Source organism: Falco peregrinus, chromosome 2 (assembly GCF_023634155.1).
Source record: "Falco peregrinus isolate bFalPer1 chromosome 2, bFalPer1.pri, whole genome shotgun sequence".
Taxonomy (NCBI): Eukaryota; Metazoa; Chordata; class Aves; order Falconiformes; family Falconidae; genus Falco; species Falco peregrinus.
Window position 1 is genome coordinate 25,067,777 of NC_073722.1, and position 107,109 is coordinate 25,174,885.

Below are 107,109 nucleotides of genomic sequence, written 5' to 3' on the forward strand. Positions count from 1 at the left end.
AAACAGCACGGGGATCCTGACTGGAGCTGCGTGTCACTGCTGACCGAGCCTGGCCTCACAGGACCCCAAGCCTTCGCCTCCTGCTACTGCTGTTCACTCCGAGCAACTGTAAGCAAAGGTGACAGCTCCTGACCATGACTATAAGGAAATTCTCCCTTGGAACAAACCTTCATGGGGCAGGGACCCAGTTCAGAGTAAGACATTGTCTACTAGAACTTATTCTGAAATAAGCCTTCCTTTGGAGCTGGTTTTCATCAGTGAAGCTCTGCTAAAACTGCAAAAGTCTCATTCCTGAACTAACACACACCAAGGATGCACGTTCTGAAATTACATTTGTTGATAAAGAAAGGAACCAGAGGAACAGAAGCTTTGGGAGCGCTCATGGAACAGAACAGACCTTGCTGCATGAACCCAACTACAAGAATAATTTTTAATAGATGCTGCAGTGTGATACATTTAACCCTGTTTCCTGGGCAAGTAGGAGAGTTCTCAGTGGAGACAACTCTGAACATGCCAAAAGGCTGTTGTTTTTCTCAGGTGCTTTTTGCTGAAAAGCCTTTGACAGAAGGAAAATGGAAACTCTTTATTATCTGGTTACAACCGATGTATGCCTTCTCAAAAAAAAAAAAAACAACAACACAGATTTGGGAAAAGCCCTCTGATAATGCCCATTGTTTTTTGGTTTGTTTGTTTTTGGTTTTTTTGTGTTTTTTTTTCTTTTATAATGTACTTAAATTACACAAGTAGAAAAGTTATGCTTATTAATAGTTTAATGTATGAAGGAAACATCCAGATTTCTGAATATGAAGGTACATATCTCACATTAATTTAAGTCTACATAAAGTAGAGCCTCTATACTGACATATTGAAATTTACTTTCTGCTTAGCCATTTGTTATGTAAACAATTGTACATTTATTTGCCATTCTAAAACTTCAGGATCAAGTTTACATAATTTTGCTAAATTTTCTGTGTTTGCTCAGAAGCAGTTTACAGTACTAAAACCAACCAGCCAAAGAACAGCTTCAACAGAAAGTTATGTCAAAAAAAAAAAAAGGAAAGGAAAGGAAAGAGTAAAGGCTAACTAAGTTGAAACGTATGATGGTGGGGAATGGGCGGTCACAATGTTCACAGAAAAAGGTCAGTTAGTAAGTTCTTCTGCAAAAAGCCTACACACTTCAGTCAAGCACATCAGTAGAATGATCTGGGAGCACATAAACTGTTTCTGCCATTTGTGTTTTCCTCTGCAAAAAAGGAATCTCAAGGCTAGCAAGTTGATCCCACTCAGCCAAGCTGGTTCATATGCACACTGTTCATGTGAGGTGTCCAAGTTCCAGTCCACACCTGAAAGAGAAAGTTTCATTTAACATCAAGCTTCAGGGCTGCTCAAAACAGTTCCAAAGCCAAAAATCACTCTACAGTGCTTATGGTTTTCACTACAACTAAGGCTCAACATCACACAACATTGCAATCACTCAAACTACAAAAATGTTCCTTTCACTACCGGTTTTATCCTGCTGCAATTCAGGTAAGAAAAGAAGGAAATGAGGGTTTAATCCTTCTGCATGTACTTTTTCACCATGGCCAAAGGTTCCATCTTCCTCCTCCTTTCTACTTCGGGCAAAAAAAGTATTTCCACTCAGCCAGACTGCCTTCCTTCATAGCAACGTCAAGGACAGAAATCAATGCTATTTATGCCCACTAGATCCTCCATCACAGCAACACTGATGTAATACATGTTTTACTGTTCCATGGGAAAAATGTATCCCTTTAGACCCAGTGAAGTAAGTATTCCCTCTGAACATGCCAGGTCTGTTCTCAAGGCAAATTAACAGGATTCTGTTCACGTGCAAAATTATTTGCAAGGACAGAAGACCTCCAGCTTTCAGACCAAGAGATTATCTTTCCTCTCTACCTTAGGAAGTTCTGACAACCAAGAACTTGATTTCTGGCACCTTGAATTATTTTCCCCTAATGCATACTAACACCCTCAGCTCTGGGAAAACCCAAGTATAACAAAGCAAAGCCTTCTTTGGGGGACAATGTTTTCTCACTAAACCAGAAGACACCTCATAACTGTCACGAGCCACTTCAGAGCAACACGTGAACCATGGCCACACAACAGACTGCCTTCTCTTCTGCACACCTATATGATCTGCCAGAGCCGGGAGCTGCTCTTTGCAGCTTGGATGATGCCCAAGCAAATTAAGTCCAGAAATATCTTTGTTTAGTAGCAGTATAACAGGGTTCACTGAATAATTAAAAATAAAGACAAGATATAATGTAACAGAGCTACTGATGTTCCATTACAGTATCAGTTGCTGGCTGAGTACGAACAGGAGGTTTAGGAGAACATAATCCCTATACCTAAATTATATTTAGCTGACAAGCCTATAACCCAGGCAAGATCAGTGCAGTGGACAGAAGAGCTACTTAATCCCTTCCTATGTGAACTCCTAACACAGTAAAGATGACACACCTTTCAGAGCCCAGCAACAATCCCTTAGACCTAATGCCGTTTTCCCTTTTGGGGAATGGAAAGCTTACATAACAGCAAATAAATGGCTTTTCTCAGAAACACCAATCAATTGTGTTTTCCAAAAGGCAGAACTGAAGAGAAATCATACGATCATTTTGAGTAAAATACAGTGTAAAACTATCTTTTCTACCCTGACCTGCCTACAAGACATCATCAAAAGAGCTGATCTGCAGTAATTAACCTGGTGTCTACTTTGACTAAACAGGCAGCTTCTCCAAGCCTAGCTGGAAGCCAGCTTCCCAGTTCTCAAGCACAACTATGTTCACAGAACACAGTAACAGCAGCACACTCCTTTGAAGTACATTAACTCAGCGATGTCGATTTTTTCTTGGGACAACCTACAGTTATTTTTGGAGAGATGACTAACGTTTCAAATTTGCCAGTAAGCACGTACAGCACTCAGTGCTGCACTGAATAGGCTGGTTTTATCAGCCCTTTAGAGACAAGTACAAAGAAGAAACACTACAGTGTTGTTTTCATATATTCTAACAGCTACTATCTCATCTTCACCACACTTTCTTACATTAAAAGAAAACTGAGAATATAAAAATTGAAAAATTACCGTCTGAGGCCCGTTATTTTCTGTGGAATTTGAAACCATCTTTATCAGCGAGTTCCAAGATGGGTCAGCAGCATGAGGCCCATTAAAGATAGGGCCTCCAGTACCATCTGTGATGGGGGCTACAGGAGGAATCATTGCATTCCCATACACAGAAAAAGGCATGCCCTTAGGGGGAGGAAAAAGCAAGAATCAGTACATATTCAAAACCACTGCTACTATTGCACTTACAGAAAGACAAAAGAGAACTCATTTTAAAAAAAATTCTGTCTTAAAGCTGTAATGAAATGCCCGAATTTATGAAAAACCTTTCTATGAATACTTATTACATCACAGACAAGTTATTTTTTATTAAATCTATGCCTCTGCAATACGTGAGGGCTAGTTAGCATTTTAGCTTACGCATGCTCAACCACACTGTGAATGATACCTCTGTGTTGTTCATCTGCCTCACGCACTGACAGGTAAATCAAGTGGTACCGTGCATATCAAGACCATTACCCCGACTTTTGGGAAGTCCATGTATCCTGCAGGAACGGGCTGATGGAATGTACCGGAAGGCGTTACAATTCCCGTGCTATCTCTCTCCATGGCTTGGTGTGAGAACACCCCTGGATCAGACATTGGCCGGTGAATCATGTGGCTCCCCATTCCGCTGTGACACCAGTCCACTTTATCTAACACACAGGAGACACGCCAACAGCATTGTATGTGACACTTGCTAATCATCCATTTTCCAGCCTAAACATCTGCACACACTTATGTCTGTGACATACACTCAGCTTGCAGTTCCTGCACATCTACCTGCATTAAAACTTAGCTGCATGTGGGGCGGAGAGCAACACAAACGGCACCTGCATGCTCCATGGCAGGAGCCCCGAGCCAGTGCAAGGAGTTTTCAACAGTTATATGCAAGCACAGTGTCACCTCTGTGATATTCCTTCATTTGAGAAGCAAAGCTGCCATTTCTGCTTTTTCTCCAAAAACCTAAATTCTGTGCACATTTGATGCTGTCAAAAGGGTATGTACACTATGAAGACTATTTGTATTTGGTCCACTTCATTACCATTCTTTCATGAATTACGTAATGAACTAAGAGACAGAGAAGTACTTTTGAAAAGCAAAACCAGAAAACGACCACCTGGATATGTGTGCTCATGTTCTAAACACATGAATTTATCAGAGGCAGTTTGGTATTACTACAGTTCCAACCTCAGGCATCCAGAAAGCCAATTTTTCAAAATAAAACATACACAAACTATATTTGAAGGGGTGGAAAAGGAATACAGAAACATTTCTAAAGCATCCTAATACTCAACAAGAGAAGAGCCAATCCCATTCTGGACTGAACATCTAAATGCTGAAGTAACTGAATAAGCAGAAGGCAAGCAGCATTGCAGAACCACAGGCATAGAGGGCAGTTTTTACACCTATGCAATGAAAGTAAACATACTCAATTTCTAAGGCCTTAATGACGAATAGCATCTCACTACACAGGTGGGGAAAAGACCACTAGTGAAGTAAAAAAACCAAACCAAACCAACAAACACCACCACACACACAAAAAACCCCAAACCAACACACACACATTTGGATACATCCTATCTATTTTGTATTTTGGGGGAAAAAGCCCCAGGGCAGCACACTCATCACATGCAAAGCATATACACAGTTAGTCCCTTAAGCTGTTCGGACTCCTCAGTCAAGCCGTGGAACAGCTTGTTCAGAGGCTAAGAAGTTTCCATCCCTGAGGTTTTCAAGATCAGATTGGATAAAGCCCTGAGCAACCCAGTCAAACCACACAGCAAATTCTTTTTTGTCTATAGGTCCCATCCACCATGGCCTCATGATTCTCTCCCCCTCATTCTAAGCAAAATAAATCCCCAAACAAACATGAAATCCCACGAAAACAATTTGAAAAAAAATCAGCACTTTCCTATAAACTGCATCCAAGACTCTTGAAGTGTTTGCTGAGAAAAAATGTCCCATCAGTAACTTAAGTTTTTTAAGGAATTCTGAAATATTGAATACTATGCGAGTATAGGAGAGCCAAGAGACTTGCATTAGTAAAATGAGAATGGTATGACTGGAAAGAACAAAAAACCCCACATATGGGCTACTACTGATTCATAAAAAAAAAAATCAATTGCACAATCCTCAGCACAAAAAGCTCCACCTTGGCTACAAATTAAATATTAACTCCTGTTGTACAAAATAATCTATCAACAGAAATAAAATATACAGTTATCTCAAGACATCTTTATTTCCCCTCTTCTTAAATCCAATGATCCTCACATAGTGCAATACTGTAAACCTTGTGATTTTATTTTCCCCGTTATTTCTTGCTTTGAGTAATAAGCCTTCACAGCCAGGGTGCTTCAGAAGCCCTGAGGTTTCCTGAGACCTTGGCTAAGACACAAGGAACCTGACAGGAGGGCCAACAGAGGTCCCTGCTGCAACTCCTTCAGAAAGAGCACTCCTAACATTTTGCGGCACTCACTTCCGCATCATCCTTCAGCTCCCAAGGCAAGTTAAGAAAACACAGTACTGTGGTCATTGCAAGCGCAGGGGCATCTGTTGACACTACGTACCTTGATTGCCACCTATGCCTTCGAAGGACCAGATCCCACTATGCCCCACTGGAGCAGCTAAGTTGCTTCCAATAACAGATGGAGTAGACGTTCCAGTTTGTCTAATACGTGCAGACCGCTCAGTTCCAATCGGAACAGGAACTTTTCTGTCCTGAGAAACATTACTGGGTTTTTCTGATCCCAAGGACACTGCTGAAGGAGTGGGAGATGGTGCTCTTACTCCCGAAGACACCGACTGAGCAGGAGATTCTGCAAGAGGAGCAATGACAACACTTAGTAATGGCATCCACCATCCTCTCAGGTCACCACAAACCTATCCTTTAATGTCAAGCCATACATCAAGCAAATGGGAACAGGTAGTTTGTTAATGGCAGACTCATACAGCAAACACTTCAAGATAATTGTAACAGTTTTGCATTCACACATTCACTACTGATTTAGTTTAAGTAAAATTATTATCATGCCCTGTCAGTTACTGAACATGCACCCCAACCAATGACAACACATGACTCAAAATCTGAGCTAAGCATTACTGTGTATCAGCAATAGGGGGTTTGAAGATTATATCCAACAGCATAGCTGAAATAAACCCACACTGTTGGGCTGGTTTGGGTTTGTTTCTTCTTGGTTTATTTTTGTTGTGGGGTTTTTTTTTTTGTTTTGTTGGGTTTTTTTTAATTCTGATATGTTCTCTGTGGGGTTTTTGCCAATAAAACAGACTAACATGTTCCCTGAATAAGCCAGCACTCAAGTTTGTTTTCTGTTCCAAAAAACCTCCGCTGCACAGCCAAAACTGCAGGGGCCAAATGTGGAGGAAGGTACCAGAACTTGCCCTAAGTATTTTCTCCTGGAATGTGCTCCACATTTCTAAGAACATGACAAAAAATAAGCCATCACCACCATCGAGCTAGCTTTAGTAAAATACCATTACAAAGTTTTAACAACTCACACTTGGACTATTACCTTCAAACAAAAAAAACCAACCTCCTCTTTCCAAAATGACTGAAAAGATGTCAGATATGGTAACAGGCCAAAGTTAACTGCAGCAAGAATAAGGAACTCCTCAATAGCATGACCTTAGCTGCTAAAAAGCCACACTAGAGATCACAACTTGCACAAGGAAATTTTATCTCAAAATCTGGACTGCATAAAGGTATAAAACATATCTAAAAATGCTAAGATGAACAAAACTAGGCAAGCCTACCTAAAAGAGGCAGTGCATAAGGCCACTTCATTTGTACACTAGCTTCTCAACTACTTTCCCACTGACTAGAACTCACCATTTGATGCTGATGAACATGGAGGCAATAAACTAAGTGGGGAAAAATGCTGTCTGTTAAAATTAGCAGCTGCAGGTGCTCCGCCAAGAGGTGTCCCAGGTGCGTATATCTGACCTCCCGAAAGGTTTGAGGCAAAATTACCCAGGTGTGTAGAAGAAGGTGTTACAGAAGCATAGGGTGAATCCATACTGACAATACCTATGAGAGAAATTGGCACAAGTGACTCCCACTACTCCAAGATCTCCATGAAGAGGTTGCCCATATCATGGAAATAAAGAAGGAAAACTTTTATCCCATCAGTTGTTGGGGGGAATTTGTAACTATTTTCCAAAGAGAACTGCAAGTCTTATGCTTCATACTCTCTGCAAGTCTTGACAGCATGTGGCAGTTCTGCTGTATATATAAATAATGATTCTCATGTTATCATGCAGGTACCTTGAATGCAAATAATTAAAGGAATGTAATACACATTCTGATATAACTGTACATCAGAAAAGTAACAGAGCATTTTATTAACCTGTCAATTAAATGTTTTAGATTTAGAAAGTATGGTCTTGTACCAAGAATGGTGGAAATAACAGTAAAGATTTGAAGAGTTTCTTGCTGTTTTTTTATTTGACAGAACGATGTCTATATACACCATGATCACAACGCCGAGGTGATTTTTTCCCCAATCCAGGGATACATTTTAACTTGCTTAAGAAAATGTTAATTTTTAAGACCAAATCGCACCAATTAGACAAGGTATTCAAAATGCAAGAACTACGACCCCCTCAATATTCTCCTCAATGACGAAAGGGAAAAATAAAATCTTAGCATTTAAAGTTTCAAGAAGTATTACGGAAGCCTGTTACCACCCAATTGCTGTGGCACTTGCTTTACAAGTAGGAGAAAGTTGCGAGTGACAAAAGATTTGAATTTGTAGTTTTAGTTAGGAAAAATCCCTTCACTGGTGACAGGCAGAAGAATAAAGAAGTAACAGCACCTGCTTCCTCTGCATCATCTGTTACCAAGATCCAACCTCTTATTTTTTTGCCAAATTCTTCAGGCTCTCAGGGGCTACTTTCCTGCAAACTAACGTAATACTTGCAAATTCCATAGACTCTGCCAATCTAAATGATTGTGCCTGCAGCCTTCCAAAAGGAAAATTGCTGAAGTAACAGTAGGACTGCAGTTAGAGCACTGCTTTTACTCAGGAACCAACTGGCATACTCAAGTGATACACAGTGTACGCATGTGCCGAAGTCAAAATGCTAAGTAGTATATTAAGCTGACAAAACTCACAGAGCACACCTCAAAAGCTACTCAACACCATGGTATTTAGAAAACATGAAAAATCTAGCTGTTATATGTCTCTATTCATAAACCAAACTACATAAAAAACTTGCAGGTCCTACTATAACTGGCACAGAAGGTACAAACTGAGTGTGTACTTTCTGGAAGCTACAGAACAAGTTCTGTGACAAACCCTTGGCCTCTGTTTGTGCAGAGGGCTAAACATCTCACTAAAAAAATTCAAGAAGCCAATGAAATTAAGTTTTTTTGATCGAATTTAGCAGTTAAGAGAACACACCTCTTATTACAAGTTCACATCAAAACACAATCTTTTTTTATCATCCTAACACTTTGAAGATGCGGCATACCTTTCTGCAGCCTCAGGACAAGAAGCAAGTTAATGCAAACTAGAAGAGTTATTAGCTGGTAGTAGTACAAAAGGGAGGTGGAAACAATACTGAAGCATTTTATTATTTTGGCTATTGTAGGAGAGTAGATTGGAATGGCAAAAAGAACGCCTCAGCTTGGCTGTTATCAGGTTCATTGGCTGCAAAATAATTATTAGATTTGGCAGGTGGCACTTAAAAGGAAGATGAACTCAACTCTGCTTACAGAAACAAACTACCTTACAGCACCCTTTTGGTGCAGAGCAGAGTGATTTCCTAGAAACTACCACAAAAGCTGGGGCATAGAGAGTATTATGCATTCAAATATAAAAATCATGCAGCAGTTACCGTTGAAGTATATTAAGGTGTGAATAAAACCACAGGCTTACCTGAGGGACTTGGAGCTGGCCTCTGTAACGGTGGCCTAAAACCCGGGGCTTTGGAAGTATCTGACTGATGTAAAGGATCTGAATTTGGCAAAAATGAAGACTTTCCTGACAGCATAGACTCCGGTGTTGTCTGAGATGAAACAACGGAACCACCCCAGAAGGCATGAGCAGATGTAGGACTGTTTTCAAACAACGTACTAAAGGGCCCAAATGGTAAAGTAGCACTGAAATTGTTACCCATAGACTTGTTTGCTGGATGGGCTGAATTCTGAGAAGCACTTTGTGTACTTAAGGTAGAAGGAAGCTGCACTGAAGAAGGAACGCTGTGGGGCCTTTTGATGTGATTAACATTGAGGACCGCGACAGAAGAATTTTGCACAGCAGCTGAATTCTTATGGACGCTACCAGTTCCATGGACAGGCGGTCTGATGGCCGGGGTTTCCATCTTAGCTGCAGGCTGAGAAGACCCCATTGAGGTCTGAGACATGGGGTAGGTCATCGGGGCATTTGTTGGACCTGCCACAGGAGCAGATGAGCTTGTCGCTGCTAAATTTGGAGGCACAACCATTCGAGGATCTGGTGCAGGAACCTGAGGTTGCTGAAGAGGGGGTCTTGCCTCTTGCAGAGGAGCTCCTGGAGGCTGCTGATGAGCAGGGTGCACAGATGAGCTGCCGGTACCAGAACTGGGCTGCCTACTGCTGGTTGAGCTGCTCGTTTCCACTGCTGGCGGACTACCCACTTCTGGATCAGACGAAGGTGCACCTTTATTCGGAGAGGTCGCTGCGCAGTCAGAAGGACTGCTTCTGGAAACCCCTGCTGGCTGTGCAGGAGGAGAAGGAGATGAGGGAGAAGATGCGGGGTAGTGTTCTTTGGCAGTAGGAATTGGATACGTGGCATTCGTAGGTGCTGTGCTCGTGTTACTCGCTGTGGTCGTCACTGTGGTCGTTGTTGCGTTTGATGTCTTCACAACCGTGACGAAAAGCTGTCTTCTGACAGAAGGTGAACTTGGACTGCCATTTGCAGAAGAACCAGGCACAGTAGAAGCCACTGAACTTGTTGTAGCTGTTGGACTAGTTGTCAAAGTACTTGCTGAATTCACCTGAGAACCACTGCTGTTCTGACTGTTATGGCGAGGCACCATGTGAGGTTTCGGCGAGTTGGTAGCTCTTGCAGGGCTCAACGGCCTAACAGGGAACGGACCCCATGTGGACTGAGCTGGTGGGAAAGTACCTCCAAAATGCGTCATGGGCAACCGAGGTGGACGGATTTGCTGGAAAGTCTGAGCAGCGAGTAAAGCGTGTGCAAACTGTGGAGGAGGATATGCTAATGGAAGAGAAACTTGGAAACCAGGCCGCACGTTATTCACTGGGTTCTTAATGGTTTTGTGAGTGGATGCTGAAGAAATTGCAGGCACAGTGAGCGCGGAGGCAGTCTGAGATGTTGACGAAGCAGCTACAGTGGTCACTTTGATGCCCACGAGAGAACTGTTAGCAGCTGTAGTGGCGGCAGGTGTCGAAGACCCTATTTTGGAGTTTGCAGCCGAACTTTTCAAACGATTCTTTGGAATGAGTTCATCAATTTCTTTATCCGGATCCTTAATCAGAGCATTGATCAACTGCGTGGCCTGTCTTGTTGATTCCGTGCCACCCCTATAAAAAGGAAAAGGAAAGGAAAAGGGAAAGTGCATCTAAAGCATCTGCATACATTATAGTGAAGTACCTCCAACGCATGACCCGGCCAGTCTTCTGTCATGTTAACACAGATAGAAAAATAACTCTCTACCTGAAGACCGAGCTTGGCATGTTACTGCTGCTGACTATTTAAGCAGTTCAAGTTAAGAACTTGTAACTCCCCAAAACCCCAAATGGTTAAAACTTCTACTTCTCTAAATATGCCTACAGATTTAGCCATGTCTAAACACAGAATCCTAATGCTTACGCTCCACCTTGTCTCATAAGTCTTCTTTTGTACAAACACAATGGTACCAACTGGCAGCTGTTCTCTGCTTTCCCACCCCATTAGTCTCCTCTGCTTCAAAGAGCCGACTGCCTCAAAGCTATCTTTCAAGGGACAACAAGGTCAAGCCTGTTGGGTTTTTCTACACAAGGTAAGTGTTCTACAATGAAAAAATTCCCACAGGAATGATCAAACCAAGCAGCCTGCTTACCTTATCGTTATTATTCTATCTCCAGTTTTGTCCTTTTGTTTGTCAATGTCTATGTGTGCTCCTGTGCACTCACGTATCGCATTGATGTTACATCCTCCTCTACCAATAACTCTGGAAATCACAGTCGATGGAACAGAAACCTTCTTGGATCTATACAAAAAAGAAACATTAACTGAAAGTGCTTCCATAGCATGAAGCAGCAGGCGGGTTGGTTAAAAGTGTTAAAATTTGTAATTCAGCCTATGTAGCAGAGATAATCGTGCAATCTACCAGGTCCACTTAGAAGGTCATTCAGTAACCCCAGAGAGTGCTACACTACATAAATCATTTTGAAAAAGGACATCAACAAGGGGGAGTTAAGGGAATGTTTTCCTTACCTTCTCACAACTTCCTTCCATCCTTCCTCCCTTTTCTGACCACGTTTAGGACTCGCAATGGTTAGCTTTCCATTTGGAGACGAAAGGGGAGAAGGACCCGATTTTGTGCAAGTAGACAAGGAATTACTCGTCACTTCACTAATAACTTCAGATAACCTTTAAAAGAAAGAAAATGCTATCGTTATCCAGTCAAAAAAAAGGATGACTTGCATTTTGCCTGTTCTCCAGCCCCCTCCAACCTGTTTTTCTCTTTTAGCATAAGTAGTACTATGTTACTAAGTAGTAGCTTGAATTGAGATGCTTACATCTCAAAATACTCCAACAATTCCCCAATTCCACATCCACAATGATGTTTCTTCCTTCAGAACCTCCTACTAAGTTCAAGTTCATGCTGCAATAATGTTATAATGTTGATACTCCTTATACATGCTAGACCATGTACACTGCCTCATCCACTTCCTAACAACTGATTTAAGAATGCAGGTCTATACAGGCATGGGTGCAGCACTCAGTTGGAGGGCAACCACCACCTTAAGATGACATGCGTGGTCACAGCAACTTACTTGATGGATGATTTGCCAGCAACTGCTTTCCTCTCATCCTTTGGACAAGTGACAAGAACTGATGGTTGCTTTTTGTTGCTTTGTGTGTTAGTAACAGCTGTGGAAGAATGATTGTCACTTTTGTGGCTGCTGTTGCTATTGCTGCTTTCATCGCTACAGCTGGAAATCCTCATATTGTCACTATCACCACTTTCACTAGTACTGCTGCTCTTCGATTCACCATTCACTTTTTCTGGTTGGCTATAGGAAATTGGGAGTTGATCATCAAATATGATCTGAACATTATCTGTGGTTACTTTGTTTTTCCTGTTTTTTCTTTTGGAGCTTGTTGTGGTGATGGTATTATTTCTCTTCCCATGGGAACCTGCTAATGTTGTCCAAGTTGCAGATATACCTATGGTGGTTGTAGTGGTAGCACTAGGAGGCTCCATTGGGACCTCTGGATCATCTGATGGAAGAGTAAAAAAACGATACCAATTTAGCTGGCTTGAAGAAGCTTGTGTGGTTTTGTTTTCCAAGTCACACCAGTCCTATCAAATGACCCATGAGTAACTTTACAAGACTCCAAGAAACATGCAGAACCACTAACTATGTGGGCCTCTGTAAAACTACTCTGTGTGTCACACCGTAGTGCCTTTTCCCTTATTTATTCTAACTCATATAGAATTTCATTCTTTTCTTGGAACAAATGCAGTAGCAATTTAACAAATGTAAAATTGAATTCAGGCACGGGAAAATAGACACAAGCAATTAGGGGCCATAAACAAGCATATGAGACAACAGGAAAAAATTGTCATGTCTTCCCTTTCTTTCAGCATAACAGAGTGAGGGAACAATCAGTGAAAACCATTTCTCAGTACACCACACAACTCATTACCACAAGATACAGAAGAGCCAGGTTTTGATCACTAAGAAGAGAATGATGCATATTTGGAATTTCTGTATTGCCAGGTTTTTTTCAGCTAATCATCATTGCAATTCTCTCTGTAAGCTAACAAAAAGTAACTGACCCGGTTTTAACTTTTGGGACCTGGAATGAAAAAAAGAAAGCCAACGCCATCCCCATGGTAATGTTAACCCCTAACTCTCACCGAAGCCATCATGCTAATCTACAGGCTTAATGGAAAAGGTGAACAAAAGGAAAGCTCAGAAGGTCATAAGCAAACTCAATTACAATTTTTGACAGGAAAAGCAAGTATTTAAGACTGGGAGTAAAAGGAAGGTAGTAGTGTTTCAAAAATAATAAGGCAAATAATTTAAATCACCTTCAGCTTTCAGCTTCTCTTTCTCCTGAGCTGCCTGAAGTTCAAAATTCTCTTTATTTTTTGCTTCTATTTCTTCTAGTTTTCGTCTCTGTTCTTCTTTTTTCTTCCGTCTTTTCTCCTTTCTTTTCTCTCTTTTGGCAGCCAAAGCCAGTCTCCTGCTTTCTTCCCTTAACTACAAGTCAAGCAAATGGAACAATATTAAAATATGTCTCATGCATTTCAACAAATGTAAATGTTTTCTATTTCCTAGGAAGCTGAACTGGCATTTCAGACTAACACACATTTACAAAGCAGAAGCTGAATTCTCTATGATCCATATTTTTACGTATTTACTTCTTCCAAACAGATTGCTCACTCATGTTAACAGAAGGTTAGTGTAGAAACAGAGGACAGACACCAGAAACTTAAGTCAGTTTTCCAAGATGCATTTTCAAGGATTCTTTGTTTAACCTTGGGTGTTGTTTAGACTGTACTGCTGACACACACATCTCCCTTTTCACAGATCAGAACACGAAATAGTTTCAGCTAGCCTGAATATAAAGCGTGCACTCATTTGACACTATACTTCAATTTTTCCATTAGATTTCTACTACTGTACTATGGTTTCTAGTACATTATTAGTATTTAATTTTTTTTTTTTTTTGCTATTTAAGATAAAACCAGGGTTTGGACCCAAAATCCTCACCAGTGTGACTATAACATGACCATTTATCATGCACTTGACAAAAATTATACTCAGAAATTCTTCTTTTGTTACAATATTATCCAAGATCAGAGTCACATCGGAGTTTCTTGATCCAATTTCTCTGAGTAAGAGCGAAAGTAATGTTCAACGATTACCTGAACAAGGTGCTCAGCTGCAGACACTCCAATTATGGTATTTATATATACTCCTATACTTTAATACCTGCATTCACTGATCTTATGATCTTGAAGGAACATGAAATCGGGAGTTTTATCAATAAATATGCAGAGCTCCACACTCTTAACTTGCCTTCTCCAAGTCCAGCTCCTCTAGAAGAATGCTTGCATTTTTGTTGGCTTCAGCAGCCTGTCTATCTTTGGCTTGAACAATTGATTCCATGCACAGGTGGCACTTCTTCAGCATCTCCTAAAATGAAAGTTCATCAACCCTCTATTTGAAACAGTAACACTGCATGTGTCTGAATGTATGATCTCAAGCTTACACTTGTAATTAAGTAACTGTTCAATTACTTGCACAGGAAGGTTTTTTTAAGGGAGAGCTTTACATTCCCTCCAGTAAGCTCCTCTTCATGCCCAACCTTGCAGGCATACTCCAGCCACAGGTGTGTGACTTGCAATCAATAACCTACATTTCAACATGCTATAAACAGTACAAGGCAGTTTATAAACTATGCCCATTATAAAGATGAAAAAAAATGAAATAAAAGGCCAGGGGTCCTCAAACTTTTTAAACAGGGGGCTGGCACACGGATGAAGTGGCAGGAAGTCATCTGTGGCTGCTTGGTTTCCCCCCAACCCCCAGCGGGGGTGGGGGCGTCTGTAAATACTGGGGGCCAGATTGAGGACCCTGGGGGGCCGTATCCTGCCCGTGGGCCGTAGTTTGAGGGCCCCTGTAAAAGGCTAAGGATCAGAAAGGTGAAGCAACTGCAGAAATACAAATACATCATAAAGCAAGGCTGCTTTTTTTTCAAGACACCTGAGAAACAACTTGAGTATTACAGTACTACTCACAAACCAACACTGGCTGCATAGCAGTGAAAATGTTTAAATGCATAGGGTGTCTAGCATCACAGAAGCGGACAGTGGTCACAAACACTGGCAATAAAACACGTACCAACTTAAACATTAGCAGCTCCTCAGCCTCAACACGCTCATCACAAACTGACACCCAGAAAGAAGACAACTCAATTGCAGCAGTGCAGTACATCAGTGAAAAGACAGAAGCATTACAACCTTATTTCTGGACTGGTTGTTATTCTCGTTTCTCTTACTACAAAGGAGTTTTTGCCCTGTTCACTTGGACTGAAGATGAAGGCCAGCAGTCCACTTAATGAGCTCTAAGAAACCACTGTCCATTATGTTTTCTGTCTTCTTTCTAGTACAAACTTTTTCTACAAGATCATGAAGCTTCATACTCAAGGTCACATGTTTTTAGTCCAAGCTCAGTCTGTTACCTCCACCTCACTGCAAAAGCCAGCATAAATTCAGTACAAACTTGCTCAACAGGGAGGAATGCAGAGCAGAATGAGGAAATGACTGGGAAAACACTTGAAAAATAAGCGTGGAGAACAACCAACACCATCTTTACTACTACTCTGACAGTACAGTACTAAGGCACACAAAGTTACCATGGCTATGTGTTCCATTTTTTGCAACTTTCTTTTTCTCAAAAATTCCAATGGAACTCATTATTTGGCTGATTTCTGGTACACCAGGAAGCTGAAGACCATAACCTCGACTCTAAAGCTGAGACAGACACAGCACTATTCCTTCTCAAATATTTTGTCTTACAATCTTACCTTATCAGTAATTGTTGCTATGTATCTCATGCATTCCGAGTCTGATGGAAACTGATTTACTTCTTTCACTAGATAGCGCACCACTTTTACATGACCCTGAAAAAGAAATTTCAAGGACTAAATTTTATATCAGGCCAGATGCTTCTCGTTTGCTAATAAACACTTTAGTACAAGGACTCATTGCAAAATATTTATTTTCAACTCCTTCAAATGATAGTCTCAACACTTTTTTTTAAAAAAAAAATCTTTATCACCTCCTAGACTAGTGAGGCATGTTTCTTCACATTTATGCCTAACAATTACAGTACCTGTTGTCAGGCTGCCCTTACTCCAGCTGTACTTTCACAATTTCTCTCTCTTATTTTGGTAGTTTTCAAATGCCCAGTTCTGGCAACTTCACAGTTGCAGGCTCCAGCAGTCACTTGCAATTTTTCAAGTACTGCAGTACTTGGAACTATCCTCCCTTGCTAACAACAATTACCTCTAGAGTCAAATTGGGTTAACCTCACTTCCCCACCCCCCCTTGCAAAACCACTCATCCCCTCTTGCCTAAGAAACCAACTCAAATCCACCCCCCCACCCCCCCCCCCCGTTCTATCACATATTCCCTCCATCTCTGCACATATACACTGCAATTTTCACCTCCCAACAGACCCAGGAGAACCAGCCGCAGTAAAGTGCCTATAAAGCTAATTTCCACGAGACTTTAACACAGATATACAGGTGACACACATACCTATTTTTGAAGATTCAATGCTATGTATTAAAATTAGTTGACATTTTTAAATATGTCATTTCTGTCAGCTATGTTCTACTTATAATAGCTGTGTAGGGATGATCAAGACATTACTAGCTAAGAACAAAGCTGAACTTCATATTCTACCTTTCGAAAGGCTGCCATAAGAGGAGTTATTTTCCTGTTATCAGCAGCATCCACATCAGCTCCAGCTTGCACTAACAGTTGGACAACATCTAGATGCCCTCCATTTGCTGCCAGCCACAGTGGAGTATTCCCCTTCTTGTTACGCACATCAATGTGAGCTCCTCTACAAAAACAAACACGTTCAATCAAAACTCTGGATCACACATTTTCATTTCATTAGCAACTGCACTGGCAAACTGGACAAGCAACAACAACAGAGTAAAGTTCAATACTAATTTTTACATCAAACATAGGCATTCTCAGAGTGCTTTGGCTTCCAAAATTATGCTTTTGTTTCTTTTGATGCTGTCGAGATCCTCAACACAGCCTAAAAACATTTTTAATACTTTAAGTCATGCTGTTTGTCAGCTGTTTCTGAAGTTTCTCTACTTCACTAGCTGCCATCCATCAGTACACTGTATTCTTCATTAGCTTACTCAGAACAACTTACAACATTTCAAGTGCAATCCAACAAGCAGAACAACCACTTGGAAAACTACATAGCCAAAATTGACTCTTTTTTTTTATTATACTTGAACATGCATCAAGATCAATCTAAAAAAAAGAAATCATTAAGATGTACATTTCCTGAACATCTGCTGTTGTTTAAGGACTCAACACTACCATCTAAAAGGCTGTGTGTCATGAACATAAGTAGCATATATGTAAACTTTACAAAAAACAGTTTATTTCTAATATTCATGATTCAGTGAGGAAAAACTGAATTAATCCATTTGGGCAAAAGCAAGCTCTCTGACACCAAAAAGAAAACTTTGTTTCATCACTGTTGATAAATAAAAATACATAATGATGGTCAACAGACACAGAACGTTTCCCATTTCCTACCCTGTCTTGTATATTGGGGAATATTATTGTACATTGGGAAAGGTTAGTTTAAGTAAGGCTGTAATGCAAGATGTTTTCCTTCAAGCAGCACACTTGCAGATACAGTACCTGCTAATGAGAAGTTCACAGAATTTGTAGTGCCCTTTGTCTGCTGCAATGGTTAAAGCTGTATCTCTTGAGGAAGGTACTGGAGGAGCATTTACATCTGCACCTTTGTCCAGCAGAACTCTGCCCACTTCTGCATACCCACCAGAAGCTGCTTCCATTAATGGTGTGAGACCAGTCTACAACAAGCAAGCAGGGGGAAAAAAGCAAATTATTTTGGGGTGGGGTTTACTTGAGAGTCAGGATTTATTTCAGATTCCAGCAACATATTTCTAGTTCTGGTGCATGAACTCCAACTTCTGGTGTACAAACTCCAACTGCTACCTGGCCAATTTTATAACAGCTCAGCAACTTTCTGGAAGGTGAGCTCATCTTCAGCTGGCTCAAGAAGGGCTTTCAGCTGAGAACCATAGTGCATGGTAACCCCCCACTGCTGTGCAGTGCTAAGAGGAATTCACAGTCCACTGCAGTCAGTTGCTCAAAACTAAATCCAACCAACCTTGAACTTACGAGTACCATTACCATTAAGTCCCATAAAGTGCCCATGGTATTATAGAGATGATGTAAATCACATGTCCTGCCTTCATTACCGGATCGTACAGACAGCACCTGGCTAGGTCAAGGGGACACATAACTTTAGCAAGAAGAATACCTAGCAGCAATGAGGACTGTGCAGGTCCTTTAGGGTTCCTCTCTGGCAACTATTAAGCACAGTGGAAAAGGAGAACAGAATGCCACAATCTGTAGAAGCTTTTTTTTTTTTCTCCCCTTCAGTATTCTAGCCTTTTTTTCTAGTGAATAGCCTGTCTTCCCATTTGAAGAGGTGGGGTCAACTGACAGACTCTCAAGCACAAACACCCCCTTTCAATTCTGCATCACTACTGTGGATATAAGCAGCTGGCCAAACAGAAGAGATTAGATCATGAGCATACCTAGGCGAAGATTCTAGCCATTTCTGAATACGTTAAAACCTTCTATTTTTATTAAGTTAATGGATTACTATTCTTATGCTTGTAAGCTGAAGAATTCACCTGAAGATGAACTAAGGCTTCAGAAGAAACTTTTTTTTAAAAAAAAAGAACTGTGTAACCACCAAAATATTAGCCCTTAATTGCAGCCATTATTTTTCTTTATAATATATTGCTCAGGTCAGTTAACTGAACTAGAGAGGTCAACTTGCACAAAAGGCAAGAAAATCAGGTAACCACAGAGAAACAATGACTTACAAGCTTCTTCTTTTCCAGACTTACTCAGCTATTTGTGCCTTACCTTAGCTCTATGTTCCACATTAGCTTTTCTATCAAGCAGCAGGCTAACCACTTCAGTTCTCCCTTGGAAACAGGCCAGAGTCAGTGCTGTATTTCTGTTGGTTTCTATTTGGGCATTTATATCAGAGCCCATGTCCAGTAACAGCTTGACAGCAGCAGTGTGCCCATTCATGGCTGCCAGCATTAAGGGAGAAATGCCCAATTTGCTACCAGTTCTGAAGGAGAAGAAAGAAACCCCAAAAACCTCTTTAAATCATAACCACATTTCAGAAATTACTAACAAAAAACTAGCGAAGGCAGAGTACTTATCCAAGACGAAAACCTCAGCTAAACAGTAAGTGTTACTGAAACTAAAAGAGGTTCTCCATAGTAGCATTGCTTAGGACAAGTATTCATCCTTAGGGACACTATGCATGTTACCTTTTAATTGCTGTGAATTTAAAAGGCATCTCTTATGAGGAACCTAACTTTTGCTTCGACCTTTCGTTTGACTTGTACAGCATATGGCTGAGCTATTTTCTACCTTGCAATGGATGCAAAAGCATTACATACATGCGTACACACACAGAAAAAGCTTTCTTTGAACTACACAGGGAAAACAAAAGGGTAATACATGCACTTTCCTCATGTAAGCCAGAACTAATTTCAATCCACAATCATAAGCAGGCCAACCACAGCAAAAAGAAAGATTTCTATCTTTGACAAAAGACAGCTGATCATATGATACATTAAAGTTAATAGAGATGAAAGTTAAAACAACATTTGAAAAGCACAGTCAAAACCTTCCATTTCCAACTTAAGAGGAGAGCAGCCTACTACAAATTAAACAATACATTGGTTTTGATCATGTAAAAATGGTAAATTTTACTCCACACAGTTGTCAACAATTTTTTTGGAAAGGGTAAAGACTCACAATGCTACGAAAACTGTGAGAGAAGGGGTGAAAAGATAACTTGCCTGGAATTTATCTCTGCCCCAGCATTTAGCAGAATCTTGATAATGTTCACGTAGCCACCAGAAGCAGCGAGGCTTAAAGGTGTGTAATCAGAAACATTCCTGTGCTCTTTGTTTGCCCCTCGAGCTAGCAGCAACTCCACCACCTGCAGTGTTGTAAGAAATAACATCTGGTTTTCTCCCAAACTTGCAAATCTATCAGGGCAAACGCTTTTGAAGCCTAAATATACCGTTGACATCTTCCAACAGTAAGAAAGCGATTTTACTCAGTTGTTTCCCTATACTCCTCGCCTCCATGAACAGATGAGGCTGCAACTATGTTCCCAAAGCCACTGTAAAACTTCCTTTAAAAAAATTCAATCCTGATTAGCATGCTTAAACCATTCATACCAAATTGTATAACACAGCGAGAAAAAAAATCAGTATATTTTTATAACTATTTTAGCCATGTTTAAAGACTGCTAAACCCAGAGATTCAGTTCAAATACAGTATATGAAGTACTCTTGCTTTTTGCTCTCTCCCATTTCAACACTCAGTTCACTATCAAGTTAAGAACTCATCCTCAAATTGAAGCTGTGGAGCAACAAGAAAGCAGCTGCATGCTTTTATCTTATGTTCTCTATTTACACCACTACACTGAATGGTGTGCAAGTTGTACACAGAAACCTCATGCAAGAGCCATTAGAAACCAACATTTGCATCCCTTCCTGTTTCTCTCTGTACATTAACAAAAAAAGAACACAAGTACTTCTTACACTAGTCCTTCCTTACAGATTCATTTACAACCCAAACTCCTCACAGCTTCCCATACTCTACCCCAAGCTCTCATTCTGTAGTGAAGGTTTACAGAAAACTTGACAAGAAACTAAGCTGTCTAGCAAATTAAAATCAAAATGAACACAGAGGTGAAAACCCACTACATCACCTCCAGTGCAACGTTTAACTTGCTACAATTGCAGCTTGTAAGCATAAAACATGCTTAAATTGTTAGACCTGCACAACTGAAGCCAAGGGCTTTTCAGTCAGAGTATTTCCCCATGAAATCACAGGATAAACTTACAGCCAAATATAAAAACTGGGGCAGGAGGGCATCTGGACATTATCTCTACTACCCAAAACCCAGCGTTTCTCATCATCTTCCCCCCAAAAAGCTGAAGGAAAACATGACACGTTCCTCCAAGGAATACTGTTTGAGAAACAAGATCAATCAATTCTCTGGAAAGGTAAGCATCAATTGACCTTTGCTGTATGAGGCTGCTGGCCACAAAGGCTGCTGCGACAGCCTGACCAAACAGCAGGCCTTTCCCTTCACCAGAGCATGTGACTGGCATGGCAGCTAATCCCCTCAGTGTCTGAAATCCTCTGGATGGTGTTGAAAACAGGCCAGAAAAGCTACAAGTTTTCAGTAAAAGCATGTCTAGGAAGCAATCACCTTTTACATTCCACAGTACCACTGTTAAGACTACCTGTGGAAGTGGGAGAAGCATCTCCAACCTCATTCATTTCCAGATGACCACAGAGGAAGGTGATCCTGCACCAGATTATACAGCCTCCACTGTGGCTTTCGCAACTCAAACAGTAGAAGCATTAACAGAATTACATAAGATTTGTAACAATCATTAGAAAAAAACAAAACAAAATGCAGATTTTATAATTAAGTTACAGAATACAGTATTTAATATAAAGTTCAAAAAAACTCCCCTGCATTTACTTTTGATCAATCATTTGAAAACTGTGTTTTTAGTCAGAGATGCTGGAGTTACCTGCAGCACTCCGATATCCTATGGCCTATATAGAATCCACTGGCAAACCCTCTTGGGTCATATATGAAATTGATTCATGCCTAACTCCAGCTTCTCAACAAGAACACTCATCACATCCACTTTCACAGCTACATCTAATTATGCTGGTAAAAGCCCCATAATGAGCCACTAATGATTACAGCCATGAGGTCATCTACACAGCACTGGTCCAACTTATAAAAAGAGAAAAAAAGCAATCTACATGAGACACGCTGCAATATATAACTTCGAAAATGAGAAGCTCTTTGCATCCTTTTTAAAATAGACCATTCTAGAAGACTGCTTTAGTATACTAACACAATATGTAATCTACACACTGCTACTGAGGACTAAGTTATACTTCACCTCTTGTCTCCCTCCTGAACAAGCCAAAGACAAGGGAGTGTCCTTGGTTCTCTCAGACTGGGCTTCAATATCAGCTCCATTATCCAGTAAGATTTCAACAACACCCACGTGGCCCGCTGTAGCAGCCAAAATAAGCGGAGTAAACCCTGAAATGAAGAGAGACATTTGAAGAGTCCACATTCATAGCTTAAGCGACTTAAGTTAAATCACCAGAAAAGCAAGCCTATAAGCTTCACAAAGACTATGCTTTTTGTGCATTTATTTAATGTGATACACTGGAAAACCGGAGAGGGTCTGTATTGCCGTAGTGAGATACCTACCTTTCTTGTCCCTGTGTTCAATATTAGCTCCTCTCTCTAGCAGTGTTTGTACTAGTTCTTCGTGGCCACCAGCGCAAGCGAGTGTCAATGCTGTGTCATGATTACTCTCAGTCTACAAGAAACATCATATACACAAGATAAATATGTACTTTTCCAAGTACAACCCCTGTTATATTGTGTATTAGCCCAAGTACAACTCTACCTGCCACAGAATAAAAAGCTTCTATAAGTTTAAGACATGTCTACAGATTACCTCATAGTTATCTTTTGTGTTCAAGTTCATAACAGGGTTCTCAAGTCTGCTCTGTTGGAAGATTTGAGAGCAATTCCTGTAAGAATGGAGATTCCTCAGGAACTGAGATCTCATCTGTTCTTTGCTAACTAGCTCAATCTCTTTACCACTGCTTGACCAAGTCCTTTACAAGGTATAATAAAAGAATTTCTTTAATTCTTAACCCTCTGGTTAAACCCAAGGGGAAAAAATTCCCCATCTCATCATTACTGTTGCTGAAGCCTCTGAACAGTACACACCAGCTACAGTGAGTCCACAAATCGCAGTAATGGAAAAGACAAAACTACTGAAAATATACAGAAATCTCTGTCTCTGAGCTTATGCTCCACTTTCAAGTTTTCTTCCTTTTGAGTACTTGCACACTGTCTCCAAGCAAACATTTCTAGCAGTAGATAGCTCTCTGTAACAGCACAGAGCCCTTATCAACCTTGATTCTGCATATGAAATGCTTGCAGTGTAACAACACACATTTCATTTCTCAGTATTGCCAGGGCCCGTGTGGATGACCACTGTCCTATCTGAAAAAGCAACCAAGGAACTCCGAGAACTACTGGCACTGTTAGTTAACAACACAGGGACTGCCTAAAACCACAACTCTCTCTTCTTAAACAACAAGAAACACCAAACCAGCAAAAACACCCAAACCCCAAACACATTTATTTTTTTATTACCTTTCATAAGAACTTAGTTTTACTCTACTCTCTTACATCCCAGGGTACTGGCAGCTTATGATAATGTTAATCTGCACTGGTGCCTAGCAGCTAGCAACAAGACCAGTCAGGTTATGGCAAGAACTCCTGTACATGGTCACAGCAGAAACCAAGCCAACTGCCACAAACAACTGAAGTAGCCAAGACTGGTTTTCCAAAGGTTTCTCCCCTTTTCCCCCCAAGAGTCCCATGCCTTTCCTCTTCTCCACACTGCCCACATCTTAGCCATATCATGTATAGTCTAGAGCTATGCATATACATGTGCTAGTTAGTACATGTATGCGCTTTTTTTGATGGCCAGCTAGCTACAAGTCAACTTAAAGCAGCTATTTTTAAAAATAATTTCAATACCAAAATGCCTTTTCTTTAGTGGAAATGAGAGCTTGTTATTATTTCTTCTTGCTAAAAGAATTACAGAAATTATTAGTTTCAACACTTTCATACTTCTGTCAAGCTGGGTGATCATTGGCCAACAACTTCAAGCACACTACCCCCAACCCCCCCGTGTGCAATATTTTAAGGCTTTTTTTGTCTTAGGATATCAGCACAATATTTTCTGTCAGAAGACAACTTTGCTGTTTCTCATAATCACTCCGACAACTAAGAAACAAGAAATACAAGTGTTTAGCCATTCAAAGACCTTCTCTTTTGTTCAGCAAGAACACAGAGGAAAGTGGACTGCAACTCTCTAGGGAGTTGTACAGGATTTCCAAAAGCAACACATCAAGTCTCTAGAACCCAATTCATTATACAACAGAGCTGTTTACTATCACTGAATTATTCAGGATGCAGAAGAAAAATAGCTTCACGTATCTGCGCTGCAGTGGCAATTGCAGGCTTACCTGTGCATCGATATCTATAGCAGGGTAGATTGGTAGCATGGCTGAAGGAGAAATGATAGGACTTGGAGTTGGCGTCTGAGGTTGGGAGACAGAAGTTGCAATGCTGTGGGTAGGAGTGTTTGACATTGCAGATGCTCTTCCGCTCACTGCTGTTGAACAGAATAATTACACTTAGCAAAAGCAAAACACTTAACTTCAGATGTTAAACATGACAATAAATGGACAGGGGGACAGAACTCCCACTGACCAAACTCCCCAAGAACTTTATTTTCCACAAAAAACATTTTCCACTCTTTTAACCCAATCTTTGAACCTTTAACACTTTGATTTTAACAACTATGCAGAAGGTTAACTGTATTCAATCAAAGAAATATGTATCAGATGGGCATGTTTTCTAGAAGCCCACCACACACAAAAAGGATTTATTTTTTTTAAAAACCCAAAGATCTCTCCTCCAAGCCAGCCATTATTTGGACCACAGGTTCCATACCTTTAGAAGCAGAACTGCAGAACAAGTCCAATCAATGGGTATCAACGCAATTTTTCTTAAAACAGTTTAAGGATTTTCATATAAAAGTCCATCCAATTATCACCCTCTACCCCCCTGGCCCCCATAAACATAAAAAAAAGCAACAGTGCTAGCATCAGGATGCTCACATGGCAGAATTTGTTGACATCAGAGAAGTGGAAGCTTCGTAACAGCCATTTTGCAGAAACTTTGGTCAAGGTTGTTAGGATAAGCAAAAGGTAAATACCATTTTACAGTTGACAACAGCATATTGACATGACACAAAATAGCACCGACTGCCACGCTTCCCTGAAATTCATGTCATACATGTAACATTTAAAAGTATCGAGCAAACTTGAATCTACAACAGCCTTTGGGAAAAAAACTCCCGTTTTCCTTCTTTTGGTTTTGTCCTTAACAGAACTCCATGGTTTTCTCCCTGACTTTTCTCCAGTATTTCTACAGGTCTTTTTCACACATGATCAGCAAAAGAGAAAGTAAAGTACTGTACACTTCTCCTGTCAAGTTGACAAAGGCATCTTTAACTGCAACATTGAAGAAATGCACTTTCCACATATAGTCAGTATTCATCTAGTACACACCACCAAGTAACCTTGTGGAACATCAAATAATACCCCTTTACCCCCACCTTTTCAAGCCTTGGTCATTTTTCAAACAGGTTTAATCATCAGCCATGTCCCTAACTGCCAGCCATTGATAATTAGCTCCTATATTAAATTTGAAGTGGTAAGTTCTTCAACAAATGCCGCAAAAACTGTACCCTGACGTGCCAATTTGTGTACTCCCTCCTCTGCAAGGCAGCTATGTTTTTCATCCATTACTAATTTAATTTCTGAACTTCCTATACAAAATCCCAGCAAAGCAGCTAATAAATGTCACTGAAACGAAGAAACCCCAGCTTAAAACATAAAAAGTATTATTAACTTTATATGTAAATCAAGATTCAAACTCCCTTGACCTTTATATAACAGTGCCTTCTGAAAGCTTTTCTCATCTTATGAAACAAATCACACTAAGCATGGATTAAAGGAAACGTGCAGAAGCTAAGCCAAAATATTCTGACATAAGGTCAAAAATTATGGCCCAAGGGATTTCTGTACAGAGAAGTAACCGAAGATCTTAATGACCTATCATTCTGTGGAGCATCTAATTTAAACTCTGCTCATTCCTTATACTGACTGTAAATGAGAGATACAACCTAAAACCACAACTTCTGATCGGTTTCACAGAGAAGGATAAGAAGTTATCTTTTCAACTCCTGCTCCCCTCCTTACACATACGGTCATAACAAGTAATTTTGAAGAACTAGCATAGGCACCTTCTTTCTTTAAGTTCAAAGAGCAAGTTAAAGCAGCACAAGAACAGTAATGGAATTATAAAGGATGAGGATTCTTGACTCTTCACATCTAGTCCAAAAGAATCCAATAAAAATGGTAAAACGGACTGGAAACTAACCAAATATGCTTAACTTGGATGATATAAAAGCACAATCATCAAATAACTCACATATGAAAAAAGTTAATCCTGCTACAGTACCACGTGTATTTCAAACAGTTTCTAAGAATTATAGCTGTAGTCCCAATATGGGGGCTGGGGAGCATCTACTACTTTGCAGAGGCACTATTAAAGTTCTTAGACCTTAACAACAAAACAAAACAAAACCAAGGTAGTTAGGAAGGTCTCAGTTCCAGTAAAGTCTGTTTTTTGTACTAATGGTGTTGCAGTGAGGGGGAAGAAAAAGAAAGCCCACCAAAAAAAAAAAAAAAAAAAAGATAAAAAAAAGATACATGTTTAAAAGCAACATCCCTCTTTCCACAAGGAAGAAAACCTTTATTATACAACCCATATATAAATATTTTTATGCATACTAGTAGGGGAGAATATGCATGTTGACTTACAGTTCTCTTAAGTGTATTTTGAATGTGCATCTGCAATAATTCACAGACAAATAGAAGTTCATAACCCTACAGCACATTTCACTGAGACAAGACATTAATTTTCATGGGTAATGACTTCGATTATATTTATTTCATTATCACCTGTGCAGAGTATAATTAACATGCCAAGGGCAACGAACAGAATCTTTACCATGTCCAATGAAAAATATTAAAAGTTTCCACTAAGCCAAAAGGTTTTCCACAACAGTCTTGAGCAGTGGAAAAAAAAAAAAAGGCATAACCAGCTGGCTTGACCATCCCATATAAAAGCACTAGCAGCCAAAGGTCTCTTCTCCTCTGCCCCTCCATCTACTCTAATGGACCAGTAGCAACATTTAACTAGAAGTCTGTACTTCAAGATTGAAACATTGTTACCTCACACCTGGGATAATGAAGTCTTCAAAGCTAGTTCACTATTAGAATATTTTAGTATATACATGCCTTGATATGGACCAGCTATCAGTCTTAATCATGTTACAAAACATGGTTAAGCTTCTTTGACACAGTATGTTGCTCCAAGCACCACTTGACCACTAAGTCACAGTCTTTTACATTTGTTTGGACATTAGACAACCAGTTTTGTGCTTACTCGTAGTAGGAGCATGGCTGCTCTTCATATGGATTTCCTTCTGGACATCTGAAGTTTCACTCAGCTTCAATCAAAAAAAAAGGACACCCCCACAGCTGCTACTTTCTCCCCCACGGCCAACAGCCTCACCATCTAGAGAAGCATTTGGCTTACAAATGTTGTCCCAGCATTAGGGGATGAAAGAAAACAGCCAAGCTGACGAATTAGAACACCTGAAAACTAACACAAGATACTTAACATTGTAGCCAGTATTTTTATCTCACTGCTCTACATGCCCTAACTCAAAACTTGTGTCTGGAAAAAAGCCCAAAATTCTCAAAAGAACATGGAGTTGTTCGCACTGTTCAAGTTTGTTGCTTCCTTGAATACTTTGTATTTTCATTAAGTGCATGATATTACAGAAACCAAGCACCTTTACAATCCCATTTCATCTTAATTGTTAACAGAACTTTCACGTTAGTTTTGTCCGATTGTAGGTGCAGCACTGTTCTTATGTATTTATTCCTTATTTTCGGTAATGCCAACAGTAGATGGATAAAAACTTTTTCACATATTACAATAAGCCAAGATGAGGGACTGAGGGAAAACAAATCCAACATTACAAGAAATCTATTAAGATACCTCAGCTTTTTCCAACTTGTTAAAGCCAAATCAACAAGCTTGTTTCACACCAGGTTGTTCTCCTCTGCCCTCAATTTCTCTGTTGTATCTTAAGTTATTAACAGCTATGCTCCTGCCACACATGCTTAAAACCAGTACAGGACACTTCAGATGCATAACATGCCTTGAATTACAAGAGTCAAAGTTATGTTCTGAATTCAAATACAAACACACAGCGTTGCTTCTTCATACTAACAGCTCCATGGATGAAGCCTGAAAACCACAGTGGCAGTCTTGATTATTAGTTATAGTCTGAAAGGTGGACTACCCCAGGCTCAGTCCCACACAAAACCAGCTGCCTAGCAATAGCCAAAAGTCTCTTAATATTCCAAGGGCAAGGGTCTAAATGCATTTACCATCCATCTGCAAGAGCAGCACAACCATTGCCAGCAATCTGTAGCTACACCAGCACATAACAATTTACATCCTCAGTTTTCTGCAGCTCCTGTGTAGGTCGTGAGACAGACAGAACCTCCTAATTTTTCTGTGATGCTGGTGCTCTACACAGTTATTTTTTCAGTACTGAGTGTCTGTGAAGAACTTACAGGCAATGCATATTCTTTCTTATGTATTAATTCAGTCACAATTAAAACTGACTCATCCCACAAGGTAGCTACCAGGAATTAATCTTATCCAGTGCTTCAGTATTCCTGAAGTTTTGTGAGGCTCTGTTACCAAACCTAATCCTTTGAATAGTTACTATTTTAAAAGAAGTTTCCTAATAAAACCAGGGATTTTTTTTTCTTTATGTCCTTAACATACCATTTAACATCTGCAATGTTTTCATTCGAGAGTTACATAACTAACCCTAAAAAATACTTCTATTCACTACCCCCACAGCAAGCAAAGAACTTATCCAGCAACTGAAGCTGAAGAGCAAACCTTTTGCTTGTCAATTCCAGCAGGATCACAAAAGCAGCCTGAAGTTAAAACTGAAGGATTATTTACTGCTTTTTCACAACTTAACCTATTTCTTTCTTTAGGAAAACCCCAAACCCCTTTACTTGGTACATTCTCTTACCATGCTTCCCAGGCAAATTGCATAGAGCTCTGGTAATGTCAATTAGCTTCTCTAAGAGCAAGGAATCCTACTCTCAAGTCCCAGAGCTGATCTAGCAACAACACTTGACCTCTCCACCAATACCCACGTCTTACACTCGCCTCTAACAAATACAAGCATTTATGTACCTGGCCTTGTTTGAAACAAGTACTTAAAATGGGAAAACTGAACTCATTGTTTGCAACTAAGTTAGCACACGGATGAACATTAGGTAAGGCTTACACAGCTAGGTGAAGCTTTGTTTTTGTAACTGGTGCTGTTCGCCACAGCTCTGTGATGAAACTTAACTCAAGCCATCTCAGAAACGGAGATCTAAATACATAGGAATATTCTATAAGGTTCCAATTAAAGCAATACACACAAATACTGATCAAATATTTAGCTGCTGCTTAAACATTTTCTGTTACATTGAGCTCATTTCACCTCCACTCTAAATACTGATGTGTGGATTCAAGTTGGCACTTAAGTCATATCTCAGGTCTGTGTCTGCTCTTGCTTAAAAAGAAAGCCAACTACAATTAGCCACTTCACAGAAAAACAAAGACTGAAGGAATTGCAGCTGTACAGCTTTTAACAGTCTTGTCACAAGTGCTTTCCAGAGCACAATTCGGTGGGGTATGAAGGGACTGAGAGCAGCCCTGAGGACAAGGGACTTGGGGTACTGGTGGATGCAAGCTGGACATGAGCCAGCAGTGCGCGCTCACAGCCCAGAAAGCCAACCAAGTCCTGGGCCATATCCAAAGCAGCATGGCCAGCAGCCCCTCTGCTCCACTCTGGTGACACCCCTGCTGCAGTACTGCATCCAGCTCTGGGGCCCCCAACAGAAGGAGGACACGGACCTGTTGGAGCAAGCCCAGAGGAAGCCACAGAAACAATCAGAGGGCTGGTGCACATCTCCTGGGCAGACAGGCTGAGAGTTGGGGTTGTTCAGCCTAGAGAAGAAGCTGTTTCAGGGAGAGCTTACAGCATCCTTCCACTACCTAGAGGCCAACAAACTTTTTAGCAGGGCTTGTTGTGATAGAACAAGGGGTAACGGTTTCAAACTAAAGAGAGAGTAGTTTTAGACTAGATATAAGGAAGGCATTCTTTACTGTGAGGGTGGCAAGGCACTGGCACAGGCTGCCGGGAGAGATAGTAGATGCCCCAATCCCTGGAAACATTCAAGGTCAGGTTGGACAGGGCCCCTCCAATCTAGCTGAAGATGTCCCTGCTCATGGCAGGGGGTGTGGACTAAATGACCTCTAAAGATCCCTTCCAACCCAAACCATTCTATGATTCTCCAAATTTAGACCTTATCCCCAACTGCATGTGTGCATGCACATAGTAAGAACTGGGACTATGGAGAAGAAAACCACTCACTCAAATGCACTTTGGAAATGTCTGACCTTTCCAAAAATGCATGCATGAGCATTTGGGTATGTAGCAGATGACCCAAAACTGCAGGCTCTCAAGATGTTATATGTGGTTGAACACATAAACTTGGAGTTAGGACGTTTGTTAAGTTGTATCTAAACATAATTGAAGTGCATTGCAAAGATTCTTCTTAAGTAAAAGACCTGCAATTATCCCATCTCTTCAATTGGAGTAGTTGGTATCGTTATGTATCCCAGCAGCTCCACATCAGAATAATCTTCACTGTTAATGCATGATGGATGTGGTTTTATCTATTTTTTCATGCATCCAGTTTTTTATCCACTGACAGATTTTTAGCCAATCTGTATGTCTAGGCTTCAATTCTAACACAAGAATTTCAGAATAGAATCTCTTGTCTCCTTTAAGTTTCAGTAGTCTTTTATGAGGCTTTGTCCAAGTATCAGGTTACTCATTAGATGCCTAATTTGAAAACTGTTGTTCCAACTATTTTAAACTATCACCATCTGGTATTTTTAACCATTACCATATCTTCTATTCACTCTCCACCATTATCGTACTCCAATAACTCTTGCAGTATATGCAGGATGAGCACCACACCTCTGGGCTAAAGCACCCCTGGAAACCTGCCTTTCCTCTGGCAGACGCCCTCATCCTAACATATTTTACATAACAGACTTATCAAAATAGAGAGCACTTAAATGAAAGTCCATCAGCTTAACCAAGAGCACCTCAGTGAAATTGTATCAAGTGACACGATTTTCTTTTTTAATACTTTGTCCTAACAATCTGTATTCAGCTAAGCTGTCAAAATGAGTATTTCAGCAACTACTTTAACATGGAAAGGGGGATAAGTGAAACTGAATGAGGTGTAAAGGAAAGCAGCACTAACAACGCATGTTTCCTACAGCATTTAAAACCCATTTCACTCTTTTGTTTTACTACTTAAGGTCTTAGTGCACTGATGTCACTGGGTAAAGAAATCCCCAAAGCAATGAAGAATTTGGTAAGGCTCAATTTGTTTTTCACTGGCAAAGCAGCCATTTTAATGGGTAGACATTTTTAGAAGTCATAGGATAATAATCTTTTTTTTTTCCAAACAGAAGTAAAAGCTTCCAATAGGTAGACTATTCAAGGCCAAACAGAGGAGCTCTCATCCAAAAGCCTACAGGCTCCTTACAGATTTATAGGCTTGACACTGTGCTATGGTTGCTCAAAGCCTGTTCTGAGTGCTCCAAATGAGCTCTCTGTTAGCTAGTCCAAAGTACTAACCAGTTATCATCAAGATACTGTTCCCAAGCTACTAACAGGCTGAAGTAGAACCGTTAGAGCCTAGGGCATTCCCCCCTGCAAACTATAAAGAGTTAGAAATGCCCCTTCTGACATACCAACCTGACAAACAGGCACCAGTTAGCTCAACAAAAAGAAAGGCAACCGTGTAAATCGAAAAGTTAAAACTAGTTTTCTGAACTCCTAAAGACAGGGATCAGTAGGCTAGTGGTACTTGCCGTGGAGCTAGCAGGAATGCACAAACACACACACACAAACATAAAGAAGTGGACATACCCTCAACTGGTCAAGCAAATATTAAACCTGCTCATAACAATATAAACCCACCTGCCATGATGTCATCCAGCGTGTCATTGAGCGTCTGAGCAGGGCTGGCTACCATTAACCCTTGCTGTGTTTCTGTCAGTATTCCTTGCCCCAGCCCTGCTAGTTGTGCTTGGCCCAATACTGGCTGTCCAACTATAACACCTTGCAGTTCTGTAAGATTTGCGATGGACCCTGGAGGTAAGGAACCTGCTGCCAGAGGCAAAGCTTGTGGCATCGCCAGAGGCTGAATTGGTGCAAAACCCGTCTGCGCAGCAGCTTGCTGAGGATCATCTTTAAGCAAGATGGGGTCCACTTGCTGTAATCGTGCATAGTCTCCCTCTGAGAGTTGTTCTCCTACCCCAACAGGAGTCAGTAGTCCCAGATGCTGGCAAGACTGCTGCTGCTGCTGCTGCTGGAGCTGAATTCTTTGCGCTTTTACCTCTAGATATTGCTTTTTTAGCTGCTGCTGAGTTTTCAGCTGTAACTCTCGCTCCACTTTCTGCAGTTCCTCCAAAATCTTTTGTTTCTTCTGAATTTGTTCCTCTCTCGTTTTGTTCAGCTCCTCAATCTTCTCTTTGGTGAGCTGGTCAGCATGTGCCAATTCCAGGGACTGCAGCTGAGCGTTCTTCTCTATGGCTTCTTTTATCCTCTGCTCCAGCTCTGTCAACTTGCCCTGAGCCTCTTCTACAATGCTCTCTGGAGACTGATTGGTGATGTAACCCTGTACATCCTGGTTGTTTGCTGGCAAATGACTGCTGGACTTTTGTTTAGAAGCAGCTGTGTGAAAAAGAAACCCCCTCAGAACCAATGGAAGTGCATATGAATAGCATCCTCATTATAGAGCTACTGTTGGGATGCTAAATGGCCGGTTATGCACCAAGACACAGCACCCACAGAAGGTCAGCGTGTACTGTAAGGCCCTCAAAGAAAACCGCATCTTTCACTATCAATTTTAAGACAGCAGTCAGATTGAATTTAACAGTACAGATTACTGCGCATACATTCCAAATAACCCTGCACTACGTTGACATATTTATTCCAAAAATTGTTATACTTTTGCCAAATGAAGCGATTGTCTCAAGAGCCGCTGTTATCAAGTGGTGCTACAAGATAAAGGGGAACAAAAAGAAAGGATATGCTGTCTCTTTACTTGATGTTTTGCGACTGGTATCAACGTGTTAAGACTTAAACGTATGGTTACAGCCCTGAAAGCACAGCAAAAGTGATGCAAAAACATCTCAAGGGACAGGTGACTTGCTCTAGGCCACCAGTTTTGTGAGTAACTCAGTACATTTTAGGAAGTGCTACACTTTCTAGGACTACTGAATCCTTTCACTACAGGTATCCAGCTTTGCTCAGTTGACAAACAGTGCTAGAACCCAGAATAGTCATTTATCAATATTTAACATGATCTAACAGGGTATGTTTAGCCACTACTATTTTATCCATAGCAGACATTATTTTGCCTGTGTCAAAACTTGGCTCTCTGCCCAGACAAGGCAAATATTTCAGCCTTTCTGTAAGAATGAGCGATGGACTAATCCAATTCATCTTTTATGAAGAAGTCCACAGTAACACAGCTGACATGGTCTGCCATACCAGTTGGAGAAGGAACAATCGGTTAATTTTGAAGGGCGAAAGGCAAATCAAAACTCAGGATTTGAGTCAGTGGAGGTGCCCAGTTTCTTCCAGTCATCCTCGCTGTATTTCCAGAACAATACAAGTGTACACACAGTATTAATTTTATGACATGCACGCCTGTATTTGCACTATTGCTGATCCTTGATAAAAATAGTTTTGGAAGAAAATTCTTAAGTACAGAAAGCGTTAAGTGTCAAAATGGCGGTATCAAAATAGATGCAAATTTAGTCCTAGCAGGACCTGAGCCACATCAGACTACGTATTTTATAGCACAAGAAATTCCGCCTTCAAATTAGTCAAACCCACTCCAAGACTACTATTCTAAGTAAACACAAGTTATCAAATCAACTACAATATGGAGATTAACATTGTTTTTACAACTACCATTATCAAATTTACATAGGCTTCTGGGTGACATTTTGCATTAGTCCAGTATGTCAGACTAATATATATTTAAACATGTTTACTTAGGCAGATTTCTTGACGCTTTACGATTACAGGGTTAGATGACTGATACTTCATATTTGGCAGATAAGCAAATCCTTAAAAAAAAAAAAAAAATTGCCATTTCCTTGACTGAATCCATAAGCACTCTTCATAGGAACTACTCTGCTAGAAGTGCAACCCTCTATCTTCTGCCTAAGGAAGGATATTTAGAAAATAAGCTCCAGAACTAAGACTGACCTTTATTTCTGATGGGAAGGGTTGTGGCGACATTAGCAGGGGGTTTGTCAGGCTCCTGGGGTGGAACGACCATGGGCAGCGCCTGCACTGGTACACGAGGAGCCTAAAATGTTGGATACTAACAGATTACTTTTCTCATACTCTAATCTAGTTATAATTCAATAGAAGGTAAACAAAACCTGTTAGAAAAGCAGACTTTAAATGGTGACTAGTAACACTTAATACTTTTTTAATATGCCAAGTTCAGTAGTTAACAATTTGAGATCATCTGACTTGTATATACTCCGCAATTTTAACCTAAGAAATTAATTGCTGAACAATACTTGTCTCAGCATGGTACAGGGTTATACTATGGTAAAGCAAATACAAGTCACAATGGGCTACAAATGTAATTCCAAAGAGCCTCATTAAAGAAGACCTTTTTACTTGCTGGGGTTCTTTTCCCCCCCTCTTCACTTTTTCCAGTAATATTTATAGAGCAAAAAGAACAACGATGAAAGCACTACACAGTGATGCTCAAAGGTCTTTACTTTGAGCTGTCTTGAACATCGTAATTTTCAGTGTGTTCACCTACAGTTCAGTAGTTCATGAAATGAATGATTAACTCTTCTCTCATCTTTGAACTCCCAAGTAAGCTACAAAAAGAAATGCAAAAAAGCCCCACAAATCCACAGACAACCAGCCCTTACATCTTACCCTATTCAAATCATGGGATGGTGGGGTCAGCTGAGTAGCATCAGGTGGAGGAGCAGAAAGCAAGTTGTTTGGGTAATCTAGAAGGTAACAAACCACGCTGGTATGACCACCTTTTGCTGCCTCTATTAACATAGTTGATCCATCCTAATGAGGGAAAGACCACAGTATTAGAAAACAGCATCATCAAAACATGACAGCACTGAAGCATTTTGGAAGACACAATGGAGTATCTATTAAGACTGCTTTAATAAACAGTCATTCTACCTGCAGTTAAGTCCACATCTAAACTTAAGGACACTTAAGTATTTCCAAAAAAACCTAGTACTTTTTAGAAGGACCTTACTACTTGAGCACAACCTATACTTTCATGGTAATGAATAGACCTGCACTACTCCTAACAACTTACATAAACATGGTCACGAGCATAACGCCTGCTTGTGTAAATACCAGCTCTTGCACCTTACTTCATTTAAATCATGACATGTTGGGTCAGTTGCAGAGAACACAAAAGGAGAAAATTTGCATGGGTATTGTTAGTTTTAATATTAATGAAAGACTACTTCAGAGGAAAACAAGGTTGAGCAACAAACCTTCAGTCTGTGTGTAGGATCAGCACCATGAGCTAGCAGTAATTCCACAACTGCCAAATGACCTCCAGCACAGGCCAGCGACAATACTGTATGATCGTTGTTAGCTGTGGTCCTATTCACATTTGCTCCTTCAAAAATAACAGGGAGAAATATTATTTAGAAAGACTTCTACTCATTCTCCTGTACCTGAAGTGACAAGAAGTTAACTTTTCTTAAATACAAACCTGTAGTTCTCCATGGCTGCAGTCTTAAAACTGACAAACAGTCAATTACTACTATCAGAAGACCTTTTAACAGAAGAGCAACCCTACCTGGACTTAAACTCCAACCTCACTTTTCTAATGGATTCCTTGTAAGCACAGAACATCACACAGCAGATTAACCTATCGTTTTTAAAACTGCAGCAATTGTGCTAGGGCTGTCCCTCTTTTTAAAATTAAAACAAATGCTAAGATCCAGCACGTTGATCCATGCATCTTAGCACCAGCAAGCAGATGATTCATTGCAGCTCTGCTTCCTTCCTCTACAATCTAGACAGGGAAAACTACATCACACTGAAGCTTTAAGCCAGTCCTGCTCCATACAAGGAAGGTACAAGAAAAATCCATCACTATCAGCTCAAGAGAGAGAAAACAGCAATTCTGAGACGTGTCAACTCTATGCATTCAACAGTGATGTAAGGCTGGAGCCGATGAACTTGCTTGATTTTGTCAGAACTAAGTCACAACTTTGAGACAAACAGGCACTTCAAGTTCAACTTCTGGAAAGATTGCTCAAAAGCCACACCAAGAGCATGGAGACACCCAGTAAGCACTACTACTGTTGCTGCTTTTACTAGGCATCAGAGACTGGAATGTAACTGTTTTCAGAAGCAGCTGCAGTTCCCACTAATCTCACCAGAAACCAGAGGTGATCATTACGTGCCTAGTTTGAGAATCAATTACCTACTTGACTTAAAATACTTTGAAACAAATCCAAGAAAGTTACACTAGTACTAACACGTTCTTAACCTTGAGTATTTCGAGCACCAGGAAAGCCAAACCCTTCTCACACTCTTACCTTTGCTAATCAAGAACTGAACAGTGCAAACATGACCTGCCCTTGCAGCTTTCATGAGAGGAGTTCTTCCACCTTCTGATTCATGCTCCTAGAGCAGATAAAGAAAGGCTTAAAATTCAGAAGTAGCAGGCGTGAAAGGATGCAATTCAGCCTTCTGGGTTTTTTTGATTGGAAAGACATCAGACACAGAAGAACCCTTTTTAATGTTTTACAAAATGCAGACAAAAATTCATTTAACATTTGAACTGAGCCCGTCTTGCAGATGGATGAAACTACCTACCTACCTTTGTACAGGTCGAGAGTCCTGGACAAGTAGTATTCAGGGACATAGTGGGGATTTTAGTTAAACATATTATGTACTGTCATGCTTAACTTCACTTCTTGATAACATACAGCTGTACAAGCCTACTGAAATGTAAAAATCGATTTACCTCTGTCATCTTAACTGCATTACGGTATACCAACTAGATCATGTCAGAACAGAGCTATCAACTGCTTGCTGCACAAGGAACAGAACAAGTTCACAGGTACATGTACTAACTCATGATCAGCTCAACAGTTTAAAGCTGAATACCATTCAGGACTGCACATGACAAAAGATCCCCTATTTTTTCTGTACAAGCAACCCTGAAAGGCTTGGAAATGCTTTAGACATCAGTTGCCAAAGTACCACAATTGACCTAAGCACTTTCAGGTAATTAAACAGCCTGAGAACTATTAGAAAAGCATCACCAATTCTCACTTCTTTAAAAGAAAAAGGTTAAAAGACAATTTGAATACAACTGTAACAAATAACAGCAAACTGCTAAGTTTTCAGCAACAGACATGGGACAAAAACAGCACGCATTTATAATTTTATTACCTAATAAGACTTTAAGAAGGTAATGACTTACCAGATCTGCACCTGCCTGAAGTAAGACATCTGCTACATCAGTATGGCCATTTTCACAGGCATATGTCAGTGCTGTGTCACCTGTTGCTGTTGTTGCATGCACATTAGCCCCTGAAGCAGTAGTAATGAGCATGTAAGCTTTATGAAGTTCATTACAGAAAATATGCAACTGTCTTCATCATCTTTACCATGATCAGATAGTAATTTTTAAATTTCCCCCTTCCAATCCAGTATCTTTGAAACAGACAACTTAAATCATACTCTAGAGGAATAAAACAAGTAAACATAAACTAGAAGTTCAGTTTCAAGTAAGTTTACATCAGCCTCATCTTCAAAAGCTAAATTAGGATCCAACTAATAAATTACTTAAAGTTCCACAAACCTTTGCAGTCAACTTCAAGAAGCTGCTAGTGAAAGTGTAATGAGTATGGAAAAAGGTATTTTTCTCTCAAGGTTACATTCTCTACAGAACCGTTAACAAAACTACTCCATACCTGCAGCTAATAAATATTTAACCAGCTCCAAATGACCCTCTTGAGCCGCCTCCATCAAAGGTGTGGAACAACCAAGTTCTATATCAGCTCCTGCTTTAATAAGAAAATCTGCAACCTCCAAAAAACCTCCACAGCAAGCCAGAGTTAATGCAGTTTCTTGCGTCTCTTCTGTTTGAGCATTGATGTTTGCTCCTTAAAACAAAATAAAACACCAGTTACTGAAACCAGTATCAGCTGACAAAGCCATTCCCTATGCACAAGGCATCTTTTTGTAACTTATGTTGTTTCTACAGCTGCAGAAATTTTCTTCTAAAATCATGGTGTATCAAATTTAAAGATTTCAACTTTAATGTCTTTGGAAATCCCTCTGAGGGCCTCAAAGCACTTATCTACAGCTTTTCAGCAACAACACCATCTCAAGATAGGCCAAGGCCACTGTGCAGAGCACAAGTTACCCACATTAACAGTTCATGGTTCAATGTCTGTGATAAATGCAAACCTGTTCTGAAGAACAATTCAGAATGACCACTTATAAAGGGAACTAGTAGAGCAAAGGACATTTTGAAAAAAAAAAAAAACAAAACCAAAAAAAAACCACCACAAAAAAAACACCAAACAAAAAAAAACCCCAACCACCCAACAACTGTCCAAAAACAGGAGGGCAGAAGCTGTTGAATGAGGAAACCAAAATTACTGTAACTTAGCTTTCCCCCTGCCTCCTAACATACACAGATACCTACTGAATTACAGTCCATAGAAGGCACGACAATAGTTACCTTGACCAAGTAACAGTGCCACCATCTCTTCATGGCCTTCTCTAGCTGCTTCCATTAATGGTGTGTATCCTTCATCGTTTACCTCTTCCAAGTTAGCTCCACGTTCAATCAACAAAGCTGCCAGTTCAACATGCCCGCCACAGGCTGCCAAAGTCAATGGAGACTCAAAAGAGTCAGCAGGCATGTTCACCTGAGCTCCACTATCAAGAAGTAATCTTGCCACTTCCACATGGCCATCCTAGGAATTCAAAAAAACCCAAGATCAAAAGACTGTCAACATAGAAGAATTGCTCCTCTTCTCCTAAGCTTTAAGTAGTCACCCACTCAAATGCCCTCAGAAGACACAAAGCAACAAATAAGTAAAGCAGTTCAAAAAAATAATTTAACTTGCTTAATAGTTTTCCTAATTTTTTTTACCCAAGTATTTGTATAAAAGCTAAAGAGCTATTATTAAATAGACACCCAAAGAAGCTTCAAGCACGTTTTAGTGAATATGTTCAATTCAAGACTGAAATATTTAGAGCCACACATTAAACTTTCCCACCAATCGTGTCAGTAACAAGCTGGTCAGCTTCTTCATATCAGACTCAAGTTCAAGTGTTCAGGATCAGCTTGCTTAGGTGGGAAAAAACCAAACCAAGAAACCCACACAAAAACCCAAAACTCAAACAGCTGAGAGGGAGCTCAACACTTTTAGAAGCTTGCCTCCTCCACAAGAACAATAGCAAAATCCTCTGACACCCAGTACTCCTCTTTGTTAAAGACTGTAGACAGAACCATATGTGCAAAATTATTTAAGGAATACAAATTCTAATTAGTAAGTTACTACTCAAATGTATTTCTTCTTGTATTCTGCCAACAAATTTCCTAGTAACAACACAAGCAGTCTAATAAATAAAGGAGAATGAAGAGAATATCAGTCAAAAAAAAAAAAATCTCCTGGGTGTAAGAACAGGTCTTGCTGTTCTTCCTGAAGACTACAAAACCTTTACATTGCAAACAAGTCACTCAATGCCAACGCTCCCCATTTTGACAAAAAGAAGGAATTTTGTTTGAAATTCAACATGCGCTTGCATTGTTAAATACAGTGTATTTTAGTTATAAAAACAACGCATGCCAGGAGTACAGACTGTCCTCACGTCCATGCAGGCTGTTAGTGTCTTGGAGTATTTACAGATTCCCAGCTTCTGGGGAGGGAGGCGGAAGAGAGGACAGGATTTAAGTTTAACGATTTTGCTTCCTTCCTTTCTTAAAAAGAAGTTGTGCATGCTGACATTGCTTGTCTCTTGGCTCCTGCAGAACTATTTCACTGCTCAGTTTAATATCAGTGCCAGGATTTGCTTTCTCCCTCCAAGAGAAAAGCCAAAACAAGACCATTTGTCAAGGGTTCCTCATACATCACAGGAGGCACCTGAACCTTCCCTTGGCAGGACCTTGGTAGGATTTTCCAGATACCATCATCATGCTGTCAAACTCATTTTACCAAAACAAGGTCTTAAGTTTGCTTTCTTCCTTTAGAAAGAAAGAAAATACTATACTTGACTGTATGATCTTTGCCATGTTTTTAGTATGCCATAAATTCAGGAACTATTTGAAGTGGCTTTTCAGCTCTATGTTTACACTGGAGGCCTAACAGTGACATATCCAGCTGCCACTCAGTCCTGCTTTTGTTTAGACAGAAGCAGAGACTGGCTTGGTCACTGCAGTCCAACAACAGCACAGACTCTCCAAGCTGGTTTTCTCCGTAAGGAAACTGCCACCATTCAAACTTGGAGCAACCAGAATGGGAAAAGGTCTAACACACAAAACACAGGACGACTGCATAGAACAACCAGCAGCTTACCAAGAACACGAAGCTAACCCAAGGCTGTCATTGAACAAGGCAAGTGTGCCTTGATCTCAGATTAATTCATGAGACAGCAAATTGCAGCCATTGCCATCCTTGCCAAGCTAGAAACCACAAGCCCGAAGAGCTCTTTTCCAGACAAAATATAGAACTGCCTCCGACATTTTTACACTTCATTTGAAGTGTTTTATACCTTCTTCTAATATACAGGGAGCAAAACATGATTTCCTCTCAGAAAAATATCTAGGACATTAACTAGGGCATATTCACCTTTTACATGAAATGACAATACTATATTAGGGAAAAACTCCAAGACTCCATAAAGAATCTTTCCTCAGGGAAATGCAGAGACAGTGCCTCAACCATTAGGCTCTGGCAAGACAGCTCACTAATCATCCCCAATCCACAACAAGCATGGCAAACAGCAGTATAAAGGTATGCTTCAAAGCTTCTTACATGGGCCAAGCAGCCTTGAGAATAACTGCTGGTGGAATAACCACACAAAGAAATGTTATCTGTGCTTTCACAAGCCCTGCAATGGGGTGGTGCTGTTCAGCTCTTTTACAACAGCTAGGAAAATCCTCAGAACTGCTGTTAGATCACAAAAAGTCATCTGATCAACCTGCACAAGCGCACCAGGTGTATTTTAAGGATCAACCACTGTGGGCAAACAGTACTCAGCCCTTGCTGTGGAAAATGAGGTAACTTCAGTAAGAGGAAGCACAAACTCGATATACCTGCTTTTTGTTCCCAGAAGGCAAGTCACATTGCCCAGGAACTCATTTGCATTAAACCAATGTTAACTGCTGTCTATAGAAAAAGCTCTGTCAGAAGTCTTCCCAAACGCCTTGTAGAAGGTTTAAACAGTCTCACGGTTCTATAACATATTCAAGTTCAATGCTATTCTAAAGAAGGTAGTTTTCTTCTGCTACTGAAGAGTGACAACTGTTTCTGCAGAAAAAAACATGCTGAGATGAGAAGGCCCTGTGCTGCTTTATTTCAGACTGCAACCTTTTCAAGTACTGCTATGGAAAGCTGCTCCCTCTCCTAAGCAGAGCTGAAGGTACTGAGACTCTCCGCTGTCTGTCAATTCCAAGCAGCAGCATGTAAATGCCTACTTTGGAATAGTTTCCTACAGAAATAAGGGAGGCAGATTTTTATTTTCTTTCCCTATTGCTCACTAAGTCTTTGTAAAAACTGGGTCTCAACACTTCCGCGAGTCCAATGGACTTTTGTTAGTTTGTTCATGGAGGTAAAAGAGTGGCAAGGAAAACAAGGCTTGCTCCATGAAATAGCAACTTTCTCTGCAAACTTCTGATCTGTGAAGAAAATGTCCCAACGAGAAGGCTACTGCAACATCGAACAACTTAATTCTATCGCCATGTTCCAACAATAAATTTGCTGCAAGGAAAGTGTCCGTGATTTTTATAAGGCTAATCTATTCAGATTTCAGAGTGAGATAAACAATACCTGCAGTCCTGTTTATCTACATGCCTGCCTTTCTAATGACTTTTTGAGAAGTATGGTGCTTTCTGTTAATGATTCCCCTATCTGAAGCCATTAACTTCCCTCAGTAGGCACAACTGGCTGATTTTAGAACCATTACAGTTATTTCAGGGAAGGGAAGACTAAGTAAGCATTTGCAGCACTCCTCTACAGCCACAGATTCACATGACGCTACGCAAGGCTAATGAAATGAAAAACCCAACCCATGAGAAATCATCTTTAGAGAAGAGGACAGAAAGGAAACCCAAGAGACAAGTTTTCAGTTTTATGTTGAAATTCCATATTCAAATGAAGGATCTGGCATATATCTTGGCATAAGGCACAAACAAACTACTGACCTACCTAAGCATGCTGCGGCTACACACCCTAAATAGTACAGAAAACCTCTGCAGTAAGCATTGCTCAACAGCTTACTGCAAATTCAGGGCCACAAAGAAAACGGGGCGGGGTCTAAAACTGAAGCATAATTCTGCTCTGGTTTGTTTCATTTTCATTTCTCCAGCAGGAAAAGTTTCAAAACGTTCTCATTCTAGAAACACCAACTAACAGCTGCTGAATTTTTCACCCTGCTAGCTTACCCCTGCCAACCCTTGGTATGGTGCAGGGTTAACCAAGTCACAGCAGCATATTCACCTCTCTGAGAAGGGGTACCAAAGCCTAAACAATTCCTGAAGCAGAAATGAAGGGAATAAATGGGAACGTTTACTCCACCATAAAAAGAAATCTCCAAAGGAAAAGGCCAAAGCAACTGAATCCTATTACCTCAAGTAGTATGTAGGGAATAGATTTCAAATAAGATATGCGCTTTAAAGAAGATGCAGATACATGAGACTTTACATAGCCCAACAGTACTTCAAACAGAAAAATCTATCTCTGAAGATGTGAATTTATCAAGTCTTCGTCACCACTAAATCCTGGAATAATTGTTAAATCTGGCACCAATTATACAATTTCAGCATTAAAATGTACCCATACAACACTTTTGCAAGGGAAAGCTTCATATGTATTTCTGTTCTACAGCAAGAAACTTACAAAAAACAAAAATCAGAGTTGTTCTCAGAATCATACTACATTTTATAAAAAGGTAATTATTCTACACTGTCATTTTACAATTGCCTCAGATAGGCAAAACAACATGAAAGTAGTCTTATTAGCAAGAAGTTAACAATGTCCCCTTCTGTTTCCTAGCTGCTTCCCAAACAGCTTCTGATCCCATGTTTGATGAGCACATGGCTATGTGAACCATACTGAAACAAGCTGTGCATGCACATCCCTCAACATAACCACCTGCACTGAAGGCATGTAGCTTACAAACTGCTTAAACATGACACAGGTATGTTAAATGCGTCCAGCAGCCAGGTTATGACAGTATTCACTGCCTATGTTTAGCACACTAGAGCTGTTAAAAGCCCTTCAAGAACCCCCAAGAATCTTCCACTTTAAGCTACTTAATTTAGAAATTCGTCTGTAAAGGATTTGCCCATCGTAAACTGGAAGTTGCTCGCCCAGAAGCCTGCAAAATTACACAAAGCAAGAAAATAAAGGTACTATTCAAATAAATTACTCTTATTTACTTTTGGCTATCTCTTGAAGTCATTCATTTCTCTGAAGTCACAAAAAATAGCTGTTTTGAACCAGCTTCCATGATTATCAGAAACACAAAAAGCCAAGAGCAAGTGACACAAAATAAGACAAGGAGAGATGCAGCCTACAGAAGCTGCTCTGGGACAATAAGCACAGCTCTACTCACTGATTTCTGCCATTTATGGGAAAAAAAATAATGAAGTGCTGGACATACAGAAATCTACTTATTCCAAGGACAGGTTAATATAGCTCTCCTGCTAATGCTCACACGATACAACTTCTAGCTGGTGTCACTTAAGAATTCAACTACTTTGTCAGCCCCAAGAGGAGCAAGTTCAATTTTGCTCATTTAGGAAGCACTATTTTTTAACCAGGTATTTCCCTCTCTGCCCTCCAATTTCTTCTGTGAAAGTACACAGAACTGAAACATCACATAGGTAGGTTCTGTACCAAAAGGAATCACTTTGTTCACCGTCAGGATGTGAAAAGTACATACACCTCACTGCTCAAGCCATATATCTCTTACCATGCAAGCCTCCATAAGAGCAGTATGCATTTCATCTGTCTTGTGTTCCTGGTCTGCACCAGCTTCCAGCAGAAATCTCACCATTTCTAGATGACCTGTAGGGAGAAAATATTTAACAGATAAAACATGTTTCACAACTCATAGAAAGGGTCTAATGTATGTAACGAAGGTAACAGACAGCCATGCTACAACATAAAGTCCCCTGGAACACTCTTGAAAGACATGTTCATATCTATGCATTCAATGTGCACAGAAGTTTAGCATAATTATTATAAATATAATTCAATTCACTTAAGTTTCTAAAATCATGTCTGCACTACGTGTGTTCCTTGAAGTGACAGTAGAGCCAAGCAGCGCATGCTCCAGGAGCTTTACCAGCATAATTTATTTTCTGGAAAGATATTTCCCATTTTTTTCCATCAACAAAATATTTGTTTTTTGTTGGGAAGTCAGGATTTCCCCTCTGCTTGCTTGACATTAAGGATTTAAGTTAATGCTCTTACGAATGGCATTCTAACCAGTCCCTGAGCTCACACCGACCCTCATACCATAAAACACATGAAGCAGATAGGAGTTCAACCATCTGTAGGAATCCTCTAAAAATAAGGACACCTAACAGCTTTTTGAAAATATTTGCTCTCAGCCACTCCATTAATTCATGGCTATAATTCATCAAGTCCTGTATCTGTGCCAAGTCCAGTCAACTTAGCTACACAGTCATGACCCACACCATACGCAGGCATATTAAACCAAGTCTAACAAAAAACACCCCCACCCTGCTGTTTTGTAACTCAACATAACTGTGGCTAAGCCTTAAAAGTAGAAATACACCTGGCAACATCATCAACAGCACAGATTCTGCCAAAAGAGACTATACTTTGCACCCTTCCCCTTCTTTGGGACAAGTTACTGACCAAATATCATGTGTCATTCTACTACAGGAAGCAAGCAACATGAGGAAATAAAGAGCTTATCTTTATGCCCCAAAGATGCGATCTGAAGCAACACAGAAATTCACAAAAGACAGATAAATCATATATAGGTAAAGCAAAAACCGTAACAGCCTAAGTATCTTTACTTCTGCCCCATATATCCAGTGAGCAGCTGATTAAGCACCGACTTTTATTTTTCATTTCAACTTTCCAAGCTCACTGCAGGATTCAGAGCCCAAGCACATTTTCTCAGGGAGGGAGTGTTTTGCAGTCTCTATCCCCTCTCAAAAACAGTCTTTGCTCCGAGAGCCACCACAAAAGAAAGTTACCACAGCTTATGAAGGTGTTCAGCAACAGCGAAACAAGAATTTATTAAGGCAGGTAAAAGAAACATAGAAGACAAAGACTATCTTGTACTGAGGTGCCACAGAAGTACCTCTGCTACTGACATCAATTACTCTATGATGCCAAGAGCCACCCTTAATAGCTCTAATAAAACATGTCCTAAGTGACTGTAAGAGCAACTGCTCAGCTGTGTGAACACATCTGGCCTCTTAGTTACCATCTTCAGCCCTTGCCTGGGTGATGCAAGATCGCTGCCTAATTCTCTAAGGGAGGCAAGAGAGGCCTGTTGCCTAAGCACTGGCACCTAAAATGCAAAGTCCTAGATTCTGCATGTTTTCCAGGTGCTAAATCCTTTAAAATGCAGTCACTTCTGTATCTATGCAGAGGTATTTTGTATAATATAGCTACAATACAGAAAGTTTACTATATTTACTCCTCGTCTCCTAATTAAATAATCTTTTAAAGCATGACGACTTAGGCAAAAGGTTTGTATCTTGATACTTACACTCTCCCCACCTATCATCATTCTACACATGGCACCTACATGCTATGTGGTATCACAGCTGGGATAAAACTATCAGAAAGGGTCTATTCAAAGCCTTTAAATTCATTTTGTCCTGGACAGAAAGGCTGAATAAATACATGTTTGAGAAGACTTTTCACACCTGTCACACCTTTCTAATAAACGTGGTATTCAGTACTATACCTTTGTAGCAAGCCAGTGTAAGTGCACTCTCCTTGAATTCATTGGAATGCGTATTTATGCCCGCTCCATTTTCTAACAGCACTCTGGCCACTTCCACATGGCCAGCACTTCCTGCTTCCATCAGAGGAGTGTGACCATTCTCATTATGGTCCTCAATACTCGCACCTGATTCCAGCAGTACTTTCACAACATCTACGTAGCCTCCAGCACAAGCATACGTAAGGGCTGTATTGCCTAAAGCCAGAAGAGAAAAAAGTTTAGCAACAGATTTTGATAGCATTTCTACACTTGGAACTTCAACTTACGCTCCATTTCATCCCCTTTTACCCAGCTACCTTACAGAACAGGGTTTTTCTTTTTTTGGCTACAAACCAAGAACTACAGGGCGGAGAAAAAAAGCAAGTAACTGCACAAAGGAGCTCAGTGCTGACAGGCTGAAGGTCTCCATGTGCGTGGTGACTGTATCGACACTCATTTTCCCATTTCTATCCCAACTCCTGTCACAAAACCCCATCCTTTTCTTGTTGATCAGCAGGGACATACTACACGGTAAAAAAGAAAGCTCAAAACAAGAACAGAATGAACTGCTGATTCTAAATCAAGTCTTAACACTTCTACACGGCTAGTTCAGAAACGCCCATAGGCTTTACAAGGAGATGAAAACAATCTCCATGAAAAAACTACAAAGATATTTATCTGAACAGAATAGGCAAAATATGTGCCTTTGTGAAAGATACCTTGAAAGAAGTTAAAGGTCAAAGCAGTATTACTATTCAGAACTACTTCACTGAAAAAAAAAAGTAGTAAGGTGCCTTCTGCTATCCCAACTTTCCTCATCATTCAGGGTCAGGACTCCATTTGTCAATGTCTGCTGACCACACACCATCTCTCCACCTCAAGGCCCCACGAACTTAAGAAAATTACCCAATTTGGTCACTTCAAGACAAATGCCTACCAAACCACTGTAATGAAGAGGGGTGGGGTGGGGTGGTAGAGTTCATCTTATGTTTACTATTTTCCCTTGGTTTCCTAGACTTGAAACCAAATAATTTCTATGTACACACAAACTTCCCCAATTGTGATTAAAATGCTACCTGACAACAAATCCTACGTACGCAAAGACCTTTCAGTTCTTAATTGACCTTATCTACCTTTGTATGTATGCAACCAACAAATATAGCTTCATTTAAGAAAAGGCAGAAGCTAAATAGTAAAACCACAAGGAAGCATTCTGCATTGCCGGGCCAAGAGCCATTCCTCCCAAATTTCCTCACACACAAAAAGATTTGCACACTGAAAATCTCACCTTTCAGTAATTTTCAACAAGCTCAACACACTTAATTTACCTGTTGATGACTGTGCATTCACATCAGCACCATGAGCTAGCAGCAACTTGACAATTTTGACATGTCCGCCATTAGCAGCAGCCATTAAAGGTGTTATGTCTCCTTTAATACCACGGTCCTCTACATTAGCATGCATTGCCAGAAGAACCTGCAAACACAAAGGTGATCAACAATTCTGGCAAGTGACAAACCAGCACATGAAGATGGTTGAAATGCTACACAAAACCCCTACTTTCACCAACACCCAGTTTTGTGTTAAAATCAGTTAGAGAAAGTAAACACAAAGAATGCATTTAGTAACATTCGGTTCACATCTAAGTCTTCATTTGCCAGTTAACTGACATCTACTACTATAACACCACCTCCCAGGTGCATGAGACTGGAATACAATTAATTCAGCACTTATTTTTGTACAGATACACAACTAGGAAACCAACCTGTGCAAGCTCATAATATCCTGCTGAGCAGGCTAAACAAAGGAGGCTTTCCCCTTCTTCTGTGTGCTCGTTCACACTTCGTCCTTCAATTAGCAACTTCCGCACAGCATTTACATCTCCTTCTGAACAAGCCTCTGCCAAGCTGCGGCTAATAAAATAGAAAGCATTTAGAAGTGAAAAAGGACTATGCTTGAAATGCTTGCTCTATGTGCAGAGTAAAAATCCAACATGCCATGAGGATGCAGCCAACAAAAAAAGAAACATGATCAAAAAAATGCCAACTGTTAATTAATGAGGTGCCACTTTTACACCTCAGGTTTTCCACACATCTCTTCTGAAAATTGAGCTTTGGTAGTCCCAGTTTCAAAACACAGGTTTTGTCCCACTTGTTCTCTAAAATAAGATTCGAAGAAAAAGAAGAACTGATTAAATCATGGTAAGTACAACACCATGAGTATTCCCTTCCAAATCTGCAACCATAACTCAGGGTTTTATTCACACTCTCTTTTAGCCCATGATCAGAGGACACAGAAATCACGTGTCCGTCTTAAAACTTTAACTTTTCTTCAGCACCCTAACTGTTAAACTACATCACCTGCATCACTTCTCCTGTAACAAAAATAACCACTTTCTCCTCCATCCTGTGCTGAAAGCCCCAGAATTTTGTAAGACAAAAATGTTTCAGTTGCAACCCTAACTCAACCAAGCAGAAAAAGTGTAAAGTTCTCCTAGTTTGGTAAGCTCTAATCCAGAAGTACTTGTGGTTGTCATGTCACTCCATAACTTCTTCTCTTCTATCATTCAAATTCTGTTCCAGTCAAAAAAGGGTCTACTGGAAGCACATTTTCAATCTCACTGATCCTGTCTTCTGCCTGCATTGCTGTATTGGGTCTGGCTGAGTTCCATAGCAGCCCTCGGTGCTGTGCTTGTATCTGTAACTAGAAAGGTGGTGAGAACACAGAGTGTTTTGACTACTGCTGAGCAGTGCTAGCACAGCATCAAGGCTGGATATTCCATACCATATGACATGTGCTCAGATACAAAAGCTAACAGAAAGAAGGAAGGGATGGCATTTGCTATGTATGATGTTTGTCTTCCAGAGCAACTGCTATGCATGCTGAAGCCCTGCTTCCCAGGAAATGGCCAAACATCGCCTGCTGATGGGAAGTAGGGAATAACATCTTTTTTTCTTCCTTCGCTTCTGCATGTGCAACTTTTGCTATTGCTTCATCAAACTGCCTTTCTCTTGACCACAAAGTTTTGGGGTTTTTTGCTATCTTATTTTCTCCCCCGCCATTCTGCTGAGGAGGGGATTCAGAGTGGCTTGGTGGGCACCTGGCATCCAGTCACAGTCAACCCACCACAACTGCCTTCATTCCAAAATAGTAAATGCTTTGTGAGAATAAAACTTGAAGTCTAATGTATTTCTCTATTCTGCTCCAAATAATTGGATCAATAATAATAAATCTAAACTAATGGCCTCACCCCACCCACTGCCCTTTCATCTCTTCCCCATTTAGGAAGTCCTACCCACACAGGACTAACTCAAAAGGAAATGGAAAAATAAGGTATCTGACAGAAAAACACCGCAAACCATACATCTCAATGAGAGTATGAGCAATTCTTAAAATACTAAAGATATAAAAGCAGGCATTTGTGCACACTAATGTAAACCTGTATACGGTACCCAGGACTCCTATTTAATTCATGCTATCAGACACAGCCTTAATGTATGGAGAACTATTTCTCAAATGTGTCTGTTCAATTCCCACATTTGTCTTTATTTCCCACAACCTCTGTCTCAGTAACAACTTCGGCAATGGCCACCATTTACAAGAGAAGAGGCAGCTAGGGACAAGGAGGGACACACGTAGAATAGAAGCAGACATAACACCAAACTACTCTGCTCTTCTTCGTATGCCCTGATAACACACCAGGAAATGTTTCTTTGAAGTTACTCAGTATACAACGAACAAACTGCCAACCAGCACAGCAGCACTTGGTTGCTCCTGCAGACATTCTGTTTCTGTTGTATTGAAGCTTAATGACAGCCTAGAAGGCTACCTTCTTTTTCTTTCCCTCATGAACGCCCCAGTAAGAAAGAAAATGACAAATGAAGCCAGGAAGTCCAGTTAGAAGGTAGCAGCTGTCTGGCCAAGGCTCTGTCCAAGGTCCTACCCAACACAAGAAAGCTGCTGACCAGCGTGAATCTCCACTCCTGCAAGACTTGATTTCCTTCCCCAGTTAAAACAGCACTCTGAAGTTCTCTAAAACAGACTGGGTTATTTTTTTGGTCCCAAAGCTGGTTTCACACTATGACTGAATTTAAGGAATTGCTATTTTTTACATCATTCTAAGGCCCATACTATTTAAGAGCTTGGAAATTTTGTTTCTACAGTTACTCAAGTTAAATTACTTGGAGTGCAATTTCTGAATTCTAAGCAGTATTCATGGCTTCACTCCCCATTGCAAGACCTGATAGTCCAGGAATATTTAACAGGAGAATCACAGGGGATAACTTGGCACCAATTCCACTTGAGTAAGAGTTTCACCATCCTGTAATTAGAAGTGATACAACAAGAAAAACTGCTTCTAGAAGTAGCAAACTGAAAAAAAATCCAGTATAAAAGTTGGCTTACTTGTCCGTCTGCCCTGCATTTGCTGTGCTTTCTGCTCTCATCCGGGTAAGTGCAGCGGCAGCTTCATCCAACGCGCAACTGACCGAAGAAGTCAGTCTGCGAAGCACCTCAGGATCTGCAAATGCTTTACCATCAGCTGTAGACAGCTTACCTATTCCTTTCATCCCAATTTACAACAAATGGGTACACATGCCAGAAAAGGAGAAAACAGAGAAGTTGAAATTGAGCCTATGAGATCTGTTGGCAGAAATATTCCAAGCACAATGAACTACAGCTTCCAAAATGCAGGGATTAACTGTTTACACCACTAGTTTAAAAGCTGCACTCAGATGTGACAAGCATGAATGAAACCCTCGCATCCAGAGAAGGCATTTTTTCAACTCTTGACAACTACTTACTATAAGCAACTAGTAAAGCTTTTAATCCAGCAACTGTTATAAAACAAACGAGTGTTGAGCAATTTAGATTTTGATATAAGGCTGCAAGGCAAGGTTGGGTATAATTTTTTACTCAAGCTTCTAAAAATCCAACATTGGAGGAACCTGATCAGAAGCACAGCCTTCACAGAAAACTCTCATTTTCCAAAACTTGAAATACTTCAGTGAACTTCCTTCTCTTCAGTAACTTGCACAACCTTGCCAAGTTTGCACAGCCTTACATTCTGCACTTGTATTGTGCTCATATGGATTAGACTTATGCAAGCAGTTCCAGAACGGACTCATGTGTAAGGGCCTCAGGATTAAACCTGTATGGGACACTAGTACTTACCTGCAGCTTCAAGTAAAGCTTCTAATCTCGCCTGGGTTTCTGGATCTACTGTTCTCAGGTCAGCACCATCAGCAGTACTTGACAAAAGCAATTTAGAAGCTGTTTCCAACATAGGGTTTTCGAGATCATCCTGATCCAAGATAAATGATTCCACCTGGAAAATAACAGGTCTAGTTTAAGAATGATAACTGACCAAAACCCATAAAAAACCCACAGTTGTAGTTATCACTTAAGCATTTGCTTTTTAAGCACTGAGCCAAACCATCCTCAGTTGACTCTAAAGGGTTTCATTTCGCCAATGGAAGCAATATCATTTTCTAAAATTACATACAAAGACTGTACCTTTTATCACCTGATCCATTTGTTCTGTGACAGGAAACTACATGATACACCAGAAAAACTTTAAGACTGACTTCACACCTCCACAGTGCACTCTACAGCTTTCAAGTCCCACTTAACACAGGGAGGGAAAAGTGAAAGAATAGACACTACTCTAGAAGGTCTAAAGGTAGCTGCCATGAGTTTCCATGCAAGCTGTTAGTTTGGGCTTTTTTTTTTTCCTTCCCAAAGCATGAAAAGATACATATAGCAAGGACAGAATTATTCTAATTCACACAACCCAGTCATCTTTCAAAGAAGTAACCTACTCTCCAATGGCATTAAACTCTACTAGCACACAAACCATAAAAACTAACAGGCATCACTATTTTCATGTCCGTTGTTTTCTTGACTTGCAAAAAATTCTCACAGCTAGCTCACTTCTTTCAAGTTTGATGTCTCCTAATCCAACATTAAAAAAAACACACCACAAAAAAAAGGACCAGCGATATTTTCCATATATAACCAACGTAAATGCAACATAAAAAGGCTTCACAGAATTCTTCTCAACAAAACATTTATTTAAAACTTTACCTACAGAATATGCAACCCATTGTATCTACCTTTTCCAGAAAACAGATGCTCAGTGGCCCAAGTTCTTCTAAAGATCCTACTTTCCTGTACTCTCCATTTGTTCAGGTTGTGAAACACAGAAATTGGGGAAGAGATCAATATATTAGAGAGAAAAGCCCCTAGCATCAATTTGTTTTAATGCCTGTACTGGTTCAAGTAGTTTAGAGAAGACACTCCTGTATGAGCTCCATGAACACACCCCTAAGCCAATGAACTAGCCATCCAACCATTTTATAGTTACGAAGACCAAGTTTAGACATCCCCCAACAAAGCTTAACAGGCTCAAAAATCCACACCTTCAAAATTAAATCAAAAATTAAAAACAAATCCCTATCCAAAAATTAAGCTCAATCTAAATGCAAGTCTGCCAGACAAACAACCCGTATCTGCCAGCCACCTCTACACGATTAAAAAGCTTCCATCACCTTTCGACAAAAGCAGCTAATGTCTGTAATAGAGCAGTAACCTATTCCTACATGGAATACAGTTCATCAAGATAGGAATACAGTTTAGTTTATCCTTAAGATTCATGTGTGCCTCCAAAGTTTAAAAGCAGTCTCATGAGCATCACAAGTTCAGATTCCTGAAGATAAGTGCCCTAAGAATTTACGTGGGCAGACAAACCAGGAGTGACCAATTCATCTCAGGGCTCCTGAAAGGTCTCCCTCCATCCTCCTATCTCTCCTCTCATCACAAGTGAAGAAGTCACACAATAGCATCTTCTCTGCAGTCTGCTTCCAGCTCAAAACTTGCCAGGATACAGTACCAGCACATAGCTTGAACCTAAACATGTTCTTTGTTTAGAAACGTAGGCTGAGAACTACTTTTAAAATTACTTCAATTTATCACTTCAATGGTACCATTGAGAAACAAAAATCTGTCAGGCAGCTTTTGGCAACACACAAGTATACACCTCAAGGGTAGCCCTCAAGAAAGCTGGAGAGGGAGTTTTTACAAGGGCTTGTAGTGACAGGAAAAGGACTAATGGCTTAGGCTGGAAAGGGTAGATTTACATCAGGTATTAGGAAAAAACTCTTTACCATGAGGGTGACAAGGCTCTGGCACCAGTTGCCCAGAGCAGCTGTGGGTGCCCCATCCCTGGCAGTGCTCAAGGCCAGGCTGGACAGGGCTGGGAGCAGCCTGGGCTGGTTGGAGGTGTCCCTGCCCATGGCAGGGGGTGGGCAACTAGAGGACCTTAAAGGTTCTTTCCAACCCAAACCATTCTGTGGTTCTATTCTAAGCCTCCTTCCACTCCTTTGGAGCCTCTCTGCCCTCTTTCTTCAAACCTGGGAATATAGCAAGCCATAGGACATGAGTTCCAGCTTCTGATGAAAGCGGCTCTGATGTCCACAGCTGCGAACAGGACAGTACTGCATATTGCTCTGCAGCACTACTGTTTTTTAAGTGATACTCGCACAGGCTGAAGCTTTCCAGTTTGGCAAACTGGTGAAGGAAACTCCTAGTTTCTTCCCCAGTCCTAAGGAACAGTTCACTCCTGCTCTGCCAGGGCCCTTCACTGGTCACAGCCAGCTCTGCTCCATGCATCTGCACCACCATTTTTAGGTGGTTTTTGGTTCATCTAAGGACCTGCCATTTGTCTTCTTCCAGAGGACTAAGCTTGCTGCAGGAAGCAGCAAGAGAAAGGAACTACGCTGTTCAGGAGCCAAGCGACAGATTTCACCACTGGAAAGGCAAAACTACTGAGCAGTTGGAAGGATTCTTGGCTCACTCAACTCGTGCAAAATCTCTGCTACTCAGACTAACTAAAAAAAACCCTCATCTGAGCGAGATATTTAACAGCTGGTCGCAGTTCTTCCTAACACTGTGAAATATTTGCTAAGGAAAAAGTCAAAATAGGAAAACGTCTCTCCCCCACTCACATCCTCTCCCCTCAAATTAGGTCTTTTATGCAGTTTAAGTTTCAAATGGAAAAATCTTCCTATTTTTTTTCCAGCTAACAATATGACTGTGGTTTGATAAAAAAAAAAACCAACAACTATAACACAAGGAGAACAGGGACAAAAAGCAGTCCACTTGTAAGAAACACAGCACCAAGACAACTGCAAGTTATCTGAAGAAAACTCCATTTGCATAAAGTTTTGAAAATGCTTATTTTAATTGCTGTCACTTAAACCATTTCAGAGCAACATCTCAAGAAATTAACTTAGATAGTCTAATTTTGTTATTTAATATGTTCAATATAGCTGGTTTTCCTCCTCTAAGGTATAAGAGATGCATCTTCAACCTGTGGCTGGCAGAACTTTTCATCAAGTCCCCATTTACGCTCTAATGTATTCTCACAGTTGCCTTTTAGCTTAAGAGTTTCATTAGATCTACAGTCTTGTCTTTTCTGCCTGTTCAACATGACACAAAATACCATACAGGGTGATAGCAACAGAAGACAGTGTCTAACAGTGGTGAATAAAACTATTTTGTTAGAAGTGAAAATTCCATTTCGTTTCTCAGAAAAACACTGCCTTCTCTACAGAAGCTACAAACGAAAGACAAAGCATTTCCATTTACCACGCCAAGTAAACAGATGTTTCCTTTAATGGTCTTCAGATGTATTTTATTTCCCTTAACTAAAAAGAACATGTAGAAAAGTACACAAATGCTCCGCCTTGCATATCAGAATATTTAATCTGGGTTCTCAGTCAGTACTTCTCCGATCAAACAATACTCTGACATAATCCAATTGTTCAGACAGTCCCCAGCAGAAGGCCTTTTACAAGATTTCTCCTCCTCTCTCATCCTGCAATAAAAATCTCGTTCCATATTTGCCCAAGTTTATTTTGCCTGTAATCACTTCTAGTGTATTTGACGCTTCTATAATCAAGAAAGATGCTAGAAGAACATCACCACCAAATTCAGGCTACGCTCAAACAGAACGGCCTACAGTTTTGATGCATTGAATTCAACTATAAAGAGAAACTAAAAAATGGCTTAGAAAAGCATGATGTTAACAGGTATATAAATCCACACCTCAAGGAAATGTCATGCTACAAGTACCTTAGCGTATGTTCCAAGTCCTGTTTTTCCAAGCAAATAAAGTTTTTCTAAATTTTTCAGGTAATTTAACACTAAATTTAGATTTTCAACTTTACGTGCTTTAATCACCTCTTATTAAAAAGGCAAGTTCTTCCCCACTTAGCAAAGCTTTGCAACATCAAATTCAGTTCTGCACATTCATCCTCTCCCTCAGTGATCTCTTTTGTCCCTGTGCACACCCCCAGGCTCCTGCAAGGCACTCACACAGACCTACACATTTTGTTTTCTCTGTTTTTTGAAGTACAGACTCAAAAGAACCCACCTGTTCTTTTCTCCTCCAATCTTGGGGTGATCCTTTTGCTCCCCTGGTTTTCCCCATCAAGTAGAAAATAATATCAATGGATTTCCTCTTTACCAGACCATAATCAGAAGGTGTAACTTTTTACAAAAAACTATTCTATGGGGCAAGATCATATCTTTTCTTCTGTGTTTCATGTACTGTTCTGCCACCCAGTACATGGACCTACAGATATCTCAACCAGGTAAACTCTGATCCACTAGGACTCATGTCTATACACCCTGTAGACATCCCTGTAATAAATAAGTCAGTATTTTTATGTTTTGACTATCGAATACCAGATACTGAACATACATTTTAATAAATGCCAGGTTAGAGCAGGAAAAAAAAAAAGTACAACTGAGTTATTTTGCCCTAACTGGCATGGCTCTTGCCACCATGTGACGCTAGATCAACTGGAGACATAATTCAGTCCTAGATGCCGAGTCAAACTGCAATCTCACCATCATGTCATATACATCTAAAACTGCCATCAGCATAGATCCCACCGTGGACACACTGATGTAAACATCCTCCCATACCCCCACACCACTGTCTTCCAAGTCCATACATATGCCTCCACATGGTCTCACACAGATAAAAACTAAGGTCAAACTTCCTCCCATAGTTTCCCCTCACAAAAAAAACCCAAACCCACACACAAACAGAAAAAAACAACAAACACCTACACAAAAAAAATTCCTGCATTCATGATTTGAAGAGAAACAGTCACCTATTGATTTCAATTTTACTACTTTTAAGGCTAAACACAGATTAGCATCTTCCTAGTTTTATGTCAAGCCAGGGAGGGAGGGTAGGAGGGAAGATCAGTTCCACCTACTAACAACTGTCTCTTCACATCTTCTACACGTACAAGATAGAAATCCAGTACTCCACACCAAACAATTAAACAGCTCCTCTAGAACCACTCACCAACTAAGGTATCAAGCTACTCAAGTCTTCTCACTACCAGAATTGGTACACAATACCCAAATTAACATTACAAGCCACAAATGACAGCAACTCTAATCTTACTCTCAGAAGTACCTGCCATATATCGGCAACCTAGTACGAAAACTTTGTGCGCATCAAAACACAGTAACCAGTACTACATATCTAACCACAACATGATCTAACTCTGACAATACTGTACAATTTCACCAATAAAGAAATTCTAATCTTGTTTGATGCTATGCAATGAAAGAACCCAAGAGCAAAGCTAAAGGCCTTTTTGTTATGCTAGTGACTTTGGTACCTTCAAAATGTCACTTGGCTTAGCATCTGAACCCCGTTTTCATGCCTAACACTTCGTAATATTTACACTTTATATCAATATAGTCTTCAACAAAGCAGTACCACAGAGCTTTATGATTAAACTTTACAATAGTAAAGAACAATAAAAGCAATGATTTAACATTTCGTTTATGAACAATGGCTGAAAGCAGCTAGTTTCCAGCATCCACCACCTACTAAAGCTTGTACAGCAGGATGACAAAAGCCCATTTTTTATCCATCTAATCAGTACATAGCTGCCATGAAAGCTCCGGTCATTGAACATCTCTAGCATTTGTTTATCGCCATTTTACAGTTTCTCCTCCTACAGCTCTGCTGTAAGGAAAACCCAGAGACATTAAGAAAAGGCTGTAAAAAGTCATTTTCTCCTTCTTATCACAGGTTCCCCACTGATTTCAAGAGCCCATTTTGCAGATTCATCCCCTAGTCCTCCTCTTTAAGGCGATACTGCATGCACACAGTATTAATGTGCTACTGCTTTCCAGCATTTATTCAGAAATCAACACAAGAGTAAACATTCAAGACCCTACATTCCATATAAATTACAAAAATTAACATCATATTTTTGTTACGTGCCATCCAACAGCGGATGCACAGAGATGGAAGGCAGCAAACAGCTGCTGAATTGTTGGTGCATTTAGGCACAGCGTCATTAACCCAGCCCAAACATTTGCTCATAGGAACCTGAAGAGCACCTTGGCCGAACATGCAGCAACATCTTCCTGGAAGCAATGCAAGTTACTAGCTGTGTTTTAGCTATTATTTATACTAAGAAAACAGACAAAATGGTATTACTCTGTCTTGAAGCCTTACCTGAAGACATGCTCAAAAAGAAAGAAATGGTAAACAGTTCTTAAAAAAGTATCAAGCAAACAGTGAAATCCTGTAAGTGTCTGGCAGTTAGGCTGCAAACAGCAGATCTGGAAGGCTGTGAAACAGCAAGTTGCGCTCATTAACATAATAGGATGAAACATTTTTAAGCTTCAGTGTTTTTAAGCTCCATAAAAAACAGCATCTGAAACCTGCTTTGGATGAACCACGCTAGCCCAGACAAGTATTTTAAATAGGCCCAAAAAAACACCTTTCGTGAAAGGATATTTTCTCTGCAGGATTTTCTATTTTCTAGCCTTACAATCCAACAGCAGATTTGTTTCTCACCTTTTGTCAGTTGACTCCCATGATATTTGCCTCTGATTAAGCACCAGTTACCATTTTAGAATTTCTTTATTTTTTACCTTGCACTTAGGCCTTTGGTGTTTGATACCCAGACAGTGCCAAACGGATCCTATGAGAACCAAGACTTAGTTCAAAGCCCTTCCTAAGAACCTAGCGTACAAGGAGTGGCTATTGTCATGTAGCAAACTTCCTTACCTCAAATAGGCCTTAATCAACAGTCCTTTTGCATTATTTCTTATTGAGGTACAGAAGGACTTACGGCCAATTTGCAAGTGCTCTAGAACGGTTCATTTTTCCCAGCATCAAAATTTTTGGAGAGCAGCAGCAGTTTTTGAAGACAGTATGAAATTTGACAAGGATTTTTCAAGTTCACCAAGTACTGCAAAGCCACCTTCAGACCAAAATGACAACAATTACCAGACCAGTTAATAAACTTTAGTCCTACTACACTGACAACTTACTAGCCTACAGAGCAAAGTTGCTTCAGATTCTTCACCTTCTCAGCTAAAAACAGCCCTCATACGGTTTTAGTCCTGATTTACATGGGGAACTCTTCATGTAAGCAGCAGAGCCTGACCCAGAGTTACACTACCTTCCCCTTCCACTCTAGCAACTCATACCCAAGATAATCTCAGCTTTCGCTCCAGAACAGTTTTAGCTCTCACACCTTCAATGGCAGAGAGCCAATTATTTCTGTCCCTGTCCATCAACTCACTAAGACAACAGAGTGTTTTTATAGCCAATGTCATTTGCTTATTTAAAGCTGGACTTGCAGAACTTCCACCTCAGAAACATAATGGGCCAGACCGGACAGGCAGGAATTGGACACTAGGCTAGCACGTGCGCACACCCCCCACCCCTACCCCTTTTCTTGCAGATCATAGGCTAGCCTATAAACTCCCCTGCAATCTGGGATCAGTACCCCTCTCAGAATTTTCTTCTGTCCGTTCTTGTATGAAATATGGTCCCCAAGTGTTTTTTGGCTGCTGATCAGCTCCACTGAGCACCTACTGGTCACTTCCTACAGCCTCGCAGATTACTGTGAAACTGTCCCAAGTTACTGCAAGTCACTGCCCCTCCCCCAAAATATACCTGTCTCTCCATCTTCCACAGAACTTTCACAAGCATTCCTTTAAAATATTTTCCACTGCTCACAAATATAGCCTACGAGCTTTTATACTATTACCTTGCAACTGGAAGACACAAGAGGAAATAAAACAACATTCCCAGTGCAATAACAAAGTCCAACTCTGAATAGCTACTTATGTTTTCTTTGCACAACACAGCTACGTATTTTTAAAGTCTTAATATCTAAACATTCAACACACAGAGGGACTCGTGAGGTAAAAATGAATCAAAACAAAGTGATGATATATTTGGAACATGGCAAACTGGGCCAAGCGTTTCAAGCACCCATTTTTCACTTTGGCATCCAAATCACAACATACAAATAGGCAAATCTGCAAATTATGATGCATAATTCCACCATCTTTTGAACCTTAATGGGCTATCAAAGTCTTTATATGCAGCTTTAAATTTTAAGTGTCAAGAAATCATTTGGAGTCTCGTAAAGAAAAAAGCCTCCTTATTTCAAAGGTAACTCATAATGTCCATACAACATACATACACTGCATTTTTTGTTCATCTTAATCACAGGTCAGCTCAGCGTTAAGAAAGGGTAGACAATTTTTCCAGCCTCTCACAATGCCCCCTTCTAAAGCAAGAACTTCACATCTGCTCCCCCTTACCCTACTACCTTTTAACCCTTAGAGTATCACCTCTTAACACTTTCAAAAATGCATTAACTCATCTCAATTTAAAGTCTGCTTACTGGAAAATGTACTCTGATCTGAAACACCTAGACAAAGCAATACACTTACATCTTAAAACAGTGGGAATAGATTTTTACTTTATCAAACTAAGTATTAAGGCAAAGGGTATGGTTCTGCTTTTTCACCTAAGGCTACATGTTTTCAGGTTAAACTACCACTTATTTTCTGTGTTATGTGTGTATAACAGTTAATGCAGGTTTCAAGCCCTTTTAAGATTTAGATCTTCACAGCATTATTAAAAAATTATATTAGAAATTCCATTCAAACTTCACAGAAGACAAGCCTCTGGCATTGCTTGCCATTTTTGTGGGGACAAAAAGGAACATCACAACCACCTAATTTATATGACACAACTCTGAAGTGAAAGCAATGGTTTGCTGGATGTTTACACAAGACACCATTTTCTTTAAAGATCAGCTTCCTGGTTACTGAAAAAGAAAGCATACACTGAAGCCGAGTGAAGCAGACTATCTTGCCTACAGAATTTCAGCCTTGCAGTTTTGTGGGTTTTCTTCAAATCTATTTTAAAACAGGAACAAGCTGTGTGATTCTCCCTTGCTCTACCCAGCTACTACAGCAGCACTGTCACCGCAGACAGAGACTTCCAGCAGCATTTCTCCCCTGTACAGTGAGGACTGCTTCCAGTTATCTGGGATACACTGTCATATCTGCTCTTTCCAACACGGAATGACCCTCCCCAAACCTAAATGCCTTGTTCAGCAGAAATCTGAGGTCCAGCAGCTGAAATGTCTCAACAGTGTCTTCTTCCATTTTATTCTGTCAACTATACACTCCATTTCATTCACTGCTGCTAAAAAAAAAAAAAAAAATAAGAAGGGGAAGGGAGGAAGAACCATGAGAAGAATAGCAGCCCATGCTGCTGAAATGGCATAACACCCTCCTCATGACTGGCACCAACAGAGTTTCTGCTGCAGGGACACCTGCATTATTACTGCAGTGTGTTTCTGATGACGAGACAGGTGCTGATGTATTCACATGAAAATTCCCTCCGCTCCTCTGTAGTCTGTATCCCCAGCATTACAAGCAACAATAAAAAGACCAAGGCTGGCAGACTGAAACCTATAGCTTCAAGAAGGTTGTGATACTACAAGGAAGACCTTCTGTTTAATATTCTTTTCCCATTTCAAATGCTTGGCATATTTTCACAATAAACAAATTTATGCATTAACTGGTATTCAGCTGCAATCGTTCATGTGAGAGATTTCATACCATCGTAAAAAACACCACCTCAACTCATTATCTTATAAGATTCCCTGTCCCAATCTCACATTTATGTGGGCAAAAAACTTACAAGTTTTAGTCTCTGACGTTAATATCATGACAGGATATAAAACCTAAAAATTTTAGACAACAGTCTAAAACTGCCTGCCATCATCCTTCTGAAAGCTCAGCTTCAGACAATACTTTTATAACAATAAAAAGCTGATAACTTGCCAGTCCAACCACCTGAACCCAGGTATGCATCTTCACTCTCCCCAAGTCCCACTAAAATGCTGAACATGGCCTTTTGGTAGAAACCATCTCTTCTGGAACAGGCTTGGAAAGAACTGACCATAGAAGCCAAGCTTTGACAGTGTATGAATAACTCAGACTGCTGCTGTCTCTGCAGCACCCCTCAGATGCAGTAGTCTACATCAGAGCAACTGACAAACAGGTAACACCTACAACAAAGGTTGTTCCCATACTGTCACAAAGCCAAAATGGAAACTGCTCTCCACAAAATGACCCTGACAACTGAAGGATACTAACCAGACAGCCTGATCCCATACAGGCAATTTTTGCTGCCCTTAGCAAGTAACCTGTCATTTCTTCCCAAATGATAAAAGTCTATCCATCAGAGAGACACAATGAAGGAAGCACATCACAACTATGAAGAAAGCAGATGATGCAACTGAGCTTCCCAAATCCGCCAATGTCATACTCTAACAACTGTAGCCCCCTAAGGCTCTCTCAAGTATCTGAAGTAGGCATCACTTAAGCTACTTAACACATTACTTACAGGGCCACACAAATCAAAGCCTACTCAACAGCTGTAAAAAAAGCTTAAGAGGGGTTCCGTTGCCTCTGACCACCTAGCCAATTCTCCACCCAGACCATATCACAGGCCCTTTAAGACAAGCCTTCTGAGCTATGTAAATGGCATTTTGCATTTCCCCACCTCTCCTGCTGAAGGACGGCTCAAGGACTCTAAATCTCTGTGGATAAGCTTGCACTTCAAGCACATCCTGACAACCATCACCACAGACTCTGACCCCTAAGCACCACACATGGGCAGCTTTGACTGATGTAGCAGTAAGAACTAAGGAATACAAGAAGAGTACACATGGAGTACAGAGCAACGTAGCTGTATGAAAGTCTTTCCAGTTTCGTCACTCAATGTGTAAGAAAGGGCAAGTACATTGAGCAGGACTCTGCTCTTAACAGAAGATTTTGGACATTGACCTGAAGAGCACCTCAGAGAGACACTAGCATTGCTGTCAGTCGAACAATGCATGTGTTACTAAAAAAGGACTAAGCAGTCCTGCCGTGCACTGTTACATCCTATTCCTCACTGCCCTACTTTCAAGGGACTAATTATTCTCCTAAGCCTTGTTTAAGGAAGGTGAGCTCCCAAGAAAGAGAAAATCCTTCTCTAAGAGTTGATCACATCCCTTTTCCACTGAACTCACCTTTTGTGTTGGCTATATACTCCAAGGACAGATCTAATGGATGCATTCTCAATACAAGCATTTCCAAACCTGCAATGAAAAGCCTTGCTACACTGATAGATCCATGTCAACTGATTAGAACCTTGAAGCATCCTCCTTTTAAATGAAACCTCAAGAAAAACTGACAACTGTTTAAAGAAAAAATAAAATCCTGAGCTGTTAAAAGCATGAATTCCTCGTTTCAATTCTGCCATCTCTACAAGAGAAATGCCAATGATAAATTATCTATATTACTGGTTAACTTCAGGGGGCTTGTCTGCATGTTTGTTGTCTGCAGAGTCTTCAAGAAGTACCTTGAGCCTTCTTTTCAGAGCCCAACAAGCAGCCATTTCTCTGTCCCTCTCAGGCTTTGTTGTAACAGATAAGACCCTTAACTCTTTTGAGAAGGGAGTTTAGAGCAGCTTAGCACAACTAAAGGTGGCCCAACTTTTCACAAGTGCTTTTTCTGGAATATTTTTCACCTCTTCCATTTCACACAAGCCCAACTTCAGTTCAAAACTGTGTACACCCATCCATTTCCAGCTGAAACAAGTTGTTATTCTAAGGATTGTAGATCAGCACAGCTGAACAATGGAAACACAACATCGTAACTTCTACATAGACAAAGCTAACAGCAATAAAGCTCTCCACAGAAACAGTGCTGCGGGGCCTTGCCTTCACCCAGATTTTCTAACAGCATAGTTAAAGCCTGGTAATACAGGAGCAATTCTCTTAGATTTGAACACACACTTACCTCTTGCAATAAGGCTAGACATCAGACATAACAAAGCAGCTTCTCTGTCGTCCACGCCAAGGAAGCTGCTGAACTTAGGAAACTATGTAGATTCAGAAGAAAAAGAGGACAGGCATTTATACCTATTCATGTCAACCACAGGCAAGACCACTCTCCTATCCCTCAATACACATAATACAAAACATCAGAATCCTACGTCCATTCAAAATAATTTTCCAAAAAGAAAGCCTCCATTAGCGCTGCTACATGGTGAGTTTTCACTGACAGAGCACGCTCCATTTATTTGTAAGGTTAAGAAGAGGGAAACTATCGACTTTCCCAGTCTTCACTGAGAGATGCTTCAGATTTCCTATGCCAAATCTGCCAGAAAGCACTTCTCAGTCAGCATTACTTTCACCAATTAGCCTCGTCAGCTTGGCTCCATTCCTCCCTGCATCTGCAAGTGACTACAGTGGTGGTAAATCAGCTACAACTCCCACCAGGAGTTTACTCCTGTTCCCTAACTATTGACAAATGACTTATTTCAGGGTGTTTCCCAACTCTGACGTTAAAGCTAAACTCAACCCTGAACCAGAGGGCATCTCACATGCTCATTCATACCACAAAACCTCCTAACAGAAGATACGACACACACAGAGGAAGACCTCCACTCCCTGAAACTCTTGACATACAGACAAGCTATTAAGTCAACAGACACTTAAAAGGCTCTATGCATCACACCAATATACTCTAAAATCTACTATTCAATTCGGATCCGAGGTGCACGAAAGCTGTTCAGTTACCAGCAAAACTAAGGAAAACCAATATCCCTGCTGCACAAACAACGCCAATTTTACTCTGCACTTAACTCCCTCTCATGTCTAAAAACCACCAGGAGTTTTCCTCTTTCAGAACAACTGGCAGGTCACCCAGCTGCAATGTCTCAAAACCTTAAAAACCCTTGTACAAAATCACAGTAGCATCAAGTAAGAAACAAGATATGTTCACAGCTTGCTTTCTTCCCCCTCTTTTTTTTCTGGTCAGGATCAAGGATACATGCAAGACTTCTACACAAACTGCTTCCTGGAGAAGTCATAGCAGAAGTGCAGTATTTTGATAGTGTCCTGCATGAAACCAACTTCTCTTCAAGGAGAACCAGAAGCAGGACAGCAAGAGCACCCGTCAAGAGGAGGCACAAAATGACTATGCACTAGGGGGTTACAGCACCAGCCAGCTTTTTCAGGTATGTCTTCACAAACCTGCACTAATGGTACTGTAAGAACTCCAGTTATTTACTTTAAATTGTTGTTTAAAGTACTTAAGGCTTATTTGAATATAGATTATGAACTGCACACTTCCATTGCATCAGCTGTTAAAAAGGCCTACAAGAAACTTGTGGCAGTTACACTGAAATCATGGTATACAACTATCAGAGACTTTTTACCAAATCACTTGCACAGTAACAAAGATTGATACCAAGCCCTATGTTTTTGATTGGAACATACTGAGGGTAACAGACTTAAGTCTCCCCCCAAAGCATCCCATTTTCTCTTCTTAATAGAAGCTGACATGGAAGTTGGCATAAAGCTTCAGTAACAACAGCCAACTTAAAATTTGCCATTTGAAGGATGATATATAAAGCCTGGGGCAGCAAAATTGTGTTTTGTGGAAGCAGTACAGTGCATCTATGAAGTGTAGGAAACAAAGTGTGGCAGAGGCCTTCTCAGCCTCAGGTGAGGCATACACCCACCAGCTCTCTCCTGGCCGCCTCTGCCACAATGTTGGGAAGGGTACAAATCAAAACAAAGAGACCACACCACCACCAGGGATTGAAGAAACCCTGTTGTGCACCACAGTGTCACACAACACTCCTAACCCCTCCCTATCTGTCCCCTCCATGGTGGCAGACTGTCTCTTTGCTTGAGCTCAGAAAAATGAAGATCTGCTTTAGAGGAAAAGACATGTCAATGGCAGACATCCATCTCTCCCAACACAGCAAGAAAGAAAAGCTGTTTGCCTCCCACTCCAGTCTGCTTGTTTTGCCCACTATGTATAACCTATACTCCCTCAAGAACAGTTTTTCTCCTGTAAGACACCACCAGAGAATAAAAGTCGGGGGTTGGGGGAGGGGGGTATGTGGTGGTGAAAAAAAAAAATCAGGTAACCATTTTGGATAAACAGTATTTTCACCAGCCTCAATGAATGAATTATGTTTAGCAGCACTACCCCTTCCTTTTCATCTAAGCTATGTATTTCTTCCTCATTATTTCTGTTAAAAAAAACCCAAAGTATCCTCTCAGATTCTCAATTCCGATCACTCTTGCACATACTCCTGCATGTGCATTTCAGGCATAAGGTCCACAGTTACCAAAAGGACACACAAATTTATTCTGTCATTCACTGTGGCTACTGAGCATAAACCATGATGCGCAAGTGGCCTGAACTGCATTAACACCAGTTGGGTTTGAAACAGAAATAGTTTTAAAGCTGCCCACATGTTTTCTTACACAAATTTGGCAGGAAATCATTCCCTTCTGTAAGCAGTTTTGCATGGCTGGTCTTCACAACAGCAAGTGCTCTGCAATGAAGGATGAAGCAGCAGAAGGGAACGAAGACATGTGGAGGAGGGACAGGATGAACACACAAATAGCTTTTCTGTTTGAGTCCAACTCAGAATTTCCTTTGGCATGAATGAAACACTGATGTGCGCATGGACTTGTTCACAGCAACACAGTATCAAGTTGTGCGCAGCAATGTAAAACAAAATGCAAGAATGCTAGTACAAATCTTTTCTTCATTCAATGCAATGTGTAGCTTAGCTGAGTCACAGCTTTCTCCTCCCATCAAAGTCATCAGAGAATCAGTCCACTGTACAGGTCACCACAGAAATACAAGGCTTCTCCGTCCCCTTCTTTGTCCTCTCTTCTTTTCGCAATCTGCTCTTCCAGGGACTAAAAAACCCAAGAAACATTACGGACATCCCACAATTAACCTTTCTTGACCCTAGGTGGTAGCTGCTTTAATCAAGCCATGCTACACTAAGCAACCAACAGGCAAAGAGATGTTTCTAATGTGCATTAGCATCCACAAGAAAAACAATATGGGGAAACTTAGTTACTAGAAGGACCGTTTTCAAACACTTCTCTACCAATAAAAAAGACTGAGACATAGCAAATGCTCCTCCATGTTTAAGTATAATTGCTCAACCGTTTAGCATATACAGGTTTAGCTACCATTCCCTCCTGCCCTAACTTCCAAAGCTAGGAAACAGCAAAGAGACCAGCCACAGTGCCACTGCTTAAAGTTCACCATCCCAGCAGAGCCAGGAAACTGCAGAATGGCTCCTTAAGGAAAGTGCTTTAAGCCAACATCAGTGAAAAAGGTTCATCCCAAGCACATCAAACCCTGCATGACATTCAGCAGGGCAAACTATAGAAATCCCGGGTTTTGTTTTGCACCAATCACAATTAAAATCTTGCTAGTATACTGCCCTCCAGAATTTCTGCAGCCTGCAACCAATTTAATCCATCAGGATAGGGGAGGGGAAAACAGGAACCAGGGATCCTTTAGAGGACATCTACTTTTCTCCATGTAATTATCTTGCTAAAATCTCCCTTCAGTACATCTCATCATGCAGCATCACCAATTCAAAGTACTATATAGAGACATCTATGAAGTTAGCCAAAAATATTTTGGGAAGATACAACTAGTTGGGTCAAGAGCTTTGCAATCACCAAGTCATTTCAGTTTTATCTATTGTTGTTTATTCTTGTCCTATAGAGTTAAACAGAAAATTAACTACGCAACTGCCCCAAAACAACTGACCACACTTAGACATAAAAACTGACCCCAACAAAAAAGCAAAACAGAACCAACTGAAACAACGTAGATCTCCTTTCCTTTTTTGACATTTACAAGTCTTTTTTCTTTTTCAATAAAGGAATTTGTATGGCCTAGTTTACCAATCTTCTCTTCTGATGAGAAGTGAGAGGATAAAGTTACAGTAGGAGACAGTAGAGTTCAGTATCTGATTAAAATTCCTATTCTTACTGCCTGGGGAACTGAGCACAGAAGGAATTATTTCTAATAATTTCAACTCATTTGGTTAAGTTCTGACAGGCTTGATAGTCCCCGAATTCCTCCTTCAATACAAACTGCTGTTAGGCATACCTAATAAATGAATTACAATATTAATTTTTTTTGCTCTATTTGGCACACCCAACTGAAAGCTTCTGCATATTGAACAGATTTGAACAGTTTTTACATATGGCAAATTAACAGACTTGTGAAGGTAGCTAAAGCAATGCATAAGTATTTGACTAAATCCAAATGTCTTTTTTTCCCCCTCATATCGAAAAGAGGTTCTACAAAAAAAAAAATAAATCAAGGTTTAAGGGCAGAGGAAAGACAGCCACTTTGAGTGGAGTCCTTCTCACTGTTCCCTTTGCATGCTAGATACAAAAATCACATGCCGCATTCCTTCAAATCACTACCACAATTTTGACTTCTGCTCTCTCCTTAATGCTTCTGATCACATCTGCTCCACAAAGATATTTTAGCATATTTATTCAACATTTACACAAACATAGCTCCAGTATCAGCTTGTCAGTAGGACAAGCTGCATCATGACTTGTTTCCTCTCCTTCTCTCCCATGAGCACAAACTATGTTCAGCTATATTCAGATCACAGATAAAACTGCTAGTACAAAGTTCCTTTTCCTATTACAACACACTTGTCCACACAGAGGTAGCAACAACACATTTCTTCCTAGAACAATACCTAAGACCTTCAAATCCATCACCCACTAGGCAGGAATATTTCTAAGTGCAACAGCATTGAAGAAACTCTGCAACTACTACGCAGCACAAGAGGTAGTCGCCATAAAGTTAAAGAGAACCTATACTGGTCTGGTTATCCAGGTTTCCTTCTCGCACAATTTTGATCCCGAGGCAGTGTAACAGGTTGTTTTGAGTGTCAGTTACAGCTTTAGAGCATGTGACTTCCTATCAGTCAACACAGCCAGCAAATTCCAGCAAGGCAAAGATCTGAAGATATTTTATGCACATGCTGGAAAAAAGGGACAAGCGCCTTAGCCGTGAGAACTTTTTTTTTTTCTTTCTATACATTTCTACAGAAGTTTAAGGACAGGATGTATGGGGAGGAGGGGGGGGGGGGGGGGGGGGAGAGAACCACTAAATAAATCCACCTGTTAAAACGTGTCTCTTAGTTCCGTTACTGTTTTTGATTAAGTACCTGACTTGAATGAACAGCTTAAAAGACAGAAGAGCCTGGGTTGGAAGAGACCTTTGCAGATCATCTGATCCCACCTGATAGTCCAGGCCTTGGATAAGTTATCCCAATTAGCAAGACACTCACTGGCAGACACAATCACTGATTAACGTTGACCTTTCAAACAACAGTTACCCAGTACAAAGTTACTCGCTGCCTTAAAGGTTTTTCACACAATAATTGCATTTTCATACCACTATACCAAGAACAAACCATTACTGAAAAAGACAAAAGCAGTAAAGCATAAACAACAAGAAGTTTCCAACTATACCATCAAGCTTGTAATCTCTTCCTGCAAGTCAAAGAAGAAACAGCTTCGGACCCAAAGAAATCACATCTACCAGCTTTTACGCCTTGCTCATCACACAAAGGAACCCAGACCCAGCAGCTGAAAATTAGTTCCTTGCCCTGCAAAACAGTCTTACCAAATTAACTGGATGAGGGAAAGTAACAGAAATCAAAGATAGGATTTGCTTTTCTAGAAGACTCAACATCAGGCTTGTTCTAAGCTCTTTGCCTCACAGGAACAGGCAGAGGAGGTAGTATAAGGGATAAAGCAGTTTCAAGGGAAGGGAAATTACCTTCCTATGTTTCATTTGAAAGCACTAGGCAGCAATACAGAAAGAGCCCATGGGAATCAACCAGGCAGGTTCACTCTCGTTTCTGCTCACCTTCATGAAGCTGCAAACACACAAGTTACCAGAGCCTAGGTCACTGCCATCACTGCTATTCAAGTCAGACTGACACCATTCTGTCATCTCCACCAAGCTGGGGGAAGATGGCAGCAGCACAAAGAGGTTTTTGCTACATAAATAGTTGCATAGTAGATCAGGAAGCTGCATAAGTATCTCAGCCAGTAAAAGCTCAGAAAGCCCCTCTTTTCTCCAGCCTATTCATAAGGACAAAAAAGTGTTTTTCCTTTAAAATTTCCTAAAACTCATGTGGTATTACCAGCCAACAACGATATGGCACAAGTTCTGGCATCCTAGTCTTCCTACTCCATCTTCACTACAGGTATTAGTGCTACCTCCTGAATGTAAGATGGCTGATGAACTTTAACATTAATAATGTTAATTATTAATAATTAATAATTAATAATGCCTCTTCTATTAGCATGTTTGGCTTGCTTTCCTTCAGGCCAGTTTTCTTCCCCGAACAATTCTTCAGACAAGGCACGTTCCATTACGTTCAGTTCTCACTCATCCAGAGAGCTTCTGGAACATGAGTTCACCTCAGAACAATTTAGTCCCACACCCTGACACAGCAACTAAAACCATCTGCTTTTCTTAAAGTCTGGGCAAACTATGGCACGATCAGCTAGCTGTTGAGTGACAGAAGCGCGCTGACCAGATGTAAATGACTAACAAATCGTACGGTCATGTTCTTCAGCAGAACATGAAGCATGATAAAAAGTTCATTTCCACTGCAGACTATCAGACAACAGCACAACTTCACAGCACCGCACCAAGTAGGAGTCCAGCTCTTGCCATCCATACGGTGAATACTGCATTCTTGCTGCCTTGTGACTAGCTTCAACTCAACCTTTTAAAAATCCTTGTGGGGGACGACCTCACAGCATTGAAGTGGAGGTCCTCTTGTTGACATTAGCTCAGCATTTCTTAAGAGTAAACCTCAGAAATTTTCCTACCTTGGATCCATTCAGAAACATAAGCTTCCAGTATTCACCATCTGGGGTTGAGACTAGATGTGGCCCAGACTCCGTAATGATATCCTAATAAAAGGAACACTACAGCAGTGCTCCAACTTACTTGGAAATAACGCACGCAGAAGTTGCTCTGACAGTGTATGAACTGCAATGAAGCACTAGGAAATGCTGGAGCACATCAGCAGCCAATGCTGACTTCAGGTAAGCAAACTCTTTAAAAAGTCAGGAAAACAAGTAATAAGCAAAAACACCCAAGATCACAAAAAAACCCAACCACCTACAATAAAGAAAACAGGGAAAGGATTAGCCTGTTTAAGAGCTGAAACATGGGAAAAGATCTAATACCCAGAACAGAAATACTGTACTAGAACCCTGATTTTAATCTTCAGACCAAGAGACTATAAAGTTTATTAATATTAAAAGCCTTGGCCTGCTAAAAACAATTGCACTGCAGAGGCTTCCCTGATCTCTGAACACGTGTTATAGACATTATTCTTCTATTTTATGTTTGCTCTTCCTTCCATTATTGTTCCATCAAGCACCTGTGTATTCAAGCAGGGTACTCTCCCCTCTATATAAAGCTTTTGGTCACTACGTAAGCTATGCCCCACTGTCCTCTCTGTGGCTCAACTAGACAACTGAATGTCTAATACACGATTCAGTCAAATTACCTCACCTCTTACAGACACCAACGGCAGCTACATACAAAGCAACTGAGGTATAATCTTAGAGATTATTAAAATATCCCTATGACTCTAGTACTAAATAAAAATAAATTCTGCAGTCAGGAAATACTCCCAACACCACAGTAAGTTTGTTTGCAATGATTTTGAGTTTCAGTTCAAGGTAGGTAGAAGACCTTTACCTTAAACTAGAAAGTTAAAGGAAATTTTTTTAAATGCACTTAGTAAGAACATAAAGAAGCCACCACATGTGGGCTTGTGTTGTATTCCAGTCTGCTTCTCTTAAGTCAAGCACAAACAAGCTTTCAAAGAATCTGAAGGTCAGAACACATGGTTGTTTCTCTTAAGTAGTCCCAAATCAACACAGGGAATATAAGTTTACCCCTCTGCTGTCACAAGCTTCTTTAGATTTCTGTGCTGTCAGTCAGAGTTCAACACAGGACAATACAGACCACATCCTCACCTGCCAGGACAAAACATACCTCCTTTCCTCCTAAAAGAGATAATGTTTTTGTTGACTAACTCAAGCATCAAAACCACAACTACAGGTTTATTCCTCTCTGTGAATGCCATCCTAAGGTACAGCATAATTATTCCTTCACTAGCACATATGAGCCAAAACCTGAAAAGTTATACCAACAAAAAAAAGCGCCTCTTTGTCAGTTAGGTCACATATCAGCAAAAGAAGTATGGCCAAGATACACATATCAGAAGAACCAAATGAGCAGAAGCTAACTACAGATTAACCCCACGGTACTTAAATCGTATTCAACTGTATTCCCACATGGCGCTTACAATACCAGATTCAATTAACAGGGTCAAGACAATGTTCATCTTCAGCTGACAGTAGTGATGCCAGCTCAAGTTCAACATTAAGTACACCTTCTTTGAAGGCACCATAAACACACAAGAGCCAGGACACCACATGAAACTCTCCAAGCCAATGACCATTTCCACCTGAAGTTGCATTAAATTTGCTGAAGAGTTACCGTAGTTTTATCCTCTGACAGGAAAGAAATATTGCAAAAGATTATTTCTAACAGAGTCCTTCAACTTCAGTAATGAATCAAGTGCAGCCTATGCTTCTACCTCATCTTGTTTCTTCCTCTCCCGAAGAAAGCAGCCTTCACACTAGGGCAAGCTAGAACATGTGAGCTATGAATTACTTGATTACAATCTACCTTTTTAACTCAGAAGTGATTTTTGCCCCAGCAGCACCCACTCTCTTCTTGCAGTAAGGGCCTCTAACGCAGTTTGAGCCTCAGTCTCTATGCTAACTCAACATAACCAGGCTACAGACAACGCCTTTTCTTCCTGCTTTAAATTATAACCAACTCTGAGATGAAAACATACTTTAAGATTTCATGAAGAAGCAAGGACTGATCTCTCCAAATTGAACTCAATACTAAGCAGTACCAAGTCTGTCCAGTAAAACAGAGACCAGACAAAGATTCTCCTGCCTAAGCAAAGGCACTTCTCTCAATCTTCACGCTGCTGTCTGAATGAACATCAGAAACTGTTACACAGGAGGGGAGGTGAAGTGCCCTGAAGTGAGGAAAAAAACCCACACACCATAAACACACCATTCAAAGTTACAATAGAAAGAAGTTCCGAGGGAACAGTTTTACTTCTAGACTCATACTGGGAATGCAAGACCAGTGCAAGAAGCAGCGTAAACTGCTTCTACAAATGCACTACAAAATTACAAACAGCCTCCACTGCTACCAGGAGTATTTCAGAGTCATGAACAACTGATTCAGTCATAGTTTAAACACAGCTAAGTCAGACAAGCCATACTTGATTTTGGAAGATGTTTTATCTGGATACAGTTGGTCTCATGACCAGGAAGAGAACATGTGATGAAACTATCGAAAGAAAAGTCCATGCATCCTACCCTGAGAAGCAAGATATAATTGCTTAGTTCACACATACAAACTGAAAATATTGCTATACTGATAAAATTAATCTCCTAACTGCCCTTCCAAGACCATTAATAAATACAGATTACTTTATTAATGTGACATATTATGGAGTTGCACATGACAATTTGGTTAAAATAAGGGGGGAAAAAAAGAAAAAGTTTTCAGTATTCAGTAAGACAAGTACTGAAATATTTGCCTGATGGCAGAAACCCCAGTTCACTTCTAGTCTTCCTATCTCATCAAAGAAACCCAGCCACACAAACAGACACTGGTAAAAATGTCTTGCTCATACACCTCTCTACCAGTTTCTTAAGCACTATCTGAGCAGCTGTGTTAACATTGTGGATGTCATTATGTTACACAGTTCCAAGGTTCACGAGGAAGTCACCAAGTATTTCTATTGATATAAAATTTTACAGGAAGGTAAAGAGCAGTGTCAGTATGACCATTAATGAAAAAAGCCTACAGGTCAAGCATCACTGAAAGCACTGTTTTGTTCAAATTTTAACAGCAGCTAATAAGGTTGTAGCTTCTTGTTACAATAAAGAATACACACACATATTCTGAGAAGTCATCTGGCAACAAAACCACGGTTTTGCTTGCAAACACAGAAAACCCACAGGAACAACAACAAAAAAGAAAGATATTTCCTTGAACTATTACAGCCAAGATAATCTGGAATAGAAGTCTGTATCCCTGAGCAGAAGTTTCACTTTACGATTCCTATGCTGGCCTCTCCTCATCTGGCTGAAACAGTCTTTTCAAGTCTCACTCCAAGAAAGGGAAAATGTCATTTATTTCATCATGTGGGATCTACTTCTGCTGAGGAAGTAAATGCAGACTAAACTCAAAAGACGCCTGAAAACACAGTGACAGAAATTCTCCAGGCCTAACACATACTCCGGGCAAGAAACAGGAATACCGGGGGGTGGGGGAAGAGTTCTGACAGCCAGTTGTTCTGCAGCAAGGGCTGAAGCCAGTGCAATCTCCTGCAGTGTCAGCTCCAGGCACACACCGGGGCTCCAGCAGGCACTCACCGACTCTGCGGCGCTCAGCAGGGCGCCGGCGCCCCCCCCCCCCCCCCAAGCCCTCAGGGCCCGGCGGCCCGCGGCCCCAGACCCCGCGCCGGGAGAAGGCCCGGCGGCGCGGGGGGCGGCCCCGCGTCCCCACCTAGGCCCCGACCGTGCGCTGGCCTCCCAAGGCAAGCCCCGGCCGGTCGGGCGGGGGGCGGCGGGGGCGGCCTGCCCTGCGGCGGAAGGGAGGGCGGGCAGGCGCGCTCCCCGCGGGCCAGGCGCTTTCCCGGGGCTCGGCCGTCGCCGCCGCCTCCCCCTGCCGACCCCGCGCACCCCTTTGTTCTGCGGCCCTCTCCCGCCCCTACCTCCAGGATGTCCTCCAACACGTACGCCTCCATTGCGGCGGCCGCCGCCTCCGCCCTGCCTCACCGCCCGGCCATGCCCGCCCTGCCTCCCTCCCGCCCCCCGCCGTCGCCGGGCCGGACGGACGGACGGGCTGCCGGCCGCCCGGCAGCAGCACGCTCGCTCCCCCCCGCTGTCAGCACGGGAACAGGAAATGGACTGTTCCACCCCGCGCAGGGCGGGCACCTACCACCCGAGCGCGGGGGGGGCGGCGGCCCCGGGGCAGCGCGGCCACGCTCCGCGCCCCAGGGAGCGCCCCGCCAGCAGCCCCGGCCAGCGCCTCCGCCTCGGGGTCCCTCTACACTGGCCTCCGGAGGGCACCTGAGTATTCATAAAAAAAAAAAAAGGACGAAAGAATAAGGAAGAAAAGAAAATCCTAACGCTTTTTATGTTTTCCATAATGCATTCCACCACCCTTCCCCTGCCACTGAGTGTTTGGTGCTTCTCCTCACCTACCTCCTCCACCACCCACAGGTCCAGCAAAGCCCACACAAACACACTCCCAGGAGCTTCAAAGTGTTGCCAAGACTTTGGCCAACTCACTCGGTGGCCCCCAAAACAGGGAGACCCCAACACGAGGTCTCCTCTGGCTGCCAGGGGCTGCTGCCAGTTCCTCCGTGCTAAGGGGCTGACTGGGTACATGCCAGCAACACAGCAGATGCTTGAAGGTACATATTCTGACCCAATGAAGTTCACAGATCCACTTCTCAGGTTGTTTTCCTTAACCATCCTATCCTAACCGCTCTCGATTGCAAAGCGCACTCCTCAAAGATGTACCCAAAAAACACCCCCAACCCTTTGATTAAGTAGATCTATGGCATGGCCCACAATTTTCTGTGCTATGATAAGCAAAACCTCCTAAACCCAACTAAACCACCTTAAGTGCTGCACTGTCAACCACTGGCGTTCCAACCACCCCATCCCTTTCTCCTCCACTGCTCGACGGTGGCAAGAATTCCACAAACTGCCTGTGACACCAGTAACAAAGGTACTGGCTGTGCCAAGCAAGGTCTCCACAAGGTAGTTTTGAGAACCATCATCAGCTCTGTATGCCTCCTCTGCTTCACCCAAAACATCAAGTGATAACATGGACCAAGAAGATGAAATTTTACACGCTCCTTCAAACACTAGGTGACAGTGATACCCATCATGCATACATCAGGTCAAAGTCATTGAGCAATCGTATCTGCAGCTCTCAAAATATTTAATTTTCCAGTTCAAAAAATACAGCATAATAAATCATGTCAACCTCACAAAAGCCTCCTCTCAAACACATTTTAGCAGAGCACAAAAGGGTCTAATGGCCAACAGAATTAAATTCACATTTTGACTTGGAAGAAATGCTAGCAGTAATTGCTTTTTTAATCAACATCATCTTTTCCCAAAAAACACTCTAAGTGTAATAAATACTCTCTTAACAGCAAGAATATTCTTACCTGGTTTTAGAAAGCCTACCAGACTGACTACTAAACAAAGAGAATTACTAGTTGATCAGTCTAAGTTTTAGGCACCAGCTATGTTTTCTGCTAAAAATCATGTTCTTTAACCCCAACCAATTGGAAATACATCCTACTCAGCTCTCAGAAAGTCCCTCATTTTACACAAACTCTACACCTGCTCAGGCAGTCCATACCATTGTTCCACTTCTGGTAACATCCAAGATTTTACACTGTTTTACTAAAATTCATTCGAGGAGCACCTCCTCTATGGGCTGTTCATCTTTGACACTGTATAACCTGTCTTGCGCCTGTTGTCAGAACTTCATATATCCCACACAACTCATATCGTGGAAGAATTTTTACGCTGTTCGCCAAATACCTTGCCAAAGTCTGAATTTGGATGGTCAAGTTTCTTTTCCAGAGGTACTATACTGGAAGAGTTAACTGGTAAATCCAGCCATTACTATCTCATCTGCTATTCAGCTAGTTTTAACTTAAAACCAATATATATATATATATATAAATCTAATGACTTACCCCTTACAGGCAGTTAACTCTGAGGACAAGGCAACATTTGCCAACATCTACCATAGGCTTCAACCCACTTAGGTTTGTCTCAACAGTACTTGCTGAAGGATCACTTTTAGTAACACTCTCCCGGCTTCCTATCAAATTTTACAGGACACGCGTACCTACGGATGAGAAAACTCAGCAATGTGAAGTTAGAAGTTAGGTAGTCAAGAAGATCCGTAGAAGTCTTAGCTGCCTTGAGGGAAATGCATCACACAGACCCATGCATATCACAACCTTCTTTCTGTAAGAAACTGTTGTCCGCCCAGAGAATCACAAGGCAAAATTCTGTGGTTCCTCTGGAGTAGCACTTTGAGGTCAGCATTTGTAATAATATCCTTAGCAGCCCCTTGCCACTGATCCTGTGCTCATGCAACCTAGCAATTATACACAAATGTTAGGCCAAGTACAAAAGCTATCCCTGCCAACTTGAAGGATGCCTTTATAAAAAAATTAAAAAAATAAAGCAGCTACCACCTCCCACATAGCACTCATGTCTCAAAAGACTAGTTATTCAGTCTTCCAAGCATCAGATAGCATTAAGAGATACCTTATATGACACACACCAAAAAAAGCATTAAACACTCAACTCTCTGCTGAGATTAAGACACTTTACCTAAGCCAACACTGATTACATTTTCCAATGGAAAGACAGCATAACACAGGAACAAAAGAATCTGTCTGTTCCACGTAAAGCAAGCTGAACGGCATCATCTTGTCCATTTTTTACAAATCAGGTACAAGACTTTTCAGGAGAAACGAACTCACCTCAAGAGCTAAACCATTTCTCATCTCACTGGGGAGACAGAGTTCTCTCTGCAACAACATAACTTCCTTTATAAAACTGTAACTGAAAAAAATCATTTGGAGCTTCTCAAGCTGTGTTACACCGTCAGAAACACCATGAGCAGCTGGGTGCTACATGTGAGCAATGAGGGCAGCGAACGACCTAACCAGCTAGATACTCCACTGAAAGTAAGTCACACTCACCACACACTTTCTTTGCTTTCACACTCAAAATCTCAATACTGTAATCCCCTTTGTGCCCCTGTTCCCTCATCTCCCCTCTCCCAGCCCACCTGCATCTGCAGCCCTTTGCTGAAGGCTTAAAAAGAAACTGGCTTGTCAAATGACATCCACTACTTAATGTAAAAAACATTTATGAGCATGGAATACCACACTCCAAAAAACCCATTCCCAACGCTACTTGTCGTTGCTACCAGATCTTCAGTAGAACATAAAGGCTTTCATACACGCTTCCATTCTCTTACTGCAAGAGAGAGAAGTATCTGAAGAAAAAATAATCAACGAAAAATATTTAGATGTCTGTGATTACTTAATCTTTAATATTCCTACTGTGCCATTTTGGGTTTAAACACACATCAGGAAATGTATCTTCAAGCTTTGCACAGGTGAACACAAATGCATTTCTTCCTTGCTTTCAAGTCCATCTCTATGAATTACTTGAACTAGCTGTTTAGGAAAAAAACAGCTACCTCTTTTGAAACATCTCAGCTTCTATTTCAAACCTCATTATCTTTCTTTTGCCTTACTCTGAATGGCATGATATAGTCAGTACTTTCACCTATGACTAGACACTACTAAAAAGCAGCCTTTTCTTCTGAAAAAAAGTGGTACCTTAAAACAACACACACACATCCACTATACTGTCTCATTACGGTCCCTTACATTCTGTAAGCCTCAAACACAGAAAAGCCCTTATGTTCCCCACACAGAAGGGAGAGTAAACATTTGAAGTGCAGCTTGAGAAGACAAACTTGGTACGTCACTGCTCAAAAACAGAGGGAAGAAAGTCCTATTTCAAGCTATGCTGAAGTGTGTTAGACCAAATGAAATCCCTAGAGAGTATTCTGAGAAAGTCAAAAGCAGGGATGAGTACAAATCAAGGCTGGTTTACTCTATGCTATGTTCCCCTACAGCACCAGTGTAGCAAGCACGTGATCTGACCAAATGGAGAACACCACAGTTCATGCAAGATGAAGCACACAGCAGACCTATAAATGCTCAAGAGTTAGGGGACAGCTTTTAGAAGATTCTTCATTCCACCTCTTCGTACCACACAGGCCACCACAAATTTTGAACTAGCATCACTCAGATTACGTCACCCTGAAACACAAGCTTTTTAACAATTGATCCGAGACAGATTCTGGCACCCAGAAATGTAAGCATTTGAACAATTGATCAGACAATTCCCACTCTTATATCACAAAAGCACATTGTTATCTATTTACAGCTGATCAAGCAGTACTGGTCACCAACTGTCCCAAAGCATATAAACACACTTTTTTTGTGTGTGTTTTTCAGAGTCAGAGAGTGCAGTGTCAAGGTTGGGTTGTTTAAACTGCATCCCATGCGGATGCTAACACCTTATTCAGCAGAACCACGAAGTGCATTCATTACTAAACAAATTATTTTGAGATGGAAAAAAAGAAAAGTTGAGAATAGCCCTTCAATACAGTACAAAGTATCACTTGGTTATCCCCTTCAGCATGGCTTTCCCAAGTCCTTCTCTTTCCAGCAGTTAGGTAGAGAGTCCTAACAAAATTACTTCAGAAAGAATCAAAAAGTTCTTGAGACATTTAAGACCAGAAAGCAGGGTGAGTTTCCAGCCAAATTTTGTGACATTCTGATTTTCCAAGTATCCAAGAGGCAAAAACCCCACTGTCACATGAAATACCTTGAAAACTGAGCTCTCTCTCACACAAAAAAAATATATATTTCAACGTGTTGAACACAACAGGATACACTTGCAAAGACAATTGACATTTCACGTGGATTAGGAAAACCCATGAAATCAGAAGTCAGTTATTCCACAAAGGGGAAAATTCCATCATTAAGCCTTTCAAATTACCAAGTTTCCTCTTCTAACACAAAACAAAGAACCATGATAAGATACATAAGCATTTATTTATATGAAAGACAAACATTCAATGCTGCAAGTAACATTCGGATAGCTTTTTCCAAAGGCTCCTTCAAACCTGCGTTTGAACGACTCCATGGGTGAGAAGTACATGCAAGTTAGCAGCAGTAGTGCAGTGGACATGGCAGTGTAGCACCTAGGAACACAGCCCATTATACATTCTGTCCCGAGCTTTATTGCCAGTACTGGGAGAGCACTCCTGTTACTGCTTAAGGGGAGAGCAAAAAACACGTCCAAGAGAAGAAACCACCCACAGAATAATCAACAAAAATCAATCAAATGTCTTTACAAGTCATCAAACTCTGAAGGGATGACTTTCTGTAGTCTGGACTTTCTTTGTTCTGTCTTGGATGCTGCAGGAGGGCATCACTAAAACACTTTTAAATGCAATGACCACGTAAAAATCTAGGAAGCCTGTGTCCCCCAAAATCAGATGCAGTTACTGAAGCTATTCTGTATTAAAGAATACGCAGTCACCAAAATCATCTTAAAAACAGCACAGGGAAAAGAAAAAGAAAAAAAAGAAAAGCAAGAAACCTAACCTAGCAGGGACACACACTAACGGGTAAACAAGTCAAAATGACACACTACAATTATCCACCATCTAATGTACATCTCCCCCTCCTCCTGCTAAAACGAGCTTTCAGCTTTGTGTTAGGTCATTTTCTCCCTTTTTTTAGAGCAAGATACTCCTACTCACATTCATTTTGCTGGACTAAGCCAAGTCCTTCACCAGAGTTTTTGAAAACCCTCTACAACTAAGTCAGAATTGAATGTTTCCCCAAACAGATGCCCTTAAGGACACACACCACTTCAGATAATGCACTAGTATTTACCAGCCTTCATTAGGAGCTACATGCCCACCTGTGCCTGTAACTTTCATCACTATCATATCAGTAGCTAGTTTAGATAACCACTAAGACACTAAACATGTTGTTCTCTGCCATTTAGGGGTTTTTTTTCTAGTAAAAAAGTCTTGCTGTATCGTAAAAGCATGACCTCTACTTCATAGCAGTTTGCATCAGTCAGCACTTGGTGCATTTTGTAAGGTCCCTTAGTTCCATGTCAGTGCAAAAAAATGAGCTTTAAACCTATTGTTCCTGCTTCTCTCTCCAGATTCATCAAACTCCTTACTCTTGATCCTTAGTGGTTAGTGATCACATAAAATCAAGTCAGTCCAAAACCAAACCTCAGGACCGATCTGAAGTCACAACCTTCATCTGCTTTTCCCATTTTTATACAGTATGTTGTTTTCTTTTTCTTCACTTCTTACAGCAATTGCATCTTGGCAGTGGTCTGCCTGACTAAGTTCCAACATCCTGCAGGTTGGTGCTTTAGTGAATTTCAAATTAAAGAAGTCTATTTTCTTCCTTTTATTTTTATTATTGGGGTGGGGGCACTTGAAAAATTATAGCCTTTAACCTGGTAAAAATCTACCAGTTTTTAACATGTATTTTTATTCCGATTTCTTTTTATTCCCTTATCCTTATAATTCAGTGCCTCCTTCTGAGCATTTCAGACTTCTCTGCCAAAAACTGCAGTGGAGCATTCTCCGAGTTTCACAATCACAAGATATTCTTTGCTGCCCATCTTACTATCACACCACCCTTCTTTCAGTTCCGTTACCTCCCATTGATAAGGAAACCTCCATTAACAAACCCACATACTTTTCTTCTGTACCAACTACCTAACAACATTTCGACTGTCCAAGATTATTGCCCTCAAAAACTAAGCTTTCTCCCAAGACAGGTTATTTCATTTCTGTCCAGCATATTCTTCACTTGGCCTAGGGCAAGGCATTCAAGACCCTTGCTGCCACATTCAGTATTTTCTGTTCATTTACCATTACTCATTACAGTAAGCATATAAAGCTAGAGAGGATGAAATTCTAATCCTTACAAGGCCTTAACAGGGTATTCTTGAGACCTGGGTTTTCCACAGCTCCAAGGAAACTACTATCCTTTAAAGTACTGTACTTTGAAAGTCTGTGCTTTGCTACCTTTGAAAGTACCAAGATAAACACATCCTCAGCTTTTTATCTCAATTTAAAGGACTGCATAAAACTAAAAAGGTTTCAAGACTGACTGTTGAAAACTGACTCAGATGTTTGTGACCTGTCTGATGGAATAACGCTGCCCAGTTGCCTTCACGTTACCCTCCTCAGATCTGTCCTCCCTTAACAGCAGCACTACGCTAGCAAAGTATATTTGGCAGCTTGCATGAACTATCAGGTTCTGGCAGGATCAGGGAAGATGACAACTCCACATCCAGAGAGGTATTATCTTCTAAACAGGTATTATCTCCTCCCAGTAACAGCTGGGGGATTTGCACATTCACAGTGCATTAGCATTTCATAGAAGATGTCTCTTTCAAGGGTCAATAAAACAACAACTGAAAGAGAAGTTAGCAACATAATGCCAGGAAGCTAAGGCAACTATAAGGATTCACCAACAGCACATACAAGCTCAGAGCACTTTTTCCAGGAACTCCAAGGCAAGGGATGTCAAAAGCTAGCTCCATCTGAAGTAAGACTGCAACACTCCAGTCAAGAGTCCTAAGTTAATAGTCTTGAATTCTATTAGCAGCCTCTTATTCTTCCACAATCAATCTCTAAACAGAAGGCAGATGCACAATATAAAAATATTTCTGAAATAAGTCTTCATCTATGCCTAAATGAAACTGACAGCTAAATAGAGTTTTACAGTCTAGCAAGTAAGCAGCATCCTTGCACAGAGTGAGAGTAACACTTCTCACCAGCGAAGAGCCTTCTTCCCCAGCGAGTGCTTACATCAGCCCTATTATTTTGATTTAAATTCCGGAAAGCAAGTCTATGCATGGAAAAAGGAGGAAATCAAGTATCTTTACACATCCATAGCACTGCCCTGAAAATGAACTAAACTAGAACATCGTCAAAAAGAAACCGCCTCGAGACATATTCCCCACCGTTCTGTCTTTGCCTTCATGCAGTGAGTTTTCTGTCTCTTACAGAAGCCCCTACAGTTTTGCTGTGGTAGAACTGCCCAATACAAACTCAAATGCAACATACACAAAGGTGTAAAAGTGAGACAAAACAACACAGCATTATATAATCATTTTAAAAAGGTTTTTTTATCAGAAGTGTAAGATTCCTGGCATAATTTTTTGTCTGAGGGGAGCTTTCTGTAAGAGAACTTCCTTTAAGCCCTCTGCTTTAAGTGGTTCATGTTTTCACTGGGTAATACTACGTTCCAAGCCTTTAGTCCAAGAACTTTCAATGCACTAAAGAAATCTGGTTTTGGACTAAACACAAGTAAAATGGGGAACATGTTCAAAAAATACAACAATTTGGGACAGGGCGGATCCTCCTTCAAATATATTAAAATATATTCCTTCCTAATTCCACATGGGAAATACTGATGACAGGAAAGCTATGTATAATGTAAGCAGCATGTGAATAGCCTCTGGACAGAATAATAATTTCTCACATGTAGGAGTCACGTATAGTCCAACAACATTCATACTAACCCCTCTCAAATTCTAAAATGTGTACTAACCCAAGAGATCTTCCCATTACAATGTGACAATTTGAGAACAAGGTCAAAACCATCCTCATCTAACATATGCTCAACCTGTGCACTCTAGTTGATCTGCAATTAGGAGAACATGCCTCCTTCAGGAGAAGTTGCTCTTTGTTTTCACCTAGTTAATATTGGTACGCAAGCTCCCAAATATAGACACCTTTTCTCTTACGCCTGCTGTAACACAACACAATGTATTTTCAGCAATTTCAGCTGTGCACTCGCAGAACACAATGAACAAATAATAATGCAAGAACTGTAAACAAAAAAACCTGAATACAACATGCAGGAGGATAGTTCCTTATTTCCAGTTGTTCAATCATTAAGCGTATATGAACATACATTCAACTTTGTCTAATGTTTTAAATTAAGCACTTTTTGCAGGTAACAGCTGGAAGTCACTGGAAGTTCTTGAGTAGTTTAAGTGCGAACACAGTCCCTGCAGATTCAGAAAACCTTCAATCAGAAAAAGTCACTTTCTAGAACAGCCTCCTCCCCCTTTTTAAGCAGCCTAGCCCATCACTTTCTTCTACGCATAATAATCCAATTAAGTGAATACTGCTTTAAAAAAAAAGTATTCCTATATCAAATTCCAATCCAGGATTCTGCTGGATCATGATGTCCTTGTCTCCCTTTCCGCAGCTGTAAACCAGATAGTTGTTTCAGCAGTGCTACATTCAGATAGGCTGTTCGTAATGAATTTGGACTTGGTTAATAGCAGATTTTGAAATGTATCCTAACTGTTATGGAAACAAGCAGGACCCACAACAATGTACTTCATGCTTCTTTCTTTTACAAAGCTCTCAATCAGTCACTTAGCGGGCATCTTCAAGTTCACAGACTAAAACAGCTAGAAAACCTACTTCATTCATTGACAGCAATACCAAGCCTGGAATTTAACAGAGCAAGCTACTAGAAAAGACTGAAGGAAAAATACAACTGAATGAAAACAAGAGACTTTCATGTTCTCTATATTCTTTTAGTTAGTTTGTTCACTTCTTGTTTCATGTGAAGTTACCTGGAGGATCAAGACAGACTGGGGACCACACAGCACAACTCACAGCATTTACCATCAATATACTTGAACCAGTGGCCAGATTGAAATACCTCCAGATGAACACTGTTCACTGGAGTTCAGTACATCCTGTTCCCCATTTCTTCTTTGTTGGGTCTTCAGAAATAAATAGGTTCGGTTTATCTCAGATTAGCAGAAGAGAGACGCAACAATTAACTTGCAAACATCTGCCCTTCTCAATTCTAGATGCTCTCCATCTAGAGATCTAAAATCAGAGCCTGATTTTAGCCCAAGACTAACTCTAAAGGCTTTCAAGAGTCCAAAAATCAAAAAATCTTCAGCAGTCTTCAACAGCATAGCTGACAACTCACCACCCTGACAGCTGAGGTTGGGGTGCTCTTCCACATGTGTACCTCTATCCCATAGCAGAACCTTTCCCCCTCCCTCCACTGGCATTTAAATTAAATCATACACACAGAGCCTAAAGGAATTATTTTACCATGACAAAGTTTAATAAATGCATTGGAAGGTCACAAAAAGTTTAAAAAAAATTTAAATATGTCCCAGACTGTGTGCACAATACTTTTGTTACAAAGTCAACTGCTCAAGTTATTTCTGCTAACAAGTACTCCAATGGTTTGGAAAGACTGCACACTCTGCAACACCCAGCTCTGGATTACAATGAAAGCCAGTACCAAAGACATCTGCCTTTCTCAAATCTTCATAGGGTTTTTTAGATGTAAAAATAGTTGGGTTTTTTTTTTAAAAATGAAGTTCATTAAGAGTACTACTGCTAATCTTATTTTAAGTCTGACTCACTCAAGAAAGTGGTTACTGGGTAGCACTACTTCACACAATTCTTCAAAACCAGTAACGTTGATAAAGTTGTCAAAGACACAGGCATTTGCAACGTAACCGTGGTTTTGGCCATACACTGACCTAACTAAGGGATGCTGGGACAGAACAACACACAACAGTTCCAAAGCACCAGAGGAATTAGCATGTATATCAACTTTCACAACAAATGCTGCACTTGGCACAGCTGTTTCATCAATGCTCAGTATACCAAGTCCCACAGAGGTGAACAAGGCAACGCTGGCAGAACATGCAATGCTGTCCCACACTGACAGAACACCTCACTTCCAGAATCAGAAGAAAAAAACAACCCAACAGAAAATACCACACAGTTCTCTCTCCCTTCCCCCTTTGTACCCACTTCACTACCTTTCAGACAGGTCACAGGCCCATGACCTGCTACACAGAGAGCTGCCAAAACATAAGCAATGTAAACATGCAGCTGGGAAGAGCTCAGAGGAAGAGATTCCCTCTTCTTAGTAGAGGTAACCTATCAGGTCAACTCAACACATGATGCCATCCCATATCCTAAGTATTTCTCCAGAAGCCAACTTCCATGCACATCCTCATGTGTTTCTAAAAACTCACCTCAACTCAAAGACACAAGTACATTTTCTCAACTCAAAAGACACATTTAGAGCTATTTAACACAGAAGCATCAACGTTTCCCCCACATGCAAGCTTCAGAAAAGCCTTTTTTCAAAATTTAGCACATAAAGTTTACCGCTATATTTATCACTGAGGAGATCCTTTATCAAGCTGATGCTTCACAAAAATACCATCATGCTGTTATGCCAGCTTTCACTTCTGTTAGTGACTGAGCTGGACAGAAGGCATATGTTCATCTATCTAGCAGACTGTTACATTGAAAGTGCTCTTTTTCTTTAAACTAGCTTGGTTTTTGGATTACCATTACTGTACTGATCACAGATGTGCTTTGTGACTATTTATTTTATGCTAGCCAGCATACAAAGCGACTCCTTTGCTGCACTGCACTAAATGATGCAAAAGTGGCAATGGTGACACTAAAAAGTACACATTTTGAGAAAATACTGCTTTGTTCCTCTCTTTCTCTCTATCCTTAATACGCCACTTTCAAGCACCTTAACAAATACCAGAGGAAAAAGTCAGTGGCAATTTTATCAAGAAGCTTTCAAGTTTTAAAACTGCATGCAAAAAAAAAAAAAAAAAAACCACCACATTTCTGCAGGATTTATCTTTCCAGGATTGCGCCAGCCACTTTCAAATAGAAGATCCAAAGGAAGCATCAGGAAGACTACTTTACCCTTTAATACAAGAATTCTCACAGATCTGTACCATTCTTGGCAACTGGAGTCCTCAAAGACAATGCAAGTGTTTGACACGCATTTAAATGAATAGTTCCACCAAAAAAAGCAGTCCTCATCCCTCCTCCCTGCCCAAGTTCCTGGCTCTTCGCTGTGTCAGCACAAGCTCTTGTGTGACCGCCTGACAAAATGGATCAAGGAACTGATCAACTGTAAACACGCTTTTTCTGTTGCTGAGGTTTTTTTCAACAAGATCATTTCCCAAGTGGACGGGAGGAGCAATAAATGCCTTTTTTTTTTTGGCAGTAGTGTGCTTACTGCAACCTTCCTACAAGGCCAATTCCCCCAACTTCAGCAGGATTAGCACCCACATTAACAAAGAGGCTGAACAACAATGAGCACTTGAGGGGAAAAAAGAAAACCAACTCATAAAATTACTTTAAAAAATGACTTTACATTTTAGGCTTCATTAAAGCATTGTTCACTATTTTGTGGAAGAGAACAATTCACACCTGCAGAACAGCCTCAAAAGGAAAATTCCACTGGCAAAACATTTCAGGACAAGACTAAACAGAAGGAAAAAAATACCTGAAGTTTTGAAATGGTAAAGCTCCAGAACAACATGTGAGTCACCAGATACAGATATAGTAGGAATGTCCAGCTTCTTGTTAAACAAAGTGTTCCAGTTCTATTTTCATGTATGGGAAAAACTGGGAGGATCAAAACTACCTTCCTCCTCTTATCTCTGAATCACTCCCTGCCCTAGAGAGAGAGGTTTCACACATTCCCCCTTCCGCAGAGGCTGTAATCCACAAAACAGTGTCTGCAAAGGACAGATGTACAGGCTTAGAAACAACATTAAGACAAGGGGAAACAAACCTGAGCTCAAATATAAGCTTGCCTCCTTAGCAGCAAGAAGACACATTACTGTGTAAAAGATGCCTTTATTTTTAACCTAAAAGTTAAGTGTCTAGATTCTTCTTTTTTGACTGTTTCAAGTTGAACTTGAGGAGAATGGAAGCCAAAACCCCAAACTGATATTCTAAATAGCAACATTTCATCACTTCTTAATACTCCGAATTTCTTTCTAGCTCTGCTTTCTAGCATCTGAACAGCTGTTTATTTGGACACATTCTTGATTAACACCACAAAGACCTAAGATATTGGGGTGGGGCAGGGAAAAAAAATAAAATCAAGGTTTACTTCAGCTCATTTCCTAGAATACACCATTATACTCCTAAGACTTGAAGATTCAGCAAAAATACAGAAGAAAAACACCTGCAGATCAAACACCAGTAATTTGGATCGGTCAAAAACTGCTTTGGGTAAGGCAAACAAAATCTTAATTACAACATTCAGCCTAAAAGAAAATACTGCAAGCACAAACAAAAGACATATTAAAGACATGCTTGGTTTCGTGGCCAATTTTTAGCTTGGTATACAGCTACTACCTAATGTAAAAATAAGGTGACACAACAGTTAAGTAATACCTCCACATGACTGTAGCTCTTCAGAGAGTTATGAGTTTAGGATTGTATACAGGGGGAAAATGTGGCTGAAAAACATCTGGAATACTGAGGTAACATCTCTGAGTACCGATTAACACAAAGCACTAACTGCTTAGTGAAAACAGAAAGGAAATGCTGCCCTTCATTGGTCAAGCATGTATTATTATTTTTCTCCAAACATTCCTGTTGAAACTGTACAATGACTGCAGAGAGGTCATCAGAATTCATACACCAACACCAAGACACATTTACATTCACTGGTAAGGCTAACCACACGTTAAGGAAGACTCTTCCCCACTGCCCCGCCAAGTTCACATGCTGGTAAGTGACCCTACCCAAGCAGTTTGCTACATTAAGTCCTTCCCCCACCCACACATTTAGTATTCTTTCTCAAAACATCAAGTTACTGATGTGACAAAAAGTCCTCTGTCGGTACAGAATCTTTAAAGATACAGCACATCTTTGAGATGTTATTTCAACTTAGTCACCTGAGTTGCCATGCCATCAAGAAACTGGAAGCACATCATTTCAGAAAAAAAAGCACGATGTCTACCAAGGCAGCTACAGATTCTGCTCAAATGGCCTAACACACTAATACCACATTTATGTAATATTTTTTTTTAAAACACAAAGTTAAAAGGGCTTGTTTCTTTAACTTCAGAAACAAAGCCTTCTTACTTATCTCAGACCTGCAGCACTGATTTTTCAATTCCTAAATCCAATTTCCAAATCAGCTATATCCTAAATAAGCACAAATAGTTTTGCTTTAAAAACAAAGATAGAGAAAAAAACCAAACATACATAATCCTATTTCCCTTCAAAACTGACAGATGAGGAAACTCCCTCAGCTAAGTCTCTTCCAGAGAAATCATGCTCTTTAAAGAACTAAATTACTAGCTTAAAATATGGGGTGTTTGGCTCCAGCCTGCACACAGGAATTATGTTTTTAAGGACATTTCCTGAAGAAATATCTGAGGAAGTAAATAAATTCACATGGCACCACCAATACGTAACTCCAACTCCCACAGTAGTTGTATGCAGGGGGCTTCTTTTTAAAGCCCAAATATTCAACTAATAACTTCAATTAAGTAGAACAGACAAAAAACACACCTGTAAGATTTTTTTTTCATATGTACTAGGTCTAACCAGACACCATTTATCAGCTCTGCATACCTAGACTCTGCCACGCACATAAAGACGCTACTTAATCTTTGCTTACCACCTCTGCCAGTTAACAGCACACTCCATCTCCTAACCAGCACATGAATTCTAGTAACATAACTCTCTTAGATAAGGGGGCATATGCTAGTTATCATCTACAGGGTGATGCCAATAATGATTGAAAGGTGGTTAGCAGGGAGAAGCCAAGCCAGCCAAGCCAGTTTTCCAAACAGATTTTGCTGGAACCTAGGCTAAGGGAACAGTTAAGGATGGGAGAGATATTAAGCAACATTTTTGGCTAATGCTTCCTGGGGTCAGCTACAGCAGGTTGCACTACAGAGAAACGTGGCTGTGAGATTCACCTACCAACAGCACCATCAGCCCTGTTATTTCAGGCATTTTTGAGAAACATCCTTTACACGCTTCCAGGCAATCTGTAATTCTACTCATCTTCAGAGACTACTAATGGAAGCTAACTGTTGGCAGTTATATTACACCATACTCACCATATCCCTCACACAAGATTTTCTGTAAGAGCAGGCTTTGTGTTGGGAGCACCTAATAGAGGTGAGAACTGGCGTCTCTGAAGTGTCATAAGGTTCTTTCTAGAGATGGAAAAGAATTCTGACACGGACCCTGCTGTGGCTCACCTGTTTTTTCAGTCACATCCGTTCAACTGATGTAACTACTGCTATACCAAGCAACTACATATATAATACCAATTGCAGTAACTATACCAATGAGGAAAATGCTGAAGTCACCTTTGGTTTTAAACAAGTTTAGTTGTTTTTTTCCTAAGGGACTTCACTATTAATTCTTCTTTTGAAGGGAAGAAACAAAACCCTACAGGCAAAAAACTGCCAAAGACAGACAGAAAGAAGAGAATTACAGCATAAACAACGTAGCAGAACGCAGACTGAACTGTACATCAGGATGTCATACCCTAATAAGGACAGAACCCAATTAGTTGCATGTCCAGTCATGTATTTGAAGACACAAGGAGGTGAAAGTAATGGTAGTACAGATACAGCGGACAAGCAAGACATACTGGCTCTTTAGCAGCCCTGCAGAACCTAAAGGCCTTATTCCAGGATTCTAATTAAGACGGTTGGGATTAAAAACTTATAAAATAAATTGTGTCAAACCAATAGCTTCCTTTAACACTTAAATTGTAAAAGGCTTTAACAGCTTAATTATTACAACTATATGCCTGTGATGCTCTTGAAATCACATCAGTAAACCCAAATTTTCAGATTCTAACACATATCTGAAGCTAAAGAAGTCAAGAGTAGCTGCTTCAGCAGGAAGAAATCTTAGAGGACCTGTGGCCTTTTGTTGTTTTATTTACTTCATCTTATTAGTTCAGTTCAATTACTAATTCAGTTACAGCTGAAAAAACAAAAATGAACTTTTATTTACAGCAGCTACAAGGCCCAAGTAAAACCAAGAATGCTTAAGCAGCAGCCAAAACATCTCAAAAACATCCTTTGCACAGGGCAGCACTTTCAGCTATAGTTAATGTTATAGGATTATGTTTAGGAAAGCTAATTTGCACCTTGTATGAGAATCCAGTAACAAACTGTACCAGTCAAAAAATTAAAGCACCAAGAATGATCTACATCTAATCATCACGAGATGTTTTGCTGATGGAGAAAACTGAACTTAAACTCTTAAAATGGATATGATATTAGGAAAAGCAATTACAAAATTCACTGCCAGCAGCAAACATCCTGTAGTTTTCAAAGACTTGAAATAAGCTTGTAAACAGTTTTTATTATACAATTAAACCTTTCCACGTTTAGTAAGAGAAGCTTTAATGCACTCTGGACATCAGATCTTCAGAAGCAGCTTGATATTAGGATTTGCCCATTTTTTTTGCACTATTTCACTGTTCATTGAAGGAAAATGTTTAATAAATTCAGTATATAGAAGAACACATTCAGGAAACCTGCACATTAGTTTTTTTAATCTAAGCCTGTTCAGAGGAAAGGCTAAACCATGTTTTCACCAATAAAAAATTCCCAAACAGTAATAATGTTCTCAAGCTTCACATTATATGTCAGCTTTCATTTGTCCAACCTGCTCCCACCCTGCCACCTTTTTTTTTTCCTTTTTTTATCTTAGGTCCTGAAAATCATTCTTTTAAAGCAGCTAAAACAGACCTTTGACTTGACCTAAAGCACAAATCTGACAGGCATTTTACTTCATTTTTGTTTCACATATTGTAAACCATGCTAAATGAGGGGTGACAGGTACACTTTGCAAAGCCCCACTAAAAAGTAAAAAGCAGCTTCCCACTAGGGATGCAACAAATAAAATGGCCCACGAACATAAAGTCTTCTTCAGTAACAATCCTCATACCATTCTAATCAACAACAGAGATGCACCTTCATCTCACCCTTAAACATCTGTGAAGTGATTAAATTTTCCATATCACTGCACCTACCCAGTTTTTGCCTGAATGCACACTCCCCATCAGTTATCACCCAACCTAAGTGCCATTGCAGTCCTATTCACCAACGCAGCTCCTTAAACAGCTTATGAGACTACCTCTGTGAAAACCAAACAAATTTGCTTGTTGTATGTGATCATTCATAAACTAAGACCAGAATTCTGTTAGAAAGCATTCAAGCTGGCCTCCCCTGGTACATAACTTCTACTGTAGTTTTTCTTTTACCTTAAGATACCTCTTTCTGTGTTCTGAAAAGAATTGTCATTTCTTTATTAACTGGTGGTTAGGGAAAAGGTAATTTGCCATTTAAAGAGAATACTGGACCGTGCTACCTAGACTCTTGCGTTTTTTGGCAAACAGCAACTTGCTGCAATTTCAAAAGGCAACTTGGAGGTTGCCATGAACACTGTAGTAGGAGCTCATTAAGTTGTTCATATGAAATTTCAATTTAACTTCTCCCAAAGCTCTATCCAGTGCCTGTGCTTCCACACTGAGATCTAACAGAGTTTAGAACAGACTGAGATGAAAACATCTGATTACAACTTTTTATTCCATCCCATCAGCTCAGCAGCAACTGAGCCAAACAATGTCTTTCCACTCATGGGGTTTTTGTGATTTAGTATCTGCCAGGTTTCCAATTATAAGTCTTTTGACTTGTTGCTACTGTGCTCCTGATATTTTAGAAGCTGCCTCAGTAAAAGTACTCAGAAGTACCTCGGCTTCAGAGATTAGGGAAGTCTTAATGTATTAAGCATGGGAAGGGCAAAAAATAGCCTAAGACAAACTGTCTTAAGTTAACAGAGATAATGAACAGAATGGCTGGGAGGGAACACCATCTTACACAGTGTTTCCACAATAGTTTCCATTTACAGAAAAACCATAAACTTAGATTTCTTTGTGTTTTTCATCTTAAGTGCCTTCCAGACTGCCAATGCTCAGAAGACCACAATCCAAATGCTGAAAGCCACACAAGCTATGCACATCTCAAGTAAGTCTGACTAATAAAAAAAAAAATTAAACCCAAAATAAAAATCCTATAGTACAAACAAACTCCCCGCCCCTAAAAAAAAAAAACAAAAAAAAAACACTACCAAAAGCCAAAATTAAAACACCAGGTTGCTTTCAGACAAGGACAACTCCTTTTTGCTGAGAACAGTCAAAACATTTCCTCCCCAGGAGCTGTTGGGAACTACTTTGAAGTGAGGTCCTCTGCTCCATTAAGCAGGCCATCCTCAAGTTCACATTACTAAAAACTGTGATTTCAGCTGTGCATATTCTACAAGCTGCATCATTTCATCCTTAAGTCAGCAGAGGAAAGACTGGAACAGTTGTCTGCAAGCAACCTGAATGATCAAGAGAGTTATTATAAATGAAGCTGATACATGGCAAAATGTGTGCTGTCCTGAACTTAATAAACAGAGTATTAACTTGCTTATCACTTACCCCTGCTTAATATTTAATCCCAGACCACCCAAACTGGGAAAGCCTTCACTTACTATGATTAAGAAGAAAACATCAGGGAAGCTTCCAGATGCCAAAACTACCCTTCCCAGCTATCAGTATCTACAGCATATATCATTCTGTCAAAAAAAAAGTCAAAAATTCTTCTGCTGTCTCATGATAGTTTAATGACCATTTGCTTTTTCATCTCTCTGCAAGTCTCAAAACATATTAAATGGGTACCTGTGGTTCTGTAAGGCACAGCACGCAGGCAAAGGCTCACCTCACCTAGTACATACATTCCTAGATTGTCTCTACCTTTCTTGTCACACCATGCACACTATACCATTTGAGAGCTATCACTATAAGGAACTATTTGGAAGGATGGCTGTGGACCACAAAGCGTATCTGCCTATGGTTTGGCCACCAAGTCTCACTTTACACACACTGTTGAAGATTGCAGTCACATACAACTGATCTCAACGCTTAACTATAGACCTGTCCATCTGCTAAGTCATTAAAAGGCCCTCATCCCTTCACCACACACTGCCATAGCAGAAATCAGGGGACTGTTAAGAGAGTAAGAGAATTCTTCAAGTATCTGTAGGACTACTAGATAGCACAGCTCAGCACGTAACCACGGCTGCCTATCTCACAAGTCTTACACCTCAAAAACTACACAGTGATCTTCACTTTCCTAAAAATAAAACACTGTAAAAACAAAATGCCAGGTGTCAATACTTGTTAACTGGGACACACAATCGCATGCAGTTTATCTCATAGAAGTTGGATAAAATGCCTCTTGTATCAATTTCCACAGAAATAAAATTCAGAGTACTTGTGAACCGTTGAAAAACCTATCACTGCCTTAGCCCAGCCCTTCCTTAAATGTATCAGAGTCTTCCTTCCTGCTTGTTTTAATTCTAACACAAAAGTAGATATACCACTTAAAAGCCAAACCACTTAGAAATAAAGTTCACAGAAAAGCTTACAAACTTGAAGTGGACTTTTTTGAAGCCACTTGAAAAAAAGCATTAGTATTTGGTTTAGAGGGCTACAGAATTAAAATCCCTCAGCAAAGCAATGCTGTGTAACTATGTATGCAAGTAAGAAAGGGACTTCAAGTCTTGCTTGGCCTTTTCCAGCGATACCTACCTGAAAAACCTAACTGTAAAGAAGAGCAAGTTAGTAATAGTTCCTAGTGCCAGTGTCAGCGTTACATGGCAGCCGTGGCTGCTGCAGGTTCAGAGAGGTGTGCAAGGAGAGCAGGAGGCCCAGGGCCGGAGGGCAGCCTTCACTCTAGCTGCATCTTCACCTGCTTTCCTTCAGGATGGTCTATTCCCAGCTCCCCAGGAGCCTCGGCCTCTGGCCCACAGCCGCAGCCCAGCCCGGGGAACACGGGCAGCCCTTCCCACCCGCAGCTCCGCCGCTCCCGGCACCGAGCTGCAGCACGGCACATGCAGGCAGGCCCCAAGCGCGGCCTGGCCGAGCCACCTGCAACATTTCTGGGGCCTTCCCCTTCGCCGCCACCCACCGCCCGCGCCGACAGGCGGCGAGGCTGAGGCCCCCGGGCAGCCCCCGGGGCCCCCCCGCCAAGCCCCTCCCCCGGGGGCACACAGGCCCCCCCGCACACACCCGCCGGGCGGGCACCGGGGCCGCCGCCTGCCCTGAGGCGGGAGGTGCGCGGGGCCCCCCGCCAGCCCAGCCGTGTCGCCCCGCCGTGCCCCGGAGCCCGGACCCGCCCCGCCACGAGGCCGCCCCGGGGCGGCGCGGTGCTGCCCCCTTCCTGCCTCTGCGGCAGGGCCCCGCGGGAGGCGGGGGAGGCGGCGGCGGCAGCAATTATGAAACCGGAGCAGTAGGGCAACCCGCGGGGCCGCCCAGCCACCCACCCCCCGCCACCGAGGCCTCCCCACCCCACGCCCCCGACACCAGGCAGAGCAGCCCCGTCCCCGTGGCCTGCCCCCCCAACCCCCCCCGCCTCCCCGTCCCCGCGGTACCTCGGAGACCTCCTCTTCTTCTTCCTCCTCCTCGTCTTCCTCCTCCTCCTCTTCCTCGCTGCCGTTGTTGCTGCTCTCGCTGCCGCCGCCGCCGCTCTCGCTGCTGCTGGCCGGCCGGCCGGCCCGCCCGCCCCGCTTCGCCTTCGCCGGCGCCTTCTTCTTCAGTAGCAGGTCGCACACCCGCACCAGCCCCCGCGGCGCCGCCGCCGCCGCCCCGGGCGGGCACGACGGTGGCGAGTTACCGGCGCCGCCGTTCAGCCCCTCCGGGGGACCGGGCCCCGCCGTGGCGCTCCCGGCGTCCCCGCCGCCGCCACCACCACCACCACCACCACCACCACCACCGCCGCCGCCGCCACCTCCCTCCGCGGCCGCCGCGCCGGCCGCCTTCTCCATGGCCGCCGATCTGCCTCGCTCAGCGCCGGCGCCCGGTGAGGAAGGAGGAGGAGGAGGCACCGGGGGCCGCCGCCGCTGTCTCGGTCACCTCTAGCGCCGGCGCCGCGCCACCTCTCGCGATACTTGTCGTCGCCGCCGCCTCTCAGCAGCGGCAGCAGCGGGCGCCTCTCCCGCTGCAACAGCCACCGCCACCCTACGCCCGCCCGCCCCCGCTCGCCGCCGCCGGCCTCAGCTCGGCTCGGCCCCGCGCCGCGCACCCCGCGCCGCCCCGCGCCCGCTCCGTCGCGGCACCCTTCTGGCGGCGAGCCCTTCCGTGCGTGCCTCGGTCACCGCCCCGGCGCCGGAAGTGCCCGTGACGTCATCACCCGCCGCGGCGGCGCCGTGTGGCCGCTTCCCTCCTCGCCTCGCCTCGCCTCAGCCTGGCCTCGCCCGCCGCCTTCGCTCCGCTCCGCCCCTGTGGTGGCCCTGGCCCCGGCCAAGGCCGGGGCCGGGCATCTCCCGAGCGAGGGAGGCGGCCGGCGGGGGTCAGGGCCCGGCTACGGGAGGCAGTAGTGCGGCAGGGTGGCCTCGGCCGGAGCGCGGCGGCGGGCAGGCCGCTCCTGCGGTTGCGGCCTTGGCGGTCAGTTACTTCGTCAGACTGAAGGCCGGGAGAGGCTGGGTCCGGGCCTCCTCCAGCCCCGCTCGCTGCGGAGGGTTCTGCCTGTTCGGTAATCCCCCCCGGGCGGCGGCCAGCGCCCGTTGAGGCCTTAGCACGCTGCCACCCCCAAAACCACAGCGGACTGATTTCCGGTTGCAAGCCGTGTTCTTTCATACGGGTGTACTCACTGGGCACCGTGTATTCAAAGGCAAGCTCCGAGGCCCTGTTTTAAAAGAATGTTGGTGGACTGTCACTAAATAAGTAATGAAACAACAAGGTGCCTGTGTCACTTTGACCATACACTTTAATTACATCCTTTAACTGTTGCTCTACCCCATTTCCTCCCTCAGGCCCCATGCCCCAGACTTTTATCCCTAAATTGTGCTTGGGACATCAATGCTCCGATGGTTTTTGGCTGGAAGAACACTCTCCTCCACTGATGCAGGTCAGGTCCTGCAGTAACAAAAGCCTCATGGCAGTTAAGTATAGGCAGTCAACACATGCTCACTGAAGGAATGGGTTTCTTATTTTCTTTTTTTGTGAAGGCCTGATGAAAATCAGCAAGGAAAACCAAGAAATGCACGATTGTAAAGATCGGTGATGGCTCTAATGTGCTGCCACCCTACTGATCTTTTGGAATTGGTGTTTCAAGCCAATTGTGTCTATTCCAGTTACATTTTACAGAAATATAGCAAAGATTGTACCAAGAGCTTGTCCTTTTTGATTAAGTTGTCTGCTGTCTTGTACAAAATGTACTAAGAGTTTGTCCTTGATTACTCTTAAGTTGTGTTTTGTCTTACTTGGATAATGTTGGAAAGCACCAGTTGTGTCTGCAGCACCTCTGAAATGAAACATTGCTGCAAAAAAAAAACTCTCAAAGAACTAGTGCTGATCACAAAAGCAAGCCTGCACCGTTTTCCCCCAAATTTTCATCTTTCTTACCTCCCACCCAAACTTACCTCTTATTGCATGCCTCTGTATGTTCTTAATAAAAGGCCTGCATTAGCGGTAACAGCCCCACTATTAAGTTACATTATTTTTAAGTCATCCGTTTATAACTGGTTCTTAACCTCTAATCTTCAGGTATGAGGTCTAAACTGAACAATACCTTTGTAAATACCTCTTCATGTGATCCAGGAGGAGTAAATGGAATGTTCTGGCCACCTGCCTACTGCTTCCTGGTATGACTGCACAAAAATCTCAAAACAGAGCGAGGTGCATGACAGCAGATCAGTGAGAAGAATGCTTTTGTTATCTTGTGGCAAATGCATTGCTTTTTACTGATTTGTATTGAGATGCAGGGACAAATTAAGCATTTGTTATTTGTGGTAATCACAACAAGCAGAAAACAGAATTGTAGGTTAACATCGGTAACCTCAGCCTTACCACCTGAGTTTTGTGGTGTGGGTGTGAAAAGGATGTCATTTTTTTCAAGTGGCAGACCTGGAAAAGTGACCTAGTCTTCATCGTTTGTTCCAAGATGTGACTGACTTCCTCAAACAAAATGTGTCTTAGATTTCTTTGGCTGTACAAGCAGCCTGGCAGAGGAACAGACTGTCCAAATGCACCAAATGCACCTGCTTGAGTTCAAGAAGGGTGGTTGCAGGACTGGATTTTTACCCTTTGAGCTGCTGGCAAGGAGTTGCCCTCTCTGTCCCTTTCCGGTGTAGCGTAAGGTTGGGAAATGGCATCAAAGGGTCAGTCCACTGCTGAGCTGGGGCTGCAGTAATACTCAGTCAGACTGTGTCAAAATCTGTGTTTTAATACTGGGCCACAATGTTTGCACATTACTTCAGGTATCCATTGAAGTTGTTAGGCTTGAAAAGGGTATTTTGAGCCATCCAGTTTCTTGCTAATGAAAGCAAACGTATTATTTTATCCCTCTGCATTGTATTCCTAAGCCCTGAATCAGATGGAGTAGTTACAAAACCACTTTTGTTGGCACAGGCAGCACAGCCTATCTGAGACTATTTGTTCAGTTTCTTTTATGATGATGACCTCTGTTCTGATCAGAGTTGCTCCTTCTAATCTTGCAGTGTAGAGTAAGTGGTTTTCCTCCATTTTAAAAACATACAGTTTATACCTGCGCTCCCTACTACCCTTACTAGTTTGAGCCTTTTGTGAACACGACAGAAATAAAAGAACTTGCGGTCTTTAGAGAAGTTTAGTGTTAGATTCATTGGGCTTATAAGCTTTGTTTTTGTCATAGGCAAAAGCTGGTAAACGAAAGTCAGCCAGCAATGTTGTGATGGTTTGAACAAGAGAACGCCATGGGAAGGCGTGAGACTTCTTGAGGTTACGTAACAGCACTTTAGATTTGAGAAACCCAAAATGACACAGTCTTGTAGATACCATGATAATCATCAAGACAGGCTTGTCATGAAATAGTAAATAATTAAGACAATTATTTCTTTTGTAGCCCAGTTTCCATATGGTTGCATGACCCAAAGCTGTTTTCTGTATACAGGGCTCTTAGGTAATGGATTACATAGCAATGGAAAGTCAGTGTAGGAAAGTCAGGGAAGCAATACTGAACAGATACATTTACTTTTGTGAGCCTGTGAAGTTGATTAACTTTGGACATTTAGGTTTTTCACTAGCATAAAGCTGCAGGAAATCTTGAGAAAAGTAATAATCCTTCGTTATCCCTTTGATCTGTGACTCCTACTTCAGTATTTATTCAGTTCCCTTCTGGTTACTGATCACTTTACTGAGCACTCAGTATGAATAGTGGGAAAAGCTGAGGTGTGAATTCAGTGAATGCTTTCAGGAACTGTTTCGCGTGTGCCAGAAGCTTTAAAGGTTCTGCAGGACAACTGACTTTTAAACCTGTGCTGTCATGTAATTATCTGTATGGATCTGCTTTCAGTTACTGAAAGAAGTATCATCATCAAAGTCAGGAAGCAGGGATATTGAGTTTTGTTTGCAATTATAACTAATACAGGAACTGAAAAAAGTTATTCTTGGTTTGAGTTTTAGTAACCCCTCCAACACACACACATGCACACGTAACGTGTATTTTCACACCTCGTAAGTCTGACTTTTGCCTCCACCTGCCCTTCTGCCCTGATTTTACACGTGGACACTGTCCCTCCTCGTTTGTACAGATCAGCTAATTCAGCCCACCTGTGCTCTGTGCCATGCCATCCAGCAGTCCTAAACACGTTCTGCTCACACTCGGCTCTTATTTCTTAGGTATTTTTTCACCCTCGGAGCTCCTGAATGATAATCAGAATTTTTTAAATTATCATTTTAGGGCTGGAGAGAAAAAAGGGTGAAAAGAAGTGTCTTGTTCTTGATGTGCAAAGATTAAATAATCTAGCTTTTAACTTCAATAATATTTATTGTAAATGCACTGAAATAGCACTTCTGAATCACTGAAATAGTTTTTTGTTTGGGAAAGGGTGAATGTATTTGTTTTTATGAAAACTTCTTGGATTTTTAACTGAACGTCAGGACTGCCACAAGGCTACTATTACCCATTGCTTCACTCCAGCAGTTTCAGTATCAATGTTTCTCTTTTTGTGAATACAACTGCCTCCGTTGGGTTCCTGTAAGTGCTAAAGAGCAACTGCCTCTTAGGAAGTGTGAATGCTGTCAGCCTAAAGCCACACCCTCCACGTTTTCATCTCTTCATGTCAAGACTGAATATGTCTAGTTTTAATATTTGTCACAGTAGGAGGAACATAGGAGCACAAAAGTTATACATCTCCAGATGAGTTGATTATCCAAATGAGCTATGAAATTAATCCAAAACCCAAACCATGCCATTCTTACTGGTTATAGGATGAGTGAGTTCATTAGTTATCTTTAATGCATACAGTTTTGCATCAAAACTTGCCGTTTCTATATGTGCTGACATGCTTTTATTCATATCATTCTGGGAAGTGTGAACCCCAAATGATTGTATTCTTTCAAGACACATACCAAAATGACTGGCTTACCAAACCTCCTTCATTCATAGCATTGTCTCAAAAAAAAAAAAAAAAGAAAATGGGAGATGAGAGAAACTAAAATTAGACCATCATTAATTATTTTAAACAGAAATAATAAAATTGTTGTTCAGCAATTATGCAGTTACTGCTGACCAAGTCAAAGGGAGAAAGAAAGAAAAGAACACAAATGTCTCTGCCTTCAAAGAAGTACTGTTTTCTGTGGCATGTATTTAAAGATGTGTTTAAACCACTCAGTTTTAATAACTGTAAATGACATGTGGAAAAGAATGATTAAAAAATGTTTTTATGCAGCCATGGCATTTACTTGAAATTACATAATTTTTTTAGTATCTGTATTTCTCCATTACAGCAAGTTTCCTGTGATCATCTCCATTGGTGTGGCCTTGTGAGTAAAGAAAGCATAGGAAATCCAGACAGACTGAGAATTTAACAAGAGTAGTGCTAGCCTGGACGAATGGCTTAACGTTACAGCAGCCCTGTTCATCAAGAGACAACACCTCTGTATGTGCAGAAGGTAAAGCATTTACATTAATGCGAACACTGAAATGCACCCACTATGAAAGCCCACTTGGGACTGATTTCTGCCCATGTTTCCTGTGGTAAGCCAGGTGATTTTGCCATTTGCTGCTCTTATCCATCATCAGTGTCCGTTTGAAATACATGTATATCCTTCTTGAGTGTCTTGAAGATTATTTGTATTCCATCTCAGATACTGATATTACATGTTCTGATAGTTGCCCTCAGACCTTAACACAACACCATGCCAGCTCTGACTATTTCCTCACCGGGAGGACTGGGAAAGTAAAAAGAATCCTTTTGAAGATTGATTCGCTGAAGAAATAATGCAAGTTCTCTGTTAACAAAGTGCCGGCAATGATGGCATTCCATCCCATTAAGACTTTGCTAACAAAGACTAACCTCCTTGTTCCTTCTTCTTGTCATCACTAGAAACAATCAGCTAGATCTACAGGAGTGTTGCTGGTCGCATTCATCCAGCCGCAAGACATCAAAGTCCAGGGTGGTGTGTGATACCAAGGCATCTGTTGGGAGGCCAGTAGGAGGGCTGGAGACTTTCAGTGGCATGGAATCACTCTGGTTTGGGTCTGAATGCGATGATATCTACCAATACTCTTGGAGCTGGTTCGGATAGTTCAATGGGACTTACTCGCTGCTGCTTCTGGTGTGAGGAAAAGCCCTCCCTCTGGAGTGCAGTGTTTCCATCTTGCTGCTCTAGCTCGAGTGTTTGGGCAGAGGCATGCATGTTAACATAACAGTGACCAAGCTAGTTGTGGCCATGTTGGCCTAGTTTTTTCAAAGAATCTGGCAACTGTTAAAAAGACAGCGACAGCATGAGAGTAAACAGTGATTTATATAATACACCGCTATGATTTTGGGCTTGGAAATTCAGAGTTCTAGTTAGAGATATGAGACTTGGAAACAGTCTTCCTGTAAGAGTACTGCATGCAGGAGTCTACAATTTAAGATAGCACTTGAGAAGTCTGTGTACAGCATAGGTGGTACAAGATGATTGACAGAAGACTGGGCTGAAACACCGATGGTCCCAGACAGAGGATAGGCAGGCATCCTAAGCCTGATGATGCAAGGGGAAGCAATAACTTTTCTATTAAAATTTAGAGTTTAATGTAATTTTTGTACTTTGTATTTTTTACCATGAGCTTTGCAAACTAGTCACAATTTTATACCCTTCTCTATAGTCCCAGTACTACTCAGCATATAAGGGCATTTTGAACTTAAAGTTCTAACAGGATAATTAGCTAACAATTGACTAAAGCATTAAGCTAGAAAGCCATTTACTCTGTAATATATTTAGAACTTTGGGAGTTTGTATCTTATTTAAGAAATAGCTTAAGCACTTTGAATCCTAAAACTTATTAGTACTCCGTGAGACTTACATTTCTACATGTATAAATGATTTTTGAAAGTATATTTCAGTTTCCTAATTTGCTTCCCATGCTTTCAAAAGGTTTACCCTTTGTTAGTATAAAATTGAAAAATACCATGGCAAATTGAGACAAATAGCATCTGGATGAGATTCTGGATTTCTGGATAAAACCAAGACAAATCTCAAGATGAAGAGTTTTTAAACTGACGTTTAAGGTAGCATCAACTGTGGACTACACAAGAATCAGCTAGGAGGTTAAACATTTCTTACATTTTCTGTTTTGCCTGAGTCCTGCCAGTTCATAATGATAATTTCTATAATAACCACTTTTTAAGTAAACAATTGATTAGTTATGAAATTAGTCCTTGAAATTGCTTCTCTTTGTGCAGCTCAGGAGATCTTCATGTAAGCAGCCTTCTGCTGGCATGCAAAACAACAAGGTTCAAGCTGTTGTTTTTCCGTCTTCCTGTAAAATGTGCCTAGAAAATGTTTGTACTACCAGGCAAGTTTATCTCTGAACAAGCAAGGGAGTGAGAATCTTTCTGTAAGACTTTGTAAGACCTTGGTCTCAGTGAAGGCAATGTAAGAAAGTTCTTTGCTATCTCAAAAACATATGATAAGTGGAAGAAAAATATTTTTTGCAAGTTCAAATGGTAACTAGAAAAAATGTCTAAAGTCCTTGATCGTCTAATGTCCCAGGATCCCCTGCAGCCTCAGTTTTTCAAAACCGAACCCTCCCTACCTTGTTTACTGTGTGCTCTTGTACTTACTGGCTCATGTTATTTGCCATTTTGTCTTTGCTTCAATGCATTCCCTTTCAGCAGCTATATATTGCTGATTCCTGATCTCCTATTTTAGAGGAAGGTTGGGTTAAGTTTTTTTAAAAAATAAGAGGGAAGATCAATCTTTCTGTTATTTCAGTTTGGTGCAGTAGATGGAGCTAGAAGCTGACAATCCATCTTCATCTAAAACTGGTCAGAATCGAGGACTGTGAATGACAAATTCTTACTTTTCCCAATATTATGCAAATGAAATTTTACTTAAGCATCTGATTCTTGAGCATATACGTCCTAAAAAATACTTTTTATTCTGTTCAACAGTAAATATAAAGTGATTTTTTTCTCATTCATTTTCAGCAGGCTAAACAGGGGTTGTTTGTGTGTGTGACATTTACAATGCCATTAACTTTAATGCAAGCTAATTACAAAGAGAGTTGCTCCTCTGAATAGCTTTGTGTTCCTGAATTAGTGTCCTTTTCAATAAGAATTTCATGTACATGGGAGGAAAAATGCCAATGGGGTGAATTTTCCTTTTGTCTCTTGTCATTCTCTTGCTTTCTCATTCAAGAACATGAATTCAGTTATATTTCTGAATAAAGAGGTACCACTAGACAGTAATTGAAAAGAAGGCTGCAGTAAGTCAAAATACACATTTACCTATAAGCTGATCTGGTGAGTGATCTTATGAATGTGTTGAAAGGTAAATCTGGATCATTTATTCTCATTCAGAATTTCCACGCACAGGCTCAGCCTAAAACATCTGATTTATTTTCTTAAGTGTGTGATTTTTATCTATACTCAAGATACCACTTTTCAATACTTGACACGGCATTCCAGAAGTCGGTTTGAACACAAATTCACAAGCTTGTCATTTAGACATCGCTACAGTCTTTCTGTGTTCAGCAAAGCTCTTAAATGCTACTTCAGTGAGATTTAAAACATCTGCTTCAGCCTACTTGCATTCAGCAAAGCACTTCACATGTAGCCTTTATGTACCCTAATTCCAAATCCTGAACACCTCTTTGTGAACTACTGACTATTACTAGCCAGAAAAGCTGATCATGATTTTTGGAATGCTATGCTTCATCAGTGTTACCTATTATCTTAAAGAACTTTTCACATTCTGTATTTCAAATATCTGTCTTTAATTTAAAAATACCTATGTGAGAGCAATGAAACCATTTTTCAATAAAAGTACTTCCAAAAGTCTTACACAAATACTTTGCAATAAAAGCATCAAAAAAAAAATCACACATCCTTATTAATTGACAAGTCAAGTTTTCACTTTTTATTAATCAAAACCCCAGTGACAGCTCATCTCTTAGTTATACACTTCATTATGGAAATTTTCTAAGACTGTCACTGGACTATTGGACATGGATTTTTGTTTTACATTAACAAGGATTTTACATTAGAGACAATTGCTTACTTAATGACTATTCTACTCTGAATTTTAATCTGTGAACAGTAGCTTGCACCCAGGTGCTTAGCTGGCCCAGAATAAATTTGAATGCAAGGGATCAGATTTTTATAAGGAGCTGCTTTGGGGAAATGTGTCTTTTTAGGATGCAGTTTTTATCCATAATGAGAGAAAGCTGCATGATGATACCTGACTCAACCCTGGCATTAAGGAGCTGAAATTCACAATGAGTACATTATAAAAAAAAGGTTACTGTGGTATTGGTGATTTTTTTTATATGATGTCTCCTATAAAACATTTTAATTTAGGGATAATCCATATGACACGTAACTAGTAATAAGTGTAATCATTATGTGACAACTTTGCCAATGAAATTATTGTGGCATCTATGCGTTTAGAGAGCTCTGAGCTTAAGAAAGCAGCCTGAGCCAAAATTGCAGCACTTTAAAAAATTTAAAAAAGGATAAAGAAAATCTCACCTGACTGGAAGAAATAAAATTTAAGAAAACAACAGACACCAACTTCATAAATGAATCCTTTACTTCTTCCCCCTTTTGTAACTGTATAAGCTATTTTTGTAGTTCAAATTGAATTAATTTTCCTTTTATAACCAACATATGATCATTCCCTGTGGTGCTTTAATAAAGTTCAGTTTTAGATAGCTTACCTGTAACAGAAACTGATGATTTAGAGCTAAAGAAAAAAACAGATGCTTCCCTATACTGTGGTATTTGAAAAATACCTTGTGCTGTGTGTATCCCCCAGTGCCAACCAAGAGGAAGCTGAATGTTTTTGCTAACAGAGCGAATGCAGGAGATTTACGGATATGAATGGTAGTTTTGCTACGCATTGTTCTACTTCTCTCATTTAAGATATCCCTTAGTGACCAGATTTTTGACAGATGCTGTGATGATAGCGAACATCTGCATATTTGTGTGTGTTGTGTTTCGTGTGTATTGTGTATATTCACATAAATGGACAGGGAAGAACCGTGTGGTTTGTGAATCGCTGGCTCTGCAGACCTATATAAAACAATACCGGCAAAGTCAGAGTAACACTATTTACATTCCTTTAAACCTTTTCCCTAAGAAAAAAAAAAAAAAATAGGAACATTATGACACATTAAAGTGGTATTTCATACTGAAGAACAGACAACATTTCTTCAAGGAGCCTTATTCCATCAGGCTATGGCTAAGTATGGGTAGTGCTCCGTGCATGAACAAAGAGCAGAATGCCACAGGCCCTGCCAGCCCAGCAAGAAAAGGGAAATTGCAAAGATGCATCATCTTTACATATGTCATTGACACATCATGCTCCTAATATCATCACCTGATGCTTGTTGACTATAAAAGTAGCAAACATTTCCTCAAAGTTCTTAAATGAAGAAAAGATAAAAAGGCTCAGCCTCCGGAGAACACTGCCATTCTCAAACACCTCAGGATTTCTCTGTGGGTACCATGCAGATCCTTTCTGATAGGCAATCCTGACCACAAACATTTGTGCTACAGACAGGTAAATCTTACAAAAGTTAAGAGAGGAAGCAGACGCAAAGAAATCTGTGGAACAGAAATGGTCTCATGTAACATTAATGGCAAAGCCAAGAACGGGACCTACCCATGGCAAATACCTTTTCTCTCTGGTTTTGTCCCTGTGCCTCTACCTTTGACCATTTGCTGTAATAGGCAGCCTGCAGGGTTATTTCAGCAGCAGCAGTCTGACCATTTCTAGCCATCTGTAGTGTGCCATTACATATCCAATGGGTTTTACTTACAGCAGCCTGAATAAAAGAGGGAAGAAAGTACAATTAGCAGAAAGCAAACTCTTATCTTGGTGTAATGGTATGGCCTGACTGCTGCAGTACCTGTCAAACTAGCGCAAACCATTGATATCCAGATGTTTACAGATGTTAGTGAGGCATTCTTACATGTCAGCGTCTTTCACCAATGCAACAAAGTACAGAGAAACACCTCACAAGCTTTTTATTCTGGAATAGTTAGTCATTAAATGGAAATGGTTTGTAGCAGTGATGTTTCTGATTAACTGAAGGAACAAACCTTTCCCTGCCCACAGGACCATTACTTTTTTCTCGAGGTTGAGGCTCACAGCTTCTCTGTGCAGAAGAGTTTTGTTAACAGGAGGTGGCATACTTCTCCTGCTTGAGGACTTTGAAAAGGCTTGCTGCATGTTAATCAAGACTAGTTTTTACCGAATGCTGATACCGGTTTATGTCAGGACACATAGCTGCTTTCTCTGCTAGAGATAGAGATGTCTTTTAGGAAAGGATTAGGCTGGAACATCAGTTTTAGAATACTCTCAATATAACCTGAGATAGACCTACTTTTTACACTCCATACCAGTGCCCTCTGCATTTATGCCAGAGCTCCTCCCAGCCTGTACTTTTCCCACAGCTCATTGCAACAGCCTTTTCACCTATCACCGCTGCTCCATCTGCACTAGCCTTCACCTGCAGTTTTGAGTGGGTCGCTTGGCCTCACATGCAGGAGGTAATTAAATCCATATTAATTCTTTGCTGTGTGATATGGACATTCCCCACTCTTTCCACTAACCAGACTAAAAGTATTTGTGTAATTTGGTGTGAAATAACTTCTTTAAAATATTGTAGAGAGTGTCTAAAGTCCCTATGGAAAGATCCAAGGTACAATATCCCTTGGCAGTTTCGTGAATTAAAATCCTACCTTCCAAAGCCAAGGCCTAACAAAAAGTCTTTTGCATGAAGAACAGCTTCCCACTTATAATTGTATCTGCTTGTGTAAAATAAACTGTTCCTGCACCACGCATGCTAACCAGCATCTCTGCTGGAGCTTAACCTTCCCTACATTGTTGACTCCAATGGGGCTGTACACTGTGCATGCAATTAAGCATACTTGTCGTCTTATCTTTGAAGATCCACTGGTATAAAGGCTTGCTTGCACAGATCTCATGGTGGATAAAGATTTTAATTTTGACCTGACATGAATGAATCTGTGATTTTAGTTGCTACTTTACTCGAAAAAAGTTTGATTATTGCTTCGTTATTCAGCAGTTTCTCATTTTTTCTTAGCTATCCAGTTCTCTGGTCACAACTACGGTAAATAAGCAGTGCACTTTTCAAAAGCACACAGTTTTATCTAACTCAGTTTCCAGTGAAGTCAGGCAAGTTTTAGCACTGACTTTGACATGGCTAGAATTAGGCCAGTGCTGAGTATCTTTCAAAATCCTACACTGAGAACCTGATAACCTTATTGAGTTGTCAAATAGCTACTTAGGCAATATGAGTGCCCAATAGACAGGAGTCT

At 41.0% G+C, this 107,109-nt stretch overlaps 1 protein-coding gene across 6 annotated transcripts; it reads right to left on the reverse strand.

Moving 5' to 3' along the window:
- Positions 1–411: 411 nt before the first annotated feature.
- On the reverse strand, positions 412–95,433 carry ANKRD17 (ankyrin repeat domain 17). 6 transcript variants are annotated; one of them, XM_055794082.1, is made up of 34 exons: positions 94,726–95,430; positions 51,511–51,664; positions 50,743–50,899; positions 48,104–48,251; positions 47,667–47,814; positions 46,321–46,554; positions 44,338–44,432; positions 38,876–39,113; positions 38,100–38,291; positions 37,607–37,716; positions 36,714–36,801; positions 35,655–35,782; positions 35,065–35,208; positions 34,369–34,471; positions 32,065–32,820; positions 24,302–24,447; positions 22,458–22,569; positions 22,138–22,283; positions 19,993–20,135; positions 19,037–19,250; positions 17,771–17,946; positions 16,778–16,940; positions 15,895–15,990; positions 14,385–14,501; positions 13,391–13,562; positions 12,126–12,573; positions 11,563–11,718; positions 11,186–11,335; positions 9,019–10,667; positions 6,969–7,166; positions 5,689–5,937; positions 3,599–3,774; positions 3,101–3,265; positions 412–1,343 (listed from the first exon to the last, which is right to left on the reverse strand). In XM_055794082.1, the coding sequence occupies exons 1-34, from the start codon at positions 95,116–95,118 to the stop codon at positions 1,284–1,286; spliced, it is 7,824 nt and encodes a 2,607-aa protein (XP_055650057.1). In that variant the 5' UTR covers positions 95,119–95,430; the 3' UTR covers positions 412–1,283. The 6 variants fall into 6 exon arrangements, with proteins under 6 accessions (XP_055650057.1, XP_055650056.1, XP_055650059.1 ...); XM_055794081.1 differs by having other exon boundaries at positions 24,302–24,450; positions 94,726–95,429; XM_055794084.1 differs by lacking the exon at positions 94,726–95,430 and adding an exon at positions 74,468–74,571 and having other exon boundaries at positions 24,302–24,450.
- Between the last annotated feature and the right edge of the window lie 11,676 nt (positions 95,434–107,109).

What these genes read in the sequence shown, in the direction of transcription:
- ANKRD17 (XM_055794081.1), bottom strand. Translation starts at nt 95,118, where the DNA reads ATGGAGAAGGCGGCCGGCGCGGCGGCCGCGGAGGGAGGTGGCGGCGGC. An exon ending in CATCCCATGATTTGAATAGG is followed by an intron (nt 34,472 to 35,064) that starts GTAAGATGTAAG and finishes CCAACATTTTAG; the next exon opens with GCTCCTCGTGTACCAGTGCA. An exon ending in TGAACACAGGGACAAGAAAG is followed by an intron (nt 22,284 to 22,457) that starts GTAGGTATCTCA and finishes TCTTCATTTCAG; the next exon opens with GGTTTACTCCGCTTATTTTG.